The sequence below is a fragment of the Emys orbicularis genome, chromosome 4 (assembly GCF_028017835.1).
Source record: "Emys orbicularis isolate rEmyOrb1 chromosome 4, rEmyOrb1.hap1, whole genome shotgun sequence".
Lineage (NCBI taxonomy): Eukaryota > Metazoa > Chordata > Testudines > Emydidae > Emys > Emys orbicularis.
Genome location: NC_088686.1, coordinates 8,232,092 through 8,376,270, shown reverse-complemented (window position 1 = coordinate 8,376,270; position 144,179 = coordinate 8,232,092).

The window sequence follows — 144,179 nt, the reverse complement described above, 5'->3', positions numbered from 1 at the left end:
AATTGGTATCTTAGTGGGTGGAGGGCACCTGGGGGGAAGAGGTGGAGCAGTGGCAGGAAGAGGCAGAGCAGAGGTGGGGCCTTGGGCCGGAGCAGGGGCGGGTCACAGGGCGGAGGGGGGGCGGGGTCACAGGGCGGGCACTGGTGGCTCCCCACACTTCTAGGGAGCTTCCGGCGCTCCCGCCCAGCCTCCTCAAATGCAAGAGTCACATGCTGCTTATGACTGGCTTGTGGGTGCTGAGCACCCTGTATTTTTTTCGGCGGGTGCATGAGCCCAGGAACACCCATGGAGTCGGTGCCTATGCAGATATTGGTTTCATTGTTCTGTGTAGCAATGTGTAGTTAACTAACTACTAAGAACCTAATTTCTGATGTTTAATATTAGACATACAGAAACTGTTCGAATAAGTCTAAATTATGTGAGTAATTCAAGGCATTTGAAGGATTGCACAACTGTGGTCTATTAGAGATTGGTTTGCTTAATAATATAGCTGGTAATCTGAGTTTCTCTGTTTACTGGCTTCATTTCTAATCTGGGGGGAGATTTAATTTTAATTCAAAACGTTTAGTGGCCAGCAAGTTCAGTGTCTCCTCCATCTGTGTCTTTTGTTGGAAAGCTGTTTGTAACTGAGGGTTGCCACATCTCAGTGTAGCAGGCTGGTCACCCGCTCCTGCCTTAAAAGGCTTAAAACAGCCCGGGGAGAGGGCTGTGGCAGGGAAGGAAAAGCGGGGCTGACTGGGGGAAGCAGCCTCAACTGGGGACCACGCCCCAATCAGGCCGCCGCTGGCTTAATGAGGGCCCACGTGGCCCTTATAAGAGGGCTGGGGCCAGAAGCCAGAGCAGAGTCTCTCTCGCAGTAGAGAGGGAAGGGCCTGGCTCCCTGGAAGCCAAAGAAAGGTACCGAGACTGGAGCAGGGCTGGGGGAAGGCCAAAGGAGCTGGGGAGCTCTGGCCTAGAAACCCCCCAGGCTGCAGGCCTTGCTAACGGCCAGAAAAAGGTACTGTGGGGCAGGGCTAGGGGAAGGCCAGAGGAGCTGGGGAGCTCCAGCCTGGACACCCCCCAGGCTGCAGGCCTTGCTAAAGGCCGAGAAGGTACTGGGGCTCCAGGGGGCAGCCCAAGGGTAGGCAGAGACAGCAGGTCCAAACCCCCCTTGCCTATGATGAGTGGCATTTACACTGCAGTCTGCCCCAGGGAACGGGGGCTAGGTGATGACTGGCAGTGGCCATAGACTGAGGCAAGGTGGGGATAGAGGGTGAAGGTTCCCTGGGGAGGGGAGACCCAGATCTGTGGGATACTGCAGGGGGCAGCACCCCAGCCTGAAAGGGGCACCGGGGTCCAGGAGGGACTCTGGCCCAGTGGCAAGCAGGACACTTGCCTGCACAGGGCGCTCCAGAGCTGGAAACAGAGCTAATTCCCAGGAACCAGCAGGAGGCGCCGCAACGGTGAGTCACCGCCCTGTTACACTCAGATACAAAAAGCCAGGACATCAGGCATGATCCTGAGCCCACAAAACTGGACAACGGGTAACGTGTACAGAGCATCCTTACGGACGTCCCATGACAGCCACTCAAAAGAGGGACAAAGCAGGGAAAACCTGGAGAGTGGCAACTCTATTCTAACTCAAATCCTTCCCTCCCGCCGCAGATTAAACAAATCCACTTGCACTATTTTATGCACAAAATGAGTAAAAGCCACATATCACCTGGAATAACCTCAGCCTCTGATTGGAAAATCTACATTTACACTGACAAACCAAACATTTGTTTGCACTAATCAAGGAGCCTGATTGCCAACTACTTGATTTGCACATGCAAAGATCTGTTTGTGCATGCAAAGTGGGTAACTGCACATGCAAACGGTTGGCCCGGCCAATTATTCTGCACATGCAAATTTAGAGGCTGGTTTGAAGCTGGTTGAAAAGGCGGCTCTAAGGATCCAGCTGTCAATGGGCTTTGCGTCAAGTCATTAAATAATTCGGAGCTGCTTCTAACCTAGAGCCACACACACACAGTACAGGCACATGAGAGCAATACGCTCAGGCCTTCTAGTGCCAGCAGAGCTAGCGCAGGGCTCCAGGATTTTTAATCTGGCAGAAAAAATCATAGAATCATAGAATATCAGGGTTGGAAGGGACCTCAGGAGGTCATCTAGTCCAACCCTCTGCTCAAAGCAGGACCAATCCCCAACTAAATCATCCCAGCCGGGGCTTTGTCAAGTCGGGCCTTAAAAACCTCTAAGGAAGGAGATTCCACCACCTCCCTAGGTAACCCATTCCAGTGCTTCACCACCCTCCTAGTGAAATAGTTTTTCCTAATATCCAACCTAAACCTCCCCCACTGCAACTTGAGACCATTACGCCTTGTTCTGTCATCTGGTACCACTGAGAACAGTCTAGATCCATCCTCTTTGGAACCCCCTTTCAGGTAGTTGAAAGCAGCTATCAAATCCCCCCTCATTCTTTTCTGCAGACTAAACAATCCCAGTTCCCTCAGCCTCTCCTCATAAATCATGTGCTTCAGCCCCCTAACCATTTTTGTTGCCCTCCGTTGGACTCTTTCCAATTTTTCCACATCCTTCTTATAGTATTCTCTCATTCAATTCCTACCTTATTTTGGGGGTTTTTCCTGGGGCTGTACTCCTCTCCCCCCAGTTTTACCATGTACCCTGCATGGGACCAGAATGCTGGTGCAAACACTCAGAGTCATAGAGTCATAGACTTTAAGGTCAGAAGGGACCATTATGATCATCTAGTCTGACCTCCTGCACAACGCAGGCCACAGAATCTCACCCACCCACTCCTGTAACAAACCCCTAACCTATGCCTGAGTTACTGAAGTCCTCAAATCGTGGTTTAAAGACCTCAAGGTGCAGAGAATCCTCCAGCAAGTGACCCGTGCCCCACGCTGCAGAGGAAGGCGAAAAACCTCCAGGGCTTCTGCCACTCTGCCCTGGAGGAAAATTCCTTCCAGACCCCAAATATGGCGATCAGTTAAACCCTCTGTGGGAAGGAAGAAAACAGTGGGTGGGGGCAAATCCTCTTTCCCAGGCCCTGTTTTCATTCTTGGTTTGCTGATTATGTTATGCCAGGAGCAGTGTATCGGCATTTAGACACAGCCCTTTCCTCACACGTGGAGTGGCTCTGTCACAAGGAGGCGCTGCAGAGCAGGAAAGCCTTCCTGTTCCTCCCACTTATAACCTTAGCCTGGCAATTTCTACCCAGGTGCTCTAATCCCCCGCTGGGAAGTGGTGAACGGCTTCCAACTGAGTCTGCAGCCACATCCCTGATCAGGGTGCGGCTGTGAGCACTCTGTCACCGGGCTAGAGAAGCAGGCAGTAGGCTTTTAAACGCACGCCTGCTGTAAGACAGGGCCTCTTGTCTGAACCTACAGCACTCAGGGGAGAGTGAACGACAAATTGAAGCTAATTTAGATTTCACATCCAAATCCAGATCCCGAGCGAGCCACTGTGGGAAGCATTTTGAAAAGATAAGTGGTCTTACATAGAACTGTCACTGCGATGTAAGGGAAGCATGGACAGCTTAGAGTGCTGTTAACTGAGTGCTGCCCAAAGTCTTCGCACAATGAAATCTAGTGCCTGATGCGCTGGGGAGAGTTATGTTATTACTGTTTATTGCAAGGACTAGTTTGTGGATCTGATCTTGTCAAAACTTGCCACAATTGACACATTAAGACAACCTGCCTTTGACTAGCTTCACCTCGTGTGTAATTGTCATTGTGGGTGTCTCTACGCTGCATACTAAGCCCAGGCTTTGACTCAGGTTTGAACTTAAGACCCCTTCTGTTCACACACACATCTGCCTGATTCGGGTCAGCAAGCACTCAGGATCTGGGTCCTGGGACCAGGGCCGGCTCCAGCATTTCTGCCGCCCCAAGCAAAAAAAAAAAAAAAAAAAAGCCGCGATCGCGACCAGCGGCGGCAATTGGAAAAAAACAAAACAAAAAAAAGCCGTGATCGGCGGCGGCAGTTCAGCGGCAGGTCCTTTGCTCCTAGAGGGAGTGAGGGACCTGCCGCCCCCGAATTGCCGCAGGTGCCGCCCCTCTCCCTTGGCCGCCCCAAGCACCTGCTTGTTAAGCTGGTGCCTGGAGCCGGCCCTGCCTGGGACCCTGCTGGGAGGTGGGTGAGAGCATGAGGCTCGGGCCTAAGCCCTATCATTTTGCAGTGTGGACGCAGCTCAAGCTGCACACCGGAGTCAGAAGGTCTGTGTAGTGCAGTGTGGACGCGTTAGCATGGCTGTTAGACCAGCTGCAGTAATTGTAAGCCTAGGTTTACGATGCAGTGCGGGTGCTCAAGAGCAGGTTTGGAACCACCGAGTCGACAAGCACAGTCCCACAGACCTGGGTTTACAATGTAGACGTACACGGTGGGTCAAATCCTGAGCCCCTGCATAAAGCCCAAGTAAATTATATATATTACACCAGCACCCAGAAGGCCCACTTGAGATCAGGGCCTCATGGTGTGAGGCTCTGTGAAAACCCATAATAAGAGAGAGTCACTGTCCCAAAGAGCTTGCAGACTGACACAGAAAGGAGGGGAGGAGAAAGACAGGCCCAGAGAGGAGAAGCAGAAGGGTGGTTAAATGGATAGGATGCTAACCTAGGGCTCAGAAGAGGTGGACCCAATTCCCTAATCTGCAACAGACTCCCTGTGTGGCCATGGGCAAGTCACTTAGCTTCTCTGTGCCTCAGTTCCTCATCTGTACAATGTGGACAACAGCCCTATGGGGGTTGTAGGGAGAAATACATTACAAGACTGGGAGCTGATCCGCCACGTTCCCTCAAAATCTTTGTTCTGAGCAGTCTACGAACTCCACTGAACACCATATTTTTGTGTTCAGGCTTACTCGGGGTTTTTGGGTTTTTTTTGACATTTTCTTACATTATATTGCACTGAAAAGCGTAAAGTATTTGTAATGCATGTCCAGATGATACACACGGGCACACAGTGCAGTGGGTTGAGCACCTGCTAACTTTCAAGAGTTTTAAAGTTAAAAACCACACAAAACCCAGGGTTGCAAGAGCCCCTGCCTTTGTCCCCTTGAGCCTGACACCTGTCCCCCTCGCCCCCCAGGTCCTTGCTTTTGTCCTCCTACACCCCTCCCAGACCCCCTGCCTGTCTCCCTATGAGCCCCTACTCCCCTCCCAGGAGCCTCCTAACATCCCCTCCCAGAAACCCCTGCCTCTGCCCTCACCCCGCTCCTTTACCCCCCGCTGCTGGCTCAAAGCTTCCTTGGGGGAAGGGATTTAAGGTCTTCCCCTTTGTGCCCCACAGCCAGCCCTGCCCCCATTGCAGTCTGGAGCATGCTGACCAGGCACCCCTGCCCCAGCAGCAGGAGGGCCAAGGAGCCAGAGCAGGCCCCAGGTTTCCTCCACCCCCGGCAGGGAGCGGGGCTGCCATGGGTTCCGACCCCAGGCCCAAGCACACTCCCAGCCATGTGAGGTGCACCACACAGCCCCCGGGGGCTCAGCTACCACAGCGATGGCGGCCACATGAGTACCCGAGACTCAGAAGGGCCATGCCCACGGTCACCCAGCCGGGCAGTGGCAGAGCTAGGACTAGAAGCCAGGTCTCCTCACGCCTGGGCTCAGGCCTGCTCCACGAGACCGCACTGCCTGTCCTGGCAAATGGGGTCTGCTCCAGGGTGCAGGGGCCTTCTACCCTGTGCTCGCTCTCTTCCCACACAGCCATTAGAGATCAAAAATCCTGATGCATCAAGACAGAAACGGAGGATGCTCAAATCCAGCAAGAGCCGGGCAGCCAACTGCCCCAGTCAGCCAAACGGAATTAAGAGGTGATGGAGCCCAATTATCCTGAGCAGGCTTGGCTAGGAGAGACACCGTTTGAAAATACGAGGACGAGCTTTCACACATTCAGGCATAAAAGGAATTGAGAAACCATCAGATGCACATCTTTGTCAGGCACATACCCCTTGCTAATAATAAGACCTGTAGCATGTAGGGGCTCAATCAGGGATCACACCCCTTTGTGCTAGGCGCTGTACAAACTTGCAGTGAGAAACCCAGTCTCTGTCCCAAGAACCATACTGCCTTTGGCCCCAAAGCTATAACTGGATCTGCATGTGTGGCTTTAGGAAACAATACTGTACTCCTCCTCTTAATACCTCATCTCTACTGAACTATTCAAAAAGACTTTGCTGGGATAGTCAGCAAACCCCAGCGATTTCAGCTTGTACTATACATGTTCCTTGCGTTCCATTTTCTTTGGCCCACCAAGTTCCTGGCAGGCAGAATGCAGCAGCGTAGCAGCTGGATGTATCCAAGGTGAAATCAGCCTGTCTTCTTTTAAACGCAAGTGTCTCATTGCACAATGTCAGAATAGAACCAGGTGGTAGAAAGGAAAGTAACCAAATATGGCACAAGAAATGCACACTATAAATAAAACATGTAGAGGAGGATTTTGTATCCCCGGCATGGACACCCCCCACCCTATCTACACACACACACACAGATGCACACTCTACTATCTATATCCATCCACACACGTACACGGTGCCAGTGCAGTTCCGCTGTGCAAAAAGCAGGGGAAAACAGGACTTGGAAGTTGTACCCACTGCATGCAATGGAGCCGAGCCCAGTGAGAGCTCCCTGCACACCGGTGCAATGGGGATCTGGCTCATCCTCTGGCCCTTGCTCTGATAGGGGAAGAGGGGAAGCCATCTGGAGGCTCTGCCAGCTCAGAGGCTGCTGCAGCTGCCGCCTGGGAGCAGTGGTTTCTAGCCCTCAGTCCCCAGTAGGGTGACCAGACAGCAAGTGTGAAAAATCGGGACGGGGGTGGGGGTAATAGGATCCTATATAAGAAAAAGACCCCAAAATCGGGACTGTCCCTATAAAATCGGGACATCTGGTCACCCTAGTCCCCAGAGTAATGCCGCCTGGCTGCTTGGGCTGTGCGCGGGGGCCAGAATTTTGGGCGTGGTGATCTGCAGCGGGAACCAAAAGGCCCAAGCCAGCTGGTCGGCTCTCGCCCCGAAAGGGCTTCAGCTGACATGTCGTTTGTGTGACATGGGCACAGCGCGGCAAGGGGAGGGATCCGAAGGCTTGCAGAGAAGTGATGGTAAAGGAGGCCAGGCGCTGACGTCTGATGCAGGGAAATTACAAGTAAGCCCTGTGGAAAAATGTAACAAAGTGACCCCTGCCATGCCGACTTCCCCCTGCATCTGGCAGCATGCCTCCAGAAGCTCTGTCTGCAGCCACCTCATCAGCCTCTCTGAGACGCCTCTGCCCAGCTGCCAGAGGGGAGAGGGCAAAGGCCAGACACGGGGAGGAGGACTGCGAGAGAGAGCGCGCTCCCCTCCTGCTTTCACTGGTCTCCCCCAGCTGGGGTTTGTAAAGGGCTCTGGTCAAGGTTTAATGCTAAGAGCATCACGGCCACGTGGAAAAGCTTCCAGGATCGCCTCCCCAACAGCTAGCTTAAGCTCCAGGCGTGCTGCCGCTGAAGTCAACGGCAACACTCCCGTGAATAGGGCTGGGTCACCCCGCTGGTGAAAAGCAGGAGGGACCAGCTGGGAATTGTTCCCACAAGAAGTGACAGCAGCACGGAAGAATCAGGAAGCCCCAGCGAGGATCCAAATTTAAAGGGAGTTTTATGACTCTTCCCAGGGCCTGCGGGTTGGAACCGCTCTGGGAGCTGGAGTGCTGTTCATCACACTCTTGTCTAATTAAAGCGGAGCAGGAGGGAGTTGGAGGTTGACTCACCTCCCCCGAGGCTAGCTAGTTAGACCGGCGTGTGTGGGTGAGTTGCAGGGTTGGAGGGCGAAGCAGACGCCTGAGTCATGCTCCCACTTAAATCAATGGGAAAATTCACTTCAGAGGGCCCCTGAAGTCAGGCAGGCAAAGCTGGGAGGCAGCAAGGAAGCAGGATCTAGGGAATCACTACTGCTTTCCCATACGCAGCGCTAACAGGAGTGCACAGGACTTTGTGCTAGTTACATGAGCTCCCTGCCCCCAAGGAGCCTGCAAACTAAAGTTGAGTTTACAATGTCATCGGCAGAGAGTTTCAGTCATCTAAAGGGGGCGTTGCTGGAGCAGAGATGTTGGGCAGGGGAGCAAAGCGCAATCAGAGGCAGAGGTATGGGTTAGGGTTACGTGTGAGGGGCCCAAACCACCCCAGTGAAATCACCATCGTCAGCAGGATGTATTGGTCCCACCTAGGCGCTCCATGGTGCTGGGCGCAGTACATATGTGTCCACACTCAGTCCCTGCCCCAGACTGCTAAGAATCTAAGTAGAAATCAATGGAGTTGGGTCACACTCAGAGGGTGCACAAAGAGCGGGATCTCCAGTACATACAGGGGAGCTTGGCTGCCGGTGGGTGCAGAGCACCCACTAATTTTTCCCCGTGGGTGCTCCAGCCCCGGAGCACCCACAGAGTCGGCGCCTATGGCCTCGTTAACAATAAACCTGGCTGGGCGCCTTCATACCTTAACGGAGCTCATGGTCATTGGGCGGTTCGCTCCAGGTCTGCTGTGCCGGCTGTCTGCGCAGAGCTGGGGCAGCACACAGGGAAAACACACACACGCAGCTGAACATCTAACCACACCGGTGACCCATGACCGCTGATTAGATCCAAGCTCTATGAACTGTAAGAACAACCCCGCAGCATCATGCGTGACCCTTTTCTAGCAGAGGGATGTGCTGCTGGGGAAATAAACCGGGCCCCTTAACAAAGGAATAAAAAGGCTGTACCAAGATCTCCCTGACGCAGGAGACTCCCAGAGCCCAGCAGAACTGGATCCCACACACCGCTTCTTCATGGAGCCAAGAGAAAAGGTTCAGCTGCGAAGCTCCGTTCTGCTTTCTTACAGATGACTTATGTACTGCAGGGCGAGCGCTCAGGGCTTGCAGGGTTTGCTCCCACGCTCGGCACACTCGGCCCCATGTAAAATGTACGATGGTACAAAGCGTTTGGGCCTGCAGAGAACATTCAGCCAGGAGCTCAGTTCATGGGCGCAGTTTGGAAAGTTGAAGATCGGTTCTCTGGCTAGGCTATGGGACGCCTCACTGCAGAGTCTGTAGGAGACCCAGGAAGAGAAGGGGAGTGGAACGGCGAGGTTACTCCCCTTTAGGAGGGGCAGAGAGAGAGAAGGAAATACTATTTTGTTTTTAAACTGCTCCTATTTGCATGGGGTACTCTCCACCCCAGCAATGCAATTTGCCTGGACATGAAACCGTCAGCCCTGAGGCATCTGCAATCAGCACAGAACATTGCAGCACGTCTCCTCAGCAACACGGGCTGCTGCGAGCACATCCAACCTGCTCTCTACCCTGGCTTCCCAGCGAATATCACATCAGACTCAAGAAGTCGGGTGTGAGATCCTGGCCCTGCCGCAGTCCGTGGGAGTTTTGCTGCTGATTTCAATGAGAGCAGGGTTTCCTCCTTGGTCCTTCCCACCAAGGCCTGGGGTAAAGATCACCTAAAGCATCAGGATGAAGATCATGGTCAGCAACTCCACTCCTCAGGCACAGTGGAGCTTTCCGCTGCAAGGGCAAAACTTGTCTGTGGGGGAGAGGAGTGTTTTGGGGGGCTTCTCCCAGACTGTAGAACGAACTCCCACAGGGCCTGCCACAAACCTCACCCCCTTCCACTCCAAGTGCCATGTGCATTTTTTTCCACCTGCCTTCACTAATGTAAGCACAGGGCACAGCACACCAAAATACACATTTAAAAATTTATTTTTAAAAAAATCCACATGCCATTTTTCCAGGAAGAAAGGAGGGAGAGAGCGTGGAAGGGAGGGACAGAAAGAAGCTAAGGGTAGTTGCTACTCATGTCACTCAGTGTCCTTCTGGAACTTCACGGGGACTTCACGGGGATGGGTGCAATACACTAACCAGAACAGAATGGCAGCTTGTGATCCACTACAGTCTATCATGGCACGATGGGTTTCCCAAGGTCTTGACCTGCCGCTGGCTCTTCATGGTTGCAGGGGGCAGCCTGCACGTCTGAGCTTGCAGGATCGGGGCCCAAGCTTGTGGAAGCTACAGCATTGCTGTGGTGTCAATATCGCTGCCGCACTGAGTTTGCATCCTAAAAATCTCGATGAGTTGTTATTGTTGGAACGACATCAGCTCCTGTGTTCTAAAGCAAACACCCGACGGCAAAAGGGAAGAGTCTGTGTTATGTGCTGCTGGCCTGAATATTTTCACTTGGGAAAACAAAGCTGTTTATGAGCTATACGAGCACAACAAAGCAAAAGCAGCTACAGCTGCTAACGTCTTTACTGTGCTTTGTTTCTCTCCTCAATTTTTATGATCCAGATATAAAGCTCTGGAAAATAAAGGTTTAGAATACAAGCACTGACATCAGCTTACAGAGTGGCATAAAATAGACGTCTCTGATTCTAATTTTATATCTCTAATATGAGCTAGAGATATCAGTATAGAATTACAGCAGTATCTTTTATCTCTGTGTGCAGATATATTACAGGTGGAGCTGGTACAATGCCTACCGTTAAGGTTGCCTGACACTTCCCATTTTAAGACCCTGTTTTCAGTTGCTTATAAGTTAGACACATTTTAGCTGTTGAGACTGACGTTTTCCATGCCAGGTGTCTGCCTCGGGCTGCACTTTTTTGAAAAGTTTCAGCAAAAATTGTCAGTCATTTTCAAGGGCAAGATTAGGGAAAAATATGTTGTTTTTACCCATCTTGAAAACATTCTTACAACCTTTTTTGGCGAAACTCTAGTGCCTTGAAATAAGGCCTTGAAATTTGGCAGGAAGGTCAGGGATGTGCCTCATGCTGTCCCTGTGAAAAACTGCCCAAATTTGGCCAACTTGTAAGCCTTTGAAAAATTCAGCTTGCCCACACTTAGTAGAGACCTGTTGGAGTTTGGCAGCTAAATTCCTTGAAGATTTTGTCTGTACTGAGCATGCTCCAGCCCAGGGCTGAGCAGAACTTTCTCTGCAATTGCTCCTCCAAATGGTTGCAGGTGGCTGTTGTGCTGGACACAGGAATTGTGAGCGGGTAGATTGTCTCTCCTGTGCTGTCAGTGCTCCCCTGCTGTGGTCCAGGCAGCGTGGAGGAGGAGGAAGCTGGCTGATGGAAAAACAAGGGGCAAGAACTGGAAGGGGGTGGAATAGAGGGGGTGGATTGGTACAAGGGGTCTGTGGGTGGAAGGGATGGGTACCTGGGAGAGGTGAGGTGAGGGAAGTGGTTTGAGCATTGGCCTGCTAAACCCAGGGTTGTGAGTTCAATCCTTGAGGGGGCCATTTAGGGATCTGGGGCAAAAATCTGTCTGGGGATTGGTCCTGCTTTGAGCAGGGGGTTGGACTAGATGACCTCCTGAGGTCCCTTCCAACCCTGATATTCTATGATTCTAAGTTGCAATTGGCTAGGCAAGGAGCCAAGAACAGGGGAAGACTGGACTGGCACAGGGATAGGCTAATGGGGACAGGGCAAAAGGGGTAGGGCTTGGGGGAAATAGGGCCAGAAGAGTCTGTGACCACTAGAGCACACCCTCTGCACAAACCTGGAATGGAGCCCAAGATTCCCGAGTCTCCTCATCCCTCTGTTGTCAGCAAATATCCCTGCACAGCAACCTGAATTCTGCCCTTTTCTAACTTCTGAGTGCTGGACTTTGCAGCCTTAACGTTCTTTTAACGTAGGCTTTTTGTCCATAATACACGTAATCACACAGACAGAAAGGGAGAGAAAGAGACAGACATCGGTACTGAAAGGAGGGGAGGGTAAAAAACCCCCAGATGGGTGAGTATATGAAGTAGCTCCCCCCTTCCTCTCCTAATGGCAGAGAGGGATTTCATTGTGAGAAGGAATGTTTGCATGGATCAGAACATAGTCAGGAGAAAGAAGTCTCTGTTGATTCTACACGTAAGTGACTCTCTGTTCCCAGAGAAACAACAGGTTGCAAGATTCCTTCCCAACTTGACTACATTTCTCAGCACTGGTCTAAAAGTGCCACAAACTCCAGCTATGTGGAAGAGGCGGGGCGCTAAGTGGGTAGCTTCTGCAGGGGGAAAAGAAGCAGAGCTGTAAAGGGGAGACTTGTTTCAAGAGGAAGTTCTGGTTGATGGAAACTCGAGAAAGCGACACCCATCCCCAAGCAAGTCAGTAGAAAGAGACCCACTGACTTTAAGGGCAAAAAATCAGGCCCTTTATTGCCTGGGGAAAGCAGGACTTTTAAAGGCCATATGGACCGCACCTGGGGGCTGGACTTTCAAAAGTGTCTAATGCAGCAGTCCCATTACGAGCAAACAATTAGTGGGGAAGTGCTGCCTTTAAGTGGGATTGGTCTCCCAACTCCCTTAGGCTCTTCTGTAAACCCTCCCCTGCATTTAGTGCAGACACACGAGCGGTGCCGTCCCTATGGCTTGCACAAGCCTTTGCAAGAGAAATGTGTGGAGTTGGTAAGACCTAGAATCATAGAATCATAGAAGATCAGGGTTGGAAGGGACCTCAGGAGGTCATCTAGTCCAGTGTTTTTCAACCTTTTTTTGGGCAAAGGCACACTTGTTTCATGAAAAAAATCACGAGGCACACCACCATTAGAAAATGTTAAAAAATTTAACTCTGTGCCTATATTGACTATATATAAAGTAATTCTCTTGAATAGGAATCAAATAAACACAAAGAAAGTATTTTATAATTACTTTATTATGAAATAGTAAGTAAACAGAAATATGAAAAATTATAAAATACTTTATTCAGTGCGCAACCTGGGCCTGTTTGGCTGAACACAAAGCTGATATTCTGAGCTATTTATAGTCCTTAACATCAGTGGTGGGATTCAAAAATTTTAGTAACCAGTTCCGACATTCAAGCATGGTTTAATATTTTTTTCCCACGGCACACCAGGCAACATCTCGCGGCACACTAGTGTGCCGCGGAACAGTGGTTGAAAAACACTGATCTAGTCCAACCCCCTGCTCAAAGCAGGACCAATACCCAACTAAATCATCCCAGCCAGGGCTTTGTCAAGCCGGGCCTTAAAAACCTCTAAGGAAGGAGATTCCACCACCTCCCTAGGTAAAGCATTCCAGTGCTTCACCACCCTCCTAGTGAAAAAGTTTTTCCTAATATCCAACCTAAACCTCCCCCACTGCAACTTGAGACCATTGCTCCTTGTTCTGTCATCTGGTACCACTGAGAACAGTCTAGATCCATCCTCTTTGGAACCCCCTTTCAGGTAGTTGAAAGCAGCTATCAAATCCCCCCTCATTCTTCTCTTCTGCAGACTAAACAATCCCAGTTCCCTCAGCCTCTCCTCATAAGTCATATGCTCCAGCCCCCTAATCATTTTTGTTGCCCTCCGCTGGACTCTTTCCAATTTTTCCACATCCTTCTTGTAGTGTGGGGCCCAAAACTGGACACAGTACTCCAGATGAGGCCTCACCGAGGCCGAATAGAGGGGAATGACCTCATGAAAGCATTGAGTTTTCAGACAAACAAGCATTGAATTAACACTGACAAGGCCTCCAGGAAATAAACACTGAAAGTTTGTCACTCCTAAGTACGTGCTGAGTTTGTTAAATACCAATCTAAGCAACGAAAGTGAGATTTCCCCACCCCCATGCAGATAAACTGCATAAATTTCACCATCAAAGAGTAATCAGCACTTTAGCAGTAAAAGGAAAAATAAAAGAGTCCATCCAGAGTGGAAAGTTGGGAATGTGCTGAAGACACCCTACAGGACGTTACGTTACTCTCTGTTCACACGGCACCACCCATCTCAGTCCAAAGAACGTTGCCACATAGCTAAAGGTCAAACATCTGAGAACCCTGTTGTCCTTCACTCCGTTCTCACATGAGCCCAGCGCCGAGTGAGGCCAGGAAGCCCTTTCGATTGATTGTGAGGCACGGTCCAAGCTTCTCAATTACATTTTACAAATTAATCACCATTCAACTGGCTTCCTATGTTGTGCAGCACCCAGCCGATCCGCCGCTGGGATGCGACTCCCACCATTTCACCCACTTCCCCACGCCGTCCTCAGACTTCATCATGCTGAGAGCCACCCTCCAGCCAGGAGGGGCTGGACATGGCCCCCTCAGAGCCCACCAACATCATCCCCAGCATTCAGTGAGATGGGGCTCAGTCAAGATCAATGTACGGCACTCTGATTATAGAATCATAGAAGATTAGGGTTGGAAGAGACCTCAGGAGGTCATCTAGTCCAATCCCCTGCTCAAAGCAGGACCAACCCCCAACTAAATCATCCCAGCCAGGGCTTTGTCAAGCCGGGCCTTAAAATCTTCTATTCCCTCCATCCCCCATGGATGGAATATGTTGTCTTCTCCACTGGCACAGGGAGTGAAGGAGCAAGCCTGCCTCTCACAGGGGTTGAAGAGGTTGCTTAGAAACAATCAATCATTTTCTAGGCTATACAGACAACCGCCTACTGTACATACACTTTTGTCTTATTCGTGACATAAATAGCATGGTTTGGTATGCAGGTAAGAAACGGAGTAAAAGTTCCGGGTTGCTTTCTCAACTGGGATAAGTTGGCATTGGTTCTAATGGAGCTAGGCTGATTGTGGGCCAGATTCTCAGCCGGCGTCAAAGACCTGTGTGTAGTTGGCAAAGCTGATCATTCCGCCACAAAATGAGGGAGACCAGGGCCCCACCTTACCCCTGTTATTTGGGGTGAGTTGTTTCTTCTAAACTTTCACTCCCATGAAAGCAGCATAGCACAGGTCGAGTGAATATGGCACATCTGAGCAGGTTTGTCAAGATTACACTGAAGATCTGCTATAGACATCACATCTATCTTCACCCCCATCCCCCCACCACGTACCACACATATACTCTCTGATGAGAAGACAACTATCCCAACAACTGGATGAAGCTAACCCGAGGCGCTGACAACCTCACATGAGGCTGTATTTCGATACCCTTGCTCACTTGGGATTGTCCCACATGTGGTCCCACTAAAGTCAACAGGGACCATTTGCCACTCAGACATGAGTAAGGGTGTGGGAGTGTGGCCCGCAACTGTGATTTGAGACCAACTGAAGTCAAGGGGAGTTTTACCATGGACTTCAGTGGAAGCAAGTTCAGGCCTTGGAGTAATGTCTGATCCCCAAGTAAGTCTTGCCATTGGTAGCTTGGCACTTGCGGGGAAATCCTGGACCCACTGAAGTCAACGCCGAAACGCCCATTGACTTGAGAGTGGCCAGCTTGAAATAAGAATGGTTAATTCTTTTATTAATCAAAAAGAAGTCAAAAGTACTACACTAAGCTCACACTACTTCCTTTCTGGGGAAGCACGTCATCCTTCTCACACAACTAATTGAATGCAGCCCCTTAAGCCTTTCAGATCCTGATTGTTTTCAGAGTCCACCTTTATAGAGGTATATTTCTGAACAGTTCTGCTGCGGTGTATCGGATTTTGCTTTACAAACCAACAACACTGGTGATATATTGGGATTATAATGGGGTTATACAGTGTGAGCCGAGCTAACTAAGCAACAGTTCTTCATTGTACTTCTTCATTCTATACATGAAGCCTGGGTAGTAATTTAGGGAGCCCAGCTCTGCTAGCGCATGCACATTTAATATAGTAGATGCAATTAGCTTTCCTATTGCTTTTGCAGAGCTCAATCCTGCATGACTAATAAATGCATCAGGTATTTGCTATCTGAGAGTACTGATGAGCATATCAGGAAATCATGGGAAGGCATCCGTCTAGATTGGACGATAATCTGATGTTCCCTGAAATGAACTCCATGAGGGATTGAGTTAATTATGTCTTGAAAAGGCTGGAGCAAGTGATTCCAGCCACATTGTCACGTGCCAGACTGGGGTGCAACGTGAGCTGTGCCACACAGAACAGCATCATCCTCAGAATTTTACTGTCTGGGCCTCGTATTCCTGCTACGTGGCTTGGGCAGCTCAGCCTTCTTACGGCGTCACCAGGAAATGTTTGGTCTATTGCCATCGTGCTTAGAAAGGAATTTAAAGCAAAAGGCGTTTAGGATTTCCACAGTGAAAACGATTTCTTACTGAGGGCCAGATGTTGTATAAAACCCCTGATACACAAAAGCAATTCTTGACATCATTCGGTAGACAAATTCTAGGTAAGGAAACTTGGAGAAGAAGAATAAAATCAATAAAAAAAAAAAAAATACCTGCAACCTCGAATCTGGGTCCGTTAGTTGGGCTAGTTTGACTTGTAGGTCATTAGGTCAGCTCCATATGGAAAAGTCCTGCGGAAATCAATACAGAATGATGGCATATTAAAACCAGCCTTTAGAATTCTACAGCAGAGCTGACTTTTCCTATTCAATTCCACAGGCTGGTGTGACAGAGTTTCAGTCTCCTGCGGAGAGATGCAGAGCTACTTCTGCTAACTCACGAGACCAGGTGAGCCCTACTAGGTCCAACCTACATCTATAAATAAGGGAAGGGTGTGGAGTTGGGGGTTGGCCGAGCCTCTCTCTGAGGCTGAGGGAACTAGGAGAAGGGGAAAGGAGGTTCTACAGGAAGTCTAGGAACAAGCAAAGCTCCAGAAAAAGTTGATACTATATTTTATGTTTGAGTGTGGTTCAAGTTAATGAACAAGGCAAACTGCAGGGCAGTGGGAGAGGGAATTTGGACACTAATCACGTGTGTGCGCATGCACTTGTGTGTGTGTGCGCATGCACATTTGCTTTGTTAAGAGTAAGGTGGCATCTCTAACCCGCATTGTTGGTTTAAAAATTCAATAGAATCTCTATTGTAAAGAATCTCATTTTCTGTGAAATTCCATGGCATTTTAGAGTAATTTCTAGAGCGCCTTATGGCTTTCATCCCTTTGTCAGGCTTATCCATAAGGGGCATTTTAGATTCTCTTTCTTTTTGCCTTCTGCGGGTTAGAAAGGCATTCGTTTCAGGTCTGCCTTTCCCCTTGTGTGATTGTAATATTCTCCTCACAGAGCGACATCTGCCCTGCTCTAGTGACAGCTTGCAGTGAGACATCAGGTACAGCAAGAGAGAATGAGATTGATAGCCAGGTCCTGCCCCACTCCATGATGTCATGTCTGGAAAAATAACAATGCCACAAACAAGCTTGATGTCCTCACAGTTAAGGACAATCCAAGCCCTCAACTGAGAGTCCTACCAGAGGCCAGCAAGAGTGGAAATCTCTATATCTCAGCATGCCTATTTCTGCTTTAGTGACTTTAGTGGACAATGGAAAGTGGAACACGATGTGTGTTTAATGGAATGTGATGAAAATCAAACATCTCCATCAAACCAGACAACACTGGAGGGAGGAATAGCTTATAGATACGTCCACTTACTACATGTTAAAGAGTTTAGTAAAGCACAACTTTCATCTCTTGTCAGATCCAAAATGGACGTAGGGGCTGATTGTGGTGGCTAAAGCGAAGCCTGACTGATTAGAAGTGAAAACCTTTAGAACTAGCCTGCTTTTGAGGCTCCCTCCACTCCCCGGGGTCTAGTTCCAACCACAATCCCTCGCTAGCAGCTCTGGACATTCATTTCCAATGAGTTTGCAAAAAAAAAAATCGAGAGAACAAAGAGGCTCAAGTCTGTGAGTGTGGCCAGAGACGCAGGGAGAAATTCCAGGTGTTTCTTGTTTTCCACGTCAGTGACTCCAGCTCTGCAATGGTTTGTGTTTACACAGCACTTCCCTAGAGCCAGACTTCTTCAGAGGCCTTACTTAAAAAAAAAAAAAAAAAGACGAACAAAATCCAGGAGAATACAATTTGTACCTTCTCATGAAGAAATGCCTACACGGTAACTGTGCTGCTGAAAGAGCCCCCAGGCCTAACCCAGGCTGGTGTGATTTATTATTAGTAATATCATAACTAATAATTATAGCTTATAGTGAGATAGCACCTTTCCTCCCACAGAATCTCTAAAAGTTTCACCTACTGCATGTAAGATGTACAAGAATGACTTCAACTGCTAGTGAAATGCAGCCACCTCTGGAGTGGAATACGGCAACGGACAGAACTGCAGTTTAGCACAGGCGGTCTAGAAGAACATGTCTCACTGAAAACACAGGGAGTATTTAGGGCAGCAGAATGCACTTACCGTATCTCTGTTGAGAAGTGATACAGTATTTTTAATAGTCTTGGACCAAATCAACCCATCCCATGGGAAAACATAGAGGAGCAGGCCAAGCCGAAGAAAACTCTATGACCTATCTTAGATACTTTCAGGGCCCCATCAGCACTGTATCTATCCCCACAACACCCTTGTGAGGCAGGCCCGTGCTATTATCTCCCTGGGACAGCAAGGGAGCTGTTGCACAGAGAGGCTAAGGGCCGGATTTTTAAAGATATTTTAGTCAGTGATTTCAATGGGAGTTGGGCACCTAAATACCATTAAAAAGCTGGTCTGAAATGACTTGCCCAAGGTCCCACAGGAAGTCTGTGCCAGCATAAGGCATTGACCCCAGGTCTCTAGGTTACTGGTCTAACCACTGGCGCATCCTGTCTCAGAGAGTTTCTCCTAGAAGGCCATGTGATTAAATGCACTGGACCAGGACCCAAGAGACCCTAGTTCAATTCCCAGCTCTGCTATGCGTTTCCTGTCTGACCTTGGGCAAGTTACTTAAGATCTCTTTGCCTCACCACCTTCCTGGACTCATGGAGGGTCTGGTGAAGCTACATCCATTGATGTTTGCAAGAGGGACAATTTAGGTACCTGGACAGATATCTCCTGAGGGCCCTAATGCTAGGCATTGCTTCAGTTCTTACTCAGAATGACACCAAGTGAATCACCACTGTGTGGAGACTGGGGCTTTCTTTGGAGATCTCCCATCCAAGTAGGGTTGCCAACCCTCCTGGTTTCTCCAGGAGTCTCCCGGAATCAGGCCATATCTCCCGGCGGCTACTGAAGCCAAACCGGGAAATTTTAGGCACTAAAAGCCCGGCAGGGCAGTGGGGCTAAGGCAGGCTCCTTGCCTGTGCTGGCCCCATGCCGCTCCTGGAAATGGCTGGCATATCCCTGCAGCCCCTGGGGGGGCGTGGGACAGGGGGCGGACTGCACGCTGCCCGCCCCCGCAAGTGCCGCCCCCACAGCTCCCATTGGCCCAGTGTAAGCTCCTCCCAGCTAGAGCCTGCACCCCACACCCGCTCCCGCACACCAACCCCCTGCCCCAGCCCAGAGCTCCCTCCAGCACCCAAACTCCCTCCCAGAGATTGCACCATGCACCCCCTCCTGCACTCCAAGCCCCTGTCCCAGGCTCAGCCCGGAGCCCCCTCCCACACTCTGAACCCCTTGGCCCCAGCCCAGAGCCCGCACCCCAACCTCCTGCCCCAGCCCGGTAAAAGTGAGTGAGGGTGGGGGAGAGCAAGCAACGGAGGGAGGGGGGATGGAGTGAGCGGGGCGGGGCCTTGGGGATGGAGTGAGCGGGGCAGGGGACAGGGCAATAGTATTTGGGTTTATGCAATTAGCCATTTGGCAACCCCGCATCCAAGTGCGAGCCAGTTTCAATCTCACTCTACTAAAATCAGAGCCCAAGGTGTGGCGGCGGAATTTACAGAGGCCGTTTAATGCTGCATACTGAAACCCTGTCTTCTGCCTGCGCCCCTTCATTTTTACCACGCTGCATCGTTAGTGGATCTTTACAATACTGATCTGTTTGCATAACTGGGAGGCACTGAAATTGACTCCCTCCACAAAATACGCAGCTTTAATCTGCATCCAAAGAAACGCATCTTCTGTTACACTCAGAAAAATCTTGCAGCAGCGATCATCAAGGTTAGATTAAAGGTCAGCCGGGAGACCCAGCAGCGGAATAAGGAGGACATTGTGTATGTTTTCTGGAACCAGTTTGCCTTATTTCTTAAATTCATCATTAACCACAGCTTCCCTCCTTTCTCCTAGAGGGGTCTCACTGTTCTTGCACTCCCTAGGTGCAACCCTTCTTTAAAGGGCATTGCCACTGCGCTGGGTATTTCTAGAGAACTAAGATCTCGTAACGCAGACAACGACAATCCTCCTTTTGCTGCCAAAGCATCATCACCCATGTTTACAGACTAACCATTGTAAGGGTCCCTGCTTCTGGTGAAAGAGCCCCAAACAACGGATGGAGCAGGCACTGCTCTCAGGCCAACTAACGGAGCCTGGGACCTTAGAATCATAGAATATCAGGGTTGGAAGGGACCTCAGGAGGTCATCTAGTCCAACCCCCTGCTCAAAGCAGGACCAATCAGTGGACGTTAGGACCTAAATAGGTTTGAGGTTCTGGGCCCTAAAGTCTAGTAGAGCTGCTGAGTGGTTGATTCATCGATTCTACGGCCAGACAGGCCCATTGTGATTATCTGGTCTGACCTCCTGTATGACACAGGTCAGAGACCTTCTGCCAAATAACTCCTAGATCAGAGCTCTTAGAAAAACACCCAATCTTGATTTGTCATTGATGGAGACTCCACCATGACCCATGGTAAATTGTGTTAACGGTTAATTACTCTCACCGTTAAAAATGTACACCTTATTTCCAGTCTGAATTTTTCTAGCTTCAGCTTCCAGCCACCGGATCGTGTTTGACCTTTCTCTGCTAGATTGAAGAGCCCATTATCAAATATTTGTTCCCCATGAAGGTAGATACAGACGGTGATCAAGTCACCCCTGAACCTTCTCTTTGTTCAGTTAATGGCTCAAACTCCCTGAGTCGATCACCATAAGGCAGGTTTTCTAATCCTTCATTCATTCTCATGGCTCTTCCCTGAACCCTCTCCCATTTATCAACATCCTTCTTGAATGGATACACGGTTCAAGACTCTAACAAAGACAGGCAGGTCCCTCACAGCAGGCTTTCACTGGGAGAGATCGCGTGAGTTCGGCAGGCAGGATGGGGGCCAGCCTGAAGCGGCTGCTTGTGTAGGGCCTGTATAAATTCTACCCGCACTTGACAGTGGCCGATTCTGCATCACCCTCGCGCGCGGGGGCGGTACCCAGCAGTGCGAAGGAGCGGTTAAACCAGCAGATCTGGCTATGGGGGAAGGGAACATTCCTGGGGCCAGGGGCTTCCTCCGGTGGCAGAGAGCCACCTTACCCAGAGGCATCCCCTGCACGGGAGGCAAGCCCGAGGCATGGCCAGGGAGGAGGGGATATAGCCAGGGGCAAGGCATGGAGACAGCTGGTCTCTGCTAAACCCAAGGAGTAAAGCGTGTGAATTACTGCAGGCAGGGCAGGCTGTAGTGACTGATGGGCAGGGCCGGTGCAACCATTTAGGCAAACTAGGCGGCCGCCTAGGGCGCCTAGTGGTTGGGGGCACCTAAAAGCCCGCTCAGGCGAGGAGGTGGAGTGGAGGTGAGCTGGGGCGGGGGGGGGGGCGGCGCGGGGAGGGCCGCCCGCAGTAACGGGGGGGGGGGGAGGCGCACAAGGGAACCTCTCCCCGCCCCAGATCACCTCCACTCTGCCTCCTCTGCTGAGCACTCAGCCCCCGCTCTAAGTCTCCTCCAATCGGCACCGCAAGCCTGGGAGGGGAGGAGAATTAGAGCGGCGCCAGCGTGCCCAGCGGAGGAGGCAGAGCAGAGGTGAGCTGGGGCGGGTTCCCCAGACGGGGTTAGCTGCCGTGGGGGGAAGAGGGGGGGAAGGAGTCTCCCCGGGCGGGGTTAGCTTCCGTGGGAGTGTGTGTGTGTGTGTGTGTCTCCCCGGGCGCGGTTAGCTGCCGCGGGGGGTGGGGGGGGGTAGCTGCTGCAGGGGGGGGGAGCTTCCCGGGCGGGGGGGGGTGGCGGGCTCCCCAGGTGGGGGGCTGGGTTAGCTGGGTGGGAGGGTGGCGCAAGGTGGAAGTTTTGCCTAGGGCGCGAAACTTCCTTGCACCGGCCCTGCTGATGGGGCTTTCTTGCCTGTCCTTAGGAGGTTCCTAGGAAAGTCTGGTCTGAGGGGGCACTGGCCGCATTGCTCCTGCAGGAGACAGGCTTTCCAGGGGCTGCGTGGAGTGTTTGAGTTAAGCCCCCTTGTCTCTGACAAGACCCCTTGCCCGAGGGAATGGACTCCTGCCACTTCTGCAGGAGAGAGGCACAGGGCCCCCAGGACCTGAACTGCACAGACTTTCCTCAGCCTGCCTGTGGGAGAATGGGACCATGCATGCATCAGCACACACATTTTCAGCCTCCCTAGATCCACGCGAACACAGCTATGGACCAGATAACCTGAATGCATGGTACCCACAACTAAATAAGGCAGGTCAAGTACTGATCCTCCAAAGTACTGAGACCTTGAAATAGTATCTGAAAAAAATCCTCCCATTGATCTAAAGAAGGCTATTCATTTTGGGTGGTACTTTTTCAAGCACCTAGGGGATTTAGGAGCACATCCAATGGGACTTGTGCTCTTCAATTCCTTAAGCACTTTGGAAAATCCCACCCTTCAGAGAGACAAGTGTTGGATCAAATTCTGCCCTGGTGAATGCAGGAGGCGAGATCTTTGATTTAAAAGGAGTTGCACTCATCACAGCAGGGCTGGATCTGGCACAGAGGCTGAGAAAGAGAACAACTGACATCCGCTGGAGGGTTTTATTCAGGGAGGTTGCGAATGTGCTAACTGCAAAGCAAGGGGAGACAGTCCCCAATCTCCCAAACCCAGGTCTCTTTACATGAACGGCCAGGTGACTGCAGGTCATCCAAGGGGAATGTGGGGAACTAAAGCCAGGGTGATGAATTAACACACACCCTGTGATGGTGATGCATCAGCTTCTAATGTGTTCGGAAAGATACTGAAATCAAAGAGCTAAGATGATTTGTGGGGAGGGGGCAGGAGAGGTGTGAAGAGTCAAAGGTAGCCCAGATGTTCCCAGCGAGGAGCCAATCTATGGAATGTGGGAGGCAGCTGGCTTCTTGCTCCAAACATCTGCAGGAGTCTCACATTCCTAAAGTCACTAGGAGAGGTGCCTTACTGCCACCCTTCACGCAGGCTGGGCGGGAAGAGAATTCAGGCTGTGTTTTTGCATTCTCATTAGGGCTGAGATGTGTCATCAGGTCAGTCCCATGCGGACATGTCTCAAGGCTTTTTTCCTCCTCCGAATCCATCCCCTCTGATTTCAGGAAGGTGAGAAATAGAGACACAGGCCTTCTTCCATGTTTACAATCTGCTCGCAGAACAAATCCATTTGCCGAAAGAGGGACGTGAGCCCGTGCTCCAGCTCCCTGTTGGTGAACTGCATTGGAGCACAAGGGCTAGCAAATCCCGCTGCAACAGAGCAGATCAGCCCGGACGATCACAGTGTTCCGCTCTGAATGAATTAACTGTCCATTGTGTGGTCAGACAGGGCCAAACTCACTTCCATGGTGTCGCACTGGTGCGGTAAGAGAAGGGTTTGAACCATGCGGTTGACACAGCAGATTAAAAAGGGCCTTGTCGCTGTGGGATAAACACCAGAGGCCTGATTCTCCATGGCCTGTGCCTCGTGCACTCCCTGCAGAGCGAAGGGAGCTCGGAGGGGCTGGGAAGTGTTACCACATCAGGATGGTATGGGCCATTTGCACATGGGGTGTGTGTAGGGAGAGGGGGGGCTTCATGGCCACGTTCGCTGTGCTGCATATGCTCTGCCCATTCTCCTAGTCCTGGCCAGCAGTTATTTCCTGGGTGGCTGCTTCCAGCCACGCTGTCCTCCGCTTTTCAATCAGCAAAGGCAATGGAAGAAGTGCGCCTCCCGTTCGGGAAGGGAAGCAGTGAGGTCTGTCATCCTGAGCGCTGGGGCACACTCAGAGAGGGGGCACTGCTGAAAACATCGGGCTTAACTGACTTTCCCAGGACCCCAGAATGCGTCGGTGGCAGAACGCTGAGCGTCGCGCATGTACGGACTCATCCCACCCTGTTGACTTCGCTGCAACCGGATAAGAAGCTCTTCCAAACGATCTGAAACGCGAGCTCTGGCTCGCTCCAACGGTTCAGACTTAAGCAGCCAGGAAAGAATTTCCCCCGTAGGGTCGGGACGGACAAACAGCTTCAGGGCAGCTTGAAGTTCAGCTCGGCAACACCGAGGGTGTGTCCTGCTTCTTGGGGAGGAGCTGGCGTGAGCAGCTTCATCCAGACGGAAAACAGGATAAAAGAGAGGCTCAGAGGCTGGGGGCGAGCTTGGCAGAGATCCAGGGCGCTGCACCAAACAGCTGGGGGTGGAAACATGCTGGGGGAGGGGCAGATTTGTTTGAAAGCACAGTGAAAACAAAGCAAAAGAGCTGGCTTCCCTTCGACCAGCCTTCCTGACCCAGCTCGATAGCAGTGGACAAACCATCCCTTTCATCCCCTCACAGCTGCTGCCGCTAGCAGCCCACGACACGGCACTCTGCTCCTGGGGCTGAGGGCGCATTTCACTGAAGTGGGATTGTCTGGGCCAATGTCGACAAGCTGCCGGGCTGAGCGATGGAAGAAGGGCCATTGGGAGCCGGTTCCATGAACATTCTCCACGCCTCCCTGAAATGCCTGCGAGTGCCAGCACACAGCAAGGGGGGGCGCAGCCAGATCACGTGGCTTTTCTGCTCCTCTCACTGCCCAGGCTGTCCCATTCCCTGCAGCGGAGTCACTCCCTATTTACACTAACGCCGTAATCAGCCACTGTCACCTGGGTCCTGCTAGCAGGATGACTGCCATCTTGGCCAGCCCCTTGGGGACCTCCAGAGCTGAAAGCATGGCTCTATGGCCTGAGCTAAAGACCCAGCATCTGCATCAAGGGCTGTAACAGACTCCCATCCTCTGCAGACTGGGCACGGCCCCAGGGAAAGAGGGGGGTAAACCTCAGCTGCCCTATAATGAAGTGCTGTTAGAGCAGGGGACTGGGCCTCAGAAGACCTAGGTTCTATTCGTGACCCCTGCTCCTGGCTTGGCCAACTCTCTTAATGGCTTTGTGCCTCAGTTTCCCCTTCTCTAAAACATGGATAACAATTCTTAGCCAGCTTTGAGAAGCACTTTGCTGTCCTGTGATTAAACACTAGGGATGGTCACAATCCTCCTGCTGGATGCAGTGCTTTCATTTCCTCACGTCACAGACACAACCCTTCATGGAGAGGGTTATTTAATGTGATGTTTTCTCCCAAGCAAGCAGGTATGTCCTTGTGTTTGGACCCAGCAGCCTTTGAAGGGAAGATAAACACCTCCTGAGTCAGGCATCCTTTAATCTTTCATTTCTTGCTCATCTATAATGGAAAAAGTTGTTGATGCCTGTCTGTGCTGACTGCAGATGGTGAAGGGCAAACAGGGACTCATGGAAAAAGCCAGCGAGCAGGTCATCAGAAACCCTTTGCTTTTTTGATACACTAAAAGGAACGCAGAGAGAACCACCTGGCAATTTCTGGGCCATTCGTTTTCAAGAAGAGCCTCTTACTGAAATCCACCGAGAGTTCTGCTTAAAAACCAGTGACAGGTGTGGGTCTTTTCTGACTGGGATCCAAGAACTGAACCTGATGAAGTTAGAAATGTCTCTAGGAGTTTCTCCACCATCCACCGCCAGTCCAGACTTAGGAATGTTGCCTTAGAAGAGGTTATGGTGATGCTAGTGCAGGATTGTCATGTTTTAGGGCCAGGTTTTGTGCCCACTGAAGTTAATGAGAGCTCTCCCATTGATTTCAAAGGATCCAGGATTAGACCGTTAATCCAGGATTATCAAAGGAAGTTAGGTGCCCAACTCCCATTGAATTGCAGTGGGGTTTGGTGCCTAACTTCCCTTGGCTCCTTTGAAAGTCCCAGCCTCAATGTTTCACTGTGTCCATTCCCCTCAGTCCCACACAGGAGACTTTGGCATGTTCACTTGCACGCAGTTTGGGAGCAGCCCCGTGCCCTTTGTCTGTAGCTCATCTGCTAGACTGACCCTTGGGCTGAAATCATTTCAATACCCTGAGGCGGTCTCTTGGCCAGATTAGGCACCAGCTCTGCTTTTCGGGTCCTTTGTTATTTGTCTGACCCCTTGCTCCTGGCAGGCGTGATTCACAGGGGGGGGGGGGGGGGGGGGAGGGGCTTTGTCTATAGTAAACATTTTTTCCATGCACTGCTTGTTCACCACAGTTCAAGGATGTTGGGCCAAACGAAGATCTATTAAACAGAACTCACCTTAAATCATTTGAGCTTAGGCTGCTAGGAGGGACTTTTGATTAATTTCACCACTTGATATGAGAAGGGACCGTAGCGTAAACCAAGTCTAGCAAATGCTAGGAGCTATAACTGATGACAGATACACCAGGGGCTGTATTCAGTGGTTCTAATGACCTTGTTTTGTTCTCTGCTGTTACCACATTTGGCAGGGGATTGGATTTATTTCCATAAACCACCGTTCCCCTGATTTATACCTTGCATGCAGATTGTTAAACATACATTTCTGGATCACTGGCTTTCTTCTTTAGGTCCCCAGTGATTACAGGGAGGTTGCATTACTCCCCCCAACCCCCCCCCCAACCCCCGGGGTAATTAATAATAGTACTTGGTGCTTACACAGAAGTTTTCATCTATAGATCTTGGCTTTACAAAGTAGCATTATCTCCAACTCCCTAGGTCTGCTGCAGTCACTGGGGCGTGCAGTGGGAGACAAAGGTAGCTTTATGCCACCCTGATTCCTTACCCAGTTCAGCCCTTGGCACAAGGTAGAGACATCTGATGGTTGCTCTAACTTGTGCAGCTGGACCTGGCCCCTAAACGTCTGTGACACCGGACAGGGATTGCTGGAGCACAGCCGGACTTTGGACATGCCCCTCAACCCAGGAGCTGCCAGGAAGAGTGAACTGGAGCCAGCACTAACTAGCTCTGTGCCACCCAGGGGTTCCCCCAGACCAGAGGAATACCAGCTTGTTAGACCACGGCCAAAATCTGACCTATTATCTTTGTTTTGCATACAGAATATAAGCAAAGGTCGGGGAGGTTCTGTGATTTGACCAAAGTCGCACAGCAAGTCAGTGACAGAACCTACATGGCCTGATGCTCAGCTCCATGTTCATCCCACTGCTAGACCGTCTGTACTTACTGTAGCCTCAGCGGCAGAATATTCTCCTCTATAGGAAACCTTTTCCAGGAGCCATGTAGAGAGAAAACCACTGGCTTCATGGGCTCCTACCACCTCACCCCCACTTCTGTCACCCACCCTTTGTATCAGCATCCATAGACTTTAGATGCCCCTGCTTGGCAAATGTTCTTAGTTTTTGCTATTGTGTCCAAGCATTTGGTTCCCCAGTTTCCCGCTAGCACAACAAAGTACGTCTCATTCCCTGCCACTGCGGAAACTTCGGGTACTGGTGCGCCTCAGTCCCTCCGGTTCTCTGCCTGCGGCACACAACAATTTAGTCTCCAAAGGACGGATATGCATTAGTCTGGTGAAACTATGTGGTTCTACGACTAAAGGGTGGGTCCCGAATTTCACATAGTGAGTGCATTGTTGGGCCATAGGGATGGCTGGGTTCTTCTTGATACTATGGCTCACAATAATCTCAAGGAGCCTTTAGCAGCTTAGCATATCAATTAGTATTTGAATAGAGTAAGAAGATTATTGGCGCAGTGCAGATGAAGAGCCACTGCTGGGTCGGTGACGATGACTCATGTGCTCTCATCCCCGGACTGAAAGTCCTTATGAATTTTATGCAGAAGAAGTTACTATTATGGATCTAGAGAAGCCGCTTTTCTAAATGAGTTCTCCAAAGGCACTAGGTCCCCATTCTGGGCTGTAGCTTGAGAGCTTTGGGTATTAAAAAAAAAAAGCCATTTTTTGAATTAGAGACGTGTAAAAAGCATAGCCCAGAGTGAATTTTTATGGCCAAGTTATAAACTCTTCAATGTCGGGGATTAAGGTGGAGACATTGATACAACATTAACTACTGTGGCATAACCAGCCCTGCTGTGATACGCATGGAGTGGGGGACAGGGCATACTGCAGTAACCTTTGCCAGCAGCTCTTTTTAACCTGCACGGCCTGTATAATCTTGCTTCTCAGTGATCTGCACCACAGAACAATCCAGGGGGTATTTTTAGAAACACAGGGCTCAGTAGTTGCTGCCCCAGCTATGAGAGCTTTAGACCCATCCCCTGGAAAAAATGAGGTGGGGGGGGCAGGTCTATGATGTCATTACCTTTTACCCCTGAGCAATGGCAGGGTGACCCCCGTAGTGTCCGGCCATCATGCATGAGCAAGCCCCAGTGAGAAGTTCCTGTCCTACCAGCAAAAAGCACTTGTTAAAAACATCAGAGCGGCCATATTGGGTCAGACCAATGTTCCTTCTAGCCCAGTATCCTGTCTTCCAACAGTGGCTGGTGCCAGGTGCTTCAAAGGGAATGAACAGAACAGGGCAATTAGTGAGTGATCCATCCCCTGTCGTCCAGTCCCAGCTTCCAGCAGTGAGAGGTTTAGGGACACCCAGAGTATAGGGTTGCAACCCTGGCCATCTTGGCTAATAGCCATTAATGGTTCTATCTTCCATGAATTTATCTGATCATTCTTTTTTGAACCCACGTTCAGTCTTTGCCTTCACAGCATCCCCCCTCAACAAGTTCCACAGGTTGATGGTGCATTCTGTGAAGAAGTACTGCCTTATGTTTGTTTTAAACCTGCTGCCTATCGATTTCCGTCAGAACGGTGCCCTGAAATGCCAAGCCATAGGTCCGACTGGGCTGGGAACAGTGTGAACTTACCCGGGACTGGTTTTCATAAGCCTTACAGCAGGGGTTCTCAAACTGGGGGCCGGGACCCCTCAGGGGGTCGCGAGGTGATTACATGGGGGATTGCTGTCAGCCTCCACCCCAAATGCCTCCAGCATTTATAATGGTGTTTAAATATATAAAAAAGTGTTTTTAATTTATAAGGGGGGGTCACACTCAGAGGCTTGCTATGTGAAAGGGGTCACCAGGACAAAAGTTTGAGAGCCACTGCCTTACAGAATATGTACATTGTACAGCCCAGACCAAACACCGGGCCCCGCCAAGGTCGCTCTGCTCTGGTGGAGCAGCACAAAGCCGCCTTGAAACCGTTCTCAAAGAACAATGGAGGATTCCCCTAGTGGGGGAGAATTCCGGGCTGGCCCCCTTCCCAGTGCAGAGGGCATGTCAAGTCCAGCTGGGGTGGGGCGAGAGAGCGTGATGGGGCCGGAAGGAGCGGAGTCGGAGCAAGGTGCACTCTGCTGCTCCCTGGCCAGCAGAGTGATCACTAAGGCCTGCTGTACCTGGCATAGGTTGGAGCAGATCCATGAACTTCAGCACTCTCCTGCGCAAACATGGTGGCCTTTTCACACCACCCCGAGTGGTTCCCATTTGTCCAGGCACAAAATGGCGCCCCCTGCAGTTAATTGTGGACACAGCCACTACCCACTGCACATTTCCGTGTCCAGCACTCAGGTACTTCGATGCCTATATTGTAGCGTTTGCACCCACTGCTAATTGTGCGCGTAACAGTAGCACGTGGAGTCAGTGGCTATTGACTCCTGGCATGGGACAAGGGCATGAGCCTTGGGAATGCTGACCCAGGTCCTGTGACTGAAGCCAAGAAATGTCGTTTCCATTATTTTATTTTTTTTGGTCAGATCTCCTGTGTCTCAGACCCTGCTGGCAGTGGCAACATGTGCACAACTGCACCCAGAAACACGGAGACTTGAGGCCTTGTTCCATAAATCTCTACGGCAACTCACTAAAATAACAATGTGGGTAAATGATCTTTTGGCTGGCTTTTGTCCATTGTATAACGAGCCAGTTCACCGCTGGAGAGCAGGAGCATCAAAGAAATGCTCTTCTGCTGGAGGTCTTTATCCAAACACTTCCCTAGCAAAGCCCCGGTATGCAATGCTGCTGAATATGGCTGGGAATTAATCTAAATTTGATTCCCATAAGGGAGTCCATATTTTTCAAATAGAGACAAATCCAGTTACACAGGCAGAGTTTGGTTCTGATTTGAGCTGGGCACAATCACCAACTTAGGATCCTGATTTGGACTCAGATCCAAATGTCCCCAAAGCACTGGAGCAACTGTCTTTTCACTTGCCATTCAGCCGATTATATGCCTACCTATAGTCTCTCTGAGAGGCACATCTCTTGGGAATTCAAGCATCACAAAGAGCCAGCAATCACATTCACATTGAGATAGGAACTTCAGCCTGAGTTCAGCTGTTCAGATTTATGCCCATCTCTAGTTCTCAGCACTCAATGCTCCACCAGCCTCCCTGTTATGTGTTAGAAATTAAACGGCAGGACTCAAAACTGCTGCTCATTACAGAAAACACCTTCATCACATCAGTCCTGATCCTTCTGCCACCCAAGTCAATAGCAAAACTCCACTTCTCTTTGGTGGAGCAGGACCAGACCCGTTGTCAAATTAAAATATTCCTATTTACGAATCTATTGAATAGAAACATGCTACATAAAAATATTAGGGCTTCTCATTTGCATTGGGCCACAAGTCCAGCAAAAGGTGAGAATACTCCTCAGGTAGCAGCTTCTTTCTGCAGAGTTGGCCCCTACCTACCAGCCATTCCAGTTCTGTGCACAAGAACCAGCACAAGGCCCATGCAGCAGCGCACAGAAAAGCCACCTCTGCGCTGGGGCGAACGTTGCTTCTACCGAATTTAAACCAGTCATTTGAGCTCCTAGCGGTCAGCCCATCCCGAAATGTGGATGGCCCTTTAAGAGTTTGAAAGGTCCAATATCTATATATAGAAGGATCAAAGGGGGATATGGACAGAGAGGAAGTTGTCCCAGGAACGAGTGGTGCTTGGGAGGATAATCCCGTTGCTATATCTTTAAGGGCCAGGAGCCTTGGAGAGAGGGTGGGGCAAGGCTCCCCACTCCCCCAATCAACTGGGGACCAGCATAAAGGCTGCCTCCTCTGTTACAGCAGGACAGACCCCAGGAGATACCCACAGGGAAAGGGTGGGCTGCCGAGCAGCCTAAAGGGTAATTGAGGAAAAGAGGCCAGCTAGGGGAGAAGCCGGTAGAGGCCCCACAACTGGCTAATCCAGAACTCAGCTCCTGGGTAAGGAGAAAGAGTGGCACCACCAACCAATACAGCCCAAGTCCACAGAGGAGAGCCGGGGATTCTGGCTTAAGGAGGGGCTGAAAAGGGATAACCCCTAAAAGGAATGGGGAAGGCTGCCCAGACCAGAGACTGTTTTCAGGTGCAGGACAAGAAGGTCTCCTGAAGGAGCCGGGGGGACTAAGACTGAAATGGTGAATAGCCCTAGATGTACTTGACGGAGCGTGGGTTTACGGAAAGCGAGTCTAATTAAACACTGTCAGTCTGGACTTGTTCATCACTTGGGTGAAGGGAAGTGAGACACACGCTTACCTGCAGCACCAGACCTGATGGAAAGGGGATGCACCAGGGTGACCTTCATTCCATCAGCCCCTTTCACCCCTAAATGTGGCTGACCCATTTCTCGGTGGAGGCACACTGGAAAAAACCGCCATGCAGAATGGACTGCAGGAGCAGTTTTAATGACAAGTTATCTGTATTTCTCAGCATGAATTGGGCCATTTACAGTAACTTTGGAGTGGTTTTTATTTCAGTACGTGGGCCAGTGACGTCCAGTCAGCCATATTCTAGAACTAAGACATGACTGAAAAATTCTGTTTGATTATTGACATTGATGAGGGTGGCTACTCGCTGGTGTGTGTGGGGGTTAAATATATATAATTCTGCTTTGTAAAATTCCTTTCTAAGAGCCTGAGTATAGGTTTAACATGCACTGACTGAGTTTGAGAAAGTCATGAATTCTTTTGGGTAATATTTTTAAAAGTGCCAAAGGCTCAGATCCTCCAAATTATGTAGGTGCCTAACTCCCATGGCTTCCAATTGGAGTTAGGCACTTTTGAGGATCTGGGCCTTAGGCCTTACAACGCTGAGTGGAGCAGTACCCAACTACTTTTAAAAATCTGGGCCACAGCCTCCTACGTCCCACTAAGACTTACACTCCGAAGTCACATAGGGCCTGATCCTGCACCACTGAGGTCAATGGAAGATTGGACCCTTTGTTGTTTTTGAAATTCGTCCATATTACTTAGATGATAGGATAACTAAACTAAGCATACCCTGGAACATCAGAATACATAAGATGATCAAATATGCCTTCCTATTTCTTATATGCAGAAGTTTTGAAGACTTGGGGACCTTCTCATATATGGGTACCAGAGACTTTGTACAGTCCTAAAATGATCAAGCAACATGACTTTCCCCCTATTTTTTGCACACTGATCGATATACCATACGTGGCATGAACATAGGCAATCAAAATCTCATGCTAGAAATCAAGGCTTCCCTACATATGCACAGGGAGAATACATACCTGGATACCTTTACACATTCAACAGTGTTGCTGCTGTAGGACTAGCTGCAGTAGGAAAAACAGCAGTCCTTCAAAGCGAGATTTGGAATTTTGCAATGATAGGGCAGGCTGCTCAAGGAAAGCACAGGTGAGCAGTGTATATTCCTTTTGAAGATCTGCAAGTCCCAGGATTCTTGCACAATCTTCTCTGCTACAAAGACAACATCACAGCCCTACAGGCAGACAGAGGTATGAAGCCTTCAGAACAACTCTAATAGCTTGATACTGGAATTTTTGGTGTCTATCTAAAATGGACACCCTGTGGCCATACCCTGGATCAGCATGCTCTCTTCCCCGCTCAGGAGGAGGAATTCTACAGGCAAGTAACTCTGAGAAACCCCAAATCAGAATGTATCTTCCATGATGAGCAGAGTGGTTGTAGCTGTGATGGTACCTGGATATTAGAGAGACAAGGTGGGTGAGGTAATATCTTGTATTGGACCAACTTCTGCTGGTGAGAGAGACAAGCTTTCAAGCCACATCGAGTTTTTGTGTGGCTCGAAAGCTTGTCCCTCTCAGTCCAGTCCAAGATATTACCTCACCCCCCTTGTTTGCCATGATGAGCAGAGTCAGTCAGATGCTATGCCAGTATCTCCTCTGTGCCTCACTTTTCCCGAGTCACCGTTAGATTTAAAGTTGTGTGAAGCGAACTGGATTAGAGCCTTCTCCTCCTGCTATTGGTCCAAACCACCTATGCTGTGTCTCCTAGGGAACTGCCTTTGGGCACTGGTCTGAGGTAAAGGTTTCATCCAAAGTACTCCACAAACTTCCAGGCCACTGCAAGCCATGCACTCTCTCCCCACCCCTAGGATTTTCAGGTAGGTTGCAGGGATGTGCTCTCATTCCATGAAGGCTGGGATTCGTTAAGAGGAATGCATCTCCCACTGATTTGCCTTGGAGTTGGACATCTGACTGTCATAGGCTGCTTTGAAAACCCCAGCCTGGGTCTCCTTCCTGCATTCTGGGCCTGCTCCTCAGAGAGATCTTCTGTTGGCTCGTGTCCTGCTTTCTAGTTCACTGTGCCAAGGTAAAGAAAGCCAGCTGCTTCCATCCTTCCTCACCCTAGGAGCATCACAGAGCTGCTTTATTTGGACCTCCTTCACACACTTATTCTTCGCTGAGGTTGAATAACACAGTGGGTATTTTTGGTCAGTAAAATATCGTCTATTTTCCAAGCTCAACAATGTCTGGATAAGTCTTCCCTGCATCCTTCACTCCGCCTTAGCACACCCAGGCAGCAGCAGCGGGAAGTTAGCCAGTACCATGCAAACTGTTCAAAGGAAACAGAGGGGGAAAGCCCAGGAGGGATGGTGGGGACTGAAAGAAAGAGCAGGGTCCTAACTTATATCAGAGATGTTTCTCTAACACAGTCATGGATAGTCCAGTTGCTTAGGTGTAAAGAGTGAGACATTTTCATCACACTGAAGGCAGACCTTATTCGCTGGAGTAAGGAAATAAAGCCAAGTGACAGCCAGCTCCCACCGGCTTTGCTCCACAAGTTTGTTCAGCCCAAGACAACATGTTGTGTTCGGACGCTCCTCAAGTCTCCCTCAGAGTCTTTGATCGCTCTAGTGGGGCCTCTTGCTACTGGCTCTGAGGGGAATAGCGGAAAACAAACAGCCACGCATTTTATTTTCTATTTAAAGTCACGTTCATGAGAGGCATTGTGAAATGGTCACTGCACTTCAGCTTCAAAGCCCATCCTGACTTTGGTCTCCTCACCCTGATTGCAAGCCGGAGTGCTGTTAGTGCTGATATTTATGTCTGATATGCCCCGGCTGTGACCTCCTTAACCATGCAGCTGCTACATCAGACATGCGGTGAAAACTCCAAAGGAGGAGATTGTCTGAAAACGGCAGGCTGCCCTGTGGGTTACTTATTTTAATTCTTAGGCTCAGATCTTCAGTGGTGTAAATCAGAGACGCTTTTCAAGAGAGCTACACCAATTTCCACCAAAGAGCCAATCCTTACTGCTGACCTCTTTCACTCCCCCTTATATTTAGTTTATAGGAGCCAATTTTTATCACCAATGTTGCTGATTCTGATGACTGCATGATAAGTAAGGCCCTACTTAATTGGCAATATTGTGGCTCCCACAATATTAGGCTTCTGCTGCAATTTTGTCAGCCGTGTGGCTCCTGCTGTCATCCTGGGGCGGTGGGGTTCCCACTGTCAGCCCCACACATGGTGGGTGTTCTGCTGTCAGCCCGGGGCAGCTGGAAGCCGGGGTCCTGCTGTCAACCCCACACATTAATGACTGTAATATAGCTGCATCAAAATGTCTGGTTATCCCCCCCCCCAAAAAAAGAGCAGGCATAACGTAATATTTGAGTGTTTATATTGTTCCATCAAATTTTTCTTAAACAAATAGGTCTTTTCTGGCTTTTCCGAATTACCACAATTAATGTCCATTATTACTTTTCCAAAATTTTCCATGTTGTGTTTGCAATTTAGCCACCATTATTTGACAATCATCCCGCAATTCAAGAAGGGCCTTAATGACAAGGCTATTTTAGTATTAAAAAGGACATCATCAGCTGTATAAATCCAGCTAAATAAACTCGAGAGCTAGTCAGTTTGAATAAAAATGAGTTCATAGTCTGAGCTATCACACCTGTCCTAGTTCCCCTGATGCATCTCTCGGTACGTCTTCACTACCCGCCGTATCGGCGGGTAGCAATCAATTTATCCAGGATCGATATATCGCGTCTCGTTAAGACGCGATATATCGATCCCCGAACGCGCTCACCGTCGACTCCGGAACTCCACCGGAGCGAGCGGCGGTAGCGCAGTTGATGGGGGAGCCGCGACCATCGATCCTGCGCCGTGTGGACCCCAGGTAATTTGATCTAAGATACTTCGATCTCAGCTACGCTATTCGCGTAGCTGAAGTTGCGTATCTTAGATCGATCCCCCACTAGTGTAGACCAGCCCTCTGTGATCTTTTTACAATCAGTTTCCTGGGGGGAGTGACGAAATTCATGGTGTGGCCACAGAACAGTTTGCAGGATTGGGGCCTAATGGATGATACATGTGTAAACTGTGAACCAGAACCAACAGGGTTTGCTGCCACATGCACAAAGAGATCATCTGTGAAGAATAAGAAACCCCTTTATTCAGAAAAACGGAAACACTTTCCCTTGATCTTTTAGTTGCAGTGAGTGGACGTCACTTGTAACACTAGTAGATTATTTTTAAAATCACACTTTTGCCTTAGGGCTAACTCAGTGGTTTGAGCATTAGCCTGCTAAACCCAGGGGTGTGAGTTCAATCCTTGAGGGGGCCATTTAGGGATCTGGGGCAAAAAACTGTCTGGGGATTGGTCCTACTTTGAGCAGGGGGTTGGACTAGATGACCTCCTGAGGTCTCTTCCAACCCTGATATTCTATGATTCTATTTAAGTTAACCATGTCCCTTTAAGGAACTAGAATTTATCCAGCAAATGCCAATGAAATTTGGACTTTTCTCTTGAGGTGAGCAGGAGAATTCTGAATTAAATATTATATATCCTGTTAAAGGAACACTACCAACTTGTATTTGGCCCTAAATGTAGGTTTTAGAAGAATAAGCTCTTGGAGAATTTAAGAACACTAGAAACGTTTGCTACTTGTAAAACAATTCCCGTGAAAAGAGTTTCCTGGCAGTGTTTACAACCCAAACATTGCAGCACTAAGACCCTGAAAGTGAAACTGATTGTAAATGAAAGTGGATATCAGTTTAACCTGACAATTTTTCTTTCAATTGCTACTGAATAGCCTAGGCTCTTATCAGCTGCTGTTCTGTTTCAGTGTATTTGTAGCCAGCTTTAAGATCATTAATTCATATCTCTAACTTGTAAGAGTTAAAGTCAGGACTCTCTATAACTATGAATGTAGCGCAACCTCACCCTCAAATCCAGCATAATACATGTAGAGATCCTACAACAATCTCTTCTCTCTTTTCCTACAGAACTTCATTCAAAATATCTGCCATGTGTGGTGGATACTGGGTTGTGAGCGGAATGAATCATTCTTATGGCCTCACTAGCACATTGTACAATGTAGCAGAAAAATGGACAACTGACGTGGAAATACCAGAGCCGTCATAATGGTCCTACTACACACACACTGTGCCCAGCACCATCGCTCAACCCACACCTAGCTCCAAGCGAGTGGGCAGTCAAAAAGCAAAGGAGACAGGGCCAGTGGAGATGGTATCCTCCCCTGCCCACAACATACACTCAGACGTGGCTTTGGGAAAACACAGGTTAGTGTGGCCAGAGGTGAATGGGAAGATTAATAAAGAATGAAAGGAGGGTAATGTAATTAATGCAAATCACCCTGCGTTTATGGAAAATAGAGCCTGTCAATCTAATTTGATATCTGTTTTCGATGAGATTACAAGTTTGGTTGCCATTAAATGCAGATTTATTGAAATTGTTCATGGGAAAAGGTTGGTTTGATGAATTTCCTGACTTGAAAAAAATCCTTCTAAAACGTTTCAAAATTGTCAAGATATTCCATCTTGACTCCTTTGAAATGAAAAGTTTCAGGTTTCTGTTTTGAAATGACTTTAGTATAAAGTAAGTAAAATTTCTAAATAAAAAAAGTTAAAGTTAAAGAAAAAGAGGTCAAAACTGAAACATTTCAAATATATTCAAAGGAAATGTTTCAGTGACCTGAACCGGTCCCACCCCCACCCCCTGTTTGTTGGTTCATGAAAATTTGTGGAACAAAAAGTTAATCTCAATTTGGAAAACTGGCTTAGGCCTAAACAAGAATTCCTGCTGTTGGCCTCACATACCCTAGATCGGTGATGGTGTGATCTTGTGGCTTGACCCTACCTGCCACTCATTTGATGGACTGAAACCTATACGGACCACCCCATAGAATCCCTGTTGCCCATCGATCTGTAGCATTCAGGGTTTCCCAGGGCCTGGGTATCACTGGCCTATGATGGCCTGGCAACCAGGAGACCCCTCTATTTGCCAAGACTGTTGTATAAACAAACTGATACCTTAGTGTGGGAACACGGTGCTCCGTGAAACACTGTCCACTCCTAGATGGACACCAGCCAGCTGACATTCCCAGGCTGGGCACAGCTGGGATGGAGAATCTAGCCCTGTCACTGTAGATCAAGAGGTTGGCTAGCTGACGAGGAAGTACAGTAGGGCTGGATCTTAGTGAAGCCTTTCTGAATGCTTCCCATCCTTTTCATTCCTTTACCCTCTGGCCCCAGGAGGAGTGCAATTTCCACCTGGCGTGTTTGATGCCAGAAGAGCTATCGCACAAACAGAGCAAGAAGGGGCACGCCTTCTCTTTAAGGAAATGAACGATCAGGGACAGCGAATGTTCAGTGAGTGTTTCAGTTACCGCCCACCCTAGGAGACAAAGTTCAAGTGGGCTCCATAATTCTTCATTTGATTCATTAGAAACAATCCCAGAAAATAAAGCGTATAAATATGTAGGGAAAATGGCCCCACCTAGCTAGCTTCAGTAAATCACCTGATCAACCCTGTCTACTTAGCTATGCCTCATTCACAGTTATTAAGATCTTTCTGCTGTAAAAATATTCTCCACCCATCTGGGTAAGCCCAGACTACGGCTAACCTACTTATTACATGAGCCCGATGACTGAACAGTCATGAATGTTCACACAGCCCACACATATTGGGTGGGAAGGTTGCCACCCACTCAGATTTTGTCTAGAGAACCTAGTTTTGACAGGTGTGTTCCAGTTCCCATTGCTAATCCCGAATGTGTACACCCCTCCAGGGTCATGAACAGAGCTGGGAGAATCATGTGGGAGAATTTAGTCCATTTTCCTAGTCACTAATTTTCTGCAAACAAACTACAATTTTTACAAACCTGATCCACTGAAGACAATGGGCATTTTGCCAGTGATTTCACTCAACGTGAGCAAAGCTGGGGCGTGTTTGAAATATTTCCACCAGTGGTTTGGGTGAACAAATCTCAGGAATGGCTGGCTCGCTCTCTGAGCTGTGTGACTGTCACATGGTACTGTGTCTCTTCCCTGATTGGATAACTTAATCTTTATAAACAGTCCATCCACTTCTGCCCCAAACAAACTGGATTTCATGTTGAAAGCAATCTGGGTTACAACCCCAAAATTTACTTTCCCTAGATATTCTTGTGAATAAAACCCCGGTCGCACAAACATTGGTGAAAATCAAATCAGGAGGTGGGCAAGTGCAAATGAAACCTGGTTCTAATGAGAAATCACTGGAACATCCATGCACAATATTTCTCACTAGTGATCACGTGAGGTTTCTGGTGCCATCTGAAGCCAGACAAGTACCACTGTCCTGATTCCTTAGTGCCCATCCATAAGACGCTGTCTGGCAGGCAGATTCTCCTGCTCTAGAAAGCAAAAGAGCCGTAAGCTGGATAATGCCAACCGGCAAAAATCTTTTGAGTTCCAACGGCAGTTTCTAGTGGGAGAAAAGCTGACAAAGAGCCAGTGACCTTTGGTGCCTTGCCCCGGAACACAAGCAGAGCTGCAGCTGTTGAGCAGAATGCAAGCCTGGGAGTTCATTGCCGTTTTCCCAGTGGACTCTTGTTGAAGAGCAAGTGGAATAAAACAGCAGAGGTGCACTTCAAACTGCTCCAGGCACCGCAGCCCGCACAGCTGCTGAAGACAGAGGGGAAAGCTCCAAACAAGATCTCCCCAATCCAATTTTGCTCTGTGCATGGAGATTGGAGCACGCTTGGGACCTGCAGGCTGCAGGATTCCTGCAGTTCACTAGACCTAGGTCTGAGCTCCTGAACACCAGGAAACCTTCAGTGAGTCAAGAATGCAACAGCCCACAGAGCTGGCCCTGGGTGTTTTTCTACCCCGTTTTCACCCCCCTCCCTCCTGAACCAGCAGAGCAAAAAAGGCAGACGAGCTAGTGATGTGGTGCCCCCCCGCCCCCACCTTGCCCAAAGATGTGCTGATTTGTCACCCCTGATCACCCACCCCTCAGGCCAGCCCCGATAGCCCCTCTCCTCAGCAACCCCAGCCCTGAGAGCACATGGCCTCCTCTCTTCCCATTGGCTCCCCCGAGAACACTGGGTCAAGCCCAAAGACAGGGTCCTTATCTTCCAGGCAGTCTTCATGGCACCGGCCACCAAAGCCCCTCGCTCTGTGACAATGGTCAGGTGCTATGATGCTGCCAACCTCAAGGCTGACACTCATGGGAGCTGGAGAGAGGGCCAAGGCTCTGGAACGCATAGGGAAGGTTTGCATGACCAGAAATTCACAGCCTGCAGATCCAAGGGCAAAACGCACATCTATGACTTAACTCCCTAGCTGCAACTGAGATCAGCGAGAGAATCATAGAACATCAGGGTTGGAAGAGACCTCAGGAGGTCATCTAGTCCAACCCCCTGCTCAAAGCAGGACCAATCCCCAGACAGATTTTTACCCCAGTTCTCTAAATGGCCCCCTCAAGGATTGAACTCACCACCTTGGGTTTAGCAGGCCAACGCTCAAACCACTGAGCTATCCCTCCCCCTGAGGAAGAAAAAGAGGTGCAGACAAGAAGGAAAAGAAATAAAGAAGTAGGAGTGGGGTGGATGGAGGCAAGGAAAAAGGAAATAAAAATGAACTAATACATTTACCTAACTGGGTTGGAAAATTTGGCATCACACTATTTGTATATTTGCTCTTAATTCTATGAAATGCACCCAGCTACCACTGTGACGAGCAACATTATCCATCCATGGTTAGGTAGAGGGATACCACATGGTCTGGAAATCCACCAGCACTGGAGATTTTCATGGCCAAACTCAACAGCCATCTTTCAGGGACAGCTGAGAATGAAATAAATCCTGGTACTGGGCAGACAAATGGATGATTTGATTTACTAAATGGTTATTTCCACCCCCAACTCCTTCCCTCCAGGAATGTTCTCCTAACTCCTGCGAGTGGAAACGAAGGTACATCCAGGAAAGCTGTTTCTTTGCAGCATGTGAGAGAGGGCTGGATTTCAGAATGGCACCTTTGGCGTGAAGTTAGAGATGGGCCAATGTTCGATCCAGACCTAGAGCTGCAAGCTAAAGTTCTGGATGTGGGTTCAAAAGGCTGACCCTGAGTTAGGGCTAGGTTTGGGATTTGCAGCTAACTCCTGCAAAATGCATTTGCACAGACGCCCACTGGTGGTTCGCGACTCCGTGTCAACAACTTTTGTCAGGCCTACTTGCTTGTCATACTCTCTGTTTAAAAGGTGCAATGTAAGGTATCCTATAAACAAAAAATCACGGCCCATGACCTGTCCATGACTTTTACTAAGACCCCTGACTGCTCGGGGGGGTGGGAGAGACCAGTGGCACCAGCTGCCGGGGGCCACCAAGCAGTGGCTGCTCCAGCTGTCCCCAGGGCCACTCACCCACCGCTGCTGCCGCCACCCCCGGCGGTCCCTGGGGCCAACTGCTGGGGCTGCCGGAGCAGCAGCCAGTGTGGCTGGCCCCGGGGCCGTTCTAGCAGCCCACCCACCACTGCTCCAGCTGTCCCCAGGATGGCTGCGGGGCTGCCCAAGCGGCTGGCTGCAGAGCGGCTCCAGCAGCGGCCGGTGTGGCTGTCCCTGGGGCTGCCTGAGCAGCTGGGCCAGCTGCGTGGGTAGCTCTGGGGTCAGCCACACCGGCCGCTGGAGAAGTCACGGAAAGTCACGGAATCCCCATGACTTCCACGACCTCTGTGACAGACACGGAGCCCTAGCTCTAGGAAAAGGAGGGGTGAGAACCCATGGTTATCCTTTGCTCAAGGAGACAAAGAAACCCAGTGCTCTGGGCGATGTGTGTTGGATCCCGGCTCAGGATTGGCCAACGACACTGGAAGAAGGACTGGGGTAAGAAAATGCCTTTGAACAAAAGACTCTGGTTTGTTAAGTCAGGTTTTAGCGTTAGAAGCATCTTTTTTCTTTTGTTTGTTTGAAACCATTTCTAACCCGATTCCTTCTCCTTGCCCCCCTGCTTAAATCTCTGCTCTTCGTTAATAAACTTACTCTTGTGCGCTCCAGACTGCAGGGTGAAATCCTCAGCCAAGCTAGCTGGCCGGTGCTGGGCGCTGTCTCTTTAAAAGAGCAGCAAACCTGAGACGGTTTTGTGAGTGCTACAGGGAGAGGGGCTGGACACTCCAGTTTGGGGCAAACTCAGGGCTGGTAGGGTCACCCAGCGAGGAGCACCCAGGCTGGGGGACGCGAGGGTGAGGCCGTTGTGTGATGAGCAGGCTGCAGGTGGCAGGGCTCTGAGTCACAGCTGCATAGCGTAGAGGCACCAGGGTCACAGGGCAAGCGGTGACACCTCCCCCCCGAGCTGGGCTGGATCCCACAGCGTCACATTGCTCTTGGGAGAATTTTGGCCCCAAATGGCAGAAGGCTCATGAGCTCAGCTGCTCCTGGGAGATTTCTTCCTTCTGTTATAGTGGTGAGCTCAGGAGAGCAACTTCGCACCATCTTGGACCGCATCTGGGGCAGATCCAGGAAAACAACTCGTCCGACCTAGAGCCTCCGCCGCGGGAGTGGGTTCGAATCCAGCTCTTTCCTTGTCTCCCCTTCTTGCCAAGCTGGTGCTATAACCACTGCCTAAAAGTTCCCAACAGGGCCAGAAGCCACCCATGACTCGAGTTCCTCTGAGCTGGGCACCACATCCCACAAAGCCTCCCCGAGACAGTGAGGACCAGGCTCGTATCCTGGGACGCAGACAGAGACATTAGGTCCCAAGGGATGGAAATCGACAAAGCTGCTGGTAATACTGGCAAGCGCCATTCACCACCTGTGGGGCAGGAGGTTTGAACTGACCTTGTCCCCCCATTGAACCAGCAGAGCTGCTGCACCCCAAGAGCAACTCCCTCTGGAGGAAGGCAGGCAGCCTTTGCACTGCAGGCCTTCCCAAGAGTGTGGCCAGAAGAGAGAGGCTTTAAATTGCACGCAGCTCTCCACAGGAGACTCACGAATGTTGGCCGCGGACTCATCACATTTCCCACCCATCACACCTTGGCCAGCACCACCCAGTCTGGAGCTAAACCAATCATCTCCCAGCCTCCAGTGGAGTAGTTGTCATGAGCACCACTGCTATTCCCGTCCCCGGAGGCTGGGGGACACTGGAGCCAAGGGGACTGAGCACTGCACTTGGACTCAGGAGTTCTGGGTTCTAGTCAGGGCCGGCACCAGACGAGAAAGCACGTGCCTGGGGCGGCACATTGTAAGGGGCGGCATTCCGGCCAATTTTGGGGCGGCCAGCCCAGCCCTGAAGGGGCACAAACTAGCAATCCCCGCTGCTCACCGTGCCGCCGGGCTCCCCAGGACGCGCCACTCCCCGCCACCTGCACTGGCCTCCGCCTCCCGCGCCGCTCTGAGCCCAGCCCGGCCGAGCCGCCTTTAAAGGAGCGGCTGAGCCAGCACCTCCTGCAGCCCCCGGGGGCTCCGCCTGCCCGGCCGGGAGAGACACCCCAAGGCCGGAGGGGGGAGCCCCTCACCCGGCTGCGAGCGGGCTGCAGCGCCTGGCAGCCCACAGGCAGAGGGAGCGGGCGGGTGCCGCCCTTCACCCCCCTGCAAGCCGCCTTCCACGCGCTCCCTGCGGCTGCCATTTTTTGTTTGTTTCTTTTTTTGCTTCGGCAGTCTGGCCGCCCTTTTTTGTTTGTTTGTTTGTTTGTTTTTGCCTGGGGCGGCAAAATAGCTAGAGCCGGCCCTGGTTCTAGTCCCAGCCACTGGCCTGCTGGGTGACCTTGCACAAGTCACTTTGCCTCTCCTTGCCTCAGTTTCCCCATCTGTAGAAGGGTGATCCTGAAACTGACTTCCCTTTGTAAGCGCTTTGAGACTGACAGATGAAAAGTGCTACATAAGAGTCCGGCATTATCATAATGTGAGCCCAGGGTTATGCCAGCAGCAGCACAGGTTGAATGACTCCCTCGGTGTTTCAAAGAACAATCCCTGTAACAAGGGCAGCGATGGGTCTGGTCAAAGGCGCCGGTGTTGTGAGCTGTGTTCGATTTAAGCGGCGGTGACCTGGGCTGAGTTCGAAGGAGCAGGTTCTGTGCCTGTGCGGCCCAGTGTTTGAAAAAAGGGCGACACTGTTGGGAGGAATGAAAGGAAAGAATCAGCCTGCAGGTGTGATTGGCACCATGTGAAGAAATAATCCCAGGGAAGGAGGCACCTGGCGGGAGCGGAGCCCTCGTGCCAGGAAGGAAGTTGTAAATGCACAGGCACTTTCCCCCAGTGCTCACAGCCTGAACAAAGGCAGACAAAGCGGGTCAGGTGCCGGGATTGTTTGTGGCTTAATAATCTGATTAGTGCGTCTCTTGTTTGCTTTTGGTTCAGTGACTCTCACCTGCCGGGCTGCTGTTGATTCAAGGAGAAAAATGCACATTCTTTTTACCTTAAAGTTGGCCAATAGCACCCGTGCTGGGAAATTCCCCTCTAGGAGAGGCCAAGTTTCTTCGCCCCTCTAATGGAAAGGGACGAGAATAGGCTCCCGGAGCACAGGCTGAAACAGGAAATGCACTCAGCATGAACCAACCGCCTTACTGAGGGGGGACTCCGGAGCAGGACTTCCAAACCGTGGAATCAAAAGCGCTGTACATTGCCCTTCAGTGAGAGAGAGCCTGAACTGAACTCGAATCAGCCCCTCGCACTAGCACGGGGAGGGGGAGTCCAAAGGAGCCTCTGTAAAATAGGCGCAGTGACTTCTGTTGGGTTTACACTGATCATCTGCACGGCTTGCGTGAGGCCAGCTTTGCCTGGCTACAGTTGAGTTCAGGACTCAATGCAAAGGGAGCCCAATAGCGGGGCAGACACACTGGCATTAGAGGAAGGGTACTGGGGGGATTAGAAAGCTGGATTCCTACCGTATTTCACTCTCACACCGGAGAGCGGCTCATACAGCAGAGCAACCTACCAAGGCTGGACTTAAACAAAGGCAATAAAAGTCACAGTGCTCCGGGATCAGGCCCATTTCACAGCTTAGCTGCAAGGGGAATATTTGCCGAAAGGGATGAGTCTTGCGTCACAGCGTGATGGATAACGGGGGCTTTGCGTGATCCGTGCAGGCAGCACATGTCACAGCAGAGGCCCCTTCCTTTGAGTCCGTAAGTAGATAAATAGAGGGGGAGGGGAGGAAACTTCGCTCCTTCTCTGGACGGAAGGAGGACGTACTTCTCAAACAAAGCAGCACCTACAAACTACGGGGATGGGCAGCCGAGAAATGCACCAAATAATACAATTCATAATGATTAAGGGCCTGATCCAAAGCCCAATATGGTCTCCCCAGGGGCCTTGGGCTCGGGGGCACTGGGAAGCGGCTGGCTTGTTCCCCTGGCTTTTCCGTTCAGGAGACATCTGGGAGGCGGCATACACCCATGCGTTTATCTTGCCCATAGTATGGTCATTGCCACGTGGCCCGTGTTGCAGTAAAGCAGATCTGTGCCTCTGACGTTGCCCTTCCACAAAATCCTGCCTTCCCGCGCCCTTCACTGCAGAGCCTGCCGCTTATTAACTGGTTTCCTGACAAAGCAACAAATCGGTGCTTTGCCCCTGCCTTGAAATCTTAAACCTGCTGGTTTGGTGGATGGTTACATGAGGCCCTTCTGAACCGCTTGGAACGAGGAGATTACAAAGGGCCGGTCACCAAATGAGAGAGGGAGGTTGGAGTGGGGCTGGCAGCTTTGTTAGGTGAGTTTGAAATTGGTGGAGTTGGGCGAGAGAAGCTATTGCAGCAGGAGCAGAGCATGGGGCTACAAAGCGAATCTGTCCCCAGCAATCCCTGCCCGGCAGAGTTAGCACCCAGCACAGCTTGCAGCAAATCTTCCGGCTGCTGGATTTGAAGCGGAACTGCACACTGCTGTAGTAGGAACAAGCCAGGAAAGGCCTTCATCCCACCCAGCTGGGAAATACTAACTGGGTAACGCACCCACTGTGATGCTTGTTATGAAGCCACTTTCCAAAGCGCCGCTCAGGAACGCAGGATCCTTATTTAGGATGCTTGCAATAAGCCGCTCAACAGGAATTTGAAGTGCCGAACAAGTCACTGCAAGCTCATCTGAAGTAAGTGGTGAGCCGCCCCCTCCGCTCCTGCTCACTCAGGGTTCATCTCGTTCCTGGGCGATGAGTGTAGCGGACTGCTTCACTCAAGAGTGACAGCAGGATTGTGACCATCGGGCAAACAGCTCCTCCCAAATCCGCTCCCAGCGCTGGGTACGTGGGGAGCGCAGAATCCCTGAAGCAAGATCCACCGGCAAAGAGCTCAAAAAGGAACAGTTCTGCCTGCCCCTGATCACCAGCTAGCAGGTCCCTGCTGTGACACGGGCGGCTGACATCTCCAGCTGGGAAAGATCAGTCTTCTTGGGCTCAAACCAAGGAGCGGGTGGGAGTCTGCAGACAGGGGACCTGGGGGCGTACATTAGTGCAGAGGGGTAAAAAGACTGATGCTTTACCCAGCGGGAGCCCGGTGCCCCCTCAGCGTAACACCACTGGCTTGATGTGCACCAGGGATGACGTTTTATGAGCCGTCATGGCTCAAACACGCTTCCCCCTCTTTGAGGCCCTTGGCTTTGCCTTGCCGTCACGTGATGCCAGGACACAGTGGAACATGCTGCATCACACTACGGGCAAGGCTGGCCCTGGTGCAGGCCTGCCATCGTGTGACAGGAGGCTGCAGGGCCCCGCCCCTCCCCCCCGCAATGTGCCCCGTGCCCCAGGGTCATGGACAGGCTCAGGTTCTGTGGAACTGGCTAGCTGTGCCGAAGGGAGCCAGCTGCACCCAAGGGGAGGGTGCAGCACGTGCCCCCTCCTATGTGCTTGCTGGATCTCCGGAGAGGCTTGGGCTTGCAGTCCCTCTGGAGCAGTGCATCTCCCCTACTTGCTCTCGTGGCCCAGCATCACAGTGCAGCCCTAGCCGGCACTGTTACCCTTTGGGCACCGATAACTGCTGCCCAAGTCCCTGGGTGCCGAGCGCTCCCCTGGAACGTCTGGCACTCGCTCTTACAGGGGAAGATTTCCCTTTGTTCCCGCAGCGCAGGCACAGCGGTAAAGCCAGCCTCAGTGGTCAGATATTACTGTAAGGGAAGCCCGTCCAGAGCGAGCATAAGCACTGTGGTCAGACACCTCTCCCCAAGAAAAGGTGCTACAGCCTCATTACATGGAGCGCTTTCCCTGCTGTAACCGGCTGGGAAGTGCGGAGATTTTTACCGTCGTCGCCACCCCAGTGACAGGCCCGCGTCAGTGTGCTTCTTGGAAAAGCTCCGGTGGGAAACGGCACACAAAGAATGTTGTCCTCTGCACCTGGGTTTTGGGGTGAGGGACTGGCCAGGCAGACAGTCACAGCCTGATTTACCAGCACCTTGGGCACAGCTGTTGCATGGACTGAACTATTCTTGCAAGCATAGTCCTTCCTTGTCAAACTCAAAGATGCCCTTGCACTCCTGCGGCACAGTGAGTTTAAGCAGTATTTTCCCCCTCTTTCCCCCACCTCAGTATCTTTATGATCTGCTCCTCTATCCCTCCTAGGGCCATTCCTGGGCTGCCTCTCTCTGTCTTTTCCCAACCTGGGGAACTGTCATACTGGGTCAGACCAACAGTCCAGCTAGCCCGTACCCTGTCTCCAAAAGTGACTAGTACCAGAGCTTTGGGAGAGTGTACAGAACAAGCCAATTTTGGAGACATCCACCCCTGTCTTCCCCTCCCAGCTTCTGGCAGTCAGAGGTTTAGGGGCACCCAGAGCATGGGGTTACATCCCTGACCATCTTGGCTAATACCCGTTGATGGATCTCTCCTCCATGAACTTCTCTAATTCTTTTTTGAATCCAGTTATACTTTTGGCCTTCACAACATCCCATGGCAATGAGTTCCACAGGTTAATTGGGTGTTGTGTGAGGAAGTACTTCCTCTTGTTTGTTTTAAACCTGCTGCCTGTTAATTTCATCGGGTGACTCCTAGTTTATGTATTGTGGGAAAGGGTAAATAGAACACTTCTCAATTTGCTTTTTCCTCACCAGTCATGATTTTATAGATCTCGATCATATCCCCCCATAGATCTCTCTTTTCTAAGCTGAACAGTTCTAATCTTTTTAGTCTCTTCCCGTATGGAAGGTGTTCCACACCCTTACATTATGGAACATTAGCTGATGAGCCTTGAGAGCCATAGCATGGCTTATTACCAGTTATTCTCTAATGCAACCAGGGCCGACGAGAGAGGGGGGAAGCCGGTACAAATTACCGGGACCTGGCGGTCCGGAAGGGGGCCCGGGGCCCGGCTTCCCCCCCTCGGCCCTTGCTGGGGGGCCCGAAAATTTTTTTTTTCACCGGGGCCCTGAATGCAACAATGTGAACACCACACACACACACACTCACACACACACTCTCTCTCTCTCAGAAGCCAGGGGGCCTATGATCTAATGGAGAAAGGGAGAATCACCTTTCTATGTCCCTTCCATCTAAGGCTACGTCTACACTACCCGCCTGAATCGGCGGGTAGAAATCGATCTCTCGGGGATCGAATTATCGCGTCTCGTCGGGACGCGACATTCAATCCCCGAATCGACGCTTGTACTCCACCAGCGGAGGTAGGAGTAAGCGCCGTCGATGGGGAAGCCGCGGAGGTCGATTTGCCGCCGTCCTCACAGCGGGGTAAGTCGGCTCCGATACGTCGAATTCAGCTACGCTATTCGCGTAGCTGAATTTGCGTATCTTAAATCGACCCCCTGCCCCCCGGTAGTGAGGACGTAGCCTAAGTTGTCACAATGCATATTTTGGAATCGCTGCTGGCAGGACTTCCTGGCTCCCACAAAATCCAGCGCTCAACGGACGGCACTTAGAACGTCTACCCTGCCTTGAATGCACAGCCCTTTTTCGCGTCCGCGGCAGCCCCGAATCAACCGATACGTATGCGGTCGCTCAGAGGTACCGTGAGTCACCATTGTGACTCTCCGAGCTTAATGCGTGTCTCTTTAATGAAGCCACCAGGAGAACCATGTTCTGAACACAGTGCTACCAACCCTAGCAATGACCGGTGGGGTCTGGGTATCGGGACCTCCACTCATGCTAGCAGGAAGAGGGGCCCTGTCCAAGGAGATCTGAGAAATCAACAAAGGGCTGAGATTTCGTGCAGAAAAGCGCCTAATTTCAACCTAAGTTCATGTCCACAAATGCAGAAGCCTTAATCATTTTCATTGAACATTGTGGCACGGAACCCTGGAACGCTCCTCAACCCAACCCAGCACTGGGTATTTCCCTTTGCAGATATTTGCACTCAACTGCACGGACTCAGCTTGTGTTTTGGCAGCTGGAGTCAAGCGAGGAGGCTTGGCTTGGCTCTGGCCTTTGACTTTTCAGGCTTGCCTAGAGCTATTATCTAGGCAACAGATCGTTTAATTTAAATACATGAAATTGTGTTGGCCAGTAGCCTTTTCATCACGATTCGGCCCCTTAGCCACCATCAACAAACCCCTTCTCGGTTTTGAGCACAAAGACAGAGGAGCCTCCTGCCAGCCCTGGAACGGGGGATTCCATTCCAAGCATCGGGATGCACGTTAAAGCATTGCAAACATTGTCAGAAAAGCTGGGCCAAATTCTCCTGTTGGCTACATCTGTGTAATCCTGGAGTGACCCAGCTGGTGTCAGTGGAGCCACCCTGGATTTACACTGGTAAAACAGACCATAATTTGGCCCAATATTTGTTATTCAGGGAAGCAGTTACCCGTTTTCTGGAGTAATATTACCTATATCACAGTAGTGCACAGTCCCCAGCTGAGATCGGGGCCCATGTGCTAGGCACTGTACATACACACAGTAAGAGACTCCCCTAAAAGAACTTACAGTCTGAATAGACAAGACAGACAAAGGAAGTATTGTTATCACAGCTTTATAGATGGGAAACTGAGGCACGCAGTGATCGACTGAACTGCCTGAGGTCCAAGATGGAGACTGCGGCAGAGCAGCGAAATGACCCAGGATTTCCTGAGTCCCAGCCAGTGTCATAACCCTAAGACCATCCTTCCTCCCACAGTCCGTTAGCCATAACAGGCTTGTTCCTTAACATGCTCCGAAGTCACGTCCCATGGCAAGCGGTCGGTCTGTGCTGCTCTGGGTCAGCCCGGAGCACAGCACTTCTCCAAGATGGATCGGATCTCTCGGACATCGGACGTATCACAAGGGAATCTTACCTACGGTGTGACCTCGTCCCTGAGGTCTGGAATCGCTTTGCTAACTACAGCTCCATGCCTGCGCCAGGAGGGAAAGCAGAGATGCCGAGCGCCGTGTTGCCTGGTCAGGTCTCAGTTTGGAAGATTTAGAAGCATTGTTGGAATATTCCCCTTGGCTCTACGGACTCAGCTCGTGCCAGGGCAAGGATGGCCCTCACAAAGCATCAGTGATACACATGGGCTGGGCATGGGTCAGCAGCTCATACCCTCAGTGAGTGATCTCAGCGCCGTCTCAGCTCCGGGCTCCCTGCCAGCCAGGGCAGGCTGGGGTAGGCGGGAGCTTCTCTCACCAGGCCCTAGTACTTGCTGCCATGAGCACCAGCTGGCTGAGTGGCTGGACCTAAATATCCCATCGTGCCCTCTTGGGGACTTGGTGCTGTGCAAGGGGCAAGGCGTTAGACGTCCCTCCTAGCTACAGAGATAATAATGCCCTGTGGCTCAGACAGGGGAAAACCGTCTCTGTGCACTAAGCGCAAGGGCAGCCCAGATTGTAACCCCCCCACTCTTATTAATAGTTCCAGTGAAACCCGTGGAGTTACACCATTTTACACCAGCTAAGGATCTGGCCCCTCAAGCTGGATTCTGCTCTCAGATGTGTACACAGACGTAAACCCAGAGCAACTTTCCTGAAGTCAGTCAAGTTACACAGGGGTAAAATCAGTGTAAGTGAGAGCAGATTCAAACCCAGAGTTTAGACAGAGCTTTAGATATTGCTTGCCCACCACTGCAATACAGCCACCTCTGAGGTGGAGTACAGCAGCCGTTTTAACTGTGCACCGCAACGGCACTGAAGGGTTGGAGACAGGAAGCAAAGAATACCATATCCACAAAACTACTGAACTGCCCTTCGTGGGACATAACTCAGCTTAACTATGTAAGCGTAAAGGATGGCTATTATTATATGAATGACATGTATAGGCGCTAATCACCCCGCAGACACTGCCACTTCAGTAAAGGTGTCATTCTCCCGTCCAACCCCCACCTTGCTAATCGGAATTATCCGCCAGCCGGATGGGTGCCCAGCCAAGGAGAGTTCAGCTGCAACCTGGACTTCAGAGGATGGAAAAAGCAACAGGGAGTTCCTGCAGTGGAGGAGCTCCGTGGTTTCCCTTCCGAAGCCAGCCATATAATCTAGGGCTACGTGTCATGTACAATTGCTACATCCTCAAGCACGTCCAGGAGTAATGCACAAGCAATGGCTCATTAGGCACGGCCGAGAGGTGGGGCTGCTTCGAACCTGCCACCTTGTATTATTTCCTTGCCCAGCTGGAGCGACACCAGCTAGAGAACCTAACAGAGTGGCACGCAATGAAGACTCCTACTCTCCAGGTCTCTCTTAAACCCTTACATTTTAGGACACCCTCTCCCCCTCCCAAGCTATAAGTCCATCTTTAGGGCCGTTCTAAATAAAATAACTTCCAGCAAACGCTGCTCCCCCGGGACTTTCTTCAAGACAAGGGAAGGGGAGGATGAAAATGTATATGTCTGAACAGACCCATCACAATCCCATGAGGCACCATTCCCACCACGCAGGACACCCATACACTGCTATTAAAGAGACATGCAGCTGGCAAAGTTTTGGGAGCAGATATTTGCCAGGTGGGATGACTGCCAATGGGTCTCTTTGCTCTGCCTTCAGGACAGCTCCTGTTCAGAAAACTCCTGGGTATAAGACAACAGAGCTCTCGGTTTCATCAAACCCCGTAATGCAGCGTCTGTAATGACAACTCTTTATTACCCAGGGCAACTCCCAGGGAAGCCAGTGGGAAATGCAGGTATTCCGCATGAAAAACACCGAGAGCTGATTAAAAGGTGAAAACCCAGTTTTGCCCCAAGTTTCCAAGTTGGATTTTTTTCTCTCTCCAAAACATTAGAAATTGAACCATTGTTTGCCAACATTTTTGATATTTAAAATGTTTTTAATCAAAACATCATTGCAATATTTCATTTACTAAAAACCCGGTTTTCTGCAAACAAAACATTTCAATAGCCACTTGGAAAATGTTTTCAATAATTATTTTTAAAAAGACGACGTTTTCCGTTTTTCGTGAACATTTTCATTTTTACAAAAAGGGCATTTTTTCCAATCAGAAAAAAAAAACACCTTTTCATTCAAAACATCTTGACCAGCTCCCCAAATTCTGAAGCTGGAGGGTACATGTAGCATTTCCTTAATGATGTATAAATCTGTTTTATTGTGCAGTAGGAGACCTTCTTCAATATTATAAGGACAAAATCCAACACCACGCCATTCTCCAACATGCTGGTTTGAAATGAAGCGTAATCTGATCATTATAATCTCCCTTTCGTATTCTATTTCATAAATTAGTTGCAGAAGATAATTGTGTTTGACTCTGTCCCAGCTACTGTAGTTATGGCAAAGATATTTAATGTACATTTTCAGTACAGGAGAGTCTGGCTTGCTTCTGCATCATATACATGGCTAACAATATTTCTCTTCTCTCACTACCAACAAAGGGAAAGAGAGAAAAAAAATGCAGATAGATTTATACTCTGTAGGTCATTTAGCATGTCTGTTTTTACTGGGTTTGCTAATGGACACATGATGGATGAACAGCATGGAGAAAAGATATTCCTCTTTATTAAAGCCTCGTTAAGACTTTTTATGGTTATCATTGGTGACAAATGATGCATTCCTTGCTACAGAATGGAACAATAAAAGCGAACTCTGGTTGATTTGGACTGGAAAACTCATTCTCTCTGCCAGTGGGTTTCTCCAGGGAGAGATACTGCATCACATGGCTGGAGAAAGCCCAACTGGATTGGCCGGCTTTGTACAAACAGATGAGAGGAAAATATGATTGAGAGGGAGGAGTGCATCAATTATAGTCTGTTTGCTTTAATAACCCCTGTTATTGTCCGGCTCCATATTTACACATTTTTTTTTATAATAGAAAGAATAATTAAAGCCTCCATTAAAACTCAGCACTTGGGCTTTACAACAGAAGACCCTTCGGTGATAAAAAGGCAGAATAGGAAACAGACCTGATCTTCACGTTTAGAAAATGGCAAGGCCCCATCTCTATGAAGTTACTAATCAGGCATCCAAGAAGCTGAACAATGCAACTAAAGCTCGCTGTCAAGGGAATCAATGGGTTGAATTTATGGCAGCGTGCTGCATAAGGCTTGGAAATCAGTTTAGCCTTATCTCGTTTTGGGCCTCTGATCTCACCTGGAATCTCATCTTGCAACATTCCTTGGCACAAGGAGAGCTTTTATTGTACATATTTTGTGTTTATTGCTCTCAGGGCTGTTAAATCGGACACCTGCCTTATTCCAAGCTTCCTACGAAGCCCTGTATTTGCTCCAGGATTAACGTAACTATAGTTTGACTGAAGTTGGAGCAGATGCAGCCGCTTTTTCCTTCCTTCTCTGTCCAGAAGGGGAAAAGCAGGACACTCCCTTACACCACAAAATGATGGCGCGTGCCCAGCCCCTACACATCCAAACATTGACTACTGAAGAGGGGTGGGGAAGGGGGAGGTGTGTTTGAAATCCAAAACCCAGCCTAAATCAGCATTTTTTGAAAATGGGTGAGGCATCTCTATTTAAATACACAGCAAAACTCCAGGTCTAAACACTGCCCAGACTTAGGGGTGTTTGAAATTCAGAGCCAAATATTGTGGCTAAACCCATCTCAACCAGCACTGGAGTGTATGTGGACAGGATCCAGGACAGGAAAGGAGAGAGGTCAGGAACCACTTGGCCAGTGGGGTCACCCGGTGTTATTCTAACAGCAGCTGTTTCCCCCAAATACTGCACTTTACTTCCTTCAGTTAAAGACTGTTCCTATTAGCTGCTCTTATGACTGCTCTGAGCAGTTTATTCCATTTATTAACTTCTCTCTAAATAAAGTCAGCCCATTGTAATTCCTCCCTATGCTCTTATGTGGCTTGAGTGCAAGCCCCCGGGTGCATATAGCCTTGTAGCAACTATTCCACGGCGTGAAACTGGTGCTAGCCAGCCCGTTGACTATTCTTCCTTACGAGTGTCTGGGGGACTGACCACTATTAATGCGATAAGGCCCTCCAGACAGTGCATTTCTGGGAACAACCGGAGCAGTGTGAGAAAGGGACAAGGCCAAAGACCAAGTGGTTTTAACCGCCCAAGAAGTGGCACATGTTGGCTGAATGGAATTGATGGAAAGAAAGTCCTGCTCAGCTTGGCTCTTGTAGACACTATATAGACCTGGAGACTAGAGCTGGTCAGGGACTTTTTGTTGGAAAGTCATTCCAATGAAAAATGCCCTTGCCGCCTTTTATTTGGCCAAGAAATGTTGACTTTCCCATCTGGAAAATCAAAATTTTAGCCCCCCAGTTGCCTTTCTGGAAGGCTCTCAGATGAGCAAGATGAGCCTGCTGAGAGATAAAGTGAAATTGACAAGAGATTTCCAGGAGGACAGCTGGGAAGCAAAAAATTCCAGACCGCTTCAGGATGTTTTTGTTTGTTTTTTTGCAAAAAAGTGAAATTTGTTGTGGGAAAGAATTTCCATGTTCTGGCCATCTCTAATGGAGACAGAAGGCTCGTACACTGCAAAAATGCTCATTACAATAAGGAAGCCTTTCCAGGGATCAAGAAGGTATCCAGTTTTTTGATGTGCACACCCCAGGTTTCATAACGTAATCAAAACATTGCCTCCGCCTGGAAAGCCAGGCACCAACAGCCAATCAGATTTGTGAGGGGGAAAAGATGGAATTGTGGGTGTTATGATAAAAGCATGAAATGTGATACAGTCTTAGGGCATGACCCAATAAAGATTTTCAGATATGGGGCCATCACCAACTCATGCCGTGTTGCCTGTGGCAGCCATTTTAACATTTTAACATAATTAGAAACGTTGTTGTTTTACAGGTGGACATACAAGGGGTGCAGTCTTGGTTTTGCTTCAACGTGACCTTAACACTGGTGTAAGGACACATTTTGTACTAATTTTGATTGTCAGCGTGGTCTTGGGAGAATTTAGTCCCAGTTCTCTTTTCTTTCAGATGCTACTTTGGTTGCCTGAAAGCTGCTTGGCGATTGGGTAATATTACCTGTACACAGCAGCGAAATATATTAGATTACTATTGGCTAATATTAATGCTTCAAATATGTCAAAATGACACTAGCATGTCTGACAGCCAGGTCCATCCATTCCTCTATTGACTGGGACCAGGGCCGGCTTTAGGAAGTGCGAGGCCCAATTCGAATACCCGGCGGCGGTCCGGGTCTTCGGCAGCGGGTCCTTCACTCGCTCTGGGTCTTCCGCGGCACTGAAGGACCCGCCGCCGAAATGCCACCGAAGCCCCGGAGCAAGTGAACGACCCGCCGCCGACGTGCCACTGAAGACCCGGACCGCCGCCGGGTGAGTAAAAAAATTAAAAAGGCGCCTAAGTTAGGCACTCTTCTTTAGGGCGTGGGGCCCTCTTAGGCGCGGGGCCCAATTCAGGGGAATCGGCCTAAAGCCGGCCCTGACTGGGACAAGTGTGCGCTTTGTCAGGAAGACACAGGTGCAGAGTTGAGTAATCCATCAGAATAAAAAAGAGAGCATGTTGGATCTGGCTATCAAACTCTACTAGAAAATAACAAATGTTTCCAGAAGCTGAATGCACTTCCAATATCCACAGATGTATGTAGAGGATGGTGATGGTATTGAAAAGACTTTGAACGAGAACAATGGACATTGGCACAAATCCTGCTACGTCAAGTTTGACAGGACCAAACTTTAAAAGGCTAAAATGGATAAAGCTGTGGATCACGCTGATGAACTGCAGAGGAAACACATGTATTTAAGTGACCAGCACAAAGGACCTCCAGAAAAAGAAGCGTGAAATTAATGCACCATTAGAAGACCTCCATGAAGCTTCCACCCTCAGCATCGATAGTCGAGTCTGCAATCTGCAAGTGTGCACTTCAGCACTTGCAAAACCAAGTGCATGGGAGTTAGTGGCCCCAGAGGCAAAGTATCATGCAAGATGTTTGGTGTCTCTCTAAAACAAAGTCATGGAGAACAAAACTGAGCAACTACTGGGTCTGATGTCCATAATATTGGATGGTCCAAAGAGTAAAATTCAGTCAGAACAAGTTTCTATCCATCCAGCTACCACTACTTTGGCACTACACTTGAAGTAACAGAAAGTTTGTACCACAACAAAGCTGGAGAAATTCCTTTACCAGGCTACGTTGGTTTTGAAACTTTGTGCACAGACATGAAGAAATGAGCTAGTAGATACCTTCTTTAAACTTGGATTAAAGCCCCAATCCTGCTTTAAACAAACTCACAAAAATTACTAAGATTATTAATTTAGTTAATTTTCTTTGCTAGGACATGGAAGGAAATGAGCTGGAGACAGCTCTTAATTGTTTACAAAGAACAGTCCTAAAGCAGTGACGGAGCTAATAGAGGAACAGAGGGGGTGATCGCCCTCCAGCAGCCTTTAGGTGCATGCTTGGCTCCACGGGATTCCCCCCCACACTCACCTAGAAGCATCTGGTTTGGGATCAGGGCCTGTGCAGCAAGCTGAGAGAATCTGGTCCATCTCTTCCTAAATCTCTAGTCTCTCCTAGAGCATCCCTAATAACTATGCTATAACTACCTGACTAACCTATCGACCAAATTCCCTGCTGGTATAAACTGGCCCTGCTCTGTTAAAGTCAATGGGACTCTCCATTTACTTCAATAGGCTTTCGACCAGGTTGTATATCCCAAGTGCTCCGTGGCTTCAAAGAAACTGTTTCAGTTCAGAGCAGCCGAGAATTTGGCCTAAAGTGTCCCACGATCTAACCGATAGTATAACAACAATATCATTGTTCTACTATCCCAGGTAAATATAACTTTTCAACATTTGGCCCCCAAGTCCATTCCATTCCATGTGTCATGGGTTCATTTAGCAGGTATCCAGAACCTTCCAAGGGTCAGTAACCCACCGCTGGCACCAATATCCGCTGCGGCCCTGCTTGCATGGCGCATGCACATGAGAGCTGCACTGGGAAGCTTCAACATGGTTCCTTCATCACAATGCTTTCAGCGGGGAGAATATTGGCCAAGCCTCCGTCTTGAAAGGACACACCCACATATTGGGGCACCATTGGCTCAGATTGTGAGCACACAGGCGCATCATTTGGGGTGTAATTTGTGTGCTTTTGAAGACTGGGTGTAGGTTCCTTAGTTTTGGATCGACTGGTCAGAAAACAGAATTTCCATCCCCTGGGGAATTCGGACATTCTGAAATTTGTCGAGACGAAAAGTAGAAATTTTTCACGGAACAGAATTTCTGGAAAAATTTGATTCAGAAACACTGAAATGAACTTATCAAAATGTTTCAATTTGATCATTATAAAATCAAAGTAATGTAGGGCAGGTTGTGTCAAGTAAACCTAGACCGTCCCCGATGGGTGTTTGTCCAACCTGTTCTTAAAAATCACAATGAAGGGATTCCACAACATCCCTTAGAAGCTACTCCAGTATTTAACTGCCCTTCTAGTTAGAAAGATTTTTCCTAATATCCAACCTTAATCTCCCTTGCTGCAGATTACTGCTTCTCCTACCATCTGCGGACATGGAGAACAACAGGTCACTATTCTCTTATAACAGCCCTTAACGTATTTGAAGACTTATCAGGTTCCCCCTCAGTCTTCTTTTCTTAACACTAAACATACCCAGTTTTTAAAAATCTTTTCTCATAGGTCAGGTTTTCTAAACCTTTGATCATTTTTGTTGCTCTCCTCTAGCTTTCTCCAGCTTGTCCAGACCTTTGTTAAAGTGGGGCACACAAAATGGACACACTACTACAGCTGAGGCCTCGCCAGTGCTGAGTAGAGCGGAACAATTCCCTCCAATATCTTACATACGACACTTCTGTTAACATGTCCCAGAATATTAGCCTTTTTCACAACTGCGTCAGATTGTTGGCACATATTCAGTCTGTGATCCACCTTAATCCCCAGACCCTTTTCTGCAGTACTATTGCCTAATCTCAAAACGTTAAGCAATATAACAGCCCATACAAGTCGGAACAAAAATGAGAACGTCAAAACAAAATATTCCCTTTTGAGTTTGAATCAGTCTGAAACTTTTCCATCCACAATTTCATCAAAATCCACATGTTCCTGTGAAACATCAAATTGTGATAAAACAGCCTTTTCCAATAGAAATCTGTCCCATGCAGACTTGTTCGACCAACTCTAGTTTTAGCCAAGTGTTCTGCCGGCAGCCAATTGGGACTGGAAAGTGCTGTCCAGCGACAAGTGCCGTGAATCTCTATTGTGAGCCAGATCCCACCAGCTACTCTCACACCGAGACATACCCTTCGCCACAAATAGGCCCATTCATATCAGTGCACAGCAAGGCACTATTCAGCCTGGATAAAGGAGGCAGAATCTGGCCCTACGTTTTTATTCACACACTTTTTCAAGTGCCACAAGATGTCACTTAGGGCTTAACCTGCCACGCCTTATGTGACTGAGTGACCCTTATACCAGTGAGACGCCCCATTGACTTCAGTGGAGAACTCTGTGAAGAAAACCTACTCACGTGAGTAAGGGTTGAAAGAACAGGATCTGGTTGAATTAGGAAAACACTTTTTTGTGAACCGTGGCTGAAATCTTGGCCCCACTGAAGCCCATGGAAGCTTCACCGTCGACATCAGTCAGGCCAGGATCTCACCCTTCCTTGCTCCTAGTGAAGCAGGTGGGTCGTTTCGCAACGTGGGAACTTGTTTCGTCAGCACATGGGCCTTTTCTAAGGTTCTAGAGCATCTCACAGCCTAGAACGCCTGGCAGAGTCCCTCTGCCTTCTGTTTACAGATCCACTTCACCGCCTGTTCCCACCTGTGCCCTCTTCCCTGCTGTTCAGAGACATGCAGGAACTTGAAAAGGAACAGCCGAGAAACCCGTTTGTCTTCATAACACAAGGGAGAGAAGAGCAAGAGTTGTGGGTGGAAGCAGCTCTTTCCTCTGTTCCACAAAGCAGGCTTTTCCTCCGAGGCCGACAGTCCACCCAGGCAATTAGCTGTCTTGTTTTCCCAGAACAGCTACCCAGAAATCCATGACCAGTTCCTGCCATCTTGCAAAAGAGCCCAGGGGCCTGATTTGCACTCACAGAGGTTTAAATCAGGAGTAATTGACTATGGGAGTCAATGGAGCTTTACACCAGCCTGAACTGGTGTAAGCAGGAAGAGAATCGGGTCTCATGCTTCTTAGGTGCCTTCAGGCAGAGCCAAGGAATTTGAATTAAAGGGAGCTGTTCTCTCACCAGAGATGAGTTTTAAACCACTTAACTCTGGGAGCAGAGAAAATAGGTGTGGCTGCCAGATTTATTTCTCAAGTGACTTCTCTGCTAAGCTCATCACTGCAGATTCATTCTCCGCTCGTGCCATAATATAAATACATATTTTTTCATCACTCGGTCATGTTGAAAATGTCTTTAAAACAACCTGGGGCCCAGTCCTCACACAGACAATACTCCCATTAACGCCTGTGGGAGTTACACTTGTACAAGGACTGCAGGATCATTGTATGCGGGGCACTCAGAGTCATTCTGAGTTGGTGCCTACAGAGCCAGTACATGTCGATGCAATAGCACAAAAAGAAGCTAGCAGGGCAAGCAGCGTCCAGATCATTTCCATATTTCCCATTCAGCCCTGGATAATTTATCCTGGATATGATCAACAGGCAGCAGTTTCCATTTTCAGCTTTGTAGCCTTCTTTAATCTTCCTGCGTTTCTGTATTATTCCTCCTGACACCGGCAGAAAGCTCTTCCCAATCTGACAGCAAAACTCTCAATGGACTATGGCCAGAAAACTCTCACTCATACAGTCTGTGGGACAAATCCTGCCTTCATTTACACCAGTGCAATCCCACTGGCTTCAAAGCAGTTGCAGCAATGTAACTGAAGGGAGAATACTCCTTCTCATAACACAAGAACTAGGGGTCACCAAATGAAATTAATAGGCAGCAGATTTAAAACAAATAAAAGGAAATATTTCTTCATACAACGCACAGTCAACCTGTGGAACTCCTTGCCAGAGGATGTTGTGAAGGCCAAGACCATAACAGGGCTCAAAAAAGAACTAGATAAATTCATGGAGGAGAGGTCCATCAATGGCTATTAGCCAGGATGGGCAAGAATGGTGTCCCTAGCCTCGGTTTGCCAGAAGGTGGGAATGAGCAACGGGGTATGGATCACTTGATGATTACCTGTTCTGTTCATTCCCTTTGGGGCACCTGGCACTGGCCACTGTCAGAAGACAGGATACTGGGCTAGGAGATGGATCTTTGGTCTGACCCAGTAGGGCCATTCTTCTGTTCTTATCTGGGCCACAAATTGGCTGGAAACATTTAGTAACTTCCAGCCTCCTCTGTGATAAATATTTAAAGATGGCACCACAGACAGCCTCACAAATTAACTTGAAGCAATGAGAAACCATGCCATTGTGAATACATCAACATCTAGAAAGCTTCTCTTAACTTAAGTATAATTTGACCTCTGCCAGATACAATTCCTCTAGGCCAAGCTTTTATTCAAAAACAGATACAACATGCATAGATACACACAACGTACAGTCAACCTGTGGAACTCTTTACCAGAGGATGTTGTGAAGGCCAAGATTATAACAGGGTTCAAAAAGGAATTAGATAAATTCATGGAGGATAGGTCCATCAATGGTTATTAGCCAGGATGGGCAGGGATGGTGTCCCTAGCCTCTGTTTGCCAGAAGCTGGGAATGAGTGACAGGGGATGGATCAGTTGATGATTCCCTGTTCTGTTCATTCCCTCTGGGGCACCTGGCACTGGCCACTGTCAGAAGACAGGATACTGGGCCAGATGGACCTTTGGTCTGACCCAATATGGCCGTTCTTATGAAAAATTGAAAATGTTTTTTTCTCTGTAGCTAACGTGGAATAAACTATTTAGAACTATAATGGCAATTTTCTGTAGGCAACGCTTACAACGCAGTATACATGGGCCAGATCCTCAACTGAGGTAGCACCTGAACACTGAGGAAGCTGCACTGAGCTATGCCATCTGAGGCTCTGTCCTGCAACCTAGCTCTAGACTAGAGCTGTGCAAGTATCTGAGGATCTTTAGAAAAGATCAAAACAAAACATTTCAATTTTGGGGGGAAATATTTCAGTTGACCCAAATCTGCATTTTTTCAGCGAAAAAACGTTTTGTCGAAAAAATGTCACCCGACTCTGCTCCAGACCATGATAGAAATGTAATGAAATGAGAAGGCTGGGAAGTAAAATACAGAGTGGAAGGGCTTGGTAAAGATGCAGACTCCAAGAAGTGCACATTCACACACCACGTTCCTGGGGGTAACTCAGATCCTTCACCATGTAAACAAAATTAAGTGTCACAGTAGGCAGAAAAGAGGAGTACACAAACACGTTTCTAGTACAGAGCACCCTGATCCAACCCAAATCTCCCATACACAGCTGGATGTAATAGAAATGCCTGCAACATGGAAGACGGGACACATACGGGTCGGTTCCAGAACCCCAGAACAATTTTCCAAATATAGGACTGGAAGGGACCTCCTGGGCTATTGAGTCCAGTCCCAGCTGCTCCCGGTGACCCTGGCAGATCACCCCGTTCATAAATTTCTGAAGCTCCATCTTAAAACCAGTTAGGATTTCTTGCTCCTGCTCCTCCTATTGGGAGGCCGTTCCAGAACCTCACTCCTCTGCCGGTTAGAAACCTTCTTTAATGTCTAGACTGAATTTATTCATGGCCAGTTTATCCCAATTTGTTCCTGTGCCAACATTGTCCTTTAGCTCAAATAGCTCTTCTCCCTCCCTGGGGTTCATCCCTCTGCTGTATTTACAGAGGTTTTGTAGGAAGACTGCTGCTTAGACCCACATCTCACATTGGACAGGCCCTTCCCTTGAAGTCACTGGCACAACTCCCACTTACTTCAGTGAAAGCTCACATCGGGTCCCATGCAATGTTCACATGTCACCATGCAGGTGTCTTAGGAAGGCAGTTCAGTGGCATTATACATATTAACATAGAATCACAGACTCATAGGACTGGAAGGGACCTCGAGAGGTCATCTAGTCCAGTCCCCTGCACTCAAGGCAGGACTAAGTATTATCTAGACCATCCCTGACAGGTGTTTGTCCAACCTGCTCTTAAAAATCCCCAATGATGGAGATTCCACAACCTCTCTGGGCAATTTATTCCAGTGCTTAACCACCCTGACAGGAAATTTTTCCTAATGTCCAACCTAAACCACCCTTGCTGCAATTTAAGCCCATTGCTGCTTGCCCTACCCTCAGAGGTTAAGAAGAACAATTCTTCTCCCTCCTCCTTGTAACAAACTTTTACATGTCCCCTCTCAGTCTTCTCTTTTCCAGACTAAACAAACCCAATTTTTTCAATCTTCCCTCAGAGGTCACGTTTTCTAGACCTTTCGTCATTTTTGTTGCTCTTCTCTGGACTTTTCCGATTTGTCCACCTCTTTCCTGAAATGTGGCGCCCAGAAATGGACTCCAGTTGAGGCCTAATCAGGCCTAAACATCCTTTGTACCACTCCACCTTGGCTCATCTATTAGGGCTTTTGCTCCCAGCAACACCGAATTGTCACTGCAGTGCCACAAGCAGTAGCAGAATCAAAAGATTAATTGGATTTGTCAGCTAGACTCAACTTCCTGTTTATCAAGCGTGGCTCCTTGAAATGGAGACATTTTTGCTGCTGCTATTGGATCGGACCAGACGGTGCATTTTTTTGTTTAAAAGAACACAGACCATATAGCCTGACACACGTTGTCTCTAGATCAGTTTTCCCGACATGGTGGCTTTTATGCTAGCGTAGAGTGCCTGGACTCTGTATCTGTATCCCCTTTCATGGCTCATACCACTTCGGCCTGATTCACATGAATAAAATGTACCTCAGCCAAACTGTCAGTCACCCCAGAATATGACAAATCTCTCTTTAAATGATGTGCCTGGAAAATTCTTCCTCAAAAGGTAAAACAAACGTGAGATGTCAGCACAAAAGGTTTGGGTTTCAGGAGATGGTTTTGCAAATGTCACAGCCTTGGTTTCTAGGTTTGGTTGCACTTGCTGTGGGTTGCTTGAAGACCATTTAAAAGGCCTACAGGAAAGGAGTGGCAATGCTAACATTTACACACAGACATATCGCTGGAGAGTGCTTGTCCGGGTGGACTCTGTCGTTCTAAAGAGCAGGCTGCGCGTGCAGCAGGCATTCTGAAGCTGCGTGAAGAGAGGTTGACAGCATGCCCTGAGCAATGCCTATTTTTCATGTCCCGCAAAGGCCATAGCATTAAGCATGCACCTTTGTGGTCTTCCTTCAAATTATTCTACAGCTTAAAAAAAAAAATTGATGTGCTCCAGCAGATTGAGCGAGAAGGTGGAAAGGACCAAAGACCAGCATCCTGCGCTGTCAGGCTCAGCCCGTGTTCATTTCAATTCACCCTGACCTGAGATGTCAGCTCCTTTCCAACAAGACGTTAATACAGAATGCGTGAGAGAGGGTGAAACAGAGGTTGCTCCCTTGAGATGCGACTCTTGTTATGTTTCACGGCTTACAAACAGAGAAATTGGATAAAAACTATAAGAAACTCTTGCTGGAAGATTGCAGCATAACCCTACTTCATTTCAGAACTCAGAACACACAAGAACCCCAAATCAGAGATAGACAAAGCAGGCTGCTTCCTACAACAGAGGCATAGCTCCTCCATGTTACCATAGGCTGGCTGGCTGCAGATTGACTACTGCTAGGCCCAGTTGGCACACTACCATGTAGATCCCACTAGCTGGCAAGCAGGACCGGAAATTTAAAGCAACAGTCTACAATTTAAACTAAGTTTTCAATACACCACAACTCCCTTATTTCCAGGGCAGGTCCGGGAATACCAGTTCTCTAGCTTTCCGTTCACAGCAAGTCCAGACAGCAAGAGAAGAGAAGCGAATGTGCGTTTCATTCGGCCTTTTGTCCTCAGAGCGGGCTTTTGCTGGCATTCATTGTCAGCAATGGATGCATAGATGCCACCAGCACTAAGGAGGAGTTACAAGGCCTGCTTTAGACAAGTAAAGGCAAAGATTTGCAAAACTCCTCTGCGACTCAATGGAACGAATGGAGGTTGTGTAGCTACATCGCCCAGTCAGCTCTGCAGAGAGCAGCAGTGCATACAGCAGGGAGCAGTCCAGCCTGCAGAGAGGGTGTGTCTACACTGGAATTAACAGGGCCGGCTGACTCGGGCTTGGGCTAAGGGGCTGTTTAATTGCAATGTAAACATTCAGCCTCAAGCTGGAACCCGGGCTCTAGGACCCTGCGAGGTGGGAGGGTCCCAGGGATCGGGCCAAAATGTCTACACCTCAATTAAACAGCACCTTAGCCTCCTAAGCCCTGCGAGCCTGAGGTAGCTGGCCCGGGCCAGCCACGGGTGTCCAATCGCAGTGTAGACACACCCAGAGAGAGAGGCTGTGGGAGTGAGACAAGCGGTGCAGATTTTTTATTTTATTTTATTATTATTAATGGAGATATCCCATCTCCTAGAACTGGAAGGGACCTTGAAAGGTCATTGAGTCCAGCCCCCTGCCTTCACTAGCAGGACCAAGTACTGATTTTGCCCCAGATCCCCAAGTGGCCCCCTCAAGGATTGAACTCACAACCCTGGGTTTAGCAGGCCAATGCTCAAACCACTGAGCTATCCCTCCCCCCCATCTCAGATCACAGAGAACAAGGTGAAGCATGGGGGTGAATGCTAAGGAAAGCACAGATGGCTTCACAATAGACCGTGGGCTATGTTTAGCGTCAGTGGAGCAGTGCCCATTCGCACCAGGGCTGAATTTGGCTCTGCGGCTTATATCTGGCTCAGGCAAAGCATGAGCTCCTGGCCTGGTTCCTAGTGGAGATTTGGGCCCATCCCAGAATGTGGCAGGTGTACCCCCGGGAGGCCCCGGGGTGGAGCAGCAGTGGTGTGGCAGGGCAGTCTGGCCCTGGGACCTGATATCACTGAATGTGTCACGTTCCCCAGCACCACAATGTGTCCAAGGCCACCTTTCCAGCTGCTTCCCTGAGAATCACAACAGTGTGAGCCGTCCCCGGAGAAATTCAAAGGGAAACGCAGTGTTTCCAGGAATAACCGGAGCCCTCACTCCGGGACAAATTCTGATCTCCGTACTCACACTGACCAGAGCCCTACTTTGGGAGCAGACCCATTCGCTTCAGTTAAACTACTCCTGGAGTAAGGTACTACTCAGCCTGAGGAGTGTATCAGGATCTGATACTGGGGGGCGGGGCAGGAAAACAATTCAATGTGCTTGATTCTCATCTCAGGCTAATTTGATCTGAATGCGACTCCGTCAACTTAATTGGCCTCTCAGAGTTGGTAAGACATCTCCCACCTGTTCATACTCTCTGTATGTGTGTGTATATATATCTCCTCAATATATGGTTCACTCTATATGCATCCGAAGAAGTGGGTTGTAGCCCACGAAAGCTTATGCTCTAATAAATTTGTTAGTCTCTAAGGTGCCACAAGTACTCCTGTTATTTTTCCGTCAACTTCAGCGACTCCCAATTAACTGAGAAGGGGATCAGCCTCAATGCATTCAGCACTGGGTCCTTTTCACACATACATTTCAAATTGCAGGAAGAACTGCCCTCATTTGCTAATGCTCGATCAATTTACATTCCCCCTGAGCTCTGACCCTACTTTATCGAGCCAGATTTGCTTTGAAAAGCCTCCCAAAGCTGGTGATCCACAGCGTCTGCCCTTTATTCGACATAAACAGAGCAGCCACGGAGCTGAGGCAAGCGGTACAAGTCCAGCTTACACAAAACCCTTCTCATTTTCCATGTGATTTTTCCTTCCTACATGCACTTAATTTTCTTTTTGGTTCTGTAATTCTCAGGCACCCTGGTAATTTTGGGGGGCAGTTCATAGCATTCGTTTTCATGTTATTTTGTCTCCTCTTCCCATAAAGTATTGTCCTAGGAAAGCGTTATTTGACATGCAATATATGCACCCATCGCTGTCGATAAGTCAGCAGAACAGCACTTCACAGCAGCATAACTGATAGCCCTTCAGTGCCTCCATTGTGTTTCCGAGATCTCCGGTAACTTCAGGCTGGAAAGGTTTACAGCTGCCTCTCACAAGCGGTCAGACTTTTTAAAAAAAAGCTTTTAGCCAAACAATGTTGCGCAAGGTGTTGCTGAGGGAGTGCAAGTCATGAGTTTAAGTGACTGCTCTTAAGGCCAACCCATGATGCAATACACGGATCACACGTCTTGAGCTAAAATATCCCAGTGATAATTGGACACTGGCGCTCAAACCCCCAACACAGCACAAAGCCCCGTCCGGGTCCAAATCACTACTTGTGACAGATACCCCAGCGCTCTGTCTCTTGCAGACTTCGGCTACGCTTGCACGGTTTGTCACGCCCATAAGGCAGCATGAATAGACACACTCGCACTAGCTCAGCTAAAAACAGAATCATAGAATATTAAGGTTGGAAGGGACCTCAGGAGGTCATCTAGTCCAACCCCCTGCTCAAAGCAGGACCAATCCCCAGACAGATTTTTACCCCAGTTCCCTAAATGGCCCCCTCAAAGATTGAGCTCACAACCCTGAGTTTAGCAGGCCAATGCTCAAACCACTGAGCTATCCCTCCCCCACAGCATGGACACCGCGGCGCTGGCACTAGCCACTTCCAAACCCACCCCACGCCCTGGGTCCGAGCTCAGCTGGCTAGCCCAAGCCACCGCCCGAACTGCAACATCCACACTGCTTTTCTTAGCATGCTAGCACAAGTCTGTCTACCGGGGCTGGGCCTCATACGACCCAGCTGCGGTGCAAAGGCCCAAAGCCTCATTCAGCCGAAATGCAGAAAAAGACCAATGAGTCTGCAGTTGCTCCCCATTAAAATCCTCAGCTGCATTGCCGGAGTAGGCCCCCGCCCGGACGGGCATTTAAACCCTTTAACACTATCTGCTAACAACAAACTAGAAGAGTACAGTGTCTCCTTATATGTTAAAGCCATTCTCCCACTGCCTGCTGAGCCCTCTTGGAAGGCTTATGGAACGATATAAAACAACACGTTTAAACAGGTTAGCATCACCGGTGCCTTTGAGAACCTAAAGGTTTGTCTGCTGGTTTTTATTTCCCTTCCAAAGACATTCTTCTAAAGGTTTACGATCATTTTCCTACCTGCTGCTGGAGACATTTATGAGTTGGGTTCTTGCGTCTGGTCCATGGGAAACTCCAGGGTAACTTAATTGAGCTGGAAGATAAAACCGTCAAGAGAAAAACCTAAGTGTCTTTGAAAGGGCTAAATAACTCAGGACAGATTCCTCTTGGGCTGAGTCTGGAATCTCATCCTTCAGGAAGTTCAGGCCAGCACTGGGGCAGGGACAAATAGTCCTCAAAGTGCCTTTCTCTCGGAGCCGAGTAAAACATTCATTTCCATCTCTGCTTCTGGTGAAGCCTCAGCTACTGTATTAGTCACTGGGAATTATTGCTCTACTAGAACCAGACCTGCCCCCTTCTTTTTTGACTAGCTTCCAACTTCTCACGGCATGTTCTTACCTGCTCACAAGAAGAGAGTCCTGCCACGAAAACCTTTTAGAGAACCAAGCTAACCAAGGGACAACCTTGTCGGGCTTATTTTGCTGTTTAGCCAAATGATATGTATGGAAAGGAAACAAAAAGTAAAACCAATTTAGGAAGGAGCAACACGGTGTGAACTCTCCCACCGGGGCTGTCCGTTGGTTAATAGCTTAGCTTCTTCCAAGCAGATCAAAAGATACATCTATAGCAAGCTGGAACCTGCTTCCCCGAAGAGGAAAGGAACAGCAGCGCTTATTAAGCAGAGAAGGAATGTGGTTTGCTTAATATGAGCAGTCAACGCAGCAGAGTAAAATGATGACAGATGTGTAATCACATTTCCTTTAAGTCTAATACCAGGAGATATAGTATTTAACATAACTTTTTCTAAGAACAAGCAGCAGAGCAGGCCTGCGAAGAACTCATTTGGCAACTAATTTCCGCCGCATGAAACACTCAAAATTCAGAGTCTCTTCATGTAAGTTGCTGACATGTTCTGAAGAGTGGATTTCTCCTGGTGCTTTAAAGTGTAGGAGGAAGGTGGTTTTGAAAAACAACTGCATACTAAGCTAACTGGCCCAGCTAAGCAGGATCGGGGATTTCAGGTTAATTCATTTTATTGAAAGATAACAATTAAGGCCAGGCTCAGATGGGTTGGTTTTTTTTAAATCAAGGGAGCAGTGGTGCCAGAAGTTAAGATCTTGGTTAAAGCCACCTTTTCCAGGGCTGGCTAGGCAAAGGTAGAACAATTTCACACCATCCACCACAACAGAGTGAGTATGGAAGAAAAGCAAAGGAAACCCAGCTGTCAGTGTGTGTGATATATCCACAGAGTGTCTGATTCTGCTACACCACCCAGCAGAAGGCCTGTTGAAATGAATGCAAGGGGTCCCATGGATTGCAATGGGTGGGCAGCTCGGAAGGCTGTTCCTTTCGCTCCAGCTTGTGTTTGCACCAAGAGTTCTGGGTTCAATGCCCAGCCATGACTAAAATGAGAATGACTATTCCTGTAGTACCTAGGCGTCCCAGCCCGGAACCCTGCTATGCTCGGTGCTGTACAAATACAGAACAAGACGCCTGGCCCTGCCCCAAACTCCCTTTCAGGCGGTCACCGGCTCCGTCAAGTCAGAGCTTCTACAGCCACACAAATGGGTGGTGTTAGAGCAATGATAGGAGAAGGTTTGGGAGCCCTCCCCATAACTGCGCTACCTACGGCAGGTCGTTGTTCTTGGTGGTCAAACTGTTTTGGTTTTGAAACAAGTCTTTGCCAGTCAGCGCTGGACACGTTCCAAAGGGGGTAATTGTGTTCTGCTTGCCTAACCCCCCCTGGAGCTCCAGCTAGAGGAGTTCTTATTCACTCATAAGAACATAAGAACGGCCATACTGGGTCAGACCAAAGGTCCATCTAGCCCAGTATCCTGTCTTCCAACAGTGGCCAATGCCAGGTGCCCCAGAGGGAGTGAACGGAACAGAGAATCATCAAGTGATCCATCCCCTGTCGCCCATTCCCAGTGTCTGGCAAACAGAGGCTAGAGACACCATCCCTGCCCATCCTGGCTAATAGCCATTGATGGACCTATCCTCCATGAACTTATCTAGTTCTTTGTTGAACCCTGTTATAGTCTTGCCCTTCACAACATCCTCTGGCAAAGAGTTCCACAGGTTGACTGTGCATTGTGTGAAAAATACTTCCTTTTGTTGGTTTTAAACCTTCACTTCCGAACCTCCTCCCGCGTTGTGCTCCTGGAACAGAATAGCTGCTGCCTTCCTGCTCCTTATCCCTACAGTCTGGGAAGCACTTGAGGGGTCATCAGAAAGCAGAGCACCCTAAGTTCATAGGGTTATTCTTGCCATTTATAAAGAGGTTAGTACATCCCCATCTCCGGCTGAGCATGACTTACTGGCATGTGAGACAGCCATCAGAGGGAAGGGCTGGGAATTGGCGAGAGCAGGGCTGGGGCTTGAGGTACTTCATTCCTGCAGGTTGTACAAGCCCCACAAAAAATGTCCTGCACTGCTTGTAGGCTTGGGCTGCATTTCATCAGCCCCTGAGTGAGCCAGTGCTCCGTGAGACAGCCCCATTCACCCGTAAAAACTGGAGTCACTGGCAAATCGTCCCATCCTGGGGGAGAGAGTTATTCGATTTGCATTCATTCCCCTCTCCAAAAACCCCTGTAACACTCACCAAAGGGTGATTTTTCAAAGTTAGGGTCTGATCCTGCAGTGAGTTCCATGCATGGGGACCCCTGCACACCTTGTGTCTTTTGCGCCTTACTCAACAAACATAACATGAAGATGCAACAGGGGCAGTGTGTGTGTGGGGGGGGGGCACAAAACTGTATGGACTGAACGTACACAACATGCAAGGGATAGCTCCACACATATACACTGCTGCTCTGGCTGGGTGCTGCGGACTGCTTCTAACACAGAGAACACGGTGAGCGCCACTAGAGGGCTCACAAAGTATTTAAAGGGATACTCCCCGTGTCCTATACACTACAGCGCCCACACAGAGCTCTGTTAACTTAAACAGGCCTCCATCTGGGCCTCACAGGGCTGCCTGCATGGAGCTCCCTGCAAGACCAGGGCCCCCGCCATTTCTACAGGCGATTCTGGCTAATCACTCCTTGCCCCAGAGGCCCAAGTCCGTTTTTCCAGTGGAATTGCCTTTTTCTTCTGGCAGAAATAAGACAGGCAATTTTTACTTTAAAAGACCAAAGACTTTCTCATTCCCGGGAGAAGTGGAAAATTCAGAGACAAAACTGCCAAATATTTTGCCTTTTGCAAATTCAGGAAACATATTATTGCTCTCCACTGCCCCTGCTGCTCAGGGGATCCAGTTTTGAGGTCAGGTTAAACCCTAGGGCTTCGGATCCTGCAAAACATGACACCCACACATAACTTTACTCATCTGAGTCAACGGGATTGCTCATGTGACTAAATTTACTCCCTTGCTGGCGTAGCTGTAGGATCAGTGCCCTGGTTAAAGAACCCTGCTGCAGGATGGCTACTGTCCCTTGCCATAGACTCTCAGGAGTGCTTATGATAGCTGCCAACTGCATTACTCAGGCATGTTTCACAAACGCAGCAGACCAAGTGAAGGAGCTTCCAGGATTTCCCGAGGGGTCTGTTCCATTGTCCTACTGTTCTTACAGTTAGGAAGTTTTTCCTGAGATTTAATCTAAATCTGCTCTGCTGTAGTTTGAACCCATCACCTCTTGTCCTGCCCTCTATGGCAAGAGAGAACAACTTTTCTCCATCTTTATGGCAGCCTTTCAAGTATCTGAAGGCCCCTGTCATGTCCCCCCTTAATCTCCTCATTTCCAAACTAAACAGACACAGTTCCTTCAGCCTTTGCTCACAGGGCTTGCATTCCATTGCTCGCCTCTGGATCCTTTCCAGTTTCTCTACATTACAAGGACCCTCTATTCTCCCAGGTTTTCCTTGAGTTAGTGGGTTGATCAGGGTGCTGGTGGGTTGGGGAGGATCCTGCTTACAATGGATGGGGGTTTGAAAGGAGCTGATGGGGTGGATATTTATCCATTCCATCGTTATTGGTCTACAGTCTATTATCCGGTCTTCAGTGGTTCCACTGAGCAGGGACTAGAGGCAAGGATGATGCTGTGGTACAGATGTAACCATCCCTGTCATGGCTGACAGCAGGGCTTGATCACAGGACCTTCAGCACCAAAAACACGAGGCTATACCACCTGCACCAAAGGACTAAGTACATTAGTATGAACAGGTGTGACATTCAAACCTTTTTGTGGACCAGCCACTAGAGGGGGACAAAGAGAGTGGATAGAGCACTAGACTGGGACTCTGAAGACCAAGGTTCTATTCCCGGTGCTGTCATGGCCCCACTGGGTGACCTTGAGCAAGTTGCTGCGCCTCCCTGTGCCTCAGTTTCCCCACTCTGTAAAATGGGGAGAATGCTATTGACCTCCCTTGTAAAGTGCGTTGAGCTCTATGGCTGCTATACAAGAGCTAGTATTGTTAGCATGGGTCTCAGGAGGATCTCAGTATGGGTGTTACTGCAGTTTTGGGGTCGGTGATGGAAGTGCAGTTCTAGCATGCTTGGGAGCAGAGTGAAATAGCAGCTGTAGTAGGCCATGCTGTCTATCATTACCGTAGCGATAGGATCCTCTCTGACTGCAAAGGAACCAGTTTTACCAATACAGCCAGATTCACTGAGGACTAGCTGTGGAGTCAAGATTTCACCTGCTAACCCGAATTCCCGACTGCAAACAGGGAAGAGCCCATTTGGTTCTACCCAGCTGAGCAAACCATTATTCTTCACTGAAGTGAGCCTAAGAAACGGCGGCGTATGTGCATTTTGGCAGTTGTGAGCATGTTAAACACACACGGCTGTGCTGCTCACTGCTTTCACAACCGTGCCTTACTACTGTCTCCACCACTACAACCGCTGGCTCAGCCCCCAAAGGGGCTTTCATTAGTCAGAGCATCTGGCAGCGACTCCAATTAAACCATTGCTTCTCTCCAGCTGGGCAAGAACATTGGCTACATTCATTCTGGTCCCTCTCCCATATAGCCCGGAGTTACGCCACCGCAGTCACTGACCACAGCTCTGATACGGCTCAAAGGTCAATGCAGCCTGGCTAACTGGAGTGGATTCTCCAATCCCACTGCTCCACCACGTCGGCATCACTCTGTATTCACCGCCCGTTGTACATTGCAACAAGGCACCGCTTTGGGATGAGTGGGGGACACATGTCAATGCACGAAACCTTCGCTATTTGCTACTGGATAATTCCAATTTGTTTGGAAACGGCCACACTCAGCAGATTTGAAGGCTTTTAACTCAATTTGCAGCCAACCACCATTCCTCCCCACCGCAGGTGCCGACTTTCATTTTTCTGGGTGGGTGCTCCACCACCCTTCTGCCTGCTCCACCCCCTCCCCCAATGCCCCACCCTCGCTCTGCCCCCTCCCCGAGCGTGCCCTGCCCTCGTTCTGCCTTTTCCCGGCCCTGCTCCGCCCCCTCCCGCAGTGCTCTGCCCTCACTCCGCCTCTTTCCACCTCTCCCTCCTAGCACCTCTCGCCTGCCGCTGAACAGTTGATTGGCGGGTGGCTGGTGGGTGTTGAGCACCCAATGTTTTTTTCACCGTGGGTGAAACAGCGGAATTTACAGACTGGATCAGACCCAAGGTCCATCTTGTCTAGTATCCTGGCTAGCAGAGGAAGATGTAAGAACCCCACAGTAGCAGAAATGGGGTAATCTACCCCTTTGGTTAGACCTCAGCTTGTTCTCTAACAGAGATTCGCTTAAGCCCTGATGCCCAAGGTTTAATAGCCCTTCCAAAATTCATATAATTAATTGTGACAACTCTGGATATTCTTATCCATGTGAACAGCCAACCACTTTTTGCATCTCAGTAAGTTCTTGCTAAATTCCACTCACCTTTATAGTTCAACCAGTCCTCTCTCTTAGTCACTTGGACACTTAGAAAGATTTTATGCATGATCCCTTTCCCCTGCTGGGCTAGGGGACTCCACAACTGCCTGCTTAGGTGTCATGGTCTTCTCTGCACCACTGGAGCCCGTGCAATGGGACTTACGCAGAGCTGAGGATCTGGCCTCGCATTTTCAGAGCATAAGTATGCACCTGAGTGAGGGAAGCATCTGTCCAATCCCACCGCTAACAAACATGAATGAAACCCACGTTCAATGGATTAAGAATTGGCTTATTGAATGATCTCAAAAAGCAGTTGTCAGCCAGGAATCGTCATCAAATGGGGGTGTTTCTAGGGGGTTCCACTGGGATCAGTACTGGGCCCGGTGCTAGTGAATATTTTTATCCATGATGTGGAAGAAAATATAAAATCACTGTTGACAAAATCCGTGGATGACACAAAGATGGGTGGTATGGTAAATAGTGACGACGACAGCGGAGTCATGCAGAGAGATCTGGGTGGCTTGGTAAGCTGGGCCCATTCAAACGACATTATACAACATTATACCTAGTGGGACAAAGAGCCGCGGTCGCACCTTCCCAAGAGAGGACTGTGTCCTGGCGAGCAGTGACTCTGAAATGGAGTTAAGGGTCATAGAGCACAAACCACTCAACATGAGCTTCCAGTTCGACGCTGTGGCAAAAAGGGCAAATGTGATCCTTGGATGTATAAACAGGGGGATAGCCAGGAGAAGTGATTTGACTTCTGTAAAGGGCATGAATGTGACCAATACTGGAATACTGTGTCCAGTTCTGGTGTCCACATTTTCATAGGATGTTGGAAAATTGGAGAGGGTGCAGAAAAAAAGCCACCAAAATGATTTGAGGGCTAGAGAAAATGCCTGATGGTGAGAAACTGAAAGAGCCCAATCTGGTAAATTTATCAAAAGGAAGATTTAGTGATGGCTTGATTACAGTGTATTAATACCATCACCTTGAGAAAAGATCTGGCACCAAAGGCCTCTTCAATCTAGCAGAAAAAGGCAGAACAAGAACTAATGGCTGGAAGTTAAAGCCAGACAAATTCAGATTAGAAATCATAGAATATCAGGGTTGGAAGGGACCTCAGGAGATCATCTAGTCCAACCCCCTGCTCAAAGCAGGATCAGTCCCCAACTAAATCATCCCAGCCAGGGCTTTGTCAAGCCTGATCTTAAAAACCTGACCTTAAAAAATAAGGCACAACTGTTTTTTTTAAACAGGGAAGGTGATTAACCACCGGAACGGACTCCCAAGGGAAGGGGTGTATCCCCCATCCCTTGGTGTCTTCAAATCAAGACTGGAGGCCTTTCTTGGAAGAGATGCTTTAATCCAACACAAGTTACTGGGCTCAATGGAAGAGTAACCGGCTAAAATGTAACATGCAGGAAGTCAAATGAGATGATCTAATGGTCTCTTCTGACTTTAAAATCCATAACTCTATGAATCAAACCATCGGCTGCCTATCTATAGCGACTCCTCCCTTGGTGCTGGGGTAGCTATTTTTAACAAAATCGCAGCTACGTCTCTGAGCCTGGGGCCATGGATTAGGTATCAGGAAGCCCACCCATTGCCTCCCCTTAATTTATTTTTTAACCAAAACCCAAATATTTTTACTGAAAAAGGTTTTTGAAAAGTGACCTTTTTTTCAGTGTGCAGGTTCAGGAATTTTTATTAATTGACATTATTTATTTAAAATATATTTTTTGCAGAAATTAAAAAAAACACACATAAAATTAAAAATTCCCATGAAAAATAGCTGGGGTTTTTCAAACCCCTCTGCTGCTCAGACCAACATAGGATGGATGTTCTCATGAGCCAAATTTCATTACAGAAAAACGTTTATGGCCAAGTTATATAAGCACCTGGACTGCATTCTGTTGAACCAGCTCACTAGATCATAGTATCTGGGCACCTATGTATTTTATGGTTTCAAACAGATTGGGCCCATTCATCAAAAGCCTTCACTTTCAGAGTGCACATCCATGCAGAAACCACTTGCGCAGTGTTACAATAAGCAACAGTGCTTCTCTCCAGCTGTCTAGGAACAGTCTGCCCTCTAGTACAGCATTTTCAGCACCTCAGAAATGGGCTCCCTCTGTGCTGAATTGGCTATTGTCATGCACGTTTCTAATTAATCCTCTGCTGTTCCCAGGGATTCCACCCCACTGCAGTGCCTTTGGAGGGTATCCTAAACCTGGAAACACACCAGGGCAAACACGGAGCATTCACATCAGAAGGAAACTTTCCAAACTCAGCAGTTCCCATTACAACCTGCTACCCTAATTCTCTCAACTGACACAATCTGGGAGCCAAATCAATGGCTATTGAAAAACATCAACACAGTCAACCTTTTAGGGAGGTTTTGTGTTTTGTTGCTGCGTTCTACAGTCTGGAACATAAGAACATAAGAACGGCCATACTGGGTCAGACCAAAGGTCCATCTAGCCCAGTATCCTGTCTTCCAACAGTGGCCAATGCCAGGTGCCCCAGAGGGAATAAACAGAACAGGTAATCATCAAATGATCCATCCCCTGTCATCCATTCTCAGCTTCTGGCAAACTGAGGCTAGGGACACCATTCCTGCCCATCCTGGCTAATAGCCATTGATAAACCTATCCTCTATGAATTTATCTAGTTCTTTTTTGAATCCTGTTATAGTCTTGGCCTTCACAACATCTTCTGGCAAGGAGTTCCACAGGTTGACTATGCATTGTGTGAAAAAATACTTCCTTTTGTTTATTTTAAACCTGCTGCCTATTAATTTCATTTGGTGACCCCTAGTTCTTGTGTTATGAGAAGGAGTAAATAACACTTCCTTATTTACTTTCTCCTCACCAGTCATGATTTTATAGACCTCTATCATATCCCCCCTTAATCATCTCTTTTGAAAGATGAAAAATCCCAGTTTTATTAATCTCTCCTCAAATGGTAGCCATTCCATACCCCTAATCATTTTTGTTGCCCTGTTCTGAACCTTTTCTAATTCCAATATATCTTCTTTGAGATGGGGCGACCACATCTGCAGTCAGTATTCAAGATGTGGGCGTACCATGGATTTATATAGAGGCAATATAATATTTTCTGTCTTATTATCTATCCCTTTCTTAATGATTCCCAACATTCTATTCGCTTTTTTGACTGCCGCTGCACATTGAGTGGATGTTTGCAGAGAACTATCCACCATGACTCCAAGATCTCTTTCTTGAGAGGTAACAGCCAATTTAGACCCCATCATTTTGTATGTATAATTAGGATTATGTTTTCCAATGTGCATTACTTTGCATTTATCAACATTGAATTTCATCTGCCATTTTGTTGCCCAGTCACCCAGTTTTGAGTGAGTATGAAGCTCTTTTAGTCTGAAATTACTTTCAAGAACTTAAAAAACTTTCCCAAGAACCTCAGGAAGAGCAATTGCATTAGCTAAAAATACTTATTGTGCCATCCCGCAGCTCATCAGGCGCGTTGACACAACAGAGCTAATCCAGTTCACACCAGCCAAGGATCAGGCTCATTAACTGCAACAGAACTGCACCAAGTGAGGATCTGGCCAGTTAGCTGAGGATCAAACTTTGAGCTTACCCCTTTCAGGAGTAATGACCTCAATAAACAAGAACCCGTGTTCATAGTGAGAGAAAAAGAGGCAGATTTATTAAGTTCTGGATGTTTTTTTCCAGATTTGTATAAATACTTTCCCCTTTTCCTACTACTGCTGATATTCTATCCCAGGATCTGAAAGTGCTTGGCAAACATTAATTCACAATCTCAACCCCCCGATGACTCAGGATCACTGCTCTCATTTTGCAGATGGCTGCACTGGGAAACAGAGAGATTGGGCTGTGCCTATAATAGGATTTTTAATCACTGATGCAGCTGCTCTAGTGCAGATGAACTACGCCAGTGTAAACGGAGACTTGCACTGTCTTCACACTGGGGAAAGCAGCACAAGTCCCAGTTTATACTGGTACATTGCACCTGCACAAGGGGTTTTACCTGGTGTCACTACCACAGCTGCACAGTCATAGGTGCCGACTCTGTGGGTGCTCCCGGGCTGGAGCACCCATGGGGAAAAATTAGTGGGTCCTCTGCACCCACCGGCAGCCAAGCTCCCCTCTGCCTCCGCCTCCGCCTCCTCCCCTGAGTGTGCCGTGTCCCCGCTTCTCCCTCTAGCTCCCAGCGATTGCCGCCGCAAAACAGCTGTTTTGTAGCGTAACAAGCTTCGGGAGGCGGGGGGAGGAGCAGGAACGTGGCGTGCTCAGGGGAAGGGGTGGGGCCGGGGCTGGGATTTGGGGAAGGAGTCCAATGGGGCAGGGAGGGGGCGGAGTTGGGGCGGGGACTTTGGGGAAGGGGTAGGAGTGGGGGCAGGGCAGGGGCGGAGTCAGGCCGTGGCCAGGGTCAGAGGGGGGTCGATGTGCACAGCGTGGACTTGCCCACAGTCATGCCAGTCAGTGCTAGAGCTAGGAGAGAATACAGGAGTCCTGGCTCCTGGGCTGTGCAGTAACCACTAAACCACACTATCACCTGCATCCATATTATTTAATCTCCCTAAAAGTGTAAAGCAAACAAAAAGCCCTGGTCATTTCCGAGTACAATTCCAAATTCCTGCAGTGGCTGTTTGTGCTGTTATTAATCTCAATGCAGGCAGAGTTAGCGTCCCCCTTGTTTGCAAAGAAGGGACGGGGGAAAGTGCAGTACTGTGTTTTAATAATATATCAGGGAGATTGTTTTCACAGTGCAAGAACAATAGCCGTCATCCGGCCATCACTGCACTGTCTGCGATCTCTTATTCATCATCGCAGCTCAGACCCCACTTTGCTATTGGGACAGCTTTGAAATTCAGTCTCCTTTCATCCAAGATAAAAAAGGAAGCTTTTTTCTGTTCTGTTACTCATATATTTTGATGATTCTTTTGTGTCAGCCTATTACATTTAACCCCTGCTGCTAACAGAAGTCGGATACACTTTCTATCAGATCTTCCTGATTAAGTGATGTTTCGAGAGAGAAGCCAGCTTGGGAAATTGAACTCGGGGGGGGGGGGGGGGGGGGAGAGACAGCTTGTAAGGCTGGAGAGAGCTTGATTAAACATGAGCAGAAATCAAGCCGGTGAGAAATCATCTTTAAAGAATGTTGGAACTCAAATCAAGTCCATCAATCAAAGGAGCCCAATGCCTTCCATTGATTCAAATGATCAACCATGTCACAGATAAAAGAACTGGAGTACTTGTGGCACCTTAGAGACTAACACATTTATTTGAGCATAAGCTTTCGTGGACTACAGCCCACTTCATCGGATGCAAAGAATGGAACATATAGTGAGGAGATATATATATATATGTATACAGAGAACATGAAAAGGTGGGAGTTCCTCTACCAACTCTAAGAGGCTAATTAATTAAGATGAGCTATTGTCAGCAGGAGAAAAAAAAACTTTTGTAGTGATAATCAAGATGGCCCATTTCAGACAGTTTGACAAGAAGGTGTGAGGATACTTAACATGGGGGAATAAAATAACAAAGAAAATAACAGAACGCCACTAGCTGTCACCTTCAGCCCCCAACTAAAACCTCTCCAGCGCATCATCAAAGATCTACAACCTATCCTGAAAGATGATCCCTCACTCTCACAGATCTTGGGAGACAGACCAGTCCTCGCTTACAGACAGCCCCCCAACTTGAAGCAAATACTCACCAGCAACCACACACCACAGAACAAAAACACTAACCCAGGAACCTATCCTTGCAACAAAGCCCGATGCCAACTCTGTCCACATATCTATTCAAGTGACACCATCATAGGACCTAATCACATCAGCCACGCCATCAGGGGCTCGTTCATCTGCACATCTACCAATGTGATATATGCCATCATGTGCCAGCAATGCCCCTCTGCCATGTACATTGGTCAAATCGGACAGTCTCTGCGCAAAAGAATAAATGGACACAAATCTGACATCAGGAATCATAACATTCAAAAACCAGTAGGATAACACTTCAACCTCTCTGTCCACTCAGTAACAGATTTAAAGGTGGCAATTTTGCAACAGAAAAGCTTCAAAAACAGACTCCAACGAGAAACTGCTGAACTTGAATTAATATGCAAACTAGATACCATCAACCTAGGCTTAAATAGAGACTGGGAATGGCTGAGCCATTACACACATTGAATCTATTTCCTCATGTTAAGTATCCTCACACCGTCTTGTTAAACTGTCTGAAATGGGCCATCTTGATTATCACTACAAAATTTTTTTTTCTCCTGCTGACAATAGCTCATCTTAATTAATTAGCCTCTTAGAGTTGGTAGGGGAACTCCCACCTTTTCATGTTCTCTGTATGTGTGTATATATCTCCTCACTATATGTTCCATTCTATGCATCCGATGAAGTGGGCTGTAGCCCACAAAAGCTTATGCTCAAATAAATGTGTTAGTCTCTAAGGCCTTGGCTACACTGGCACTGTACAGCGCTGCAACTTGCTGCGCTCAGGGGTGTGAAAACGCCCCCCTTCCCCCGAGCGCAGCGAGTACAGCGCTGCAAGCTATTCCCCTCGGAGAGGTGGAGTACATACAGCGCTGCGAGAGAGCTCTCGCAGCGCTGGTGGCGTGACTACACTTGCGCTTCACAGCGCTGCCGCGGCAGCGCTGGGAAGTCCCGAGTGTAGCCAAGGCCTAAGGTGCCACAAGTACTCCTGTTCTTTTTGCGGATACAGACTAACACGGCTGCTACTCTGAAACCTGTCATGTCACAGATAGGTGATGGCACATAAAATGACACTGGAGGCAACTGAAAGCCAGTGTCCTCGGCAGTGACACCGCTTGATAGAATTCAGTCCCCCTGCTACTAGTGAAGGTGCTGCTTTGCTCTAGAAAACAGCCCTGGTTTGTTTTCGAGGCAGATGACAACAGCCCAGATTTCACTGCTTCCTAGTGACTGCATTGTACTGAGCATGCTTCTGAACATACCTATGGTACTTCTATGACCCCTCAGCGCTATGGTAACCGGGCGCATCACAATCTTTAGTTATCCCCGCAATTCGCCTGTGAGGTAGGCAGGGCTATTTACCCCATTTTATAGACAGGGAACTGAGGCACCGACGGACGAGGTGACTTGTCCAAGGTTGCACGTGAAGTCTATGGCAGAGCAGGGATCTGAACACAGATTTCCAGCTAGCACCCTAACCATGGGACCATCCATCCTCTCCGTTTTTAAAGCTACTGAGAGTGCCTCAAAGAACTTTTTATTTATCTCCTTTGACCTAATTTGGTCACCATTTTTCAGACCGCACTGTGGTATTCATCAGTAAATCTTCCTTAACCCCCTACAATCGCCATAACACCAAGAGATGCCTGATTAAACCAGCATTATTGATCTTCCTGACACAGCCTTAGAAATTAGCCAGTGGTGCAAGATAGACGTGTCTCCAGCATCCGGGTTAATTGCCGACATTTTGAAGGCAGATGGGTCAGGGTTGAACAGCAGGTTTGAATGGGCGTTTGTGGTGACATCTAGGGGTATGCACATTGATCCAGCTCACACAGCCTGCTGCCTGAACGCCGATGAACCCCAGATTATCTGCACACAGGCTTTGTGAGTACGTAGTGGAGCATGGACCTGTGGGGCATAGCAACTCCCTCTGCTCTACTCATTGAGCTAGTGGAACCTCTCGCTATGTACTGGGAAGGGAGCAGCCATGCGTTTTGGACCGGAGTCTCGTAGGTGACCCCGGTGAGAGCTCATTCTTAATCATGTGTCTGCAGCACAAGAGGGGGGGTCTCAGATGCTCCTCATGTAAGGCCTGCTCCAAAGCCCAGTGAAATCAATGGAAACTCTCCCAGTGACTTCAGTGCGCTTTGGATTGGGCCCATGGGCAAGAAAATAGAAAGCGCTGCTCCACTCCCACCTCCTCAGGCTCAAGCTCGGGCATTAGCCGTTACAGTACAGACCCCGGGCAAGGGGCTGGCTGAAGGCTGCACCTCGTGAGTGGTTGCAATTTCTGAGGGCTCCTCTGGCCTGGGACATAATGGGGAAAATAATAGAATGCACCTGAGGAGAGACCGGAGGAAGGTGCCAGGCCGGGGGAGGCTGTGAAAGCCTTGGAGGAAGGGAACGCAGTCACGATTTAATGGCTATTAGCCAGGATGGGTAAGGAATGGTGTCCCTAGCCTCTGTTTGTCAGAGGGTGGAGATGGATGGCAGGAGAGAAATCACTTGATCATTACCTGTTAGGTTCACTCCCTCTGGGACACCTGGCATTGGCCACTGTCGGCAGACAGGATAATGGGCTGGATGGACCTTTGGTCTGACCCAGTATGGCTGTTCTTATGTTCTTATGATTCCAGTTTGCAGCGCGCTGCCTGTTGGACTAAGTGACAAACATGCATACACTACATCTGTAGTAGTCGTGTACGTAGGACACAGAAGGTAATTACTGTGCTCTCCTCAGCACTGGTGAGGCCTCAGTTGGAGTACGGGGTCCCGTTCTGGGCACTGCACTTTAGGAAAGATGAGAACAAATTGGAGAGAGTCCAGAGGAGATCTACAAAAATGAGAGGCCTAGAAAACGTGACTTATGAGGAAGGGTTGAAAGAACTGGGCATGTTTAGTTTTGAGAAGAGAAGGCTGGGGGAGGGCATGATAACAGTCTTCAAATATGTAAAAGATTGTTATAAAAAGGACGGTGATCTATTGCTCTCCATATCCACTGAAGGTAAAACAAGAAGTAATCTGCTTAATCTGCAGTAAAGTCAATTTAGGTTGGATATTAGGAAAAACTTTCCAGTCAACGGGTAGTTAAGCTCTGGACTAAGTGACCAAGGGAAGCTGTTGAATTTCCATCATTGGAGGTTTATAAGAACAAGTTAGACAAACATCTGTCAGGGATGGTCAAGGTTTACTTAACCCCAGGGCCGGTGCTACCATTAAGGCAAACTAGGCGGTTGCCTAGGGCGCCAAGATTTGGGGGCGCCAAAAAGCGGTGCCCCCAATTTTTTTTTACAGCGTTCCTGGGCTGGGCTGCCGGCGGCACGCTGACACGTGCGGCTCAGACTCCGCTCCACTTCTCCCGCCTCCCAGGCTTGCGGCGCCAATCAGCTGTTTGGTGCCGCAAGCCTGGGAAGGGAGGAGAATTAGAATGGGGGCGGTGTGCTCGGGGAGGAGGCGGAGCAGAGGTGAGCTGGGGTGGGGAGCTGCCGCACGGCTCCCCGGGGGGGGGGGAGCTGCCGCGGGGGGGCGCCTCAGGGCGGGGGGGGGGGGCGCAAGGTGGAAGTTTTGCCTAGGGAGCAAAACTTCCTTGCACTGGCCCTGCTTAACCCTGCCTCAGCGAAGGGGGCTGGACTAGCTGACCTCTTGAGGTCCCTATGATTCCATTATAAGCTGAGCAAGTAGCAATGCCCAAGGTTACAGCTGCCCAAAGCTTTTCATTATAAGAGGCTGTCATCAGTTGCTTAAGTATCAGAGGGGTAGCCGTGTTAGTCTGAATCTGTAAAAAGCAACAAAGGGTCCTGTGGCACCTTTAAGACTAACAGAAGTATTGGGAGCATAAGCTTTCGTGGGTAAGAACCTCACTTCTTCAGATGCAAGTGAAGAAGTGCATCTGAAGAAGTGAGGTTCTTACCCACGAAAGCTTATGCTCCCAATACTTCTGTTAGTCTTAAAGGTGCCACAGGACCCTCTGTTGATCAGTTGCTTAGAATTTTGCCAAACAGTTTGGGCTGAAATTTTTCAGGCCAGGTTTCTGCCTAATATGTATTTTTCTGGAAAGTTTCAGCTAAAACAGTTCAATAGTTTCTCAGAACCAGGGTACATATTTCCCCCATGTTAAAAAAAATTCTTACTACTATTTTGTTGACACACTTCAGTGCCTTCATGCTTTTAAGCAGGGACTTGAAATTTGGCAGAGAGGTTGTCCTGGTTGTCAGGCATATGCCTTTTGCTATCGTTGTGAAAATCCGTCCAAATTATAAACCCCTGAAAAAAAATCTCAGTTTGCACATGCTCAGTAGAGACTTGTTAGAATTTAACAGCTAAAATGGCCAACGATTCCATCTGCACTGAACACGCTCCAGTTCAGGGCTGCATGGGCAGAGCCAGAATTTCCCTGCAATTACTTTTCTCTGCTTCTAGGGCACTGGGCACCAGCACTGAGCAGGGAGACTGTCTCTCCTGTGCTCTCAGTGGCACCCAGGCAGTGTGGAGGGCTCCTGCAGAAAAACATTGTGTGATTATGTAATTAAAAACTGTATTATAATGCATACACATAAGGGGGCAGAATTCAGGTTGAATGGGCAATCTTAATTTTGGCATTTCGTAGCTTTTGAGTGCTTGACTTTGCAACCTTAATAATGTTCTTTTAACACAGCTTTTTGGATGTAATAAACGTTTAATTGGTATAAAACCAGCTCTTTTGCTATCAGACACTTGTCACAGCAAGCTGGAGGGACACCCAGCCAGCTGTATAGGTGCCAAACAGAACCAACTGCTGAGTTTTGAGCTTTTGCAACATATTTTGGGAAGTTCAAGCATATTTCAGGGGGGCCATGTTGATTTACACCAGCTGAGGATCTGGTCTGTAGAGGCAGGGATAGGCGAGATATACAATTCAGTATACGGTATGAAATCCTGTATAAACCAGGGCCCATCTGCACCCTCTCTAGTGGCAGAGAATAATAATTAGAGATAAGGTATGTTTGACACATGATGTTAGAGATAAGCATGGAGACAGGAGCTTTAACAATATGCTGTTTACTCACCACTGCAGCATGGTTACCTCGCTCACACATACAGTAGCTTCCAGATTCCTTTGTTCTTTACCCATAATACCCTGCTCTCTCCAAGGCTTCAAGTCCATTGCCTGTAACATAACTCTCATGCAACTGCCTTTCTCTCCTCCTCTACCAGGTGGTGCCTCCTTCAAACCCTTCCTTCAAATCCTTCTTTCGCTAAAAATTTCCACACACACACACACACACAAAATCAATTTTGATTTGGCCCCAAAACTATTTTTCAAATCTTTCAGAATTTCCAGCGAATCCAAAAAAATCCATTATTCACCCAGCTCTCATTCCTAATCCCCAAACTCTTCCTTTCCACAACTGTGGGCCTTTGCATTGTCTTGCATTTATTTGCCTTGTCTTAGTTGGACGTTAACCTCTTCAAGTTTGGGAACGTGTTTATCAATGCGTATAAAAGTGCTGCAAAAATGAATGACTGTGCCCTTTCTGTTTATTATTAAACAATCTTACTGACAGCAGTTCCACAAATATCGCCCCTCTGCCCACCTCTGACCGATGGCACTCAGCCGCCTTCCTGCCACCTCCCCTCCCATTTCTACACATTGTTCTTCTCTGGCCAAGAGAACAATAAGGCTTTCTTCTTTTCCCCCAGGCTGGAGAAAATCAAACAGCCTAAAACTTTACTCAGCTAGTCATCTCCCAGGCAGGGTTGGCAGTGTGCCGAATTGGTGCCAGGTATTCATTAAGTGGATGAATCAATGAACCAGTTAAGACCAAGAACAGCCCCTCACTTTGTTCCAAAATGCCCGCTGAACTCAGAATAAATTCTTTTTAGGCATCACAAAAGTTTAATTAATTTAATGTTTTTTTAACAAGTTAGTCTGTCTCTTTTTGCTCCATAGTTGCAGCTGGCACTGGAAGATGATCATAGAATGACAGAAATGTAGGGCTGGAAGGGACCTCAAGAAGTCATCTAGTCCAGCCCCCTGCACTGAGGCAGGACAAGTAAACCGAGACCAGCCCTGACAGGTGCTTGTGCGACCTGTTCTTAAAAACCTCCAATGATGGGAGTTCCACAACGTCCCTTGGAAGCCTGTTCCAGAGTTTAACTACCCTTAGAATTAGAAACTTTTCCCTAATATCTAACCCAAATCTTCCTTACTGCAGATTAAGCCCATGACTACTTGTCCTACCTTCAGTGGATACACAGAACAATTGATCACCATCCTCTTTATAACAGACCATGTCAAGGTTCCTTCCCCACTCTGAACTCTAGGGTAAAGATGTGGGGACCTGCATGAAAGCCCCCTAAGCTTATTTCTACCAGCTTAGGTTAAAACCTGGTACGCTGCCACCACCAAGTGATTTAACAAGAAACAGGGAAAGGACCACTTGGAGTTCCTCTTCCCCCAAAACATCCCCCCAAGCCCTTACACCCCCTTTCCTGGGGAGGCTTGAGAATAATATCCTAACCAATTGGTTACAAAGTGATCAAAGACCCAAACCCCTGGATCTTTGGACAATGGAAAAATCAGTCAGGTTCTTAAAAGAAGGATTTTATTAAAAAGAAAAGGTAAAAATTATCTCTGTAAAATCAGGATGGAAAATAACTTTACAGGGTAATTAGATTCAAAGAGCCCAGAGGAACCCCCTCTAGCCTTAGTTTCAAAATTACAGCAAAACAGGGATAAACCCCCCCTCTAGCAAAGGAACATTCACAAGTTGAGAAAAACAAAGTTAAACCTAACACGCCTTGCCTGGCTATTACTTACAAGTTTGAAATATGAGAGACTTGTTCAGAAAGATTTGGAGAGCATGGATTGATGTCCGGTCCCTCTTAGTCCCAAGAGCGAACACACACCAAAAACAAAGAGCACAAACAAAAGCCCCCCTCCCACCCCAAGATTTGAAAGTATCTTGTCCCCTTATTGGTCCTTTGGGTCAGGTGTCAGCCCGGTTACCTGAGCTTCTTAACCCTTTACAGGTAAAAGGATTTTGGTGTCTCTGGCCAGGAGGGATTTTATAGTATTATACACAGGAGGGCTGTTACCCTTCCCTTTATAGCTATGACACAGCCCTTAGCATATTTGAAGACTGTTATCACATCCCACCTCAGGCTTCTTTTCTCAAGACTAAACATGCCCAGATTGTTTTAACTTTTCTTCACAGGTCAGATTTTCTAAACCTTTATTATTTTTGTTGCTCTCCTCTGGACTCTCTATAATTTGTTCTCATTTCTCCAAAAGTGTAGTGCCCAGAATTAGACACAGTCCTCCAGCTGAGGCCTCACCAGTGCTGAGTAGAGCAGGACAATTCCCTCCAGTGTCTTACATACAACACTCCTGTTAATACACCCAAGAATGATATTAGCCTTCTTTGCAACTGTGTCACATTATCGACTTATTTTCAACCAATGATCCACTATAACTCCCCACATCCTTTTCAGCAGTACTACCACAAGGACAGTTATTCCCTGTGTTCTAGTCGTGCATCTGAATGCAGCATTTTGCACTTGTCTTTATCGAATTTCATCTTGTTGAATCCAGACCAAGTCTCCAATTTGTCAAAGACACTTTGAATTCTAATCCTGCCCTCCAAAGTGCTTGCAACCCCTCACAGCTTGGTGTCATCCGCAAATTTTATAAAGATTCTCTCCACCCGATTATCCAAGCCACTAATGAAAATATTGACTAGTACCAGACCCAAGACTGACCTTTGCAGGATCCCACTAGATAAGCCTGCCAGTTTGAGCTGCACATTCTGCTCCTTTCGCTGCTGCGGGTCCCGGGAGAGCCCTGCAGTTCAGGGTTCTCCTGGGACCCACAGCGGCAAAAGGAGCAGAATGTGGAGCTGCCAGGCAGTCCCACGCCAGCAGCTCCTCCGGAGCAGCTGTACCGTCCCCAGCCCCGCCCCCAACCGTGTCCTCTGGTGGGGCTGCTTTACAGACCCCAGACAGGAGACGCAGCTGCATGGAAGGGCTGGGGGCAGGGCTGGGGGCGATACAGCCATATGGGAGGAGCTGCCCCACATTCTTCTCCTCCTGTGTCTTTCGGATACGGTGTACCGGCTATAAATATCTTACTGGTACGGTGTACCGGCTATAAATATCTTACTGGTACGGTGTACCGTACCACCCTACTTGCACCACTGCTTATCACCCTGTTATCCTCTAGGTGCTTACAAACTGATTGTTTAATCATTTATTCTAGTATCTTTCCAGGTATTGAAGTTTGGCTGACTGGTCTATAATCCCCCGGGTCCTGTTAGTACCTATCTTTAAAACAACATTTGCCTTTCTCCAGCACTCCGGGACCTCACCCATCTTCCGTGGGTTCTTGAAGATAACGGCTAATGGTTCTGAGATCAGTTCAGCTAGTTCCTTAAGTACCCTAGGATGAATTTCAACAGGCCCTGCCAACTTGAATACACTGAACTATTTTTTAACCTGTGCTCTCTCTAATCTGGCTTGTAGAGAAAGACAAACCAAACTGGCTGTTCTAATCCAGTTTTCAGCCTGGCCCAGACCAGAGCATACTGGAATTCTTATGAGAAAATGTGGGCTTGCAGGGTTTCCAGTTTGGAGTGGTAGCTACAATAATATGGAATTTGAGGGCAGGCAGGCCTGAGCTCTGCCCCACCCATTCTCCCATCCCAGGACATCCCAGGAAACTGATGAATGTGATTACCTGACCTCACCAAAAGCTCCTTGAGTAGCAGCCCTGCAGAAGGTGAGAAGATCCCAAAGTCTCTGACGATATACTTGGAGAGAAAAATCCTTCACCTCTCCAGCTGTCTGCCTTCTCTCAGCAGAGCACTGATGCCCGTGCTCAAATCCCCTGGACTTCCATTGGGGAGTCAGCATGTGCGTCAGTGCTTTGCTGAGGGAAGGCCCATAAAATTCGTTCTACTCTGGGTGCAGAGCACTAGCAAGACAGACCAGGGAGGGGGTGGAGATAACACGAAAGCAATGGGAGGAAAGGGGAACGTTTCCTCGTTGCCCTATCAATTCTTGCTGTAATGGATCACTCGCCCCAGCCCATCCTTAGTATCCAGATGTGTACTACAGCTGGCTCAGCAGTGGCACTCAGGCAGGTGGGCAGACCGGGTCTGATCGTCTAGCTGCTTGCTCGCCAGAGTGTCGGCTGATCCCTCCCAGCTGAAGCAGAGAGAGAGCAAGAGTTGTTCAGATCACTGGCCCTCATAAGTTTTCCCTACACTAGCTGCTTGATTCAGAGCCTTTACTGTCCTCCCCTGCTCCAGTCGTGCCCTGTAGCAGCTCCAACTCGGTAATTACAGAGGCAGCCTCAGGCCACGGGTCATTCTGCCTTGCAAGCTCAAACTCACAGAGGTCCCTGGCCTGCTCAAATGGAGTCAGTTGCCAGAATTGTCTTGAGCTCAGAGTAAGCAGGATCAGGTCCAAAAGGCAACAACAGTTTCAGGTGGGGAATCAGCGTCCACAACAGAGGTGCTGCCGCTGCTAAACTCGACAGTCACATTTCTGACTTTTGTTTTTTAAATCAAAAACTCTGTGTGGTTTGTCGAATGCCCAAGAAGTAAAACGCTGCGCTGTGTGCTTACATTGGAACCGGTCTTTGGAAGAAAAGCTGCCATTTCCACAAAAAGTGTCTTGACAGTTGTGTTTTCCCCCCAGCTATTACACAATCACTCCAGTAAGTAGGGCCCTGCGCTGCCAGGAATGTATTGATAATAATAGATGCCATTTGGAAATGCGGCCGCTAGATCCAACTGATGGCAAAGACGCCAACGGTTAATTTTAGTCATTTAACATTCTCATTTTGGGCCCTGCTCAGGCTAGCCAGACACACATGCTTTGGCCGGGAACCTCTGCGGGCTTCTACTGCCCACTTGTTCTAGAGGTAGAAATCTCTGTGCAAAATATCCCTGCAGTTCACACTTTGGGCACCAGCAACAGCTCCAGATTGTGCCACTTCTTAATAATATTACGGAGGCATCTGAAGTCTCCATGTACTCTAGATTTGTCCTAAGCACTGTACGTACCCATAAGAAGAGACAGTCCCCACCCTGAGGAGCTTACAGTCTAAATGGGCAAGGGGCAGGAGGTCAAAGAGAGAGGTGAAGTGACTCCGCCAAGGTCATACAGCAGGTCAGTGGCAGAGCCAGGAATAGTACCCAGGTCTCTTGAGACACAGTCTCAATGGTCCTAGCCGCTGGACCACCCTGCCACAGTTTCTGGTGTTCCCCTGGGGAAGTTACTGCAGTCATGACAGTGTTCATTAGAGATGGAGCTAAAACCTAGATCTCTAATTAATTCCGGGTCTGTTTGAAATCTGTATTTGGAACCAGATCTGAGCCCCAGGCCAGACCAACCCCAAACACGGGGGTCTTCACAATCTGAATCTAGCTGTGAATTCTGCAGTTGAAGCCCATCTGTGCCACAAAGTCAATTAAGTGAGCCCAGACAAAGCCATGGGGCCTGCTGAGAAGTGAGGAGGGCTTTTGAAAGGAGAATACCAAACACTCCCAACTGACGGCCTCAAAACAGAACAGCCCAGCTCATCCCTCTCCTCCCCTGCAGCTCCGAGGCACATTCACAACCAGCTGCATTGGGATCGCCCATCCATGGACGAGCCATGGGTAGGAGCGAAGTGATCTCTCAACTGTTCTCTTCTCCTTGGCCGAAGCGTCTCCAGTTGGTGGTGTGTGGCATGAAGAGCCTCCATGGGTTACAAGCAAGGACTGACCAAAGCCACCTCAAACTTCTGACCCAAACTCAACAAACTCAGTTTGAAGGCGGGTCACTTTTATTGGAAGTGGAAGTGTGGAAATGTATTTTTCATGATCTGTATTACAGCAGGGCCAGAGGTTGCAGCCACGATAGAGGGTCCCTGTTGCTCTAGGCGCTGTACATACGCATAGTAGGAGACATTTCCTGCCCCAAGGGGCTCACAATCTCTATGGACGAGACAGACAAAGAGTGGGAATGGTAGTGCTATCACCCCTGCTAGAATATATTTCAGGCCCAATCTCAACCCCAAAGAAGCCTGGATGCTTTTTATCCCCACTGAATAGATCCTACAGACTTTGCACAAAGGGATCCTTGGAGCTCTGGAAGCAACTGTGGATAACAGGAGGGCTCAGGTTGTTGGACATTGGTCCTAAGTAAACACAGCTGGCCAGCTCCGCATAAATTGGCATAGGTTCATTGCTTTCAGTGGCGTTACACCAATTTACAGAAGTGGGGGATCTGGTCCTTACTTTTACCCTGGTGCGTATGCTCTCACACCATTGCCTGGGCTCCTTTTTTACAGACAAAAACGGGCCAAAACTATTTCAGTGGCCAAAGGATGGAATGCCTGGTTCAGAAGGTCACCAACCGCTGTCAGTTACTTCTGCTGCTCTGGCATTTGCTGGAGGATATAAGCAGTGCAGAGTCTGGCACAATGTCCGGCCAAACGTCCTGCTTGCTATGTACCACAGGGGAATGGAGGAAGAAACACTATTATTCCCTCCACTCCTGTCTTGCTGTGCTAGACACACCAGTCAGCTCCAACAGAGACCAAGAGGTTGGGCCAGTTCACAGAAACTAAGATTCACTTAGCCCAGGGGCATCTCAGTTAACAGGGACCTTCCCAGCACACAGTATTCAGTCTTTCTGGGAATCTAAAACCCGAATACATCAGTTTTACTCTGTATAAAGCTTATAGAGGGTAAACTCATAAATTGTCCACCCTCAAGAGCACTGATAGAGAGATATGCACAGCTGTTTGCTCCCCCAGGTATTAATCACTTACTCTGGGTTAATTAATAAAAGAGAGTTTATTAAGTATAAAAAGTAGGATTTAAGTGGTTTCAAGTAATAACAGACGTTATAACAAGGTAGGTTACTAAACAAAATAAAACAAAACACGCAAGGCTAACTTAATACACTAAGGATCTAGTTACAAATACTAACTTCTCACCCTAGATGTTATCTCAGGTACAATCCTTTTCAGACCAACGTTGTAGTTTATGGCCTGGGTCCAGCAATCACTCAAACCCCCCATAGGTACAGTCCTTTGTTCCAGTTTCTTTCAGGCATCTCTTTGGGGTGGAGAGGCCATCTCTTGAGCCAGCTGAAGACAAAATGGAGGGGCTTCCAGGGCCTTTTATATTCTCTCTTTTGTGGGCAGAAACCCCTTTGTTCTTCTGTGCAAAATTACAGCAACAAGATGGAGTTTGTAGCCACCTGGGCAAGTCACATGTCCATGAATGATTCAGCTTTTTGCAGACCAACGCCATTGTTTACATGTTAGTTTGAACGTTCCCAGGAAAGCTCAGATGTGGATTGGCGTCTCCCAAAGTCCATTGTTAGTTAAGTACTTCCAATAACTTGGATAGACCCTTCACAATATATTGGCCAAACCTTCCTTATGTGTTTCCTACAGCAAACGCTTTAAATACAAGCATAGAGCCAACGCTCATAACTTCAGATATAAAAATGATATATGCCTACAACTAGGATGAATATATTCAGTAGATCATAACCTTTGTAAAGATATGTTACGTGGCATATCTAGCATAAAGCATATTCCAGTTATGTCATATTTACACTCATAAGCATATTTCCATAAACATATAGAGTGCAACGTCACAGGCCGGCAAGACAAAAGTCAATTCATGTCCAGCATAGGTAGGGCCCTACCAAATTCATGGCCATGAAAAACATGTCACCTGCCGTGAAATCTGGTCTCCCCCCCGCCGTGAAATCTGGTCTTTTGTGTTTTTTTACCCTATACTATACAGATTTCACGGGGGAGACCAGTGTTTCTCAAATTGGGGGTCCTGACCAAAAAGGAGGTCATGGGGGGTTGTAAGGTTATTTTAGGGGGACTGCAGTATTGCCATCCTTCCTTCTGCACTGCTTTCAGAGCTGGGCACCTGGAGAGTGATGGCTGTTGGCCGGGCGCCCAGCTTTGAAGACAGTGTCCTGCCAGCAGCAGCGCAGAAGGGTGGCAATAACATATCATTCCACCCTTACTTCTGTGCTGCTGCCTTCAGAACTGGGTGGCTGGAGGGTGGAGGCTGCTGGCCAAGGGCCCAGCTCTGAAGACAGCAGGGAAGAAGTAAGGGTGACAATACCATACCAGGCCATCCTTATTTCTGCACTGCTGCTGGCAGCGGCTCTGCCTTCAGAGCTGGGCTCCCGGCCAGCAGCCGTCACTCTCCGGCTGCCCAGCTCTGAAGGCAGCGCCGCTGTCAGCAGTAGCGCAGAAGTAAGGGTAGCAGTACCGCAACCTCTCCTACAATAACCCTGTGACCCCCCTACAACTGCTTTTTGGCTCAGGACCCCTACAATTACAACACCGTGAAATTTCAGACTTAAATATCTGAATTTATGATTTTTAAAATTTGATGACCGTGAAATTGACCAAAATGGACTGTGAATTTGGTAGGCACCTAAGCATAGGATGTAGCGTATGGAAGCCCCAGTATAAAGGGAGCATGGGCTCCACCTATACGCTCCACCAGATTGGAATGGCGTCATAAGCCTAATGCAAAATAAGGCATTGGCCACCAACTGATTAACACTGGTAAGTAATGTTCCCCTCCCTCCCAAATCCCTTAAGAGCCTATAAGGCCTTTGGGAAGCTAACAGACATTGTCCCCCTGCTTCTCTAGCCTCCTCCTACATTGAGCCAATCCTCATTCCAGCTAAGGAAGACTGAATGAGTGTTAATGGTCAGCCCAGGGTCAGGACAAAAGGATGGATGGTGCTGTTTCCCTGAAGGCTAAAGGCTTCTCTGCACTGGAAAAGATTGGCTAGTAAAGCTACACTGGAGATATGCTTAGAGTGGTTCCCCACGTGAAATAAACTACACCAACCAAAGCGTTTTCATGCCAAAATAACTGCCTCTCTGATAGGTTTTTGCCAGTATAGAGGTGTGGCCATAACACACCCCTAAGGGACATGGTGCACCAACAAGCGTTTCTAGTGTAGACCTGGCCCAAAACAACATTTCCAAGGCGTTCCCAGCCCCTGCTGAGAGCATATCCCGAATTCTGACTCCGTTCATGATAACAAGTCGGGCTGCCATTAGCTCACCAAGCCGACTGATTAATAGTGTTCCTCACCGATACTCTTATCTCGTTCCAGCTAACGGATGGGCTGGGAAGTGATCGTTCGGCAGCCCACCCGTGGAGATATTTAATTTCTGTTTAGCATTACCGGATACATTGAAATGTCACCCCTCTGAACCAGACATCTTTGCTTTTCTCGTTTATTACCGTGCACGTGCAAAACTAAACCCAAGCTTTAACGGCTGTGCTTGTCAGATGCTATCAGAGAGGGCCTGCTGCAAACCAGGTGCAAGTCCACTGAGGCTGGTGCAGTAACACGGTTGTAACATTAGGGAGAGATCAGATTAGGACCGGGGGAGAACAATCAAAGGTAGGACATTAGGTTAATGTATGAATACAGTAGACTTTCAGCTTTGGAGTGGTGTAATGGGGCAGCCTTAGGGTAAATAAGAAATCAGGATCCTGGAGTTAAACCGGATGCTGGGCACAAGTAAAAGTGACTTCAGGGCTCTCGGCCAAGTCTTTGCTAGACCCCAGTGCAGTCTTACACGGATGGGCCTCTTGGGATAAACAGCAGGTCTGCTTTGATAGGCACTGAGAGGTGCCTGAGAAAGCTAGATTAGTCCCTTCTTGTTAACAGCACAGAGCTCACTCACATTTTTCAAAAGACATTTTTATTCTAGTCTATTTGAAGTATTGATTTAGAGGTGCTAAGAAATGCACTCAAGCCGCACCACAAGGGAAGGGTGAGGACCAGCTGCCTCATACTCCGCCCGGTTCCGGCAACTCATGGCTGACATTTAGTGGAATGAGATGGCCCAATTGCACCAATTTTGGTGTGGATTTAGCGAGGAGGTAAAGGACGAGCTAGCCTGCGTTGAGATCCTAGCCAGCTTGGATGCTTTTATGGACTTCTCCCTCCATATTGACAACCAGTTACGTGAGCAAAAGGAGGAGAAGAGGGTAACCTCTCCACACCCCATGCTGAAAACCCTAGGGCCTAATCACAGACCAATGCAGGTTGATCTGGCCCACTGATGCTTGACCCTGGAAGAGAAGGAACGGTGACAGTTCAATAACTTATGCTTTTATTGAGAAGCACCATGATGTGCGTCGCCTCTTGCCCATCATAGACCTCAACCAGCAAAGGATCAGGAAATGAATGAGCCCAGGACATATGGGGGGCCAGCCTGGGTACCTCCAGGGCATCATGCTGCGAAACAACCCCATAGCCCTTGAGGGAAACCCGATCCAGGACACCTGGGTCCTCTCCACACTTCCAAGTGCACATATGGTCATGTAAGCCAATTCCCCCAGAGAGGGCCCTAATGGATTCAGGGGCTGAGGATAATTTCATAGATGCTGAAGCTGCCCGAGCCCTACAAATCACCCCTGAGCATACTACTCCCAAAACCTCACCCCTGCAGAATGGAATTGTGAGATATTAGATAAAGAGCTGCTTGTGATTAAACCAGCCTTCAAAGAGTGACACTATCACCTCGGGGGGGGGGGGGGGGTGAAGGCAGAGGGGGCTAGACACCAGGTGCATGTCTTTTCAGACCATAAGAACCTGGAATATCTGCATGAGCTTCAAGCCTTGAAAACACAGCACAGGTGGGCATTATTCTTCTCTCAGTACAACTTCCTCATCACCTATCAACTGGGAATCAGGAAAGGAAAGCTGATGCCTTATCCAAAAGAGGAATACTACCAAGAGGGCGAAGAATCTAACCAAGAACCACGCAGTCTCCTAAAACCTTGCAACTTCCAAGACCTGCCTGATCGAATCCAATCCACCTCACAGTGTGGCCCCGTAGTCCAGGAGGTGATGAAACAGCCTGAGCAAATGAGAACCAGAACCCAAATGCAATGCTCCAGTCAGGACAGAGTCACAAACCTCAGTGGGCACATACACATTCCACTGGGGTGCCCCCGGCTAGAAATGCTTCACCTCTGTTGTGACACTCCATTGGAGGGCCATTTTGGCCACCTTAAGACTTTCTGCATGGTCTCCTGTTTTTTTGGTGGCCCTATATGCAAGCTGAAGTCCAGACTAAGTTGACTCGTGACCTTGGTATGTGCACCAGGATGCTCCATGCCAAGCTACTTGGCAATCTAGTACCCCTGGCACTTTGGACCGAGGCCTGCAGTTTGTCTAATGCTTTTGGTGTGAAACACTCCAGTTACTGAATGTTTGCTCTTTTATCTCCTCTGCACACCACCTCCAGACAGATGAGCAGACAGAGAGAGTGAACCACGTACTAGAACAATACTTAAGGGGCTTTGTCAACTATCTGAACTAGTTCTCCCTCCTGCTTTATGCAGAGTTCTCATACAACACCACCAACCATGCCTCCACTGGACAGAGTCCCTTTTTTACCAATTACAAGGTCCACCAAGCCTTGCCAGCAGCCTCCCCGAAGCCAGCAGCCAGAGACTGGATCCAATAGATTCATCATACCCAGAAGCTTAAGGACCACCTCAAAAATGCCAAAAAAAGACTACAAGTGGTACACGGACCGTCAATGCCAGGAAGGCCCAGCTGTCACAGTGGGCCAAGAGGTCTGGTTTGCAGCAAAACACTTCTGTACAAACAGGCTATCCCGCAAGGTAGACCTCCAGTTCCTTGGATGTTCATCTGGATTTGTCAGCAAATCAACCCCATCACCTTCAAATTGCAGCTCCCTCAGTCCCTTAAGACATACCCTGTTTTCCGTGTATCTCTCTTGAAGCCCTACACAGAAGACCCCTTTCCCGAGCAGTCCCCAACAGCCACGCCCATCAGTCCAGGTTCAAGCGCATGAGGAATATATATTCCACGCTGTCCTCGGTTCTAAACTGCAGAGCGGGAGGCTGCACTACCTCATGGATTGGCAGGGCTGCGGTCCTGAAGAGTATTCCTGGGAACCTGCTGTCCATGTCCATACCCCTGACCTGTTAAGAAGATTTCACCAAGCCCATCTGGACAACCAGGCCTGGCAGCAGCCCAGAGGCAGGGCACCCCTGCAGGGGGTGGTGATGTAAGGCTCCACGGGACTAGAACCCACGTCACCTCTAGGAGGACATGCAGAGCCACATTCTAAGAGCAGTAGGAATTATTAGGTGCTGCAGGAAGTGCCGCCCAAGGGTCCAGTGTGAGAGCACCCTGTTGTCTTCTGGTTGGCCCATGCTCACTACTTAGCTCTGGATGGTACCCCAGGAAGTTGTCTGGGCAGCCTCACAGACTTCTGGCTTGCTGTGACTTCAGACTTCACATCCCTTGATCTCCAGTCTCTGAGCCCAGCCTGACTCGGACGCTGGCTCTCACCTTTTGATTCTAGCGATTACTCTGATCTTTGCTCACTGACTTACCACCTCATGCCTGTCTTTCACTTGGTGACACCAGCCCAGCTGTGACTGCTAGGCCAGGCCACCTATGCCCCACTCCCTTGGCAATTTCTGAAAGTCAGGCCCCTTTATGGGCAGCTAAAAGTGACTAGCCACTGTTGAAAAGCGAAGCTTACATGTCCGTTCAAAGCAGCCTGACTCTCAAATATCGAATAGTCACTAACCGTTCCTGAACAATCTGCAGACCAAGAGATAGTCACAGAAATTGTCTGGCAGATCGTATCAGATAATTGATACGGCTGAGAAAAGCATCATCTCTTTGCAGCCAATTGAAGAACAGATGAGGGAAAAAAGCCAAGAACCATCTAACCCGATTCTAACGAGTTATTTATTACAAATTACCCCTCTAGTTCTCCTTTTGCATTTACAAACCTGTTTGAGAATGCCCACATTTGTTGGAAGTAAGTAGCTCTGAATATTCAGTATTCTGCCGATGTGGCCATCCTTCATGAGTGAATGCAGGAATGGTGAATAATTAAGGCCCTTAATTACTTTAAAAATAAATGGGTTGGCAAGAGGAACAGTATCATTTCAGCTACTGATCAGAGAGAATTGGAATAAGGTCTCCTCGCGTTGGGTTGAGAGGCTCAGAGATGTAAAAACTTTACTTGAACAACATAAAGAAGTTAGCACAGGACATGAATTACTACAATTTGCTCATTGAATTGGGCCACGATTGTTAATATTTCAACCATAGGAAAGCTCAAATATTTTAGCGCTATGGTCTGGTTGGGAAAACCAGCTTATTTCACCATTGCACTTTATGATGAAACACACACCGCGCTGGGTTAAAGACTGTTCAGGGACAAAGAAGTTAAGAGAGGCCATACTCTAGGGAATACAAAATAACGAATAGTTTAGAGAAGGTGAGTTGCAAAGGGGCAACTGATTTTATCTGAAGGCAGCAAACTTGAATCTAATCAAAAGAAATACTTTACATCATGAGAACAGGACTTCAGAGTGTAGTTCTTTAACAGCCCTGCGGAAAGCTGTCATCCTTTTTCAGGGAAAAACTATAACAGAGTCAGCATTTCAGAGCCAGCGGAGAAAAACAGGCAAATCAGTGAAGTCTAGGAAAGTAACAGATGGATTGTAAAAGAAGGCACAATACCAGTCTCCTTTTCCATACGTTGGCAATACTCGTATAACCCGTCACGCCAAACAAGTCTCATTGAACTGAATTGCTAATGCAGGTCCACATAGGAAGACAGGAATTGCTAGACTGCATCAAACCTGTGGCCAATCTAATCTAGTATCCAGTCCCCAAAAGCAGCCAGCACCTGATGCTTCAGAGAAAGGTGCAAGAAACTCTACAATAGCCTGCCCCTTTGAAGGCCTCATCCTAACCCCTAATAGTTAGAGATTGGTTTAAACCTTGAAGCAGGAGTGTCTATTTCCCTTCCAAAATGTTTTGCTCTTTGGTGTTAATTAGAACAACTCTAGGCTTGTTATCCATTTAAAAGTCTAATCCCTCTTTGGATTTTACTAAATTCTTGACTTCAGCAGTGTCCTGTGGCAATTATATACAGTCTAATTATGCATTGATTGAAAAAAGTATTTCCTTCTATTGGTTTGGAATGTGCCACCTTTCTGTCCCAACGAACATCCCCTTGTAGTATTGACTGAGGTTTTTTCCTTACAGGACCATACCCTGGATAAAACCACTTGTGCAGTTAGTTGGTCTAGACCAGCGGTTCTCAAACTTTAGCAACCCAAGGTCCCCCATTTTGATTTTAAAATTTTCTGCGGACCCCCAAGCCTCCCACTCAGCCCCAGGCCCCACCCCCAATCCACCCTTTCCCCCAAGGCCCCACCCTCCCTCTTCCAGCCCCCACTCCACCCCTGCCCCTTCTCTTCCCTGCCTCTTTCCGCCCCCTCCCCCGAGCGCACCCCATCCCCGCTCCTCCCCCTCCCTCCCAGCACCTCCTGTATGCTGCTGAACAGCTGTTCCCTGGCGTAGGGAGGCACTTGGAGGGAGGGGGAGGAGTTGATCAGTGGGGCTGATGGCCCCAGACATGATTCTGCCCCCTCCCCCGAGCGCCCCCTGTCCCCGCGCCTCCTGCACACCATTGAACAGCTGTTCCCCGGCATGCAGGAGGCACTGGGAGGGAGGGAGGGGAGTTGATCAGTGGGGCTGGCTGACCCCTTGGAGTACCCTCACGGATCCCCAGGACCCAGTTTGAGAAACGCTGGTCCAGGCTATAGTGCTCTTGCTTACTTCGTTTTCAATTATAAGCATCAAAATCTGCAGCCCTGGATGGAAAAATAGGATCTAAGTCAGTGGCGCCCAAACTTTTCCTGTTGCGCCCCACCCCTTACAGTAACGGAGTCTGTCCGTGCTCCCGCTCCATTATTGCAAAGTTGGCTCAGCAGAGACGCTTGGGCCGAAGGCAGAGCTGGGGGCAGGACTGGGGCTAGAGGTGGAGCTGGCCTGGGGGCAGAGTTGGGCTGGGGGCGGAGCAGGGGATGGAGTGGAGCTGCGCCTGGGTGGAGGAGCTGGGCTGGGTGGTGCTCCCTCACACCCCCTGTGGGGGCTGGCCCAGGTCCCGCTGTACCCCCCCCCAAACATTCCCCCATTCCCCCCTAGGTTGGGGACCTCTGATCTAAGTCATCTACTAGCACTTTGGGAATGAGACATCTAGGGCTGTGGAAGGTTTTGGGCTTGGTTTCCCCAACACGTTTACCCCAGTTTTATGCTAGCATAACTCCCATCATACTCTTTGTTTCATGGTACTGTGTGCCTAAGAGGCTGGGTTGGAAGGAAGCCCTGTCCCTCCACCCCAGACTCCAGCTTGTTGGTTACTTTGAGAGTGCCCAAAACTAGCATGACAAAAAAAAAGGGGTGGGGGGTGGGAGAACCAAACCCAAGAGGTTTCCAACAGCTTGAAACCCCACAGCAGTTTCCTGCAGGGAGCTTCATCATCTGGGCATGGTGAGTTTTCCTGTCTGTGTCCGTGGGAGCAGAATGGTGTGAGCTGGGTTGGGCCGTGCGTTGACCACACAGCTGTGTCTGGATTCCCTCTGTGCACTGGGCAGCGTTTTCCATTCCAGGCCTCATTCCCGGCCTGCTCCAATGACAGACAAGCTCCTCTGGAGAAAAAGAGAGTGGGTTTGGTTCTGTTGTTGTTTCTGGAAAACTGAGAACATGAAGTGACTGTGCTTGCTTTCCTCCCCCCCTTAATACTTAATCTTCCTGTAAATTTGGCCAAACAGCCAGCCCAATACAATATTCTGGGCCAGATTCTGATCTCCCTGACACTGGAGCAAAATCAGCAGTAACTCCATCCACACTGATGAAGTTATTCCAGATTTGCTCCAGCATAACAAGAGATCCGAATCTGGCCCTCTGGCTCAGTTCTCAGTACACTGGGGGCGTCCTTTCAGTTTGTTACACCACACCCTTGTCATTACAAATTTCCACACATTTCTCTTGCTCTTATTTGCCTCATCTTGCCAACCCACAGCTATAAAGGCTATTCAACTGGAACCAAACTCAGCACAAAATGAAAGACACGGAGAAAGCATCACTCACAAGAGGGGAGATGTAATGGGGTTAGCTGTTACTAGGGACTCTGTGTGGGAGAGCTGGTCTCATGAGGAGGACTGATGTCCATGGTTTATGCAATCCCCTCTGGAAGACTGCAAGGCATTACTCATTAGACTTGGGCAGATTTTCTGTTTTGCAGGAAATTCCATGGTTTAGAATTTCCCTTCCTGAAATGGAAAGGAAAAAAAGTTCCCACACAATTAAGTTTTTTTTTTTTTTAATGGATTCAGGTTAATCAAAGCGTTTTATTCTGATTTCAACATGAAAAAACACTATTTAATTTTTGAAAATGTTAATGGTCATTTCCTAAGAAGGGCCATACTGGGTCAGACCAAAGGACCATATAGCCCAGTATCCTGCCTTCTGACAGTGGCCGGTGCCAGATGCTTTAGAGCAGTGGTTCTCAAATTTTTGTCCTGGTGACCCCTTTCACATAGCAAGCCTCTGAGTGTGACCTCCCTTATAAATTAAAAACACTTTTTTATATATTTAACACCATTATAAAATGATGGATGCAAAGCCGGGTTTGGGGTGCAGGCTGACAGCTCGCAACCCCCCATATAACCTCGTGACCCCTTGAGGGGTCCTGACCCCCAGTTTGAGAACCCCTGCTTTAGAGGTATTGACCAGAACAGGGCAATTATTGAGTAATCTGTTCCGTCATCCAGTCTCAGCTTCTAGCAGTCAAAAATGGAGAAAACAAAAGAACTCCTCTCCATTCCCGAAGATGACCACGTCATCAGAATGCTCGGTTCCATTTTTTTCTCCTAAACAAAATTTCACTAACCCCCCCCCCCCCCCCAGCAATTTACCACAAATTATTATTTTCTGACCGAAAAATATTACATCAGAAAGTCTCCAACCACCTCTATTTTTTACCAGAGCAGCAGAAAGTTCATGAGATGCACTTCCAGCTAAGGACCCAACGCCCCCTCGCATTGCTGTACTGAAGGAGTAATTCCATTAGAGTAGATGGAGTTAAACCAGCATGAGTAGAGCATCAAGTCTCTAGAGACCTCACTTACTCCATGGCATTTTAGCAGATTATCTGAATCGTAATCTGGAGGCAAGTGAGGTTTTTTGGAGTCGGAGTATATTATTAAAATCCTGGGTTGTATTTTAAAATGCTGGGAAGTTTTGGCTTCGTACATCTTATTGTGTAATTATGTACCAGGGTGTCCCTTACCATCTTGCTCTTTACTATTTAATCTAAAACTTGGAATCTGTTGGAGATACATATTGGGCTGCTGCACACCTTCAACTGTGGAACTCCTTGCTGGCAGAAATCTGTCCCATGAATATCTAGAGCTGGTTTAATTTTGCAAGAGTTTTTGAAGTTGTTTCTACTTTCTAGGGTTCAAAATGGCTCCCTCTTCTGCTTTTCACAATACATTATTAAAAATTTCATTGGCCAAAACAAAATGTTAACCAGAAAGTCAGCTTTCCCAGTTCAAGAATGAGTTGGAAAGTTATTTCAGTAAAATTATTGATTCAAATGTGCTGTCTTTTTGTGTGTCTGTACAGTGCCTAGAACAATGGGTCCTGGTCCATGATGGTGGCTCCTACATATAATAATACAAATAAATAATAATAATAAATGGAATGGAAATATAATTTCAATAATGTCTACATTTTTTCCATGAAAAGATTTGTTTTAGGGGGAAAAAAAGACCAATTTTTGGATAAAAAAAATATATTGTGTGAAAGATTTTGGCCAGCTCTAGGAATATCCTTAGCTAAAGAATTTAAATCCCATTCAGTTTCTGTTCAAAGAACTGGTGGCAAGATTTTCAAAGCTGATGAGTACCCAGAGCTCTCACTGACTTCATGCCCGTTGCTCTGAACATCAGACCACGAGGTTCCACTCTGCACTGAAATGCAGTAGATCCTGCAGTAGATAAGAAAAGATAGTGGGGGAACAGGGGTTAATCCATACAACAGAGAATGGAGAGGCTGAAAACTGAAGACTCCATCTGAATTTATTTGATATTTTGAGTCATTTTCAGGGGGAAGTAAGTCTCCCAGGGCATTAGTTCTTGGTTTCAGTTGAGAAAGAATTACCAAAGAGAAATACAATTGTGAAAGACATAGGCAAAGCAAAAGGGTATATTCCTTTTCAAGTAGGTCCCATTTATTTGCCAATCCAGCCCACTCTGGAATGGAAAATGCCAACACCCCATCACAACAAACCTAAACCATAGCAACATAGTCCTCACCTGCGTTACATGAATGATTCCAATTAGAATGGGCTCAGACTGCAAAAACCATGATCCAGGGTTCAAACACTCCAAAACTCAGGGTAGTTCACATTCAGAGTATTCGGTTCAGCCCATTAAAATACAGAGACCACTGGAAAACTGCAGATCAAGTGCTGGGGCTTTGGTTTGGCCCTTCTTTCTAAGCCCTTTGAGCCTCAGCTCTTTCACAGGTTCTAATCTACACTTTCTCCCTCTCTTCCCCAGGCATGCATGCATATGTGATGGACACCATCTTGGCAGACACACTGGGGACTGAACCAGGAACCTCCCAAGCTTGAAGCAGCTCAGACTGCTAAGGTGCTATAGCTGGCAGCTGTAACAGATTCATATCCTCTGTGGATAGGGCACAGAGGGGGACCTGTAACACACACTGACCAGTGGGTGACTCACCCCCCCCCATCATCTATGGGAAACTGGGCTGGATGGGCAAGTCAAAGGGTACATTTGAGAATATTCCCTTTTGCTTTGTCTTTCATAATTATTTTCCCTTGAGCGAGTCACTCTCCTGCAGCTTCTTCTCCTGGTGGGGGCACATGCACAAAACACTCAGACAGCTTCTTCAAGAGCTCTGTCCTCTAAGTAGTTACTGAGCTGTGTCATCCAGTATCTTCAGAGCACCTGTTCCACCTAGAACATTGCCTTCCAGAGTAAGGTCTGAGAAAGGAAGGTCTCTGTACGTAAATGCAGGTTCTTCTGGGTTGAAAGATTCATGCTATCTAACTTAGCATGTGCTTTGTCAATTTGGAGGCCTAAATGATAAAAAGATGGGCTGACCAGTGAAGAGGACTGTGTGCGACCAATCCATATTCTAATTGATTTCAAAAGGAATAGAATGGAGACGCCAAGATATGCAAAAATAATCTTCCTTCCCTCAGAAAAATAAGTCCCCTTGACATGATATTATAGGGCCCTCAATACTGTAGTCTCAACACCCTGATGGAAAGCTGTCAAGTCACAATTTTGACCTCACACATCATTATCTGGCTTAGCCAGGTCAGGCGTGATGTCCTGAATGCATGTTCCTGCAGAAGGAGAAGGGCAGTTTCATTCCTCCCCTTGGCTTGCACGACAGCCATTTTTCTTGCGAGTCAGAAACAGACCTCCAGAGAGATTAGACTGAGGCTTTGATTGTGGTGACGGGAGGCAGCAGAACCCTCCCCACTGACGCACATTAAACAAACAGGAAAATAAACAACTCTTCAGGCAGACTGCATGATCAAAGTCCAGCAGGCTCCAGAGCATTTCAATAAGTGGCACATTTATCTTTAGTTTATCAAGTGCAATGACTTACGAGGGAGCCTTGAAAAAGAGGTCTTGGCTGAGCAAACATTTTGCACATGCTGAACGTTTTGAAAAATGGGCAGAGGGTCACCAAAGGAAAGCTGTCCATTGGCCTAGGAACCCTTGCGTGTACAGAGCCTCTTAGGGTCTTTGCAGATGGATGCAGGGACAGGAGAAGTACTGGCCTTTGACCAAGCTGTTCTCCCAGCAAAGGGGCAAAGTCATTTCCATCTGCCATTACCACCACACCAAGGAAACCCTCGCTAGATGGTGACACTTATAAGCTGCAGTGCAAAATGCCCGGGAAAGACAAAATCTTCTCTGCGACCATTGACTTTCTAGCATTGTGTGGCAGCAGGTCAAGTTGATGGAATGTCTCTTCAGCATTTTAGAAAAGATGATTGCTTTGTATTCACGAGAGCTGTAGGATCTGGCCAGCTCCTTGATTTGGCAGTGCTGGCCACCCTACTGGATTTCAGCCCACCGATTGCAGCAGACAGTTCGATTAAAAAGCCTTCTTTGCAAAAATTCACCACACACTGGGCCAGATCCTCAGCTGATATAAATCAACAGAGACCCAGTGAAGTCAACAGAGCTATACTGGCTTGCACCAAATGAGGTTCTGGCCCACTGTCCCCCCTTTAAAAGACATCTCGTGTCCTTCAATATAGACAAAAAATGGATATGGAATATTTTATGCTTCCAACATTATGCATAACCTATACTCAATTATACCCCAGAGGGAAAGCATGTGTGAGTATAAAGCTTTTAATTTAAAGACATTGCTAAATATCCTGTACTAGAGGATGGTTGAGAAACAGAACGGGACAAGCTATTCCGACCAGTGCTCAGGGCCGGCTCCAGCTTTTTTGTCGCCCCAAGCGGTGAAGGGGGGGAAAAAAACAAAAAAAAACTGATTGAGCTGCCGCCGAAGTGCCGCCGAAGAGGAAGAGAGGGAGTGAAAGACCCGCCACCGAATTGCCGCCGAAGACCTGGACGTGCCGCCCCAATAACGGACGGAGTGCCGCCCCTTTCTATTGGCCACCCCAAGCACCTGCTTCCTTTGTTGGTGCCTGGAGCCAGCCCTGCTAGTGCTTGTTAGGATGTTAGCCCCTGTTGGGGGTGAGTCATTTAAATAGATTTTGGAAATGTCAGTTGTGCCCCAAATGCACATAGGAAGTCCTGGCCCATCCCCCACAGAGCAGAAAGCCTGGACATATGAAGGCCGGGAACAGGAGCTACGATACAACGAAAGAGGGTTAAAAAAAATTCACGAGTTTGTTATTTCCCACCCACACCCCATTTTTTGGCCCAAATGCTGATGAGCTCCAGCTACAACACCCACGTTGGATAATCAGGGTGATGACAGGCACACATCTTACACTGGCTACAAGACATAGAATCGTAGGACTGGAAGGGTCCTCGAGAGGTCATCTAGTCCCGTCCCCTGCACTCGTGGCAGAACTAAGCATTAAACTAGACATTTTTGGTTTTTTGGGTTGTTTGCTATGCATTTTACAAGAGCAGGCCCCTCTATTTGGCAGCTACAAGTGCTGGCCTGGGCTGGGTTGCGAAAAGAATGTAATGCCATAGCTTCCGATTGACTGCTCCATTGCTGTTGTCTCCCCAAGTTGGCTCCATCCGTTAAACTCCCTGGCAGATCCCCCATGAAGCTGATCTTCTGTAAACTGTCAGTATCCTTATTATGCAGCTGCAGGTTGGGGTTGGAGATCTGAAAAAACAAAACCAAGAACTCGACCTCTTCCAATCCTCCTTTCTCTAGTAAGCCCTGAGGCTACTATTTGCTATGCAACAATTCCATAGACGGTTCTACCACCCCTTTTCCCCAGGTGCAGAGCACTATCTTTTGTTATCATGGGAGTGAAACCTTGTTATGGGTTGAGGTACCACCCATTGAGATTGATAGGTATGAACTCACCCGTCAATTAACAGAACTTCACACCGTTTTAGTGACCGCCAACCAGCTAGTGGGAATTTCCCCAATGGAAGTGATCAGCGGGGGAGAAGTATCGAGGCAAAGATTTTACTGATTGCCTCAAACCTATTGGGACAAGAATTCTGGCATTGTGCATTGCTGGCTTTTCAGGGTCTGTTGCCAATAAGCAGTTAGTGGCACTGAGTAAATACCTGGGTGGGCAAGCAATTCCAGTACATCAGGAAGCCTGCAAACAACCTCTGCCTTGGACCTTATCACCCAGGCACCGCTCCCACATGCTGTCTACTGTGTTCTTCAACCGCTACCCTGCCTAACATGCAACAAGCTGCAATGAGGTGCTTCAAGCTAGGCAAGAACAATGGGGGCAGACTCAAACCAGACAGAATCTGGAGAATGTTTCACCAGGAAGATTGCAGATATTTACAAAGATAACTTATGTTTCTGCAGAGAGAGGCTCAGTATCAAGTGACGGCACTGTCTCTCTGAAGCCCTTATTATGTTTCACGTTTGCAGTATTAATGACTTCCCTTTAAAGATAAAGGAAAGGACTGAAATGACCCTACAATGCAGCATCCCAATGGTGCTGAACTGTGATTTTCGTGTATACAGCCAAAGTTCTCTTGCCTGGAGTCGGAGTTTTCTCTATAGTTCCTGCTTTGGCACAGTTGATAACTTGCTCTTTTCACTGTTACCTTGTCCTCCCCCTGTTGTGTCTTGAAATAAACTTAGCCCTGGTCTACACTAGGGGGAGGATCGATCTAAGTTACGCAACTTCAGCTATGTGAATAACGTAGCTGAATTCAACGTACTTAGATTGACTTACCATGGTGTCTTCACCACGGTGAGTCAACTGCTGCCGCTCCCCCGTCGACTCTGCCTGCGCCTCTCGCAGCGCTGGAGTACAGGAGTCGATGGGAGAGTGCTCGGGGGTCGATTTATCGCGTCTAGACTAGACGCGATAAATCGATCCCCGCTGGATCGATTGCTACCTGCCGATCCGGCTGGTAGTGTAGACATACCCTTAGACTGTAACCTCTGTAGGGCAACACCCTTGCCTGACCCTTGAATGGTTCCCCAGGCACTACAGCAATCTAAAGGATAATTCCAGGTTCCATGGAGCCGGGTCATCTCTCCATATAGTACCAGTCTCTGTACTATTTGTCCACCAAAAGCACATCTGCAGAAAGGTAAACATTCCCTGACTGGGAATTGAACCTAGGACACAATGGTGAAAACATCTGACCTCTACACCATAAGGGAATGGAGTCAGGTAGCGTGTATGCCATGAGTACCATGCTAATTTAACATACAAATCAAGCTAAATATAGCATGACATTTTACTGTTTGGGGCAAATTCTGTCCTTATTTCCACCCAGTGCAATCTCTCCCGCCCCAGTGGGCTTACTCAGGTTTACACCGAGGCAGACTTTGGCCCTTTGCATTTAGCCACGTACAATGCCAGGAATCTACACGTTTTGCAGCAGAAGAATCTGTTTATTTTCTGTAACCAATTCAGAAGTCACGAAAACCAGCAGGGAGCCCGAATAAAAGGCTCATCACTGATGAATGAGAGACAAAGTTAGCAGCAAAGAATGAATGGCTGTGCTTGGATTCTGAACAATATACCACGAGTGACACTGGCATTATGCTTGAGTAAGCATACGTGAGCAGCACGTTAAGCCTCAGGTCCCTGGCTGCTTAAGAATAGGCCAAGTCGGCTTTTATTAAGACTCTTGTTTACGTTTTGAGACAAGTGAGAAAAAAAAAAAACCCCACTACCACGGTTATCTGCATCAGGCTAGATTTACACCAGGAACCTGGGCCATTACTCTGACGGTAGCAAGCTCTTTATTCTTTGGGAGTCTGCAGAAGTCTAATCATGGACTGGAGGAAAAGAGTCAGAAGTGGGGCTAGGCAGTATAGCTCCACTGACTTCAACCAAGCCAGCCCAATTTATACCATCTAAACTGCTTGCCCAGTAAGTGCAAATCCTGCTTAGTTTTATACTTTCAAATGTGATGTTGCTGCAAAAAAAAAATTAAAAATGCAATTGTGCGTTGTATTAACAGAGGCAGAGCATGCAAGTCACAGGAGGTGATAGTACCGCTCTACTGGACACAGGTTAGGCCTCAGCTGGAGTACTGTGTCCAATTTTGGTCACTGCTGTATAGAAAGGATGTGAAGAAACTGGAAAGGATCCAGAGGCAAGTGACAAAGATGATCAAAGGGATGGAATACAAGCCCTGTGAGCAAAGGCTGAAGGAACTGGGTATGTTTAGTTTGGAAAAGAGGAGATCGGGGGGGGGGGGGGGGGCATGATAGCAGTCTTCAAATACTTGAAAGGCTGCCATAAAAAAGATGGAGAAAAGTTGTTCTCTCTTGCCACAGAGGGCAGGACAGGAGGCAACGGGTTCCAACTGCAGCACAGCAGATTTAGATTCAATCTCAGGAAAAGATTGTAAGAGCAGTAGGACAATGGAGCAGACGCCTCGGGAGGTTGTGGAAGCTCCTTCACTGGAGGTTTTCAAAAGGAGGCTGGAGCCATCTGTCTGGGATGGTTTAGACACAACAAATCCTGCATCTTGGCAGGGGGTTAGACTAGATGACCCCTGCGGTCCCTCCTCACCCTGCGGCTCTATAACTGAATGGTTTATTCCCAGTCAGTGCTTGTATGGCTCAATTAGTTCTTACTAATATTCTGACCCACCAACAAAAGAGAAAGACAAAGCTTTTTACTTGTAAAGAAGTGAGTCAAAGAACAGCTCAATCTCGTATTGACTTTGGGCCAAATTCCTGATGCAACTTCAGTGAAGTCAAAGGAGTTGAAACAGGCTTGAATTTGGTCCCTGGTGTCTATTATCAAACAGCCATCCTAACAAAGGGCAGGCTGTTTAAACTTTAAATGGTCAAATTGAAGAGGACATGAGTTAATTTAGCCCTGACCCCTATAGCGTTCATAAACCCCCAGCATAGATCTCTGAATGGGACAGAGGGGCCAAGTGAGTCTTAATTATCTCCTGTTGCACTGGGTCACTGAAAGGCTACCTGTAAAACAGTGACAGGGTTTAGAGATCTCACAGCTGAGACTGTCAAAGCCAGCTAGGGGATTTAGCCACACAGATCCTGTTAAAATCAGCAGGAACTGTGTGGCTAAAGCCCCAGTACATCTCAAGCCACATCTTTGTACAGATGCAATGTTCTTTATCTCCCTGGCATTTGGGGGCTGGGGGAGTGAGAAGTGGATATGGCAGCAGGGCCCTGATCATCTGCTGATCCCTGTCTGTTGGTCTCCAGCCAGCAAAGAGCCAGGAGCAGCTCCCTGACCCTGGAGCTGGTTTTATATGTCAAGGAGCTGCCTGCCAGCTGAACACAAGAACGACCAGACTGGGTCAGACCAGAGGTCCATCTAGCCCAGTGTCCTGTCTTCCGACAGTTGCCAATGCCAGGTGCCCCAGAGGGAATGAACAGAACAGGGAATCATCAAGTGATCCATCCCCTGTCGCTCATTCCCAGTTTCTGGCAAACAGAGGAGAGGCTGGGGAGAGCTTCAGCATTGTGCATTCTCTGGCCAGGCCCCCACCCAGCACGCTCTGCCCTGAAGCACCCTGCACTGGGGGCTGAGGAAAGGGTGGCATAGGAGCTGACCAAACCAGCTCTACGCTCACCAGGGACTTCCCCACGCCAGGTGCGATGCGGGTGCTTTTCACTCCCTTTGTGCTTGCAGAGCAGTGCAAAGAGAGCAGCGTGGGTACCAGGATCCAGCCCGACTTTTCCCTTCCCTATTCAGCAGCTAACTTCACATCTCAGGTCAGCAGAGCGAGAGAGAGAGGTCTGAAGTCAGGCACATATGCCGAGCGGCTGAGGCAGACACAGACACGCCCTTCCGATTAGAGATGACTCAGATCAGGCTCTGAACTCCTTGGCTTAACACCACATGTCCCCAAAGTTCTGGGGTGATCTGATCTAGGGGTGTGATGCAGGATCTCACCGGAGAGATATCACCAAGCCACAGCACCTGAATCGAACATAAGAACGGCCATATTGGGTCAGACTAAAGGACCATCTAGCCCAGTATCCTGTCTTCCGACAGTGGCCCAATGCCAGGGGCCCCAGAGGGAATGAACAGAACAGGGAATCATCAAGTGATCCATCCCCTGTTGCCCATTCCCAGCTTCTGGCAAACAGAGGCTAGGGACACCATCCCTACCCATCTTGGCTAATAGCCAGCTGCAGGCCGCTCCAGATGCTCCGATCTGGTGTCCCGGGCTAGATGCTTCATCCTCTAATTGCTTTGGGCAAAATAACTCCCCCACTGAGTTAACACTTTCACTGCTTCAAATTCCTGGAAGCCCCAGACAGGAGCTTTAGGATCACTTTAGAGGGGGAGGTAACTGAGGTTGTATGTAACTCACCTTGTCCGTCTCCATTTGGTCTGAAGCACGCTAGCCTGCCAGGGGATGCGCCCCGGTCTAGGTTTTATGATGTAATTACAGTAAAACGGCCTCCTCCTCCTTAGCAGCATAAGCCAAGCTGTCAGTCTGACATGGGACAGTGTTTTCTGGGCTACCCAGAGCAGACTAGGAGTCGCGCCTTCCAAACACACAGCCATTGCCTGCCCCTTTTAACTTTCTCACCACCACTTATTGGCTGTTGAGTTTATTGCGGTGGTAAATTCTGGAAGCTGACGTGCTTTAGCATTCGGTCTGGTTTTATAGGGTCCCGTTCAGGCCCAAGGCTTTCCAAAGCAGTGAGCTCAGAAAATCGGCTGGTGAAGGCAGCAGCTAACGCTCGTTCACAGCCTTGAACAGAGGAAGCTGCTTTATTAAGAGAGCTGCTTAAACAAACAATTTGGTCAGGCAACAGGTGTGAGATGGGGCCTTTTTTCCCAGGTGTCCCCTCTGATTTTTCATACAAGGCACATTTTTAAAATTCAGTTTTTCACCACTATTAAAACCAAAAAACTATTAAAGCACAGAACAACCTGCTCCCACAATGAATGCTGGCAACTCGTGCAGCTAACAGAAAACTATCTACAGTTAGAACATAAGGAGGGCCATACTGGGTCAGGCCAATGGTCCATCTAGCCCCATGTCCTGTCTTCCGACGGTGCCATGCCAGGCGCTTCAGAGGGAATAAACAGAGCAGGCCTATTGTTGTCCAATCCCAACTTCTAGCACTCAGAGGCTTATAGACACCCAGAGCATGGGGTTGCATCCCTGACCATCTTGGCTAATAGCCATGGATGAACCAGTCCTCCATGAACTTATCTAATTCTTTTTTTGGACCCAGGGTCCAGACACCCCCCAAGGGGAGAATAGAAGGTTTAAACCCCCAAAATGAGCAGTTAAACTGATTGCATATTGTATATTACTGTACTAGAAGAGTATATTGAGTATGGTATTTTATGAAAGCTTGTAATATTCTGAGCTTGATGGTCATGCTGAGATATGTATCAGAGGGGTAGCCGTGTTAGTCTGGATCTGTAAAAAGCAACAAAAAGTCCTGTGGCACCTTAAAGACTAACAGATGTATTGGAGCATAAGCTTTCGTGGGTGAATGCCCACTTTGTCAGACGCAGAGATATGTATACAGACTGTGGCTATGAATCTACGTATATAGGAAACTGCCCAATCTGTGGTACAATTTTAGCTACACCTCCTAGCAGGGAGGGACACCTCACAAAACCATGTGTTTACACAGGAACAGGCTCCAAGTAACCATCCATTGTCCACCCCCAGGAAAAGACAATAATTAGAGTTAATGGAAAGACACTGAGACATCCTGGCTCTCAAGTTAAGAGGGGATTTCCCCTGCTCTGAACAACATAAGAAGAGCAAAAGGAAAAAAAAAAATCTTTTGAAAAGGAGGCTTGAATCAGAGGTTTTCCTCCAGAACCTGAGGGACAGCCTCTAGGCACGAAGCTGTCTGTGAAACACTGAATTCCCCACTAGAGCTACGGGGTATGCTGGGAAACGGTTCAAAGGCAATAGGTAACTTGTAGAAGAAAAGAGATTTGATCTCATATGGAAGTATGAAGCCTGAGGTTGCACCTTGCTGTGTATTTTCTGGGTCACTTGGATGTGTTTGCTTTCCTTTACAATTTCATCTTTGAATCTGGGGTTTTTCCAGTAAATAAACTTTGTTTATTTTTACCCCAAGCAGGTCTCTGGTGCACAAGCTGCATGGAGTGTGGGTGCCAAGAGGAATGATAACTGGTGGGGCAGGGGCTGGTTTCACGCTTTCGGAGATGACGAATCAGAGGGAACGGCTCGAGCATCTGGTACTTTCCAACTCTGGGGAGACGCGAGACTGGAAGGGCAGCTGGTGTTACCGAGCACGGAGTAACTAGGGTTGTGAGAGCCAGGATGAGACTGTATGCTTGGGGGCTAGCTGCTGTTGACAGGGTTCTGAAGCATAACCGCACGGCACCAACACACCCCAAAGTTCAGGGCAGGTGGAGACAGACCTCCTTACTGGTCTGGGTGCTCTCCAAAACATCACAGGTGCTTTATCATTTCGTAACTGCTGGACCACAAGCATCACTTCCTCTAATGGCAACCACCAGAGGTCAAATACAGCTGGAGGCCACAGGCTGAATTTGCACCTGTGGCCTGATCGAAAGCTTGTTAAGGTCAGTGGAAGGGCTCCCATGGGTCTTCAGTTGGGCCCTTACCCAAACGACGTGCCGATGGAAGTACAGTTCGGCTGTATTCTCCTGAACGAGGCTGAAGGCAGGCAAGTGGACAGACATGTGACAGTTTAATTACACACAGGGCCGGCTCTAGGCACCAGCAAACCAAGCACGTGCTTGGGGCAGCACATTTTCAGGGGCAGCATTCCGGCCATCTTTTATTTATTTATTTTTTTTTTTTTTGCTTCGGGCAGCAAAAGCCTAGAGCCGGCCCTGGCAGCAGCAGCGCATCATGCGCGGGGGGCACCCTGGGGCCGCTGAGGTTCGCGCCGCGGGGGAGCAGCGCCTGCACCTTGTGGCTGGGCCGGGCGGGCTCCGAGCAGGGGACACTGTGGTGGGGGGCCGCCCCGCGGGGCGCACGGAGCCGCCTGCAGGTGCCGCAGGGCGGCCGTCCCCCAGCGCCGCAGCCGGGCTGGGCGAAGCGGCCCAAGCCGCCCAGGGGCTGTGGCAGGGTGGCCAGAAGCAGCAGCAGCGGGGCCATAGAGGGCGGGGTGCTGCCGTGCGGGGCCCGGGCTGCGTCCCGCTCTCCGGGGCTCCGCTCCCTCTGGGGCTGCCCTGCCCCGGCTCCTCAGGCCCCTGCCAGGGCGGTCCTCCCGGGTCCCGGCTGGTCCTGGAGCCCTGGCTGGAGGGACCCTGGGCTGAGGCGCGGCCCAGGAGCCCTGCTGCTTATCCTGACCCTGCCAGCGCCAGACTGGCTGGAGGCGAGGGGGGAGCGGGCGGAGTCAGCACTGGTGGGGGGGGGAGCCCAGGGCTGGGGCGGCAGGCGGTGCGGGGGGGGGGGAGAAGAGCCCAGCGCTGGGGCGGCAGGGGGTGCGGGTGGGGGGGGGGGGAAGAGAGAGCCCAGGGCTGGGGTGGGGGGCAGCCAAAAATTTTTTTGCTTGGGGCAGCAAAAAACCTAGAGCCGGCCCTGATTACACAGGAGCTGAAAGAGCACATTTCAATCGGTGCAGCTTCTTCATAGCCAATTACTTCCATAAAATACACGTGCCCTGGGAGAGGTTATCTGTATTCTACCTGCAGGCAATCTCTGGCCCACACCTCCACACCAAACAGGAGTTGGAACAGGCCCTAACTAAGGGAAACATTCAGAGAGAGGCACTTAACTCTCATTGAAGCCAATGGGAGTTAGGAGCCTAGGTGCTCTTGAAAAATTCCACTGGGTGCCTATCTGCATCTTCAGGCACCCAAATACCTTTAAGAATCTGGCCCTAAGGCCTAGATTCTCAAAAGTTATTTAGGCACCTAACTCCCATGGGAAGTGTTTCTCTTCGGGGTTTTGTACAGTGGCCATCATCAAGATAGCTGAGCACCAACTTTAGATATCTTCATGCAGCCTTGAACCATCAGCCTGTGGCAAAGCAACCCAGTGACCAAAGCAGGCTGCTCCACACCATCACATTTAGACTCTATAAAGGGTGCCACTAGCATTAAAGGGCTTGTCTACACTACCATGCGGGGTCGATCTAAGTTACGCAGCTTCAGCTACGTGAATAGCGTAGCTGAAGTTGACGTACTTAGATCTACTTACCGCGGTGTCTTCACTGCGGTAAGTCAACAGCTGACGCTCTCCCATTGACTTGGCTTGCGCTTCTTGTTCTGTTGGAGTACCGGAGTCGACGGGAGAGCCCTCAGCAGTCGATTTATCGGATCTATACTAGATGCGATAAATCGACTCCCGCTGGATCGATCGCTGCCCGCCGATTCAGTGGGTAGGGGTAGACAAGCCCAAAGTTACCCTTTGGTTTGGAAGGGTTTAGGATGACTTGCTTGGAATAAAAAATGCTGCAAGATCCAGTCATTCTGATTCCAATCAGTTTGACCAGCTTTTGTCCCAATGAACTTGAATACGACCTCTGCTTGACCTACTCTCGGCAGCCTACAGACAGGCAAAGTCCGGTCAGAGTAAAAAGTAAAATAAAGTCTACTTTGAGGGATTTACAGCACTAAAATGGTCCACTCCACAAAGACAGTGGATGCATTCTGAAAAGAAAACAAAAAAAACTTTCCACCCTTGAATATTCCCCCCCACCCACACACAAAGCCATCTGTGTTTGCAAAATTTGAAAGCTGCTTATCAGCAGCAAAGGCTTAAACATTAATAAGAAAAACAGAGGTTGCTTTTCCCCACGGTTCCCATCCCCCCTTTGAACTTGTCAGAAAACCACCAGTATGATGGCATTGGGCCCACGGGGTACGGTCTCACACTGAAAACAATCACCTCAACTGTCTTCCGAATGGCACATTATAAGCGTTTATAGATTCTTCATGCACAAAGCCATGCACTGTTTCCTTAACTAACTCCATTTCTCTTCAAGGGGTTCCTGCTCTAGTGATCTACCACATGTTCTTTTCGTCTCAAAGGCTCCTGGAAACATCACATGCATTCCTGTGAGTCCTGTGGTTTTACATGCCTAGACAAGGGATTAAAGGGTCCTCAGCTGTAATGGTGAGGTCGCGTCACAGCAACTGTGATACTTGTGGCATTAAATGGCAAGCGTACTGCTTCAGTTTGTCCTCGGTGCAAAAGGACAATGGTTTGTAGTCTGATTTAGGGGAAACAGCAGTTGATTTGATTAATTCCTTTGGGGTATAAAGAATTTCACTTTCGACATACCAGGAGAGCTTGTATTAGAGCGCTCAAGGCTACTTTTCTGATTTTGCTTAAAAATGAAGGAATTGAATGACATGGCTCATCCCGATCTGTTTTTATAATGTACACTCTGGCCCAAATCCACAGGATTACTTCAATTTACACCAGCTGAGGGTCTGAGATCGAGTTGCATCCCCTGAGAACAATGAAGACAGCCACTGGATTTAGCTGTTCTGAATTGGACTTAGGAATTTAGTGGTTTTCCTTAGCATTACCCACCTCCCTCAGTGGTTAGCAAAGCATTGTATGTTCTCATTGAAACCATATAGTATTCCTGGTGGTAGATGAAGGATTATGACATTGACATAAGAACATAAAAACGTCCACACTGGGTCAGACCAAAGGTCCATCTAGCCCAGTATCCTGTCTTCCGACAGTGGCCAATGCCAGGTGCTTCAGAGGGAATGAACAGAACAGGGAATCATCAAGTGATCCATCCCCTGTTGCCCATTCCCAGCTTCGGGCAAACAGAGGCTAGGGACACCATCCCTGCCCATTCTGGCTAATAGACATTGATGAACCTATCCTCCATGAACTTATCTAGTTCTTTTTTGAACCCTGTTATAGTCTTGGCCTTCACAATATCCTCTGGCAAGGAGTTCCACAGGTTGACTGTGCATTATGTGAAGAGAGGGGCTTACTGTACAATACTAAACCCAAAAGAGGTGTTCCTTTACTGTTCTATTTCTAGTTAGGATGTTACTTAAGGTAGTAGAATGGAAGCTACAATTGCCTTCCTTCTTATAGATCTTCTTAGCACCACCTATTTCACCAACTGTTTTTCAATCGAGTGATTCCATACAAAGCTTTCTGCAAACTTTACTGGATTAAGTAAAACAGATGGCGAGCTTAACTGACGCTTTCCTAATTTAATAGTTGGGCTGGGCAGTTGGTATTAACTGTTTGTACTGTAAAGCACCTAGAAGCCCCACTCAGATATTGGAGCCCAATGTGCTAGGCACTGCACACATACACCCCAACTGAGATGGGCCGTGCCCCCAAAAGCTTGCAATCTAGATAAGTAGTATTTCAACCCTCAAGTACTTCTATTCATTTCCATGGGATTAATTGAGGAGTAAAGTGCTTCAGTCTGGTTCTGATTGGACAAAAAACACCGAGTCTAGTTCTCATGTACACCACGGCCACTTTACACCACTCTGGCTGTGTGAAGGGGCCTCTGTATAAATGGAAATTAGACCCACTATAGGAATTGGCACTGCTGATGGCAGGCTCAGTGGACGCACCATGGACTGAATAAAACACACAGACAGAACCTTCTCTATTGCACACAGAAGTGGTGTCTCCAAGCTGAGGTATATGGCTAGGCAGCATGAGTAATTTTGCACTCCTGTCCATGTTGTAGGTCTTCAGTGTGACTAAAGAGACCTTCAATCTCACAACGCCCGCTGGCACATTCACACAGCGTTCACACACACACGCACACACCCCAACATTGTTTTATGTGCAATGGTTTCCCAGGAGACCTATGGGATCTCTGGCTGTAATGTGTTCCCTGAATTTCATTTTACCCATGAATGCCGTGTGCGGGGGGCAGGTGGAGAAGACTCAACAAAAGCAGGAAGCTATGTGATAGAGAGACAGGCATGAGGACTGGTCCTTTAACATTTCCATCTTCTTATTCTCTAAGTTTAACACGTGCACCAGACGCTCCCCTTTGGCATCCTGGGGGAATCCCCCTTTGATCTATTAGAAACGTTTTAGACTAGAGGCCTGATTTTATGCACACTGAAGTCAATAGCAAAGCTCCTCTTGACTTCAATGGGGACAGGATTGGCCCTTATCTGAATAGACAGGCTGACATCACATGTAATAAAGCAGAAATGTGACATTTACAAGGCGTATATTGCCGAATGGCTCTGAGGGAACATTTCACTCTGCTGCGGTAAAATTAGGAAGAGGGGGTTAACTTTTTCCTCGCAGGACACTGTAAGTATTGCATGCCACCAACTCCAAAGCCCACCAGAAGAGGTAGGTTTTTTTTGGAAACTCTCTGGATTGTTCCCAGACATGTTCCAGGAATGGCCTGACCCCAGTTACAATAATAATGAAGACACTGGGTTTCCTCCAGCGCAACCCCGTCAGACCTGACATTGCATTGGAAATAAGTCCTGGAAATGATAACCTCAAATGCAATAGCCTCACCCCTCTGTCTCCTGCCTATGTCGTCTACTTTGATATTAAAGCACGAATGATCAGAGGGGAAACATTACCAGCGCTCTGCAAAGCTAAGCAAAAGCCTGCTTTTCAGTCCCTTTGTTTTCCCCCTAAATTTATTCCAGTGAAGATCTTATGTCGTATCGGCTGCCTTAGGCAAAAGCCAAGTCACTTGCACGGAGTAGAAAACAGCCCATTTCAGAGGAAGAATGCAGGACAAGGAAAGCTGCAGCATGTAGAACAGATTTCAAAATGGCTTCCTTTAATAACAAAGTAAATCCGAGTGGAGCTACTTTCAGCTATTTGTTAGGATTTAGCGGTGGTGCCACACGGACAGTGTTTAAGTTGCACAGACAGACATTTTTCTATTTAACGAGACGTCTTCCCTGAAAATAATCATTTCATTCCCTACCTCTCTCATGAGCAAGGACCCTATTTCATCTCTACCCAGATCCCAAAGCTCTCATGGGTGTCGACAGGATTTGGGCTGGTGGGGAAGTACAGTAGCATCAGCTGAGGATAGCCCTGCATCTCCTGCTGGGAAGCAGCAGTAGGATTTTCCCTGTCATTGGGATACCAGAACCATCCACAGCGAGCCAGATACTAGAAATGACCTGTACAGTATTTCTAAGGCTCACGCCTTTTGTTGCTGAGGTTATTAGGGTGTGTTGCAGTGGCAATCAGGCTCAGAAACCAAGACGGGGAGGGTCAAGCCAAGTGGTTGGGGTTGTGGCAGCCAGACCTAGTAGTCAGTGCAGCGACAGCCGGGCCCAGAACTGGAGCCAGAGGTCAGAGCAGGCAACAGAAGGGCTGGGAAGAAGGCTGGAGCAAGGTCAGGCCCGGAGGGGGCTGAGGCCTGTGGAATCTGTCACCGTTCACAGACAGGGGAGAGTTTCAAGCCAGGAAGTGATGTTGAGTAGACTGAGCTGCTGTGTCTCCTGTGAAGCTTCTACACCTGCCTGAGTCACCAGACCAGGATTGGCTGGTGCCCAGCACAGGAATGACTTGTCACTGCATGGGGCTTGACCAGGCTCTAGTTCAGGGAAGACTCAGCAGCTCACATAGAGGCCCAAATCGGGACCCCATTGTGCTAGGAGCTGTACACACATCGTAAGAGACAGTCCCCGCCTCAGATTCCTCACCCTCTAAGAACGTGATGATAAGCAGAGTCAAGCAAACAAGGTGGGCGGATAAGAAAACAGCAGCCGTGTTCAGAATGGCTGAGTGACATTCCTAGCACATCTGCCATCCAGCTGTTCTACTGCAGCTCAACATTCCCATTGCCGTTTTTCATCTAACATGGAAGTGATTTTCAGGAGCGTGAATGCTGGTGAAAACGAGACGGACACTCTACGGCCGATAGCCAGAGCTAAATCCAGCGTGGGCCTGCCCCACGGCTCTGCCAACACCCCTCCATCTGGCCCTGGCTGTAGTGCAGCAGTAACTTTTCTAAGCAGAGACCGAGTTGAGTGCTGATGAGCGTGGAGGCTTTGTGGCAATGGACTTTATGGGGATCAGACTCACTTGGGGTCAGATTGTGCGGCCTTTATTCACCCCAATGAGCATTTAGGCCAAGATCCGCCAAGATATTTAGGTGTCTAACTCCCACTGAGCTGAATGAGAGTGACACACCTCAATACCTTGCCTTGCGTACGGGAACAGACCGGGTGCTTTCCAATGGGAGAGCGGCCGTGGCACTCCTCAGCCACGTGGGGATTGCACAATCTAGCCGTCACTTATGACCTAAGTCAGCTTTGAACCTCGTCCCTCCAGGGCTCATTACGCCCTCTGAGCCCGTCCTACTCATGTCTCCAGCCAGAACTCACCCGAGGACCTTGCGTTTGAGAGGCCATTGCATAAGGACTCTGTTGCTACAACAAAAATCTCCATTGCCATGGAAACAGCGTGTCTCAGCCAAACCCCCAAACTCAGCTAGATATACAGCATAACATTGAGTTGCTTTAAACTTGCATTCTTTGGCTCACCCTTCTTGGCCACATCCTGAGACCAAATGGATCGAATTACTGAACACAAAATAAAATCCATCTGCGTGGATTGTAACTATCGTCTCAAAGAACAAAGGAAGAAGTGTTTTCTGTTTCTCCTCTGGAAGAAGTGAGCGAGTGGTTTCAGAGGGGAGGAAGAGAGGCCAGGCTGTGCACCAAGCCAGCTTTGATCACCTGAAATAAACGGCAGCTCCAGATTTCCTGTCACAAGCACTGGCATCATTTTAGACTGTCTTAAAACCAGCAGCTCCAAACTAGATGTAGAGATGGGCTGTAACTGAAGTAACTTCTACCTACCAGCTCCAAAGCACATGTTATAGCTGGGATACTAGCCACTGCTACAGTTCAGCATTTCTCATGTGCTGAGCTCTCCTACTCATTCTCCAACCAGGTTTCTCTGTTCCTCCAGCTGCAGCCTCTCTTCCTCCAGCTGGAATTTCTCCCACTCCGGATCCCAGCCTGAACAGCTACTCTGCCTAGGTGGCATCCAGATGTTCCCCCGGTTTTCCCCAGGCTTATGGTGAGGAATGGCTGTCCCATGAGTTGATCTCCCTCTCACTTCTCTCCAGGTGATCAGGTCTCTGTTCATTTTCCATGAATCAACCTGGCCCACCCTCTGGGCCTGCCTCTTTGTTGCTCTCTTCAGTGCCCTGAAGGTGCATCAGCTGCATCTGGTTAACTCATTTCAAGGTGGTCTCCTTTCTCGAGTGCTATGGAGACTCCACACTCATCCAAGCTCTGCTACTCTTTGCTAAGGTGCTTCTACGTGATGGTTCTCTTTCCAGAGTTCCAGTAGCGGCTGCTTCTTTAAAGTCTCCTGTCTCCTCATCCGTATGCTTGTTTCCCTGCCCTTAGACTAGAAGAAAATAGCCCATTTTCTCATTTACGTTTCAACATCGTGAGAGTTTGGTTCTCACTGAATTAATTGCAACCACCCCAGTTACCTTAATCTCCCTAAACTCTATTCTCCTCCGTGACCATCTCTTGTTCCCTGGGCATCATGCCAGCTGCCGCCCTGGCACCAAACCCCTCTACTCATCTCCCTAGAGGCCAAAGGTTTTGGTTCACTTTGAATAAGAGACTGGGAATTTCCCCAAACACCAGCCCAAGATCACAACGCTCTTCAGAGACACTTTAAGATCCCCAAACAGAGCAAACAGCATGAAAGCAAACCAAGTCTTAGGCATAATGGACCATGATGTCGATATGCTGATTTACCCCAGCCGGGGATCTGGACCAGTCTGTGTAATATGATGGAGAAGGAAAGGCTTGTCGCTTGGATCAGTATTTCCATCGCACATCTGCTCACATGAGGTTAGCTGCACCTGACTTTTAGAAATCCGACCCCTCTGAAATGAAGTGCATCCACCTCTAATTATCCAGGCTACACTGATCTGGCCACGTGGGACCTTGCTAGCCACAGGAGCCCTAGTCCGCATTAGCATTTTGGCAATTAAAGTTTGTCCCAGGCAGGAGCGGCGCCAGGGTTTTTGCCGCCCTAGGCGGCAGCGCTCCTCCTCTGAGCATTCGGTGGCAGGGGTCCTTCCGCTCCGCGTCTTCGGGGCACTTTGGCAGCGGGTCCCGGAGCGAGGGAAGGACCCGCCGCCGAATTTCCGCTGAAGACCCGGAGCGGAAGGACCCCCTGCCACCAAATTTCCACCGAGGATGGCAAAATGCCACCCCCCAAATCCTGCCGCCCTAGGCGACTGCCTAGGGTCACCTAGTGGAAGCGCTGGCCCTGGTCCCAGGTTATGTACATGGCATACAGAGATGTTTAATAAAAACAAACAAAATGCTTTTGCTGGAAGGTTGCAGTGTAACACGACTCACTTTCTTAAAATCCAGAACGTTAGCACACCAGAACCAAAAACAGAGAGAGACAAAGCAGGCTGCTCTCTAAGGCAGAGAGCTACAACTCATCCCTTCTCGTTCTAGGCTGGCTCTTTGCTGACTGACTGCTGAAAGATCCAGATCACACACGTCCCTCCAAAGTGCCCTAGCCTGCATGAAGCACCAGGAACTCCCCTAAAATTATAAGCTACCCCTTTAAATCCTAACATCACACAAGCATGTCTCTCCACCCCTTCTCCCCATGTTAGTCCGTATTTCTGAGGACAGTTCCCCTCTGTGACCAGGTTATCTGGGTGTGTTGGGGTATTTTATTTCCCATCCTTTCACACATTTTATTGCCACAACAGATCTTTCAGAGCAGCACCCACATGCTCAGGGACTGTCAGCAGTAGCTTGCCCCCCGCCCAGACCCAGAAGGGCTCCCCTCTCCTATCTGAAATCCGTAGCGATGCTAATTAAATGCTTGCTGTCTCCTGCCTTAAAGTGTAAATCAGAAGCCAGTTCAACCTCTCCATTGAGCCTCACTTTAAAGAGCCAGGGCCCATATTGCCTATAATTCCCATCTCCACAATAACTTCTCCTCCAGTGGAAATGAATATCATGGAATAATGGACAAATACAGATGCTTGGCAGATTAAATATGCTCTGTTGCTGGAAGAAGTTCCCACTTCAGTCGTTTTTGGGCAGGGAAGGGAATAGGGCACGAAAGCTTATGCCCAAATAAATGTTAGTCTTTAAGGTACCACCGTTTTCCTTGTTGTTTTTGTGGATACAGACTAGCACGGCTACCCCCCGATACTATTTTTGTGAACATTCAAGACAATTTTGGCACAACAGTAGTTTTCCAAGTCATTCCCCCTGCCGATTAGCCAGTGGCTTTTGATGCTAGTTAAGGCATGTGACTGCTCCACACATACCATAAAATCTTCCCCGAGATCAGCTTTCATGCCCCTAACAATATTGATTTGGGGAGATGGGATTAGTTTGCTCTTCTGCAGGTAATCCATTGATAGCTATATATCACCCTGTTGTGACGCAGTGTGAAATTTGTATCTTTGGTACAAAGGCCAGTGAGGACTCGAGAAGTAAAAGAGGAGGCGGTTCTAACCAAGGGATGGGTTCGGTATTCTCAGCCTCCTCGCTCAATCCTTCCTTTAACCTGTAACAGTTCACAAAATTGAGCTTCAGCTAAAATGAAGTGGACTCTCATCAGACTCACCTGGAGAAGATGGATCTGGGTAAGGAGCCCATGTAACGGCTTGTCACATTCTGACCTCTGTGATCAGGGGCAGGTTTTACTGCCAAACTATAACCCTTCTAGCGCCAGTATTTCCTTTCTCTTTAGATCCATCTCCAGTTTAGACTCTTCTCCCCACCTCAAAAAAGTTACGTGCAAAAGGGTTGGTCCACAAGCAGCAGAGGAAAGGATGTGGCTGTCTATGTAAGGTCTACCTCCAGCATTGGCAGCCACTAGCCCAGCTGCTATTTCGGAAAGCAGGAGACACAAAGAGTTGTAGTCAGAAATGAGCCCAGCGCTATGGACCTACCCACATGGAGAAGCTGTGGGCAAATGATCAAAAAGGGCTCAGACTGCAAATAAATCATACCTAGGAATCTGGTACAGTTAACAAGTGACAGGGCACAGAGCATCATGCATCACGCAGCGCATGGGGGGAAGCAGTAGACAGGATATATCAGTTTTAGTAAGACTTTGATGTGGTTCCACGTGATAGTCTCATAAGCGCACTAAGGACACGTGGGCTAAATGAAGTTACCACAACGTAGGTGCACAACTGATTGAAAGACCGTACTCAGAGAGTGGTTATCAGTGGTTTGTTGTCAAACTGGGAGGGCATATCTAGGGGGACCTTAACAAATGAGAGAATTGGTCTGAAATCAACAAGATGAAACGCAATAAAGACAAGTGAAAAGTACTTCACGTAGGAAGGAAAAATGTCAAATGCACAACTACAACATGGTGAATAACTGTCTAGGTAGCTGTAATGCCAAACAGGATCTGGGGGTTATAGCGGATCACAAATTGAGTACGAGTCAACAACGTGATGCAGCTGAGATCAAGGTTAATGTCATTCTGGGGTGTATTAACAGGAGTGTTGTAGGTCAGACATGGGAACTACTTGGTACCGCTGAGGCCTCAGCCGAGTCCTGTGTCCAATTCTGGGCGCTGCTCTTTCGGGACGATGTGGACAAATGGGAGAGAGAGTCCAGAACCCTCCAGCAATAGTGAAAAAGGTGCAGAAAACCTGACCTGTGAGGAAAGATTTAAAAACCTGGACAAAGACTGAGGAGGGACCTGATAAAAGTCTTACAATATGTTAAGGGCTGTTATAAAGAGGACCGATCAGTTGTTCTCCAAGTCCACTGAAGGTAGGACAAGTAGTAATGGAAGTAATCTGCAGCAAGGGAGATTTAGGTTAGATATTAGGAAAACTTTCTAACCTTAAGGGTAGTTAACTCTGGAACAGGCTTTCAAGGGAAGTTGTGGAATCGGAGGGTTTTCAGAACAGGTGGGACAAACACCTGTCAGGGATGGTCTAGGTTTACAGAGTCCTGCCTCAGTGCAGGGAGCTGGAACTGATGACGGGTCCCTTCCAGCCCTGCCCTGCTAGGAGTCTATGGGTTTAATGTTTTTCACCCAGATTTTAAAATCAAATTCCCAGTTGCAAAACTGAAGCTATTTTGTGCCACCTCCAATGTCTGGAATAGCTTCTCTAGTCTCTCTTTCTCCTCCAGATCCCCCATACTTAGTTTACTACTCCACCACATCTCTCTGCTCTCCCGCGCTGGGGACGAGAGATAAAGGGTCTGATTCAGCAAAAGTTCTCAAGCAGGTACCTAACTTTAAGCAGGTGAGTATTGCTGGTGATGTCAATGGGACGTAAAAATGTGCTTAAAGTTAAGCAAAGCATTTAAGCACATGCTGATTCAGGCTCTGTATCACTACTGCCCCTACCCGAGTATGGTTTGGGGGCTTTACTCATATTGCCTGGAAGTGCGGCAGGGCCTGAGCTGGTATTTCTGCTACTGGTGACTTTATTACAACTATGAATTCTTGCACACAGCTAACCTCTGCAAAAACATACTCACTGCTGTTACCCTGGCTTCCCTTCCCCACCTGTGGGGGTGTCACCCACTTCTTGTGTCTTGCCTCTACGGCTGTCAGCGCTTTGAGGCAGCAATCATCATTTAGTCGATCTGTATTGTCCCTAGCACAACCCTAACCTGGGTGAGGCCTCAGAGCCCTGCTGGTACATGAATAATTAGCAACATACTAGACTGAAACAACAAGGAGTCCGGTGGCACCTTAAAGACTAACAGATTTATTTGGGCATAAGCTTTCGTGGGTAAAAGATCTCACTTCTTCAGGTTTTTTATCCACAAAAGCTTATGCCCAAATAAATCTATTAGTCTTTAAGGTGCCACTGGACTCCTTGTTTTTGTGGATGCAGACTAACACAGCTACCCCCTGATACTTGATACTAGACAAACTCCTTTGGGGAGGGAACTGGCCCTTTGATATATAAAGAACGATAGAATCAAGATTTCAGAGACACAGAAGCTTCCAAAGCAGCTCATCTGTGGCTGAATAACCGGTGAATTATGTACAAAAGCCCCCCACATGGCTAAATAGCTCTTGTGGTGTTTACAGCACTCCTGGTCATTCCCCAAAGGCAGAAAGCCTTTGCCATTTGAGACCGAAAGCCTCTGCCATTAACACACAAGAAGCGGTCACAGATGTTTTGCGATTTTAAAAATGATGAAATAGTTGGATTCCCCAGTTAAAACAAACAAGCCTGAAAAGAGATGAGCCAAGGGGTGTGAAGTGTCCAGTGCAATGGCGAAATGCTGTCATTCTGGTCTCAAACCGAGAAGATAAAGCTGTTGCCTTTCTGTACTCCTTGAAAAGACAACCACGAAGATAATTCTCGACGCTCAATACAGCGAGCCTGAGTCTACGGGGGGACATTTACCAGCATCACTAGTTATAAAGGTGTAGCGCCTCCTGTGGGGACACTTATTCTGGAGAAACCCTTGTACTAACAGGGGTGCTGGAACACTTTTTATAGCGAGGGTGTTGGTGTTACTACTTCAAGCCGAGGGGTGTGGCAGCACCCCTAATTCCAGCACCACCGTATACTAAGCCCCTTTGCACTGCCAGAGGGCTGTAAAGTGGGTGTACATTAGGACCAATAGGTTTTGTGACTACAGTGAAGTGAATATTCTTGCCACGCTTTGCTAAGCGGTACACACTGAACAAGCAGCACCGGTACAGCAGGGAGAGCTTTCTCCTTGCAAGGTCCCTGGAGCCCAGCTGACTTGCCTCTGAAGAGAAAGCAGAGGAGACTGATGTCCATTCAAGGCACTGATGGCACAGTCAGGAAGTGACTTTCCTTTGCTACACAGTGCAGGAAGCCTTTGGCTCAGGCAGGGCTGGCAGAGAGACAAGAATGTTTGCTTAAGCATCCTGAGTTACCCCATCGCCATCTGGCATGTTCCAAGGATCAAAAAACAAACGCACAGAGCCGAGCCCTTCCCCTCTCGTGCTGTGACCTGCTTCGACAGCGGCACTTCCGTGCATGCACACCGAAGCCAGGGCTTGTCCCAAGCAAGGCCCTCTCCAGAAGCAACAGAGCCAAACACGAGCGCCACTCCGATAACACAACCAACCTCGTGAGGCAATATTTGAAAACAGGGCATTTCTACAGCACAGAGGATTAACCAGAGTAACACTGTAGCCAGCGTGTGTCACGTTATTGACTTGAACTGGGACCATATAGAACATGGTTGCAACCAAGGTCCTGTAGTGGCACCAAATCTTATGTAAAGGGGGTCATATGAGGTGTCTAAGACCAGGTTATGGGTTGCTGGTTATGATTATGCTGTCTGTATGCATGTGTCATTTTTGTAGTTGAAGTTATGAATATTGGCTCTATACTGTCTGTATTTCAAACTTATGCTATGCTTCTGGGTGACATCCCAGACAAGTTGGTGTTAGCTCTGCCTAGCCTGCTTCATGGCCCATTAAGGACCATCAGCTATACAACTGACCCATTGAGAGAAGGCAGATATGCCTTGAGACTCAGCAAAGTATGCAGGGAGTTGTCCATGTGACTCCAGACTCCATTTTGCTGTAATTTTCCACAGTAAGAACAAAGAGGCGTTCTTACACCTGGAAAAGACTATAAAAGGCTGATGCCTCTCCTCCATCTTGTCTTCAATCCTGCTTCTTACCTCTGGAGGGACTTTGCTACAAACGGAAGCACTACACAAAGGACTGATGACCCATCCCAGCTGTGGATGTACTCCAGAGACTTGATTTGAACCTGCAGTTTATTCTATCACTGCTACAAGCCTGAACCAAGAACTTTGCCATTACTGTAGGTAATTTATTCCATTTAACCAATTCTAGCTCTCATCCATATCTTTTTCCTTTTATGAATAAACCTTTAGATTTTAGATTCTAAAGGATTGGCAACAGCGTGATTTGTGGGTAAGATCTGATTTCTATATTGACCTGGGTCTGGAGCTTGGTCCTTTGGGATCGAGAGAACCTTTTTTCTTTTACTGGGGCATTGGTTTTCACAACCATTTGTCCCCATATCGAGTGGCACTGGTGGTGATATTGGGAAACTGGAGTGTCTAAGGGAATTGCTTGTGTGACTTGTGGTTAGCCAGTGGGTGAGACCAAAGTCCTCCTTGTCTGGCTGGTTTGGATTGCCTTAGAGGTGGAAAACCCCCAGCCTTGGGCTGCAACTGCCTTGTTTTAAGCAATTTGTCCTGAATTGATACTCTCAGTTGGGTCCCGCCAGAACCAGCATCGTTACAGCGTGTTTAAAACGCATCTTGCTTGGGTTCCTCAATCCTTCTGCTAGACGGCCGTCAAAGGGTCAAGGTGGATTTGACTTCCCATTAACAGGATCCACATTAGCACCATAAACCCAGAGCACAGCACAGCGCCAATGATCTATAGCAAGGCCAATCTGCCTATTGGTGTTTTACACATCACAGGTCCCTTGGTGCCTCCCAGGTTGGCTTAGAACTGCCAATAAATCCAGGTTGCTGGGTTACAGAGCTCAAGGCTTGAGAGCAATATTTGTAGCGAGCTCAGAACGTGCAATGCATGGCACATACCTGTGCTATTTTCATGGACATGCATAAAGCAGCCATTGTCAGAGGTTTCATATTTCTAGATTTTAGGGAAGGATTTATAAACATGAACGTAATGCTCCTCTGGAGAGAAAAGGATTAGATTCTCGTTAATTACCTGAGACTCACACACGCACATTGACTGTGATCAAAATTAACAGCAAGTCTCTTTTCTTAGGCAGGAAATAGCTTTGAGTATCTAGCAAATGAATAGGAGGCTCATCTGCCTGGAGAAATCACACCGCACCCCTCTGGAATGTAAAAACGGCGGTTAATTATAGTAAAGAGATCTGTACAGAACTAAAGATAATTAGAAGCACCAGGTGTCAATTGCTGTCCTGCTCAGCAGGTGCTATGGGTTTAACTACCTCTGCCTGCAGCCTGAGCCATTCATGTGGCTGGCGCATGCCTACGGGAACTTGTACCTCACTAGTTTCTCTCTCATTTGAGAAGCATAAGATCAGCAGCCTTACAACCAGTGCTCAATCTACAGCATGACTCTTAGTGCTACAGGATGGCTACAGGCACTGACAAGCCTCACTCCTTCCTCAGAGCCCACCAGCGTTAGCCCATCGGAGCAAGAAACATCACTGCACGCTGTCACAGCACCTTGCCTTTCCGTCACGCAGCTTTGGCGGCGCCTCGGTTTTCCCCTGATAGCTGGGGAGTTTAGCGCTCTGGCTAAACCAAAACCTCCACCCCTCGCTGGAATAAACAAAGGCCCCAAACCACCACCCAGGCTTTTTTGTGGGTCACGGCCCTGCCTTGAGGGTCTGACAATCTTTACCCCGCCCTAGGGCATTACCAGCGACACCCCCAACTGGGGCCTTCCCTCAGAAGAGAGCTCACACCCTCCCTCTCCTGCAGGCCCCGGCCCTGGGGCCCTCAGCAATGAAGCTGGTAGCAGGTCTGGCTGCCAGCTCTTCCCCTGGGTCCGTTTCCTCTTCCAGGAACTCTCAATACCCTCTCAGGATTTGGCTCTCCCCCCAGAGCAACACCTCTGACTGCAATCAGAGCCCCCTTGTGCTAGGGGCTGTACAAACAGAATGACAGTCCCCAGGCCAAAGAGTTCAGACTAAGAAGACAAGACTAGGACAGGAAAGAGGGAGACAACAGAGGGATGGGTTGGCAAACCTCAGGCTATGCCACCATATTTTTTTGGGGGGTGGGGTTCTCCTTCGCATGGGGCCCTGTTAGAAGGGGACTAGCTAGACAGAGGAGGAGAGAGGGGGGCCGTGGAAAAGAGCAAAGAGACATGCAGGGCAGGTGCCGTGTGTCAGAGACTGGGATGGGGCAGTTGTGCCTCGTGGTTGGAGCAAGAGCCAGGAAAAGGAGCCCAGGGTCAGAGGCCAGGTTCCACAGTTGAAGCAAAGAGTCAGAGCTGGGTTACCTGGAGTGAGGCAGGCCTAGGAACAAGCAGGGACTAACACACCATCATGGCCAAATGCTTCCAGCAGCTGCGGCCTGCTGACTCCTCCCACCAATCAGGCAGTCTGCTCCGAGCCAGCTGTGCTCATTAGGTTGCCTGCAGCCCTGCTCCTAAACTGAAGGCACTGTGAGGAAGGGGACAGGAAGGGATTGGCACAAACAGCCAATCAGCACCAGGCAGAGGAGGGCCAAATGAAAACTGTAGAACTAAAAAAAAGTTTCTTCTTAGCTAGCAACTTCCACCAGCCAGTGCTTTGCAAAGGAGGTCAGTGTCATTATCCCCATTTCACAGATGGGGAAACAGAGGCACAGAGGGGAAAGCGACTTGCCTAAAGTCATCCGGGAGACTGGTGGCCAAGACAGGAACAGAACTCCTGAGTCTGATGTCCACTGCTCTAACCACTTGGTCACACTGTCTGTCAAAAAGCAATCTGATGACATCTGTGTCCTGTGCTGGACCCAGCACCTCCTTTAAAGGGCCAGCACCCTCTGCTACACACGTGACTATTAAAAACACCCTTACATTCCGAGAGGAACCATTTGCTCCTCATCCAGAGATCTGTGTGAGCCCGGGATTCCTTGTGAGTGCCAACAGGGGGCGCTGTGTCTACCCCTGCATTGTGTGCAGAACTTTGTTGGTGTTTAATAACTATAGTAACGACAAGTTGGGTGGTCTTAACAATACATCTGTGGAGGATTCTGCTGCATAAGGAGACATGGCAAGGCATTAAAGAGCAATTGTTCAATAAACACGGCATTGCGGGGGTTCCAGAGTTATTGTCTCCCTTCAACTTCCAGATCAAACTTTCTGCTACAAGTCAAGAGAGTTTTCTTCTGCCAGCCAGCCAGCCAGCCCTGCAAACTCACTTGCAGCACCAAAGGCCAAGCCTGTCATTTTCCATTTCATGCATCAGCAGGGAGAGATTCTGAAGTTGGAGCTTAGTTCTCTTGCTGATGTAGAAACTAGGAAGGAATCCTGATTGTTCTCCCTTAGCTGCATTGGTTTCTCCAATAGGTAAGTATTCTGGACCATGGATATGTTCACTGACCTTTGGATAGCGGTTCATCTTGCTATGAGTTGTCATTACTTGATTATGGAGGATAGACTCATAGACTTTTAGGTCAGAAGGGACCATTATGATCATCTAGTCTGACCTCCTGCACAATGCAGGCCACAGAATCTCACCCACCCACTCCTGTATCAAACCTGTGTCTGAGCCAAGCCTGTGTACGCCCTGTAGCTAACCCCTACGAAATGTGGAGCTGCCAAGCATAGATTTACTCTGAAGCAGAAGGAATCACGTATGCGAAAGGTACCTAGTATGCATTGATTCTTTTTTACATGCACGTACCTTGTGAGCATTGTAACCCACTTATGCCTCTGTTCTACCACAGCCCGTGCAGCAAAGTGATTTGCTTACATAGGCCACAATCCTGAGGATGCAGCAAGAACCTAAGTGGCCAAACTAACCCTTCACAAACTCACCAGCCATGATTGCAATAGGACATAGGATTGATCAGAATCTTTTCTTTAAGAAGAGACCGGTACTTGAAAAGTAGATCTTTGTTTTAGCTATTGTGAGGGGCCCAGCTACCCTAAGTTGTGTTCTATTTACAAAAGGCTGCTTGATAGTAGTGCTAGGTGTTAGTGATTGTGCATTTTTGTGCACAGTCAACCTGTGGAACTCCTTGCCAGAGGATGTTGTGAAGGCCAAGACCATAACAAAGTTCAAAAAAGAACTAGGTAAGTTCATGGAGGATAGGTCCATCAATGGCTATTAGCCAGGATGGGCAGGAATGGTGTACCTAGCCTGTTTGCCAGAAGCTGGGAATGAGCAACAGGAGATGGCTCTCTTGATGATTCCCTGTTCTGTTCATTCCCTCTGGGGCACCTGGCACTGGCCACTGTTGGAAGACAGGATACTGGGCTAGATGGACCTTTGGTCTGACCCAGTAGGGCCATTCTTATGTTATTTCTTTCCTCTCAGAACAAAACATGGTGTTTCCACAATATAGAATCATAGATCATAGATTATTAGGGTTGGAAGGGACCTCAGGAGATCATCTAGTCCAACCCCCTGCTCAAAGCAGGATCAATTCCCCAACTAAATCCCCAAATGGCCCCCTCAAGGATTGAACTCACAACCCTGGGTTTAGCAGGCCAACGCTCAAACCACTGAGCTATCCCTCCCCCCCTTATGTTCTTATATAAGAACATAAGAACGGCCCTACTGGGTCAGACCAAAGGTCCGTCTAGCCCAGTATCCTGTTTTCCGACAGTGGCCAATGCCGGGTGCTTCAGAGGGAATGAACAGAACAGGGAATCAACAAGTGATGATAAGTGTCTACCATAAGTACGCAGACGCTAGAAATATGCCCCTGGAATTTACTGTCGCAGGAAGACTTCCATTTCAGGTGCTGTTTAAATGCGGAGAGAGAAGAGCTTAAAACATTTCCCTGATTGACACTCTCATTTGCTCAGTGCAGCAGAAGATGCTTTGCTCTGCCCAATTACACATCCCTGGGGCAGAGCTGTCACCCCCTTGCAGCCCTGGCATAGGAGCATGACAGAAGTAGGGAGGAGGAAGTAGCCAGGTATCACATGTTGGCAGATGGTCCCTTATATCAACCCAGAAAGGCCCCAGATATTGGCTACCGGCTTGGGCCAACAAGGGGTTGGCCAGTATCTTGCAAGTCAGCGGAGCCAAGGCCTAAAAAGGGGAAGAGAACATGCAGGGGATCAGTCGTTAGAGGAACGCTGCTGGTGCAAAATAAACCAGGCAAGGAAGGCAAATGCAGCTACAGCAGGGGTTCTCAAACTGGGGGTCGTGACCCCTCAGGGGGTGGCGAGGTTATTACGGGGGAGGGAGTCGCAAGCTGTCAGCCCCCGTGCATGCTGGGGCTCCGGATGTCAGCCCAAGCACTTCAGAGCTGGATGGCTGGAGAACAGAGGCTGCTGCCCAGGCACCCAGCTCTGAAGGCAGCACCACCCCCAGCAGCAGTGCAGAAATAAGGGTGGCAAGGTATGGGGGGGGTCATCACTTTTTGGGGGGGGGGTTGCCACAGCCTGAAATATTTTCAAAGGGGGTCCCAGCAAAAAAGGGTTGAGAACCCCAGAGCTGCTACAAATCAGGATCCCACTGTTGCCATTCTGCTGATGGAGAGAAATCCCCCATGCATGCAAATCCCCACCAGTCCTTTGTCCTTCTGCAGGGCCCCTCCCAACGGGCCCCCGGCGTGACCGAATGGTAGAAAACTCTGTGCTTCGAGTCACTCTAATTGAAATAAGCATCTGGGCATCCGTTGTTTTCTTTTCTGCCGTGCGTGCTTGGTGACGACAAAGGAGACGGATGCCCCTCTGCTCAGGGAGGGCCGGTTGGGAATGAGATTCCTGCACGCAGCTTCCCCTGCAGTGAGACGTGCCAGGGGAGGGGAGCGGAATGGAATTCCAGTGGCCTCCGTTTCACTCCCACCCCGTGCGCACTTGGACTCCTGAATAAGAGCTACCACACCGCGCTGCCTACCTAGACTCATCGCCGTCACCGAACGCCTTGTCTTGCATCCCTCGGGGTCTACTCAGGGCCGACGAGGGGGGGGGGAAGCTGGTACAAATTACCGGGGCCCGGCGGTCCAGAAGGGGGCCCAGGGCCCGCCTTCCCCCCCTCTCATCGGCCCTGTTTAGCCAGTCCGCCCTTGCTGGGGGGCCTGAAAAATTTTTTTCACTGGGGCCCGAACCTGCTCTCGGCGGCCCTGGGTCTACTGATGGCTTCAGGGGGGGGAATCCAAATCCCAGGAATGTTAGCATGAAAGCCCTATCAGCAAGAAGATTGCTTCTCCCATATGGCTTTGCTGATCCCTTAGGCCCAGCTCTGGGTAAGGGGAGGCACGGGGCCACATCAACCCAGGTGAAGCCCCCAGAATAAAGAGCACCTCAGTCACACATTCTCAGCTGCTCTGACACACGGCCCCACCAATTGCACTTACATGCCCGCTGGGGGGTTGGAGTCAAGGCTCTGCCAGCTGCCCTCCCCTGTTTGTCTATTCCCCACCCCACCTGCACCCAGGGGGGTGGGTGGGAAGTGCCGGGCATGCAGCCCCGACTTTCTCCCCTAAGGCTTGCAGTAGAGAGGCTGCCTTGTAGGAGGGTAGGGGGTGGAAGTGTCTCACTCCTTCTGCCCCACGTGACACTGGAAGGCGAGGTCATGATCTAGCCCATAAAGAGGCAACAGGAAAACAAAAATAGGTGCCTCAGTTACCCAGTGCCACATCACATGCCGTTGAACAAAACGAGAGGAAAGAATCAGCTACCTTTTCAGAGAGTCTTGCTGTGCCAGGGGTGGCAATTTCCTGCAATGTCCTGGCCAAACCTGACTGAATTCAGTTTCAGTATCTTAGAGCTCGTTGTATTAAAAATGCAAATGTGTGTGTGTGTGTTATTATGGGATTATACGGAACTTCTCTGGGCGGCGTAACGAACTTCTCGGGACTATTTGAACAGGGGGAACTTTTAAAGGTAAGTGGGTTTTCCCAGGAAGTCTCTGGGGGGCAGGGGATGTAACTGTCCCCCCTCCAGTTATGCAAGAACTCAGCCTTTGGAAGCTTGGCGCTTTGTCTACAAATTCCCTATCCCCAGGGTCAGAATGCCCACACTGCATCAAAGAGTAACTCATAGATTCTAAGGCTGTTATGAACTTGTAACCACAGGAAAATCCCTATGTGGGGTTGGTAGGACTGACTCCTACCAGAACCCTTGGTGGAGTTGGGGTGATCTCTGGTAAGATCATTAGCATGCCTGTAGGTTCTTTCATTGTATTTAATGTTTCCTCTGTACTGCTTTTACCTAAAGCGTAAATGTGCTTGCTTAGAAAGAGCCAGGCATTAACTCAATTGTGGGCAATTATGCTGTTTACAGCCCTCTGAGGAGAAGGCAAAGGAGCCCTGCTTAGGCAGTCTGACATGCGGGGCAACTCTCAGTGTAGGCAGGGAACTGTGCAGCCTGGGAAAACCCCAAGTCAGGAGGGAGAGAGATACTAGTGTCCCCCAAGAAAGGTGAGAGCTGGGAGCAGGAGCGAGTGCACTTGCTGGGTGGTAGAGGAGGAAAATATTCACCGTTGCCTTGAACTGTAGCACTCACCCTCATCTATCTTATCTGCATCTCCAGACCCTAAAACCAAAAGCTTTTGGAACTCCTGACTTGGTGGCCAGTGTTCCCTCCCCCACTGCAACCTGCTTTGGGGCAGTTGTCATTGCAGCCAGGTAGGGACCACACAGCCAAGGGCTATATACATCTTACCACCAGCAACAACGCTACCAACAGCAGTGCTGGGCACCTGCTTTCTCTGTCTTCCCAGCAGCTCCTCCCTCCCCCTCTGCAGTCCATCACCCAAGTACCAGAGGTGAAACACCTAAGGGACCTCCCACGCAGTCCAGAGCCTTTAGTGCTAAGGAATGGTTGATGGATGGGAGCTCAAAGGCTTATCCCAGCACAGCGTGGAGCGGTGGGGCCAACCCCAGCGCACGAGGCAGCCCCACCACAATGGCAGCTCAAGGCAACAGCGTGGGGCACCAACGCGTACGCTCATTGAGTAAGGCCATTTGTGCAAAGGGCCATTTAATCCTGCCCTCTGGCTGTCGCGTTATTCAGTGAAGTCCTGCTGCTGCTTTGGAGCCCCATAGGGGACGTCTGCACGTCGTTACGGAGGGAGCAGCCCAGCCTGGGGGCGCCAGACTCGGGCTGGTGGGGGGCTTGCACCATTGCTCTAAAAATAGCTGTAGACACGATGCTCTGAAGCTGCAGCTCAGCCCATCTGCTCTAGCCCAAACCCCAGACCTCCATGCCCGTCAGCTCCAGAATGCTGGGTAGCCCTGCCCACAGTACAGGGGTGGCCAGACTGTGGATCGTGAGCCGCATGCAGCTGGTTTACAGTTCTCCCCCTTACCAGACTGGGGCAGGGGGTAGGGGTGATCAGGCAGGAAGGAAGCAGGTCAGGAGCCGCCGAAGGGGTGAGAGGCAGAAGCAGTCATGGAATGGGGCTGCATGTGTCATGTGGTACACGAAGCCCTGCCGTGCTTAGAACCAGCCTCGTTCCATGGGAGGGTGCAGCCTAGGAAAGCCTGTGCTACAGAACAAAGAGCCCAGCGGCCCTTCCTGCCAGAGCCAGCCCTAGTTTGTGGGTCCTTGCGCTCCGCTTTCTGCCATCTCCATGCGGACCTCTTCCCAGCTGCCAAAGTCCTCTGACTCCACTCAGTGACCAGTGCCTGGTATGCCCCCTCCCCAGCTGCAGCAGCCGCCTTGCATGCCCGCTGTTTCATTAGCAATCGGCGGAGCAGCAAGCAGGCAGAGCTTCATTAACCATGCTGAGAGACCAGCGGTGCACGGCGCCACTCAGCTGTGTGTCTCCCAGCTCCCAGCCCCAGGCTTGCTCCTGGACCTCGAGCCTCTCCCCACCATCACACTATCTAGGTCCTGATCCAGCTTTCCAAAGGGTGCAGCTATGGCTTGGCTCAGAACACTACTACTCGGGTGGTCCCGGAGTTTGATTACAGAGGAGCTCGTGCTGTCATGCCTCTGTTAGTAAGAAATATTGTGTTGATACTGTTTAAATGTGTTTAATTAGCTGTTTTAATAGTGTGTATAAGGTAAGGGTTATGTAAATGACTGTCTTTAATGAAATCCAATATGGAGTATATCATCGGTGACCCTCGGACTCCATCTTTGTAAGCAGACTTGTTTACTGTTAGAGACACTGGATTTCCCTGGCTCAAACCAGACTGAACCAGTTTTTCCCGCCAAAACCAACCCCCAACACTCTATTCCCTCAGAACTTTTCCCGCCTCAAAGTCTATATAAGAACTTGCTCAGCGCCTGCGCGGGGCTGTCCATTCCAGCGGCAGCACGTGCACGGTCGGGTCTTCCTAATGCTCCAGAGCTAGAGAGAAGAGTACCATCTATCCCGCAGTGAGGTTGAGGAAGGAGAGGCCTCTCATCACTATCCCCGCCACAGCGAACTGAATCAATCTTACCTGTGGAGGGTCCTGCTTTCCTGGTGTCCATCATCCCAGAGGGTCTCCCCGCCTGCGACGAAATCCAACAGTCGTTGGGACTCCCCAGTAGTCCTCCTCGAAGGCTCTAAATCAGCCGGAGAGTAGAAGGTCCTGGGCTTCGCACCTGTACGCTGTGTCCACTGCGCCTAAATCGTAGGCAAGGTTTCTGTATTGGCGTTTCATTTATTGTTTTTCTAAATGCCACGGGAGGTTTTGTGGGTCTGAGCTTCGCAGGCTGGAAGATTCTGTTGTGGGTGGGTCAGCTTTTGTGGCCTGCATCATGCGGGAGGTCAGACTAGATGACCATATTGGTCCCTTCTGACCTTAAAGTCTATGAGTCTATGAGTCAGTCACTGAATCACTGTAAGGTTAAATTTGTGTTTCTTCCCCCCATTTTTTCCAGTTTTCTGTACCTTTACCCTTAATACACTTACCTTTGTTTGCACCATTTTACCTTGTCTTTTCTTCATTTTTATTACATCACACAGGTAGGGAGGGACACCCTTATTGTAAGCTAAATCCACTGGTGACAGACACGGAAGGGAGCTGAATCTGCTTTTCTGAGAAAAGGGGCTTTCCTTTTCTATCTTTCCCCCTACCATTTCTCGAGTATTTTCTCTCTGAAGCGTTACCTTACTCCCCTTTGGAGGCACGGTGAGGTGTTACCCCAAGAGCCAGCAACGCAGGTGGCTGGAAGAAGATGCAATCAAAAGCCTGCAGGACCCTGTCTCGGAGCCCGGGTCAGCTGACTCGGGCTGGCGGGGCTCTAAATCAGGAGTGTACACATCCGGGCTCAGAGACCCTCCTCCTTTGTGGGGTCTCAGAGCCCAGGCTCCAGCCCAAGCATCTACACGGCCATTTTAGAGCCCCGCAGCCCAAACCCGCTGACCCGGGCCAGCCGCAGCCACGCTGCTGCACATCTTTTATTGCAGCATAGACGTACTCAATGTGACTCATCATTACTCAGTCCAAACCTGGTCCGACCTGTCTGTCTTGACCCCGTCACCCAGTCCTTACAAAGGCTGGGTTAATCAAGTGTTTTGCCAAGTTGGTTCCACCTTACCCATGGAGCAAAGAACATCCTGCGAGTGCTCTGCCTTTCCTGTGGCCAGGAGGAAATGAAGGTGCACTGTCACATTTTCAAGCTTCTCTTAGAAACCAGGAGAGCTAGAAACGTCTTTAGATGACAACTTTGATTGTCGCCTAACCACGTGATTCCAGCAGCTGAGGCCTTCAGAAGAACACCAGAGGTCACGAGACATGCAACGAAGTCAGGTGGAAGTGGCTGGATGGGAGCTGGGGAATGTTCAGTGCACCCTGCAAAGGGCTGTAGCAGATTACTGCCCCGCCGCAGGAGGTTAGCACGAGGGGAATGCTGGGGACAAGGGGTGGGCTGGAGTCACAAGGTCTCTCAGGGCTATATGTGTGTTGATGCACAATCCCTTGTTCAGGTCGGTGCCAAAAGGCACAATCTTACCCCTGCGACCACCTTTTAAAGAACCTATTGGAACAAACACAGCCTGCTCCAGCAGAAGTTACAGCTCATGAGTGCTCGGTGACACTGGCTGGTAACTAGCTGAGAATATAGCAAAGGCTCTGACTCCACCCCCACAGAGCATGGTCAAACTCCAGTCAAAGAAAAGGATGCAGCTTAAATGTTTGACTTTGCTACAGGTTTGCAGGCCAAGGAGACTCTGGGGTTCCAGTCACTCGCTTGGGCTGAGAGAGCTGTGACATGAGCTCTTGTCTGGGCCTTAAAAAGTGCGTGAGGTCAATGTAGTTTTAGTATCAGTTAAAAAAATAATCTGTCTAGAGCCCCTGATTCTCCACCGGTTTGCACTTTCCCTGTGCACTCACTGACATAAGTGCAAAGTGCAACCACTTGAGCAAGTGAATAGAGAATTCCAGTTTGGTAGCATTTTACACTGGTGCAAATAATGACCCACGGTGCAAAGCAGTTGAGAACTTTCCCAGCAACAAACAGCATTGTTGTAAACTGTGCATTGCATCCTTGTTCTAGATAACAGCCTACTACTGCTGCTGCCAGCTACCCCTTTTGCTCAAGTGGTAGAAGTCTGTGCTGAAGCTTCTGTGTTCAAAACCTATTGATCCCCCTAAGTGGGTTCATTTCTGTTAGGTTCATAGCTGTCTAAAAGAAAGTGATTCAGAACAGGTACAGAGAAGGGCTACTAGGATGATCCGAGAAATGGAAAACCTGTCTTATGAAAGGAGACTCAAAGAGCTTGGCTTGTTTAGCCTAACCAAAAGAAGGCTGAGGGGAGATATGATTGCTCTTTATAAAAATATCAGAGGAATAAATACCAGGGAGGGAGAGGAATTATTTAAGCTCAGTACCAATGTGGACACAAGAACAAATGGATATAAACTGGCCATCAGGAAGTTTAGATAAAGGTTTCTAACCATCAGAGGAGTGAAGTTCTGGAACAGCCTTCCAAGGGGAGCAGTGGGGGCAAAAGACATATCTGGCTTCAAGACTAAGCTTGATAAGTTTATGGAGGGGATGGTATGATGGGATAGCCTAATTGTGGCAATTAATTGATCTTTGACTGTTAGCGGTAAATATGCCCAATGGCCTGTGATGGGATGTTAGATGGGGTGGGATCTGAGTTACTACAGAGAATTCTTTCCTGGGTGTCTGGCTAGTGAGTTTTGCCCACATGCTCAGGGTTTAGCTGATCACCATATTTGGGGTCGGGAAGGAATTTTCCTCCAGGGCAGATTGGCAGAGGCCCTGGGGTTTTTTTGCCTTCCTCTGCAGCGTGGGGCACGGGTCACTTGCTGGTGGATTCTCTGCACCTTGAAGTCTTTAAACCACGATTTGAGGACTTCAATAGCTCAGACATAGGTTAGGGGTTTGATACAGGAGTGGGTGGGTGAGACTCTGTGACCTGCGTTGTGCAGGACGTCAGACTAGACGATCATAATGGTACCTTCTGACCTTAAAGTCTATGATTCTATGACTTTGCAATAGATGGAACTATAGAGCAGTGACAGTCCAATCTGACCTACTGAAAAGCCAGTACTGCAGTGAAATGTTGGAGTGGCAATAGCTTTGATCTTTCTTCCTCCAGAAAGTGTAGCCTGAATGACTCTCTAATGCTGAGTGTACCGTAAACATCACAGAGGAGTCATGCTTGCCCATAATTGGTACAGAATATCTATAATCAGAGTCTGAATGAACTACTGTCTTTTTCTAAATCATTGTAAGATCATGACATTGTGGTTTCCACAAAACTACTGCGTTCCAGTGACTTCCCGGAGTGATTCTATTATAGCCCTGTGATTTAAAATAGTTTCCCTACAGGATGTTTTCCTAAGAACTTATCATGCCAATAAACCATAATTAAGTCTCCCTTCCAATTTAGAAGGATTTCTGCAAACCTCCTAATCTTACCTCATCAGTCCCTTCCACAATGAGCAGGTATAACCTAAGAGCACATCTGAAGCAAGAAATCATATAGCGTTTTTTCATTATCCCCCACCCCCAACCATTCAATCTGCTTCTTGTAATGAACAATCCACTGGTCTCCGGGAAAGTGGAAACCTGTCTTCCAGACACCGGCAGAACTGTTATTACAGAATATGAACATTTAAACAAAGAAGAAGGAAAAAACAACCTCCAGCCCTAGAAATTGCAAGTAAAAAATACCCTGGCAGAGGAGGCAGAGGGTTGAGCTAGATTTCATTTGCACATCTTATTGCCCACGCTCTGAGCTTGGTCTAGACCCGTCCTCCCACTCCCAGTGATCAATGTCTTTCATGATTATTGTTCTTTCATGAGGAAATCAACATGCAAACATTTTAATGATAGCAAAGCCTGCAAACCCAAGGAATGAATGGCTACTTACCTAGTGTTGTTTGCATTGGATGCCATGGGCTAACATTCAGGTCATCAGGGTCCACGCATGTTCCAGTAACACCACCTTAATATACTTTTTGACTATGTATTACATAATTGTTGCATTAGCTACACTAGTAGTTTGTTCTAGTTTGACACAAGCTGGGTTGGCTCAGGATATGATTGACATTCAAGATGGGTACTTACAGCTCATATGACAACCCTAGGGTCAGAGGCCAGAGTTGTCAGGATCCTGGGCAAAGGCAGGCAGGACTAGAGGCAGGAGCTTAGGATCCAGGAACTGAAGCCAGGCGTCAGAGCCAGTATCAGAGTCAAGCCTGAGTCAGGAGCTAGGCCAAGGGTCGGAGACAGAGTCAGGAATCGGGCCAAGGGTCAATACCAGGTATCAGGTATTGGAGGTGTATTGGAGGTCCAGGGGGTCAATCAGGAGTCAGAATCCAAGTCAGAGCAAAGAGTTCAGGAACAAAGAAGCAGGACAGGTGTGGACGCTAGCTAAGGATCTACACTGTTGCCTGGACACTTCCTGGTACTCCCCATGGTCTTCTATAGAGTCTAGGCACCAATCAGTGATTGTTAAAACCCCTGTCAGTCAGATCACTCAAGGCAGAACTTCCTGGGGTGTGCGACCATTGCAGACTGTGGGTCACAGGGAGTAGCCAAGTTGCAACTGGTGCCAGTGTGGGGCTGCCTAGGAACTCTGTAGGCCTGAGTTCAAGTCCTGCTAATCCTTACACAAATGGCCATAAAATGCCATGCTCATACAAGGTGGAGGAATGTCATCACCATGTTCTTAATGGCAAAATAGTGGCTTATTCTGACTCTATGCAGAATAACCTCGGAACCACAGACGCCTGGGAACTCCATTGCTTGGATCAAATTCCCTGCCTGTGGAACTCCAATACACGGGATGCTGCTCCGGGGGGTTCTGCCAGGGATGCATGGGGTGGCCAGCACAGGAGAAACAAACAGGGCCAAGAAGAATGTTCACCGAAAGTTGAGGGGATGCGCTGCCCTCCAAATCTAGCCACTGAATCAAAGCCGCCTTTTCCTCTCAAAGCCCAGTACGTGGGAAATGGAGTCAACGGGACACACAGAACCTGAACCAAAGTCCAGAGAAGCTCATGGGAGCTTTCCATCGACTTTAATGGCCTTTGGACCAGGCCAGTCAAGAGATAGAGCAGGCTGCAGCGCTGTGGGCACAGAGAGACGCTGCAGGCAGCTCACCCCGCTGCCCCATCGGCACTGCGCAGAGCAGGCATTGTGGGGGGTCTATGGCCAACAGCATAAATAAATAATCAAAGACCTAGAGGGAAAAGGTGGGAAGAGCTTTCCACAGTTCACACTTGGGGCCTGATCCTAAGAGGTGCTGAGCAGCCGCTCCCACGGATGTCAATGGGAGCTGCGGGTGCCTGGCAAAGGGCTGGGTCTAGAGAGCGGCAGAGCAGGCTACGGCATCGAAATCAGTGCACACACAAACCTTTCTCTGCGTCCCAAGGCACCAGCACCACTGCAGGCTGGAAGAGCAGTCTGAGGATTGGTAGGGCAAGTAACACACCACCTGGGGCACTGAGCAAGGAGGGAGACTGCGGGGAATTTTTGCACAGCTGGAAGAAATGAGAATGAGCAAGACTGGGTCTCCGTGCAAGACAGGGTATTTACAGATCCAAAGCAAGTAGGCTCCCCCATGACCCCTAATTACCCAGGTTTATTTATGGGAATGGCTGAGGAGCACTGTGCATATTAAAAGAATCCATTCAAAGCAACTGGAGGGAAGAGAGCGATAAAGTATTGATGAGATGAGCTGGCGCTGGGACGGAGCTCATTACCTTTGGGGATTATATTAATAACTTTCGGGAGAGCACAGAGACTGGGCCCATCACTTCTCTGGCGAGTGGATGGGTCTAACTGAAACAGAGAGAGCTCTGAGCAGCCGTTGTCTGTTAACCCCACAGGCGCTAACTCTCTACTGAGCAATCTACCACCCTGTAGTTAGCTCCAGTGGGGGATTCCCCCCCAAAATACATTGCAGGAGGAAAGTGACTGATAAGCAGGTGCAGGTCCCAAGGCAGAAATGGGTGTAGGTGCCAATTCCACATTCTGGTGGCAGGGGGCGTTTTAAACCACTAACCCCATTAGGAGAGAAGACCTCCTGGGTTTCACAGATGAAGCCAGACGGAAGCTCCCAATGTGTATTTATATCATGTAACACTCAAATGGCTTGATTTTGATTTCGTGCCCCCATCATATCTTGTGATGTCCGTTACTCACCATGTGCACGGGATGGTCTACACACTGACAGTTGTGTGCTCAGAATGGTGTGCATCAAACCATAGCCTCTAAAAGTCATCTGTGGGTCTGAGCTGAGAATGGAGCAGCCATAGAAATGTATCTGTTTATATGGCTAGCTCGACCGTCTCCCGTGTGTGAAAGCCTTGAGCCTGTAAAAGACCTCTCCTCACCACACGTTCCCCTCCCCCAAGTGAGGGATTATCCTTGCCAATTGGGCCTGTCCCATTGAATTCACGGGTAAATATCCCACTGATTTCAGTGGTGTACATTCAGACCCCGAGAGCACTCACAGCAGGCGTTGGATCCAGCTGGAGATATTCTGGCAGCCGTTCACTGATAAAGTAGCCACTTAAGGGATATGTTTTCTATACAGCAACAGGATTATTTCCCGACGTGTCCAACACAGTTCAGCACATGTGGGTCAAGCCCGAGGCCCTTTAAAAGATCAACATGACAGTGCTTGAGCGCTGCCAGACGCAGCGATGATTCATTATCTCTATGGCACATGCTAGGAGCTGTTCACACCCTCTGCATTCTCCAAGGGCTGGCCTACCCTGAAAACTCATATCAACAGAGCTATGTCTCTCCCGGGGTGTGAAAAAATCCACACACCCCTCCAAGGGACGTGGGTATCCCAAACTAACCTGTGCTGTGGTCAGCACTAGGGTGCTGGACTAGTGCCTATAAGCCTCTGGAACCTAGCCAGTCCAGGATGGTTGCCTTCACCACTGGGTAGGATTTTTGCCTGCTCATTACTTACTGCCTGGTAAGCCACCTGCCCCTCACCTGTCAGGAACGGTCCTATACGGGCTGCCCAAGTTGACTCCTCCCAGTCTGCTGCCTTTGCCATCCGCTCAAGTGTCTGGTCAGAACTTCGCAAAGCCCGGAGCCAACCAGACCCCAGTCCTACCACCAATTGCATTACCAGCTCTGGCTCAGCCCAACCGCTTCTGTATCCACTCCTGTTGTTTGGCGTGGACTTCTGGCCACCTCTGTTGTGCAGGGAGCCGGGCCTCACCACCAGGAGCAATTCTCTATGGAGCCCTTTCCACCACACTCAGTCACCGTGCCATGCGAGCACCTTAACCCCAACAGAGCCGCACTGGGGCATGGAGCTGCTCCATGAGGGTAAAATCGGGGAGGTGTCCTCATTACATGTGGCAGTTCTGCAAAGTTAAATAGATGTTATAATGTATTAAAAACCCACCCATCCCATACAGGAACCCAATCTCCCCTCTATCTGGATTTGTACAGCACCTGGCCCAACGAGGCCCATAGCTATGAGTCAGACCCCTAGGCACAACCGCCTGATGAGCCAGTCCCATTCAGGGGCTCCAGGGTGGATTTATGATGACTGGAACGTCACCAGCAGAGTGCCAGCTCCCAGTGATCAGTGGCTTCAGGGAGCTTGAAAAGTAAGAGAGAGACATTTGAAATGGCTTACAAGAACATAAGAGCAACCCCCTAAAGGGTCAGACCAATGGTCCATCTAGCCCAATATCCTGTCTTCTGACAGTGGCCAGTGACAGAAGCTTCAGAGGGAATGAACAGAATGGGCCAATCATCAAGTGATCCATCCCCTGTCATCCACTCCCAGCTTCTGGCAGTCAGAGGTTTGGGGACACCCACATCATAGGGTTGTGTCCCTGACCATCTTGGCTAATAGCCATTGATGGACCAATCCTCCATGGACTTATCAAATTCTTTTTTGAATCCAATTATACTTTGGGCCTTTACATCCCCTGGCAATGAGTTCCACAGGTTAACTGTGTGTTGTGTGAAGAAGTGCTGCCTTATGGTTGTTTTAAACCTAATGCCTGTTAATTTCCTCAGGTGACCCACGGTTCTTGTATTATGTGAAGGGGTAAATAACACTTCCCTATTCACCTTCTCCACACCATTCATGATTTTGTAGAGCACTATCATATCCCTCCCCCACGAAAAGTCGTCTCTTTTCTAAGCTGAACAGTCCCAGTCTTTTTAATCTCTCCTCGTATGGAAGCTGTTCCATACCCCTAATCATTTGTGTTGCCCTTCTCTGTACTTTTTCAAATTCTAATATATCAGAACTGCACAGAGTATTCAAGGTGTGGGCGTACCATGGCTTTATATAATAGCATTATTATATTTGCTGTCTTATTATCTATCCCTTTCTTAATGGTTCCTGACATTGTTCACTTTTTTGACTGCAGCTGCACATTGAGTGGATGTTTGCAGGGAACTATCCACAATGATGCCAACATCTCTTTCTTGAGTGGTAACAGCTAATTTAGACCCCATCATTGTGTATGCATAGCTGGGATTACGTTTTCCAATGTGCATCACTTTGCATTTATCAACATTAAATTTCATCTGCAATTTTGTTGTCCAGTCACTCAGTTTGGTGAGATCCCTTTGTAACTCTTCGCAGTTAGCTTTAGACTAACTCTCTTGAGTAATTTTGTATCATCTGCAAATTTTGCCACGTTCCTGTTTACCCCTTTTTCCAGATCACTTGTGAATATGTTGAACAGCACAGGTCCCAGTACAGATCCTTGGGTGACTCTGCTATTTACCTCCCTCCATTGTAAAATCTGACCAGTTATTCCTACCCTTTGTTTCCTATCTTTTAACCAGTTACTGGTCCATGAGAGGAGCTTCCCTCTTCTATGCTGTATGTCCCTATTTTGGCCCTTCTTTCCCTTCTGTCGGGAAGCCGCGGCCAGCACATCCCTCGCCCGCGCCACTTCCTGCAGCCCCCATTGGCCTGGGACGGTGAACCACGGCCAGCAGAAGCCAGGATCAGCCGAACCTGCCGACGCGGCAGGTAAACAAACTGGCCCGGCCCGCCAGGGTGCTTAGCCTGGCGAGCCGCGTGCCAGAGGTTGCCGACCCCTGGGCTAGATTGCTCTCAGGGTAAGTCTGGAGCAGTTCCACTGAAGTCTATGGCATTACCCCTGAGTAGAACTGATGCAAACCAGATCAGCATCCCATGAAGTGAAGATAGGATGGAAAGCAGCTGAGCATGCCTGACCTGTAGAGTTCCACCCATGGCTGGTAAATAAAAGCTTTAACAGATTACCACTCTGCTTTGCTTCCTGATGGGAAGCAGGATTTTGTCATGAATCATTTGTACGAGGCTTGCCACATCTTGTTCCTAGATTTGTCCGGCTCAGCTTTCCCTCTCATGCCTTCGGCGTGTATCCAAGTCTGACCATTACAAACCAAGGCTTAAAAGGGGGCACAGACCCCACTGCACATGAGCTGGAGTCTTCAGGCTGGAATCCCGGCAAAGCGAGACGCCTACATCCTGGCACTTGCAAAGGGAGGAATTGAGAAACTTCCTTAAGGGGAGCTTGAGATGGATTTCTGGCCTCCTGCCTGAATTAA